Here is a 142,698-nt window from a genome sequence, read left to right as displayed (position 1 = left end):
GTGCTTGAACCCAGGGGAAACTGTGACTCTCACATGCTGTATTTAACACTGATGGAGCAAGCTGGAGCCCTGCTCTAGAAATCCATCCTGTGGTGGGTTTGGCCTAGAGATACACCAGTTTTCTTACAGGAAGGAGGAAGTTGAGGTATTTTATAAGTCAGATACACATAAACCTGGTCCAGTCATAAGTCAGGCAGAACTATAGAGGAATAACAGGTTTTCAGTGAAATGGAGAGAAATGGGGGAGACAGCAACAACAAATCCTTCATCTCTTTTCCATGCAGAACAAGGGAGATACTGACTCGGGACAGTGAATATTACTGTGTTTGGGAGCAGCTTAGGTAGATGTGTGAACAACCTGAGGCTTAACCCTCTGGGGTGGAAGGGTGAATTCATACTGTCTAATGGGTGATGATTGATAAATCTGATAGGAATGTTGGCTGGAACTCACTGTTGCAGTAAATCCTTCGAGTTGGGATCTCTGCCTTTGGAGTTTCCTTTAGTCTTATGGATTTTGGGGTTTGTTTTCCAGAACAACCATTTGCAATCTCTACACGATGCCGCGGATCGGGGAGCCTGTCTGGCTGACGATGATGTCGGGGACACCGGAGAAGAACCAGCTTTGCCATCGCTTCATGAAGGAGTTCACCTTCTTGATGGAAAATGCCTCTAAGAACCAGTATGGTGGATTTCACTCTTTTAAATGACAGCTTTTTTTATGCCTTTTTATTTCAAACCAATTTTTGAATCAGTTCTTAAAATCCGGGTAAATCAAAGATTCCAAAGGCCATCCATAAATACCTCCTTTTTAAACCTGAAGTGAGGTATCCCATTAAACGCCTGCTGCCCCAGCCCTCTGCCTCTTGGTAGAGGCTGAACACTTGAAACATGTCCATAGGAAGCGCGTGATGGGTGTGTATGTCTGGAAGGGGGTGAACATACCTTATGAAATGCATTAATCTGCCTTTCAGAATCAGTTATCATATGATGAGCGAGGTCAGACATCCAGCTAGAGCCGTGGCTGCAACCCTGTCTGACCACAGACTGCTCTTAAACCCGACTTCCACTGAAGGAATGGTGTGTTCCATTGGTGCTCACCTTCCTGCCCTCCGGCCAGAGCCAGGAGCAGTTGTTGGAAATGGAGGCAGAGAACGTTCTTGATAAACTCAGGAGAATCTGATAAATTTACTCTTTTGTCAACACCTCATCCTGCTTCCCCAGGGCATGAACAGAGGAAGTTTGGCTCCATTGAAGTCCTAAAACGAGCACAAACATGTGAAGGTGGAGTGGGAATGGCACTGGAGACCAGCTGGTAGCTCCGGGGGAGCTGCTCTCTGCAGGGTGGGGAAGGGAAGGGGCTGCTTCTCACCATCTTCTAGCCTTGCCACCAATGTCACCTTCTGTGTCCCTGAGTGGGAGGTGACAGTGGTCAGTGCAGTCCTTCTCCTGCCTAAGGGCAATGGGAGAAGCCACAGGGAGCTGTGAGGGGTTCAAAGGTGTTTTCTCCCAATGAGTTCCTGCTGCAGTGGATGTGTTCCTGGGATTAGCCCCTGTGGTCCCTGCCATTCCGAGCCCTTGGTTACATTTCAGTGGTCATTTGTTTGGCTTTATTGTTTTGGTTAAAATGCAGTAAGATTCACACCGATGGAAGCAAGAGGAAAATCAAACCCTGTGTCCTTTTCAAGCCAGTTCTAAATCTCCTTTCCTTCTTTGGCTGCCTCCGGTGAGGAAACAGCTAAATTTAAGATGCAGGTTCTTGATGCTGTACATAAACTATTGAAATAGCTTTATTTTGGGTCTTGGGCACTGGACTTTCCCTCCCTAGCACCTGAACCACTGCAGCAGCTACCAGCACCATCTGTCGGCACATGGGCCTTGGGCTGTGCTTCTGCTCCCTCTTCCTGCCAGGAACAACAGGGATTGGGAACCACAATCTCCCTGCATGGAGCCCAGACCATGCTCTTTCGCTGCCATACCTCAGATAGCTCACATTCCTCAGAAAGGTTCTTGCTTTCCTTGCTCAGCTGGTGGATGCTGTTGTGCCAGGGTAAGGACACAACCTCGCTGGCTGGGCTGCCCAGCTTGGGGGGGGTTATTTCTGGAAAGGAGCAGCCACATGTGCTTAAATCGCTTGACACGTAGATGAAAGAATGCAGCACCCAGTTATTGTATAGGTTTGGTAGCAGCAGCCTTCCTCCTCTTCAGTAGTCACAGATCTTAAGGGTTTGGGATCTCCTTCCTGGAGGACCAAGGCCACACGGTGCTACTGTTGCCTTGCAGCGAACCAAAGTAAGTTGGTTTTCAGGTGTTGTACAGCACAAAGCTTGCAGAATAGGAACTCTCAGATAACTGCCAACCAGAGGGGCTGAGATGCCACAAGTTTAAAAGGTTTTCTTTTACTTTAAATGCTCTCAAAAAAAGCTTTGCAGGCTGGGAGGGAAGGTGCAGCCCTCCCTTCTCTCCTCAAAGATCCAGGACCCAAAGGGATGATGTCTGCCAACTCTGTTGGGTTGTTTCTGCAGTCCTTGATCCATACAGCATGCTGTCAGTTTGACATCCTGAGTGTGTACCTGGAATACCATGATGTTGGACGTTGTGCTTTCAGGTTTTTACCGGCTTTGCTGACTGCTGTCCTGACAAACCACCTGGCCTGGGTCCCCACCGTCATGCCCAACGGCCAGCCGCCCATCAGGATCTTCCTGGAGAAGCATTCTTCCCAGAGCGTGGACATGCTGGCCAAAACTCATCCCTACAACCCACTGTGGGCACAGCTTGGTAGGTGACAAACTCCTCCAAACCCCCAACAGCTTCACATCACGAATGGTATGTGGTGGGTTTCGTGGATGCTTGTTCCTTCCCCCCAGAGTTAATTCTTTAGATCCAAAAGGAGACAGAAGTGTGGATTTCAAGCTATGTCTCACTTTGGTTTTTATATGTGCTTTAATTTCTTAAGGCATTATCAATTATAAAATGGCAGCCAAAAAGTCATCTATGGCAGTTCTCTTAAAGGTGATGATGAGGGATTCCACTCCTCTGGTCCTCCCTCTATAAGGAAAATCACTTTATCTTTTGGGAATGCTGCTGTCAGTAAGCCTGGTTCTGGAAAAAACAAATTAAGGAATCCATCTTCTGATAAGACATGAACATGGTCTCAATACAACAGGCAAATGAGTGACACGGTGCAGGAAATCATGACTAGCAAGCCACTAGGTCAGGTCTCAAGCCTCAGTTGAGTGGGTAGCTGGTCACAGTGTCTTCTGATTGCTGAGTACTGGGGATGAGTGAGCTTCCCACTCTCTGGTCAGATTGTCCTGCTCTGCACACAAACTGTGATGGAATTTGGTTAGACAAGGGAAAGGAAAGTTGTGCAAGGTTGCCCTATTGTGGTATAGGCAGGAATGGCCAGGGAGTTGGCAAGAAGACTTGATTTCAGCACTCATGGGACTCAGGGGATACGCTCTGGTTAGGCTGGCCTTCAGGGCCTCTTGGAGCCCTTGTTCCCTCATCCCTGCATTCATGCAGTGCCCTTGTACTTCTGGAACAACACATGCACAGGCACTTCCCCATGTGAATCTGGTGTACAGTCAAAGCAACCCATCCAACCCATAGCAGAGCTCCAGGGGAGCGAAGGGAAGGAGGTTGGCTTCAGCTTTGCACCCACCACTGTCACTTTTGCCCTCGCTCTTGGCATAGGCTTGTTCCTCCTTAGCGCTTTCTCATTGTGGGTAAGAGTTCAGCCCGGTTTCCAGACTATCCAGGGTAATTCAGAGCAGATGCCTCCTGTCGCCCATGGCTATATAAGGAGCCCAGGAGATGAGCCTCCAAAGCTAGGCACTGAAGTTAGGTGCTGCGAATGCTCCCTAACGCGGGAGATCAGATGTCTCCCGGACCAGTGTGTCACCTTACATCCGATACCAACAGCATCTTTGGGATTCTCTGTATTGAAAACAAAATACTAGCCTGGCTGGCATCACTCTTCTGCTTTGGTGTTTTCCTGTTGTAGACCTGGCCATTGAAAACTGGCTGCAGTGATTGTCTGGTAGAAGAATAATTCATTTTAAAGATGCAAAATAATTGTCTCTTTCCTGTTCTAGGTGACCTGTATGGAGCTATAGGATCACCTGTGAGATTAGCAAAAACAGTTGTGGTTGGCAAAAGGCATGACCTGGTACAGAGGTTGCTTTATTTCCTTACTTACTTCATCAGATGCTCTGAGCTTCAAGAGACTCATCTGCTAGAAAATGGGGAAGATGAAGCCATTGTCATGCCCGGAACTGTTATAACAACCACGCTGGAGAAAGGAGAAGTCGAGGAATCTGAGTATGTGCTTGTCACAATGCACAAGAACAGGGGTAACCTGCTACCAACTGAGTCTGAAGAGACGAGAACTCCCAACTGCAGCTGTAAATACTGCAAGTGCCCCATCTCCCTCGCGCAGAACATAGAAGGTGTTTCACAGCAAGAGAGAGAAGACACACAAAGCACTCCTAAGGTAGAGCTGGAAACGTCCTCGGATGAGAACAGAACTCTTGTTCCTGACGACTGCCAGGAGGATGCTGTTGATGGGAAGCAGCCGCGGCCCTGCCTGGACGCAAAACTGGAGAGCGTGGTGTGCACAGGGTCAGCTTCAGCAGAGAAGCGTGTAGGGACGGAGCCTGGTTTGGAGCCAGGGGCAGACGTGTGGAGGAAGGACGAGGCGCTGGAAGCGGGCAGCCAGGCGGGTGGTGGAACGTGGTCACCCGGCATCGCGGTGGAGAAGAAACCCCCGGATAAGCTCTTCTGCAAGGCGTTCCCCTGTAGCGCTGCCGAGGCTCAGACAAAGGTGACGTTCCTCATCGGAGATTCCATGTCACCCGACTCGGACATCGAGCTCAGGAGCCAGGCGGTGGCAGAGCAGATCGCTAGGCATCACAGCGTGCCGGCGCCAGCGGAAGGAGCGCCTGCTGATCAGAACTGTGAAGCTAAACAAGCTGTTGAGGACCAAAACAGGGACTGTGGGACAGCCGAACCCTTTCCTCCGGTTGCGAGCGAGCATCCGAGCTGGAACCCAAACCCATACAACGCCGAGAGCATGAGTCTGTTCGATGAATACTTCACTGATGACAGTGCAGTTGAGACCCGGACTGCTGACGATATTCCAGGGCAGGCAGCTCCAGACCTCCTTGCTCACAACAGTAGCTTAGAGTTCTCTAAAAAGCTCGGTGCAAAGAGTAGCAAACCACCGAGTGAGTTTTGTAAGTTCATGGACTCCGTCCGACAGGAGACCTACAAAAACTGCTTCAACGAGCAGGACCAAAGAGAGAAAATCTCTATTTGCGTCCCCCATGGGGACAGGGAAAACGTAGAGAAAAAGGTGGCCCCGGGAATTGACTGGGACATTCCAAGAAATGAGAGTTCGGATAGTGCCCTGGGTGACAGCGAGAGCGAGGACACAGGCCATGATCTAGCGAGGCTAAGCGGGAACTATTACGGAGGAGAGCAGGAAGACTGGGCAGAAGAGTACGAGATTCCCTTCCCTGGGTAAGTAGCGTTCGGCAGTAATGGAGCCTAAAACAGAGCAGAGCCTCTTCTCGTGTCACATGTTTGGAGGAATGCAAGCTGAACTTGGCATCAGAGGTTGGAAAAGTGTCTCTTGAGCTCGCTGGTTGTAAAGAACATAGAGCGATCAGTGGTGTGGAAAAAAGTACTAACTGTGCACCGAGACCTCGGCCTGTGTCCTCTCCCTCCACAATGGGCTGGTGGCAGAAGCTGACTCCAGGCTCTTCCTTGTTAGAAAGTGCTTGTGTAGAGGTTAGAAGAGATGCTAGAAGTGAAAACGCAGCCTCTCTGCCAGCTGCATTTGTTGTTTACTGTTGCCCGTCTCTTTGCTGTGCCTTTCCTGCAGGTCAAAACTAGTTGAAGTGAACTCTGTCCAGCCCAGTATTGCCAATTTCGGAAGATCCTTACTAGGTGGCTACTGCTCCTCTTACGTCCCCGACTTTGTTTTGCAAGGCATCGGAAGCGATGAGAAGCTGAGGCACTGTTTGGTGTCAGATTTGTCTCATGCTGTGCAGGTAATTAAGCTATATTTGGTAAATGTCTCTGTCGCAGTAGGGAAAGGCAAATGTTTGTGAATGCACAAACCTGCTGCAAGGGGAAATATTTACTGTCGCAGCTCGCTCCAGTCCCAGGTCACCAATTTCGTCTACTCCCTCATTAACACCTGGAAAACAAGGGTATTTTCCCTGTGGATCTGGGGCACAGATTCCTACTGGAACCAGCTGAGGGACTTGTGCCCTCAGGAAGATGGATCTCTGCTCTGAGCCACCATCATCTCCTGTAGGCACTGATGGCTGTGGCCCACAGGGTGCAATGATGTTAGACAAGACCAAGGGCTGAGGTTGCTGTGCATCCCTTCCCAGGCATGGGGGTCCTGCTGCAGTGGTCATGCAGGAGCTCCCTTTGCTCCCTCCTTTCCTCAGGCTGTCACTGAAAAGCATGATCCTGCTCCCCTCTGGTTTATTCCCAAGGGGATGAGGAAGGAGCCAGACACAGCATAGGGAGCAGGCAGTCCACTGAGAGGCTCTGAGCATCCCCTTCTTCCACACCTCTCCAGTTAAGATGTGCATCACGTCCCTCACATTAGTGTCCCCTTTCCTTGTGCCCAGCCCTGCAGGGGCTGAGTTTCACTCCCTGCGTGCTTGCATTTAAGCCATGTGTGAAGTGTAACTGAACTTCAGGCAACAGAAGCAGCAGTGTGAGGTAGCCATGAAACAGATGTGTCTGAAATACAACCTAACCGTGGTGTGTGTCCATCAGGAGACTTGGGAAGAGATTGAGAGGCTATGAAAGGGCTGGGCAAGATTTTATGTGCTTCTCTTAAAGGAAGATAGTAACTGCATCCTAGCGCTGTGGACGTCCCTGGGGCGCTTTGGAAGGAGATGCTCCCCAACAGTCCAGCCCCAAAACGCACGGGGGAAGGACAGCGGGTTCCAAATGCTGCCTCTGAAACCTCCCTGGCTGGGAGCAGTGGAGGAGCTGGTGCAGGCTTGGCTCCGGACTCCCTCTGCTGGCCTTCTCGACACGGGAATGCTGCCACAACCAGGAGTAAACCGGATCTGTTCACACTGCCTCTATGAGCAGCAAGCTGGGGCTTGGGTACTTTGCGTTTTAGGGGTTTAAGATACACTTTAGAGATGTCAGAGCTCTTTATATCCGATATCAAAAGATACAGTTGTCAGCCAGCGACACACATCCAAGCCTGGAAGAAAATGTAAACCAGCAACTATCCTGCTAAAGCTGTGCCTTGCTTACAGTAACACTCTGATTTTAATAGCTGCAGCACAGTGTTAGCAGATGTTCCTGTGTTACAGACAAAGCAGTGCCTGGGATGCCATCCCTGCTCGCCAGGATGTTGTTATCCGTGTTATCCACAGCTCAGCTGTGGTTGTTATCCTCAGTGTTCTGCGTGGTCCCTTGTCATCCTCGGGTCTCTGCTATTCCTGTTTTGTTTCTAGCATCCCGTGCTGGATGAGCCGATCGCGGAAGCCGTCTGCATCATTGCAGACACGGACAAATGGACGGTGCAAGTGGCCAGTAGCCAGAGGCGAATGATTGACAACAAGCTGGGGAAGGAGGTGTTAGTGTCGAGTCTTGTCTCCAACCTGCTGCATTCCACTCTTCAGCTGTACAAGCATAATTTATCTCCAAACTTTGTAAGTATGAGGAGCGATGGAGAGGGCAGTGCTTTGAAGGCATCCTTTCACTGCATGGCTTCAGAGGCTGTGAGCTTCTGCCTGGTTGATGTAAGCCAGAGCCACAGTTGCAGTAGCCAGCGCATCCCCTGACAGAGCTGTTTGAGCTGCCCGTTTAAACCCTGCTCTGTAATCAAGGCAGCTGTCTCATTAATTCCGATTTAACATGCAATCAAAGGCTTCTGCTCAAAAGTAAGAGTCTTGTCAGTGAGTACCTTACTAATTATTCTCCTAGACACAGCCACAGGAAGGCAGTAGGTGTTTGGGGTCTGTGCTGTGTGGGTGCAGTTTGGATGCAGCGCTGTTCTCTCTCCCTGACGCAACTCTCTTTGCTTTCTAGTGTGTAATGCACCTGGAGGACCGGCTGCAGGAGCTCTACTTCAAAAGCAAGATGCTGTCCGAGTATCTGAAGGGCCAGATGAGGGTTCACGTGAAGGAGCTGGGCGTGGTGCTGGGGTAGGATCACAAATCCCTCCGAGCAGTGCTGCCGCGGGTTTCCTGGTGCCACATCCTCCTCCTGGGCTTGTTCTAAGCACAGAAAATGGATTCCTAAAGGGGAATGGATTTCCCATAGAAACCCATGGCCACGGGCTTCTCCTTAGCCATTGCTTGATCCCGAGGATCCCCCAGCCTTTCTCTCTTCCCTCCGGGCAGGAAGGTGGGCTCAGCACTCCAGAGCTTATCAGACTCTTTGCTTACTTAAGTCAGTCATCACTGAACAACGTGGGGCACCTGATTGCTCCAGGTTGACTTTCCCTACATTGGCAGAAAACTCCCCCTGTGTCATGTAAGGCACATAATGCCTCTCTGTGGGTGCGGGGCAGAGGCAGAGGAGCTATTTAAGGGGTGTTTATAGGAAAGCTCTGAATAGCTTTTTATGCAGAGGAGCCACAGGGTGAGCAGGAAGGCACACGGAGCACATGTGGAGCTGGAGATGGGGAGCAGCTGCAGTGGGTGAGCTCCAGCACTGTGCCAGGGCTGCCTTGGTAGTTGCTGCAGTAGTTCAGCCTAATCCTCGGCTCCTGTGCATTGTCCCCCAGTTACTGCTCCTTTGCGTGGGGGGCAGGAGGGAATCTGCTGTTCTCCTCCTTCCATTTGCCTTCTCACCAGTTTGTTGGCCCTGTTTAAAAGAAGCCAGGAGCTGCGCAGTGCGGAGCGGTCGCTCCTCAGCATGAACAACACGAGGATACAGGGGGGCAGAGCAGCAATGTGGAGGCTGCAGTGTGTAACCCGGCTGGCAGGGCTGCCTTAGGAGGGAAGCTCAGTGGGATTTAGTTTTCCAGTGTCCCTCTCGGAGCTGGGCATGCTCATGGCCCAGGCAAAGGCTGGGGCTGGAGCACGGTGACTGACGTGCGTTTCGGGTTGGATTAAATGCGGCTCTTCTGCTTCCTTTTAGGATTGAATCCAGCGACCTCCCTTTGCTGGCAGCTGTAGCAAGCACTCACTCTCCCTACGTTGCCCAGATACTACTTTAAAATACCAGAGGCCGTAGATGTTGACTTTTTTCCTCCCCCTCTGGAAACAAAGTGGAAGAAGACAACTTGTTCTGGCTCCTTTCTCTTTGAAGCCATTAAAACAAACTGCTCGTTGAGCTGCAGCACCTCCATATATGACTGCACGTTGTGCAAACACTTGGAGGCTTTTCCTCTCCCGCTTGGTCGTTTATAAAGAAGGATAAAGAAAGGAAAACAGAGCAAGCCGGGGACTTCAGCCACAGACAGGAGAGGAAGATCTGCGGTTTTTAGCAGCTTCTGCCACCACGGCCAAGTGTAACTCAGATGGGGGACGTGAGGAAGAGCTGCTTTGAGGAATACGTGATGCTGTCGCTGGTTATGGACTTACCGAGGGGACACAGCAGCTGCTGGCAGCCCGAGGAGGAGCTCCTTCAGTCTCTAACTCTCAAGCTGCAATGAGTTGTAAACAACTTCTCCTTTTCCATGTCATGGTCCAGGTCTGGGCTCTTCCCTGAGGAAGAACGGGGGAGACGAGGGGGGGGTGTTTTGTAAAAAGCTCATTCATGACACTCAGCTCCAAGGTTAATTTATGATCTTTCTCCTGGGGAGAGGAATAGCTGGGGGGGGGGGGGGGGGGGGGGGGAGGAGGAAGAGGAGGCCAACAGCGATGGAGGTTCTCTTTCTTGGCTGGGTGTTGTAACCAGTATTAAATGTTTCTAACGTGTCAATGTTGCTTTATACCAAGTGATGCTTTTCTTCCACAACGTAATCAGAATGTTTAAAGGAAAAAATCATCTCTAAGGGAGCGTTGGCTGCGGTTTGCCCACAGGCCCCAGGTGACTCTTTACCTCTTAACTTTTCTATGGTCTCTAATATTCTTGCAACATCATCTTCTTTTTACAGCAGTCAGTCAGCTATTGAAGTGATGAACTAGAAACAATTGTACCAAAGCAGTGGGGAAGAAACAGATAGACTATTACTACCCTTAAATTGCTCAGGTAACGAATTGCTCTGTTTTTTAAAGCCATTCTGCAAAACCAGGACGTTGCTTACATCACAGTGCAGTAACACCAGGTTATTTCTGGACAGATGCACCCCTCGATGCAGATGACTCTAATCCCTTTTCTACTCACTTGTGTAATTACCAGCAGGAAATGTTGTTTATTTTATTCTCAGCATTTCTCCTTTCCTCAGCCATCGCTGTTTTGTCATTGTATATACAACAGTTGTACGAATAGCTGATGGACCCAGCCTGCTGTAAGTAATGTAAATATACAGTGGTAGGTGGATTATGTTTTCAAAGGCTCTACTACCTCAGTTTAACTGGACACTTCATTAGAGGCTTTTCTTTGCGTATTTGTCCTGGCAGCCAGTTCATGTTGCTGGGGTTTAGGTTCTGTACCCACCCCTGACGTGCAGTAGGTTGGAAGCCATGGGTTAGCCGCACATGTAGGAGATATGTGCTCACATGGTCGCTGAACTCTATAAACAGCTCTATAAATATGTCCCTCTGTAATCACCCATTCAATAGTGTAGCACGCCTGCTATTGTTCGAGGAGGTATTTGAAATACAAAATCTATTTTAACCATTTGATAAACTCGAAAACAATAGGAGAGATCCCGGCCCCAGCGCTGCCTCCTCCCTTCCTCCCTGCGCCAGGATTCCAGTACTACTTAAAGCTGTAACTTCAGACTCTGTCCCAGGGAAGATCCACATGGAAAACCCATGGCCCTTTCCATGTAGGACTGAGTCCCCCTTAGTAACTCAAACCTTAATATAGGCAGTGGCACTGGGAGCATTTTTGTATATAAAATCTAACACTGACTGCTGCAGGGAAGAACCTTGTTTTTAATATGTGATCCAAGGATGTTTCTCCCCTATTCTTCAAATGTCCTTCCTTCACCACACTGTTACTTTACATCTGGCTTTTGGAATGAGCACAGAACATAGAGGCCCAGTTGTGTAAACCCATTCTTTACGAAATACAGCATTGAGCTCAGCACGGGGATGTTGAACTCTCTGCTGTGCTCGGTTCTAGAGCCAGGAGTTATACACAGACATGCAATTGTAACCTGGAGGTGTCAGCATGGGCCTGGCTCTGGAATCTCTGCCCCTGCCTCTGCGTGGTTCCTCATGTGGCTTCATCCACAGCACATCCCCTAATAGATGGACAACCCCCCGGACCATGCTTATAAGGAAGATACCACATCCTCCTCCCTTTAACCATGATCAGGCGAGTTGTTGGCATTGCTGATGTGGATTTGACTCTCTCAAATGGCCCTTGCACAGCCTGAAATCAGTATTAACTTGAGAAGAAGGTGTTGATTTGGTGGTGTCCTTCCCTGCTGTGCCCTGCCTGACAGGACCCCTCCGCATTGTCCCAGCGGAGGGGCCATGGATGTGGCCTCCTCATTCTCCTCCTGAGGAGCACATTGGTCCCAACTCATCCCAAACCCTGTGTGATGGGATGTTTTCCCATAGGTGAACTTTGAGGGTGCATGAACAACACGGTACGAATGTCTGTGTGTTAAACACCACGAAAAGGGATCTTCTGCAGGACTCCATTAAAGTGTATTGCGATGGTTTTATGTGAATAGAAAACTAATGTTTGATTTCTTCTGTTTCCACTATTACCCATCTCCATTAACATGTCTTAATTTCCTGGCTGAAAACTAAGTGTACTAAGGCACGCGGCTGAGCAAAGTTGTTGTTGTTGCAATTGGCCAACACTGGGCTGCTAAGAACAAACCCTATTTAAAAGAAAGGATTTTCCACCTCGCGGGTGTTTTCCCTGTTAGTTGTTAGAGATGTTTTATGACAGGTTTTTTGTTTTTTTTTTTGCTTTCTCTAAATTATTTAGACGGTGGTACTTGTAAAATGCTGGGTAAAATGTACATACTTGTTCTCTCTTCTGGTTTTGTATATATTTCCCAAGATGTGCACTTGTATTATAATAACCATTCCCAATTTTAGGGGAAATTTGTGCAATAAATACAGTATGTCGATTTACTTTGGTGCACTCGGTGTCTGGTTTGTACACAAGTAGTAGGAGGGCGGTGGTGAGTGTGCAAACTACGACCATCCCCAGCTTCGCTCTCCCGTCCCTTCGGTGCACACCTCCTGCTACTTAGGGGTGCTGCAGCCGGTGACTTTGGGGTCTCTTGAGGAATTAATCATTTCAAATGGGAATCTGTGGTTGAATTTGCCGCCCCTTCAGTTGTGAATGTTGCTGGCCACAGCAAAAGCAGCAGGAAGACAGAAGATGGTCCTGACCCTCTGGAGGATGCTTGACTTTGCATGGGGGGCACAGATGAAGCTGTGGTCCTGGCATGGGTCTGTGTGGTCACCTCAAAGCAGTTTGTCTCACTAGTCGAGTGTTTGCAGTTCCTCTCCTACAAGGTACCGTGTTTGTGCCCTTTGCACAGTCACAATCCCTTTCCTGTCTTTGTCTCCCAGGAATGAAGAAGTCTTCATAAGGTTTATGAATACAAGTTCAAGTTACGATAGAGGGCTGTCAAGGAAAGAGAAGCAGTAATCATACAACAGGAAGAAGAATTAACTTGGGAAGACATAGCAGAGCGTATGTATGATGGCTTTTAGGGCATTCGATTAATCCAGGTCCTGTATTCTTGAAAAGGGCATAAAAAAGAGCAAAAGATGGGAGACTGTGGCCTGAAGTACCTGCATCCTCTGTTCTCGATGAGTGGCTCATCCTCAGTGGATGTTGTAGGAGAGGAAGGGAGCTGCTGTGTCGGGATACTGGGATACGGGGTGCACCCGTGTGTGCTGCTGTCAGAGCCCTGCAGTGGAGGATGGAGGATCTGTGTTACCAGAGTAGATGGTCATGAGGTGTCCTCTTGATGGGGCAGGCACGAGGTTGGTTCATGATCATGTGTCTCTGGGCGGTGTTTGCCAAGGGTTGCTGTTAGCAGCAGAATGCCTGCAGCATCCAATGGCAGAGCAGGGGTTGGAAATGGATGAGCTTTAAGGTCCCTTCAACCCAAACTGTTCTGTGACTCCATGAAACACAGACGGATGCGGAGGCACCGGCATCATTCCTAACCAGCAGCACAGGGCTTGGCTGCAGACTGGGTCTCCCACAGGTCCTCTGCTGCCCTACAGCCCATCCTCTCCTAGGGAGCACAGTGGCAGCAGGAAGCACGTTACTCCCATGTCTGTTTATTTGCGTTACCAGAACCATTTGTGCAGTGGCAGAATTTGCTTCCTGAACCTCTGCCTGTTCCAGCTGCTGCTCCCAGCTGGAGCTGAGCACATCTGCTCCGAGCGTGGGGAGCCACCGCCCGAGCTCCTGCCTTCAGCCGCACTCGGCACCAGCCACAGCGGGGCACGAGGAGCTCTTGATGCCCATCACTGGTAATCACTGCACAGGAGGAAGGAGAGGACAGTCAGTAGCTGGTCCTGTGGTTCAGGGCATTGCTACCTGAGTATCGTCACACTTGTGCTGTGGTGAGGCACTCAGCAGCTCCCCTTGCGTGGCCACCTCTGCTGCAAGATCCTATTTGCTGAAGGAGCTCAGAGGCTCCTTCCCCAGGCTCTGCCCTTCCTCTGCCCGGTACCTGTTGCTCAAGGCCTAGGTTTGAGCAATGCCCATGGTGGCCGGGCTGCGGGCAGGGCAGGTTGTGCTTGTGGGTCTGGATGGTTGTTTCAGGGCCAGGTTTCCACCAGAGCTCCACGCCAGAGCCCTGTGATACCATCTCGGCATCTGTTTGGGTGCTCAGCCACCACCGAGGGTGAGGAACCTGCCCCAGGGCAGAGATGTGCTGCCGATCAGCACCCATGAGGCACCCTGGACCAGCGACAGGTCCTTATTGCACCATACCAGAGGAAGGGCTTGGGCTGGAGGTTGGTCCCGGGTTTTGGGAGCAGCACAGGAGATAAGCAGATGCCTTTTCCTGTGACACAGATGCCCTGATGTGCCCCATCTCCAGCCAGGGAGCAGAGCTCCAGTCCAGGGGCTCAAACACCTTTGTGCTTTGTTTGCTGCTGTTTTCCTTAAGGAGCTGCCTCCATTGGCAGCAGTTTCTCTGTAGATGTTTCTTCTCAGAGATGAAGTTACAGACCAAGAAGTCTTCACCTTTCTTTACCTTGGGGTGTGGGTGGCCAGAGGGAAGCATCCTGCCGTGGCTCATCCTCTTCCCATTACAAAATGAGAACCTTGCGTGAGCCGCTTCCTCCAAAGCTTTTCCTTCTTCCTGATCTCCTCAACGCATGTTCTGGTGCCGCTGGTAGGACAGACCCAGCTGGAAAACCGCTGAGGAACTGGGAGCTGCAGCCACGTCCTGCTGTGCGCATCGTGTGCGGCTCTGCTGTGCTGCAGCAGAGGCAGGGCTGCTCTCACTGCTGTTTCCTCCTCGAGGAGGACAGGCTGAAGCCGCAGCTCCACGACACGTGTGTGTTGCGTGTGGCAGCGCTGGGTGGCAGAGCTGATGGTGGAGTTTGACCCAGGAAAACAAGGGTTTTCCATGAGCAGCACAGGAAATGAAAGCAGTTTCTGACAGAAGGGTGTGAGAAAGATGGGAGCAAGCGCTCCCTTGAGAAATGAACATCCTGCTTCCTAAAGGCAAAGTGTTTCAGTGTTCTTGAGGAATAGAATGGGTTTATAGAAACCTGGAGAGGGGCTTTGGCCAAGGGCCTGCAGGGACAGGCCAAGGGGAATGGCTTTAACCTGCCAGAGGGGAGACTGAGCTGAGCTCTTAGGCAGAAGCTCTTCCCTGGGAGGGTGCTGAGGCGCTGGCACAGGGTGCCCAGAGAAGCTGTGGCTGCCCCATCCCTGGCAGTGTTCAAGGCCAGGTTGGACACAGGGGCTTAGAGCAAGCTGCTCTAGTGGAAGGGGGTCCCTGCCCGTGGCAGGGGTTGGAGCTGGAGGAGCTTTGAGGCCCCTTCAACCCAAACCAGGCTGGGATTTTATGTCACCAAAAGAAAAGCAGTTTGTGAACAGCGCAGAGCCAGCACAGAGGCAGCAGAGAGAGAACATGGAGACAAAGCCCGAGTCTCTACAGGGGTGATGATGGCAAGTCGCTTGGATGGCTCCAGTGCTGAGACTGGACCACTGATGGTGGTCTCCTGAGCAAACACCCTCATTCAGAGGCTCTGGTGCAGGGACTGGGACAGGTCCCGGTGCTACAGAGGCGTTTGTGAATGGTGGCTCTTGGAGAGGGGACAAATGGGTTTGTGCGCTCGGTTTTCCTGCTGGAGACGCTTTTCCCTCTGGAGAACCTCGCAGCGTTTGCGACGCTTACATTCAGCAATTCTTCTCTAATTACTTCCAAATTACAGCCACCAGCAATTATATTTTTCAATAGCTGATTGAGTGCTCTGAATCCTAAGAAATTAACTCCCCGATTTTCAAGGACTCCATTTATTAATAGCAGCCATAAGTAGAAATCTTGGCTAATTTTGATCACTACCCAAAGAGCAGAAAGAATGAGGGCTCCTGTTTGCATGTATTAACAATGGGACTGATAAAATTTGCTGGAGACCTTCTTGGGGAACAAGATAATTACAGCTGTGTGGTTTGTGCAGCAATAATTAATGCTCGTGGGCTTTATTCTCCAGGCTTGTTTTCCTTGTGCAGCTCCAACAGTTGAAGTCTTGATGTCTGTCGTTTCACACAACATTGTTCGGGGCTGGTTATGCTGTAAAAGCCATCAGCCTGGAGGCACACACAGCCTAAATCTCCAAATCATTGCTTAAATCATAGGGTACTGCAAAGCAGGCTCTTCCTATGGAAACTGATACAGATCGGTGAAAACCAAAGGCTTTGAAGTGATTTAGTATGAACTGATTTAGGATCAAAACCAATGGCCCTGTCCTGGGCGAGCAAACCCTTGCTGCTCCTGGCAACTGCAGCTCTTCCCAGCCCTGAATTCCGACTCCCATTTTGAGGGGGAAGCAATCCTTGATGTAACCACAGCTTCTCAGCTGTGCTGGAGCTCACTGTCACATCCTTGTCTGGTTTTTCCCAGGCTCGCTGGCTGGGAAGCTGCTGACCCCGCTGGGTCGCAGGTTCCTGCAGCAGCTCTCCCTTTGGTCAGTGGCTCGGCAGGAGTCCATGCAGATTCCACCCAGGACAAGTCGTCAGGCTCAGCAATCCGGGTGAATTCCCTCTTTTCCAGAACACCCACAGCAGAGGCGGGTTTAGAGGACTTGTTCCAGCAGGAGTACTTGCCCCTGCCTTCATCACCTGCAGCCAAAGCACAAGAGCTCATTCAGCATCTCTAATGAATCTGTGATGCAGCTGGTTTCCTGTTCAGTGTCAACTGAAGAGGCAGCTGAGCGTCACCCTGAGCATCATTCCTGGAGCATGTGGGGTCTTGATAATGCAGCAAGGAAAATCTTCCCCTGAGAGAGCCCTCCTGGCCCACTGTGGTGCCAACAGTTTCACTGCTGGAGCACCATCACTGTGGGGTTGTGCCACAGTCACAAGCAGCTGCCTTCATGTTCATGGGGGCTCTGGTACCCAGCTCCGCTGATGGTCAGTCAGACCCTGGCAGTGTTCAAGGCCAGGCTGGACGGGCTTGGAGCACCCTGCTCTAGTGGAAGGAGCAAAAACCCCACTTTGAGAAATCCCTCCCATGTGGGAAAGTGGCTGTAGGTTAAGTGGTATCTGTGTACTTCAGTGGCATCTGGTGTCGCTGGGCGGTGCACTGAGCCACACACTCCAGCACTTGCATCACTGTGTGATTCATGTGATCATCTGACCTTCACCTCGCTGCTGTTCTGCTTTTATTTCCCCTGCTCCCGGCCACTTACAGTAAGGGACATTCCTCCTGTGGTTCACACAATGCTTCCTTTCATTCGAGGACTGCGAATGGGTGCGCTGGTAGCATTTTAAACCCCAACCAGGACAATCTTCTACTTGAAAAGCACAGGATGGAGGAACGCTTCCCTCTCCCCTCACGTTAACTCCAGGAGTTGCTGCACGTTAGTCACAGCCTCCCCTTGGATGAAAGCCCTGCAACCCCTTGGGGTGGGTTTGCAGTGAAGGTACCTCCCCACGTTGTGTGCTGAAAGGAGAATCCTAGAATCCCAAATTTGAAAGGACCTCAAGGATCATCCTTGAGATACTGGCACATGCTGACAAGGTCACCTGAGCCTTCTCTTCTCCAGGCTGCACAGTCCCGGCTCTCCCAGCCGTTCCTCACACACTGCCCAGCCCCTGGATCATCTTTGTGGCCCTTCTCTGGACCCTCTCCAACCCATCCCCAGCCTTTTTGTACAGCAGGGACCAAAACCGCTCACAGTATTCCAGGGTTGGCCTGATAAGAGCCAAGTGGAGAGGGATAATGCCAGGTTTTCCAGGAGGCCAGCTCTGTGCACTGGCCCTTGCTGTACCTTCAGCATCCTCGGGTGTCTTGGCTCTTTGATGCATGAAGGTAAAAGAAAGCCTGGTGGTGTCTCAGCAGGAGCACCTCAGCTTTCCACTGCAGGAGAGCTTCTGGGCTATGGCAAGAGGCCACCACAGGCTCTAGGACACTGCTGTGCATCAAGATCCTCCACCATCAATCACATCTACTGCGCACCAGAATGGCTGTGACGTTACCAAGGCCTCTCCATGGCGGGGAGGAAAACCACACCGAATGGAAGGAGAGTCATCTGCAGATCTTTAAGTTAAAAATAGGCAGGATTTGGTCTGCAGAAGACAGTTTGTTCTGTTGTGCTGCTGGCATCATGTGAGCAATGCCAAACACTTCTGCATTTGAAGACTAAAACCGAGGCACTGAAAACAGGAACCTTCTGGATACTCTGCATGCCTGAGAATTACTGGTTTCAGCGAGCTGCCTGATACCATCTCATCCATATGGTTGTGCTTGGGTGGGGGAACAAACATCTCATTAGCTCTGGAGGGTCATTAAAAGCCGGAGAACAGATCATAGGGAATAATAAGGATGCACGTCATCGTGCGAAGACAGATGATAAAAGCCTGTGACACCGAGTGCTTCAATGAGGGGGGACCCAACTGAGGAGTGTGGAGGAGCTGAGCACTTCTAAGGCTAATGTCAGTGGGAGCTGTTTGTAGTCTCCTCATGAGAACAAATCAGACCGACAGCATTGAAATGTGACTAAAAGCAGAGAATGATACAGGGAATTTTGGCCTACATAACTTCGCAATGAGTTCACCGAGCATTCCTGGCTCCCAGGCCTGGACTGAGCCTCCTAAACTGTGCAACACTTCTTTGCAATCAAATTATAGCTTATACACACACAGAGAAACACAGACACATCTGCAGGCACTGCGGAGCTGGGGTGATGCTGCTCAACTGTTGCACCCGTCTCGGCTACAACAGCGATGCTCATGGTTGCAGAGTACCCTGGCACCAGCGAGCAAGGAAATGGTAAGAACTGCAACTCTTCCCCAGCCTTGGTCTTGATCCAAATGCTGTAATAATATAACTCATAGTGTTATATGAGTATAACTCATAATGTAACTCATAGGAGTTAAAAACCAAGTAGCATGGATTTGAGTGCAGAAAGCAGAGGAATAGCATGTCGGGTGTTTATTCCCAGTTTCTTCATGTAGGTGATGGCCAGCTCAGACGAAGTCTAGACGAGGTGCCTGCTACTTGGCTGCACCAGAGGTTGTTTGTTATTTTTCCACATGCTCAGAGAATTGCTCCCTTCTCTTCAAAAAAGGGGAAGTTCTGCAATCCTATTTACTCCGCTCTTTATCACACTGAACCTGGCTCCTCTCGCATGCCCTGTTCTTTTCCTAGCTCAACACCGTCAGCCAAAGCCTTGTCCCCTTACAAATGTCACAGATACACAGCCCAGCAGTGGTGAGTTATGCAAGTGTTTGGCTTTTTGCCTCTGAAAATAGCTACTCTGGAGAAAAATACAAATAACCCTTGCATGTTCTCACCGGGTTATAACAGGTCACAAAGTCCCCACTGGTTGGGAAAACATCTTGCAATTTGTAGTTGTATAACTTTAAGTGGACCCCAACATTAATGAAAGAGACCTTAAATGTTTGGAATGAGAGATGCTAATCCGGCTGCTGATGCCGGCTCAGTGCTGGGGAGTTTCCATAGCAAGAGTGTTCTTTCTTTACAGTTTTCATCTTTATCTGTCCCCATTCTTTTACCCCCCTCTCTTTTCTAATGGGTTTTGGCATGAGGTTTCCTACCACAAATGAAGCAAATCTTTCCGCTGAGGTTTTAACCTGATTATAACAACAAAGCAAATGCAAATGGGGCTGTCACTAGGCTCCAGATTGCCTCCTGTCAGGGCAGGTTTCCCCCCTGCCACCCCCATCTTCAGCTTTTTCAGGCTAGAGCTTGGACATCTGTATACTGTTGCTGGATACCTCCAATATCTAGACAGGTCCATATGCTCTTCTAGCTTTTGCCAGCAAAGTGCTGGGGCTGGAATCAAGTATCTGTAGGTTGTGTGTAGTAAAAATAAACCGGCAGAAGACAGAAAAGCATTTGATGAAAGAGCCTGGTTCAGACAGAGCTGTTCTGCTGCGGAATGTGTATCTGTTTGGGGCAAAAACTTCTGCCTTTGAGCAAACCAGCTGGTTTTTTATGTTCGATGGTGTTTTGTAACAAGTTTGAATGTTTTTGTCAGTTCCTGCTCTGTTTGATCAGACACTTGTGATAATGTTCTACACTATAACATGCCTGGGGGCGGGTTGGATGCTCTGGTGACTTGGCAAGAGTCAGAATCAGAGAGTCACAGAATGGTTTATGTTGAAGGGACCTTAAAGCTCCTCCAGTTCCAACCCCTGCCACGGGCAGGGACACCTCCCACTAAAGCAGGTTGCTCCAAGCCCCTGTGTCCAACCTGGCCTTGAGCACTCCCTTCCATTCCTGATCCCACTCAGAAGAGTGTGGCTCAGGCACTGGATGTGCAGGCACCCGTTCCTGCTTCAGCTGAACCTTCCAAGCAGTGGACAGGGAAGAGGAATGCCCTTCTGGATTCATGTCTGTTCACTTCTGGACATGGGAGGGAAATGAGAACAGACATGTATGTGTCTCAGGTCTATAGAAATAGCTTTTACTGTCCTCACTGGCAACCTTCAGAGAGTCTGTATCAATGCACCTCTTTGTTTTCATAGAAACCTTAGTAAAGGAACAGCAAATAACCTAATTCACTCCTTGCTTTAGCAGATTGCTCCTAACTTGGGAACTAGGACTCCAGAAGCGATCCGGTGTGTGACTGGCTGGGAATTACCTGACACAACAGCCAGTGTGTGATGGCTCAAACCCCCCTCTGCATCCTCAAACGTTAAATATTGGTTATTTCAGCATTTCCACCAGTCCTCCATGAAGCTTCTCCTGTGGATATCCCATAAAGTGCCATCAGCTGAGAGATGTTCCCTTCAGCTGGGAGCTAAGAGTAGGAAATCCTTCATGTCTCCACTCGGAGCTGCAGTTCAGTCTGCTCCAGGGAGCAGCTGGGCCTTGTCATCCCCCTCTCTTTGCATGTTAATGTAATCTTAAAACCTTTCAATCTCCAGGCTCACTGTATTCACAGTACATTCACACCAGCACTCAGCACCTTAGAGACCATCAAAGACGTGTGACAGGGATCATGAAAAGCAAGGAAAGTTGCCACTGAAGGTAAAGCATGAGTAGAGAAAGTGTTGAATCCCTGCATTTAAAAGGTGTTAGGCTTCCCATGTGCTTCAGTCTTGTTGATGAAGGCTGAAAAATAAGGATTTGACTGTTATGATGAACTCTAAATGCTTATGGGTACATGGCTCTCCAGTTTCACCCTTCAGGAAAATGCACATGTGGAAGGAAACGTGTAAAGAACAAAGACGGGTTTTAATTTCAACCATTCTGATAAAGCAGGAAAAGATCTCCCAATTCTCATGCTTCATTTCTACTGTTTACCATTATCCTCTGCACTGAAGCTCTAGGAATATGCACGATGGGGAGCTGTGCCTCCAAAGGAGCAAAAAGCAGTGGTACAATACAGAATGGGCATTCTTGGGTTTGATTTTGCAGAAGTGATTTGCTATTTCACACTCTGTAGGACATCATTTCAGGAAATGAAAACTGGAGCTGCAAAACGCTGGGTGAGGCAGGAGGTGAATGTTCTTACCTGGGTGTCTGGGATGATCAGCCTCGTGCCATCTGCAAAGGTGGAATTTACCTGCAAAAGGCACACTTGCACCAAAGTGCTACCCCTTCCCCTCCCCGATGTCACACACTTTTACTGAACTATCCCCCAAATGTTCTACCCAGGAAGTTAATCACCACAATAAGCATAAATGGTAAAAGGGTCTGAAGAGATTCTTTCCCCTGGGGGGATCCCAGAACATTTTGTTTTCCTGTCCAGCAGAGAATGAATCTGTCCTCCTTGTGGTGTGCTAACCACACACTTAGCCAGTAGCTGTTGCCAATGATGTGCATGAATCTCTGACAAGGACTTTTTCCCCCCTTCCAAGCTAAGAAATTAAAAACAATAGCATTAGAGGAGAGGAAGGAAACTGCCAGGCTGGAATAGAACTCATGGGTACAAGAAACAGAGAGAACACATCAAACTACAAGTAAAAACCTATTTCAGTGGATGATGATTATCTCTCTTTCCCACTGGGAGAGGGGAGGAAGCTGAGTTCTACCCTGAAGAATCTGGGGTGTGCACATGGTGGTGAAAGGCGTGAGATTAAGAGACATCCTTGGGAGTGTCAGAGTGAACCAGAACAATGGAGGGAACATAGCAGGAGGAGGAGATGTTCTTTGTAATTTAGCTGATCTCAAATTCACGGGTGTTTGAAGCAGAAACATTTAATCTCCTGAGGCTGCAGCTCATCTGTATAAATAGCCAGACACCTTCCAGTATTGTATCTAAAACTACAGATAAACTCTTACAACAAATGAGAACCTAAGCAATAAGCAATGATGCTTTATTTGGGCAGTGATAGAGTCCAGGCAAAAGGGAAGCAAGTTTTCCCCTCTGCACAGGCAACAGGCATCCTGCTTGGCCACATCCTTTAATCCCAGCCCTGAAATTACTCTCTTGTGAAAGCTTCTTAATAGTGTTTAACTACGCAGGCTCTACCACTGGAGGACAGGCTGTCACATCAGTGAGCAGTTAGGAGCATGACACTCCTAACACACATTGTTCTCCAGGTATTTGGGAAAATAAACCAGGCAGCTAAAATAGCCCCTGGAATAACTGCAGCCATTAGAGCATCACCTACCCAAAATCAGGTATTTTTTGGAGCGAGGGAAGTCTTGTTTCACAGGTCACTTGAGCCAAGCAATAAAACTGGAACAGCAGCTTTGGTTCCTACTGAGTACCTGTGTTTACTGCTCAGTGCGTGCCTGCTGGCTGATGCACCATAAATAAGACAACTGTGTGCGAAAGAAAAAGGGATTCTTAGGATACCACTTTTATCCCTACACTGAATGCCCACTTCCGTGTTACTTTGGTTGTGGGAATGCTGAACAACTTGCCTAGGTGGCAGCATGAGTTACCTTCTGAACACCAAGGCGAGGATTTGAGTTACTGCAGATCCATGAGGACTGTCATAGCACAGATTTCAGTTTGCTTCTTATTCTAGTCTCCCATTAAGGTTGTTTTCCAGTCATGTGCACTTGGAGAGTACTGACTGATCTTTTCCATGAGTTTTAACTATAAAATGAGCCGATAAATTACTTGTTTTGCTATTACATCTCTGCTAAAAAAAACTAAACCAAACATGAAGCAAAAATAAGAGAATCTCTTAACATAGGATTCATGCTCCGGTTCCTTTCTACTTGCTTCTCCCCTGTTATGCAGGAGAACTTTTTCTGTCCGGTTTTTCATGTTGGGTTCCTGGCAGGGAATCGCAGAAGATTCTCACACTACTGGAAATAATATTTTATGTACTAAAGTTGAAAAAGGAGAACGTGTTCTGCCAAAGAACGAGTACAAACCCCTGACCTCTGCAGCAACAACAGACGAGATGCTTAGAAATGCTCATTTTACCACGGAAGTTCTAAGTAATAAATCAGTCTTGATAGACTTGATGGAACTGTGTCCTTAACCTGGTTGTCATTTTTGAGAGCATCGTATATTGTCTCTGCAGTGTAATGAGTTAGTGATGTCCTCAACATAAAAAGGACATGGAACTGTTGGAACAAGTCCAGAGGAGGCCATGAGGATGATCAGGGACTGGAGCACCTCCTGTATGGAGACAGGCTGAGAAAGTTGGGGCTGTTCAGCCTGGAGAAGAGAAGGCTGTGTGGAGACCTCATAGCAGCCTTCCAGTATCTGAAGGGGGCCTATAGGGATGCTGGGGAGGGACTCTTCATTAGGGACTGTAGTGACAGGACAAGGGGTAACGGGTTCAAACTTAAACAGGGGAAGTTTAGATTGGATATAAGGAGGAAATTCTTTCCTGTGAGGGTGGTGAGGCACTGGAATGGGTTGCCCAGGGAGGTTGTGAATGCTCCATCCCTGGCAGTGTTCAAGGCCAAGCTGGACAGAGCCTTGGGTGAGATGGTTTAGGGTGAGGTGTCCCTGCCCATGGCAGGGGGGTTGGAACTGGATGATCTTAAGGTCCTTTCCAACCCGAACTATTCTATGATGTTAAGAATAGCATCTTTTAACACTCAGGCTACCCCTTCCGCTGCTGTTGTGCCTGCAGTGATACCAGGCACAGCCCCAAGGGCCTACAGTTGAGGAAATGTCAGTTTTTCTTGGATTTGGGGTTGAAGGAAACACTAGAAATATTATAAACCGACTTGGAACCAAGTCCATCGGCACGAGACAGACAATTGTGCCATAAAGGGCAAGCGGTGAAGCGAAAGGGAAGGAATAGCCGGAGAAAGGGAAGAAACAAACCCACTCTTGTTTATTCGGAAGGAAAGAGGCAACAAAGGGACAAACACAAGCTGTGTGCCTGCAGCTTTGATCTCCTACAGTTACGCATTGGACTCGGTGCAAGGAAGGAAATCTTCCGAGGCGTGTTTGATGCCCGGCTGCATCCTGGTGTCCCCAAGGGGCCGTTGCCCCAGGGCTCGGGAGGACCTGGGAACCAGCACAGGGCCGCTTGAGGAAACCACACAGGGCTTCTGAGCTGGAAAACCACTTTTATTGCAGGTTGAGATCCACATTGGCAGATGGGTAAAGCAGGATGGGGTCAGGTGCGGGGAGTCTGAGCCCCCCAAGACAGGTCTGTGGAGTCACAGGCTTTTAGAAGCTCATGAATCAAGAAACTGCAGTCACTGAACCCCAGCCTGGTTTGGGTTGGAAGGGACCTTAAAGCTCCTCCAGCTCCAACCCCTGCCACGGGCAGGGACCCCTTCCACTAGAGCAGCTTGCTCCAAGCCCCTGTGTCCAACCTGGCCTTGAACACTGCCAGGGATGGGTCAGCCACAGCTTCTCTGGGCACCCTGTGCCAGCGCCTCAGCACCCTCACAGGGAAGAGCTTCTGCCTAAGAGCTCATCTCAGTCTCCCCTCTGGCAGGTTAAAGCCATTCCCCTTGGCCTGTCCCTACATCCCTTGTCCCAAGCCCCTCTCCAGGTTTCCTGCAGCCCCTTTAGGCACTGGAGCTGCTCTCAGGTCTCCCCTTCAGGAGCCTTCTCTTGTCCAGGCTGCCCCAGCCCAGCTCTCTCAGCCTGGCTGCAGAGCAGAGCTGCTCCAGCCCTCGCAGCATCCCCATGGCCTCCTCTGGCCTCGCTCCAGCAGCTCCACGTCCCTCTTGTGCTGCTGCCCCAGCACTGGATCGGGGCTGCAGGGGGGTGCAGGGGGGTGCAGGGGGGTCTCCCTCGCACGCACTATTAGGGGACCCTCACAGAAGCGATGTTTACGTGCAGTTAACGCACAAAATGACCCATTTCGGTGTTTCCAGCTTAAACCTAAACCCCCCCGCTCCCGCCAAGCAGCGCTCCCAGCGCGCACGCTAAGCCCCGCCTCCTGCTTCGGCCTCGCCCCTCGCCCGTCTCTCTGAATCTCTAGGTTAAAGAGCCCGCTCTCACGCTTTTCCGCCCAGGGGGGATATGTGCGGTGGGTGAGCGGCGTAGGGGCTCGGTGCGGCGGTGGTGGCTGCTGGCGGCTTGAGGGGAAGGAGCGGGCCCGGCTGCGGGCGCCGGGTGAGGCGGAGGAGCTGGTATCGCCGCGGCGTGAAACTCTTCACCCGCCCGCGTCGCTTTGTGCGTCCCCGCTGGGCGGAGCCGCTGGGCGAGCGCGGGGTGTCCCGCTCCGGCCGGTAACTTCCCGCAGCCGCGCGGACGCTTCGTCTCGTCCCGGCGGGGCCGCGCCGCCGCCTGGACCCGCGCGATGGGGAGCGGCGCCGGCCGCCGGGGGAGCGCGGCGGGACCCGCGGGCGACACCTGCCCCGCGCCCCGCCGCTGAGCCCGCAGCCGCCCCGCACCGTGAGCAGCGGGCACCGAGCCCGCCCCGGGGCCTGCCCGCTCCGCGCCCCCGCCGCTCCCGCCTCGGCCTCCTCCCGTCCCGGGCCCCGCCGCGGTTCCGTGCGCAGCGGCGCGGCCTCCGCGGGCCGCCGGCGCGGGGAAAGTTTCGGGGCGCGTCCCCGCCCCGCCGCGGCGAGAGGGGCCCGGCGGAGCCGCGGCTGAAGGCGCGGTGCCGGCTGCCGCCTTCCCGCACCGCCTGCAGGCATCGCCCCCCCGTCGCGGCCCGGCCCCGGGCGCTGCGGACCGGAGGAGCAGGGCAGTAGAATGAGCGCTCCTGTGGACCCCAGGATCAAACAGGCTCTGCGGAAGAAGCCCTCGGAGCGGACTCCGGAGGTGAGCGGCTCTTTGCGCCTGGTTCCCCTGTTTTCCCTTTGCCCCGTCCCTGTTCCGCAGCCGTCCCGCCCGGTGCCGGGTGCTCGCGGGCGGCACATGGGCAGGCTGGCGCTCCGGAACTCCGGACGTGCGCAGCGGCGTTAGTTGGTTATTTCTCCTTTCCAAAGTTGGACTTCTCGAGGCCAGCAGCCTTTTAAACACCCTGGATATGGGCACAGGGCGGCTGATGAGCTCCTTTGGGCCAGGCTGTAGGGAGAAGAAGGGGAGGTAGAGCACTGGAAAGTAAAACCGTGCCTATTTCAGCCATGCAAAACTTATGGGAAAAGTGAGAGAGCTGCGAGGCTTTCCTTACCTGTGCGGCGATGCAGATTTAAACAAAACCAGGCTAATTATGCTTCAGACTTCATAAAGAGCTGCTTTTCCAGTGAGTGGGAGGGGAGAAATGTGCGAGCCTGGTTAGTTACAATAAAACGCGCTCTTCAGTGGGCTGCCTCCTCTGTCCCTTCCCCGCAAGCTGTAATCAGCGTGGATTTAGGGGAATGGTAATGTCATTGCATTAATGTAATGGTGAAATACGTTTGATAGCGTTTGCATTACATGTGAGACTGACTGGAGTTTGGTGCTTGCTTACCCTGGCTGCTTCTTTATTTGTTCCCTTTGCTGTGATTTGTTATGTTTCCGATGCACTCACGAGTCAGTGGTATGAAAAGATACGCTCTTGAGTTTGTCCCTTTGAGACTGGGAAACATCTGTTCTCCCTTGGTACTTCATGAGAGCAGAATGTCCTGCCTGGGCTTCCTTATAAGTTAATTATCAAGAGGCTACTTGGGGAAGCAGAGATGGGTTCAGAGTGTGTCTGAGCAGGACAGAGCCCCCCATTCCCCTTCAGTTTCACTCGTGTGAGTGAAATACATTCAGTCCCAGTGTGTACTCGCCTTGGGATATCCGGTATGTTTGTCCTCATGTCTCCCTATATTAATGATGAGGCAGTCTCCCTGCTGTTTTCTTCCTTTTATCACTCCCCTCTTGCTTCAGCCCTTCTCTTCTTCCTCTCCAGCTGTACTCCTCACGTAGCAAAATGCCTGTGCTTTGCAGTGTTGGGCAACTGGGTTCATCACAGCAGTGGCATTCAGTCACCAGCATACCGTGCTGGCTTGTCACCCTTTGACTTTGGGAACAGGTAATCTGCTCTGGCCTGAAACATCTGCCCACTGCTGCCTCCTGCACTGCCCATGTCTTGTGGCTCTGTGGGGCTTTTTGTTCTTTATTTCTTCCTAGGCATGACACATTCCCCCCACCCAGCAACTGTAATGGATGTTTTTTTAGGGTTGTCCCCTTATTTTGGCTAAAACAGCCTTAAAATAAATATTTTGCTTAACCTTGTAATAGTAACTGTCAGACAACATGATGCGGAAGGTGTCGCTGACCATGGCAGGGGGTTGGACCTGGATAAGCTTTAGCATCCCCTCCAAAGCAAACTATTCTGTGGTTCTGTGATGCCCAGCTGCACTGGACTGTGCTCGTAGGTTTATGTAGATCTGTGCAGATTCCCACTGAGGCTGTCATCAGGGCTGGATTTGCCAAGGTATCTCAGCTGTGTCGCTGCCCATGGCAGGGGTTGGAACTGGATGAGCTTTAAGGTCCCTTCTACCCAAACCAGGCTGGGATTCTAGGAAAAAAAAGAAGTTTTTATCTTCTCTAATCTAACTAATGACACCTCTAAGATATTTAAATTATCTCAATTCCCTTGTAAATCTGAGCCTTTGTAGCAGGAATCTCGGGACCCTGCATAGCCAGACTACTCATGATTAAAGTTAAAACTCAGCAAGGTTGGGTCCTCTGCTCTTGTTGCCTGTTGCTCTGTGGATACTTGCAGTCAAACCACTTTTATTTCTTGGGGTGCCTTTGTTTATATACCTTTAGCATTCCAGGCTGCATTTGGGAGTCCCCATTCTGCATCCGTCCTACCTGTTCGGACACAAAGCTGAAAATCAAACCCCACTGTGCCAGATTTCCCAGGCATACGCTCGGAGCTGTACTGACAGATGGGTATAGGGTGATGCGGGGACCAGAGCAAACAATTGCAGTGTAGTTTTTACATTCATTTCTTTATTTTTAACCATACTGAGCATCCAGACTTGTCAGCTCGCTTCTTTACGCTGCAAGACATGGGTCAGGGAGGCTGAAACCCGCTCAGCACAGCCCAGCGGGGTCAGACCCCAGTTTCGGGTGTCCCAGCACAGGGTGTACGAGCTGGTGACTCCTGTCCTCAAGTATCCAGTTGTGCACAGGCAATAACTGTGGCTTCATTGCTACCCTCCTACTCTCATAGAAAGGCCTCATCAGCTCCTCCCACATGGAATCAGCTGCGTGGGGCACTTTGACTGCATTCTTATACAGGAAAACCCCCCCAAATTCCCTAAACCATGGCTGGTATTTTATGATAAGCCAACGCTGCTTGACCACATGGGTTTCAGTTGCTTTCAGTCCCTTTTGCCCTCTTCTCTGTTTGGATCCTGGAGTTTGTACGAGCAGTTTACCTGGGCATTGCAAATTACAGGGTTGGGGCTGCACTGATTAGTAGCATGGTCTGGTGCTTCATACCCATCATCTGTAGAGCAGCCTGGAAAAGTACAGATAAATAATCCACACATCAAATATCGCTTCCCAATGGTACAATTATCCACGTGACTTTGATTTTTAGGACCTTTCTTTGACAAAGTAAGAGGGAGATATTAGAATATTCTAATCATTTGCCTCTTTTGGGAATGATCTCAGTGACTTTGCTTGAGTGAAATATTTCATTCTTGATGCTACAAATGTTTTTGTTTGGAAAAAGCTGTGTTAGGGCAAGTTTTCAGTGTTGTGGTAACATTCCACTGTTTGCTAATTGGTAAAGTGTATAAGCTATGCATATTAGACATGTACACACTTGATTTTGTTTTTTTTGTTGTTGCTCAGATACTTCATGTGTTATAATCTGTAATTTATTTGCCGATGGGGGGGTATTTTGATGAACTCCCAGAGATTGTAGCTAACATTTAATGGTATAAATGTGCTAATGCAATTACTCTTCTGTTCCTCCCTTTGGTAACTTCCATTGGTACTTGGGACCTGTTGGTTACGTGGACTGAGTGTGACCGGATGCTGCCACTGTATGAATCTCTCTGCCTGTCTCTCAAGTTCAGCCTGAAAGTGCAGAATTGGCGAGGGCTCCCTCAGATGGTACCTTTGATAACAGATTATCCTAACAAATCACCTTCTGTGCACACTGGCTTGTCAGATAGAGGAAACCTTCACGGTAAATCGGGCACTTAACTCGTACCTCTATTTGAACTGCAGGATTTCATACTCTTGTTTGCTATTTTACTATCTGCATTAGTCTTCTGGGGTGATGCTGTTGGCTGCGTGGTGTTAAATGTGTCAGTATTTATAATGCGGATCCTCTTTCTTGCAGGTTGGGAATATGGGATTTCGTTACCTCTATGAGGTGTTGCAGCTTTGTCTTGCACATCATCCCACCTATTTCTTGTCACGGGGGGTGAGGGGGATAATTACATTAGTAATTCGGGAGTATTTTAATGGTAGGAAAGCGCTGTTTGAAGCAGTAGGAGGGAAGGGCGAATGCATATGGCACCATGTATGCTTTCATTAAAGGTTTAGCTTTTTGAGGCCCAGAATTCCTTATCTGATCCGTACAAAGGCTGTGATGTTAGTTTTTTGGGGAGTGGTTTAATGCCTACCACAGATAAGGTCTCTGTGACTGATAGGGCAAAGTAGCAAATGATTATGCTCCTTTTTCTTTCTCTTTCCTCCTTCCCTCCCCCTATGAACATGCTCTCTTCCAGTCTGAATTCATCCTTTTCCCAACGTAGGACTTTGTTCTAGACAGTATTTCCTTTCCGTGGTTCAGAGAGCTTTGCCTTTATTGGACTTCAAAGAGTTAGAGTCTATTTTTATACTGTAAGCTCTTGTATTTTCCTAACTTTGCCTTGTTTCAGTGATCCTTGATTAATGCTAATTCAACTTTATTTGGCAATAGCAGCTCCTCCTTCTCTTCCTGTTCCCCTTTTATTAATCCAGTGGAAAGAGGAAAAAAAGCCTCATTTGCACAGTTGTGACACAACGGGGTCTGCTCTTCGGAGTGTGTATGTGATGCTTCTTGACGGCTTCTATATAGAGAAATAGGTCTGCAACGGATCTAAATCATGCACAAATAGTACATTGATGGGCATTATAAAATGGCTGTAATAAATAAAATAAATGATTGCTGACAGCATAACAAAGGCACTCTTGTACTGGAGCACAGCTGAGCCAGACAGAGGAGAACATCTGCTTCTTGTTTCCAGAAATAACTGGTATTTTCAAGTGGGATTTTTCATCCTTTTCAGTGATTTTTCTGTACACTCAGTAGGTGAAACAGGGGATTAGCCTGGGTTAAATCCATTGTTCCTGCAGTGAGCTTGTAGGTGTTGATGTAGCAACAGTGGTGTTTTGGGCTGGTCGTTAAATGTACTCAGAATTGTGGAATCACTGCAAAAGTCTTGCCGTTATCTTACAGCGAAAAGAAGTTTGTATTAAATGAAGTTGCAGATGCTGGGTTGTATTTAATACAGATTCTTTCCTGTTAGTATGTGGGCCTCCAAAAGAGGGAAAGAGGAGTGATGGAAACTTGACTCCTGCCATAGTTTTCTACCAACCTCTACTTCTCTCTACTTCTAACCTTTCTGCTACCTAACCTCTTACATTTTCACCCCCCTTTCTTTGTTAGTGATACATTGCTTTATAGCTGGTGCTCTCTAAGACTTTGTTGTGCAAGTAACGGTTCTGGAGCTCAAACTGAAGATGACCAATAGGTTGTTCTATAGCTCTCTGCTGCATCAACAAGGAGCTGACCAGTGCTATAAAGCTCTTATGCTTTACCTGGGAGATCCTTGGTTCTGTCTTCGCATGTGGCTGTGCTTGGAAGTTGGAAGAGAGCTTTAAAATCGATGTATTGGTTACTGCTGGGAGATAACCCAAGTGATGCTTAACATGTACTGACATGCCTGCGACTTACTACTAATAAATTCCTGGCTGGGTCGTTGGGCACCTTCTGAGTACAGAAGGGCAATGTGCATATGACAACAATGATTATTTACAGTTAGAGGAACATAAAAGCCTGTCGTATAATTACAACTACTTCAGAAGCGGTCTTGTGAAGGCAGCAGTTACAGGTTTATGTTTGCTCTGTATGATTGAAAAATCAAATGCAGGAAGTTGGTTTTAATGGCAAAAATGCTAAGTAACTGCAGCCTTAGAGAAGGACCTGAGAGTGCGCTGCCTCTCAGACACCCTGTTCTATCAGCATCTTTCTAAGGCCACGAAAGACCCAGAACTGTCAGGATTTCTTAAATATTAGATTAGTCTCTTGGAATAAGATGTGCTGTAAAGCTTTTTTTCTTTCTTTTTATAGCAATCTGGTTAAATTAAAGCTCAGAACAGAGGTACCTGAGGACTGGCACCTTGGATGTTGCATTGGTGCCTGACAGCTCTTCAAATAGTTCGGGTCTTGCAAGCACAGTACAGGTTTTCTTCTTAATGAAGCAGGTCCTGAAGTTCTTCATTACTTTCAGTGAAACAGTAATGAACCTCCTCTCTTCTCCTGCTCTTCCTGCCCCATAGCTTTCAGCTGAAGGGAAAACAAAACCACAGGGTTTTTTTCCATGCTTATTAAATGGATGTATTTAAGCTCATGAAACAGTGCTGACAATCCCAGAGGATTGTCGGACAGGCCTGGGAGCTGTGGGAGAGCTGTGTCTCTTCCCTGCCAGCTCCAAGAGTTAGGAAGCTTTTAGAGCTTACATTTCCCTCTGTTTTGTCGTGTAAGAGTGCTTTGGGTGGGTAGTTGTCTCATTATTCTATTTCTTAATACAGTGTAGTATTGTGAGTGTTCATGTCAATTAGACCTGTGGTTTTCCTGTAGTAAAATAGCCAAGCATGCAAATCCTTGTACTCCCTCAGTAAAATGCTCCTTGGGAATTCCTTTTCATAAACTCTGTGTTTGCACCTTGGTTTCGGAGCTGAGCAAGAATGATGTTGTTCAGTAGACGTGTCCCAGTCTTCTGTTCCTAAAGTTCAAGTAAATACCAATCGATGCGTGTTTGGTCAGTCTTACTAAACATCCCTGAGAAACCAGGGCAGGTTAAACCTGGTGAACCCCTCCCTGAGACCAGGCAGGGTCAAGTCTCTTGTGTGGGTAGTTAAAATCAGTGATAATGGGTTATTTGATTGCAGTTGTTTTCATTGGTATGTGGATACAGCTCCACTCTTGTGATGTACAGTCAATTCCATCGAATCCCAGGCTGGTTTGTGTTGGAAAGAACCTCTAAGCTCATCCAGCTTCACTCCCATACCCTGGTCAGGGATACCTTCCACTAGAGCAGATTGCTCCAAGCCCCATCCAACCTGGCCTCGATGTACCTGTTTCTTGGCCAGAAGCACTCATCAACCTGGCGTATGTATTGGTACCCAAATAACTCAGATTATCACTAATTGGAACCTGCAGTGCAACCCCCTTTCTGAAGGTGAAATCAGCCCTAAATGAGTTTCACTTAAATGAAATCCATCTGTTGTTTTACATGAACCAAAATACAATATTGGAGCATTTACCAGGTTTTAACCAATATTAATATATGTAAATACTCAGCTGCGAGGGCTTCAATGTGTGTCTTAGGAGGGGTGTTTGGTTTGGTTTTGGCCAGGTTTTGGAGCTTGGTTTTGCTGTGCTTTTCATTCACAAGACCAAATGTGTCGCTCAGAATAGTCTTTTGATTACTTGTGTCTCAGAGACATACATAACGTTGTGTTGAGCCTTGGACAAGGCACCACATTGGCAGAGGAGGGCTCCTGGTTTGGCTGTTCTACTCTGGTTTGGCTCTTGGGCAGCTGGTGTCCATCTGGAATACCTGCAAGGAAACTTTGCTAGGGCTTTGCAGAAATAAATGTTTCTTCCAGCTTTCTTAACAGTTGAGGCCTGTTGACTTCGGTCAAATATAGATTCATGGTTCCAACCAAATAAATCAGGTTTCCAGGGCACTGTTTAACTTCGAGTATGTATCCTGGCTGTACTGAAGTGGCATTGACAGATAGGTTTTCTCTTAAATTTAGAGGCTGTCTAACAAAGTTTCCTTGTTCAGAAAGTCTTATGTTAAACAAGTAGAGAAAATAGCATGACCATTGGGTGAGTTTTCCTGGTTTTAGAACCTGTGTCCATATAAACCCATATTGTGGTTGAGGATGTCAAAGACTGTCCTGCAAAGGAGAATTTGGGCATGAGTGAAATGAGTTAAACTAGGGCAGAAACAGAAATGTTGTGATGCTTAAGGTGTCCTGAGGTGGGTGTATGAATTCTCCTAGTTAATTATGTTTGCAAGAGCATTATGGGCCAAATCTGCCCAAATAACCCCCCAAAACCCCTAAATCCACAAAAAAACCTTCCCCAAAGCATTTTCTTTTTCACCTCTCAGGGTAGGTCAAATACTAAAGAAAGTGAACTGTAATAAAAACTCAGGAAAGTAAATTACACTGAGCTTTCATTGTTCATCACAGAACATAGTGCTAATAACCTGGGAACACACGGTTCTTCCATCTCATAGCTGTGACTTCATGGTTTCTGATCTCCTGGCAGCCCAGGTCCAATCCAGGCTTTTTCCTTGGTTAAATAAGTGTCTAGTGCTCACATCATTACAGTGTGAAGTACTCACTACTGCTGGAAATGTCCCAGAGGTTGGCTTATTGGAACTGGTGATGGTCACATTGGTTTCTAAAGCATCTGCTTTAACTTTGGGTCTGTGTAGAGCCATCGGGGCTGCATTGCTGCTGTTTTTACTTTGCAGTGGCTGCGTGGACCTGGTTCTCTAAAGCAAACATCTTGGTACCCACTGGTGTGAATCTCAGCACGCTTTCCTGTCCTTTTCCTCTTACCTGTTCTGCTCGGAACCAGCTGTGTTTGATGCTTTGTTTTCAGTTCCCAACCGCTGCTCTTTGGTCATGACTAACGCAGATTCCTTCATGTGATGTGAAGTCTGCTCTGCAGAGCATGGCTGTATTAAAGAGAAGATCAAATGGCAGCGCGCTAACAGCTCTGTGGACAATGGCTCGTGTGCATTGGCATTGTTTGCAGAAAGTTCAGGGCTTGTGCTTGGTGAGTCACCAAGCTGCATGTCAAGGTGAAAAGCCCTTCCGCCGTCCTGGTTGGTCTATGGGATGTAATTTCCAGTTCTGAGTCATTCCGATGAAGCGGTGAGTAGGAATGTGGTTCTCTTGTGGGAAGCAAGTGGATGGGCACCTTCAAGCATTGTCTTGGCCTTCTGGAAGATGTAGTGCTCCTATCTCAATGCGTTAGTCCTGCTTAAACAGAGCGTGTAGTTAGGTGTAGCTGAGACAGAGCTCCAAGTCAGAGCCTTGGTTTGCCTGAGGAAGGACACCAAAACTGATGAGCACAGTTGTGTGCTGCCTGGTTGTGTGGCTTCAGCACTTCTCGTGTCTCATACTCGGTGGTATTGTTGAATCTGGACATTAACATTAAGTATAATGAAAATAGAGTGTTTGTCTCGCGTGTAGTTACACACAAAAGTCAGAGGCTGTTGCTTCATCTTACTTGCTCCTGCTTGTTGGGGTTCATTGAAGGAAGCAAGGCCACAACAAAAGAGTAACAAAACATTTTGGCTTTGTAATTTGTGTGTTAGTGTTGCTTTCTATGACTGTTCTGTGTCTGTGTGTGCGTACCTGTAGGCGTCTACTGCACACCTCATGGATATGACTTTTAGGGATCTCTTCTGGGAGATACATGGTAATGGTAGTGATGTCTTCACACACCTTCCCTCTGGAAGAGCTGTCTTTGGCCTAAAAGAAATGCCCTTAAGTATTTTATGTCATGCTTTACTATGTCCAGAGTCCGGTATGTGTAGGAACTGCTTTGTCTGAACCCCCTGTTACCAGGTGTGATTTGATCTCTTTTTATTGCTCATTTTGTTTTATGTTTTAAGCTTCTCATTCTGATATAATCCCAGTACAGAGAGATACTCTAGCTGTGGTTTTATTAGCACTGTGCCTGTTGATTCAGTGCTGGGTGTTGGTTAAAGGCATTTGAGAGTCTGGAGATAATCAAACATCTCTGCTGCCTGTGAGGCATGCGGTGCTAAAACCTCTCACTGCCTTGTGCTTTTGGTCTGTCTCGGCAGCATCCCTCAGATGATGCTCATGCATCTGGGAAGAGCTTCTGTACCACGGCTCACCTCTGCAGGGGGTTCTGGTGGTCCCATGGGGCTTGCTCTCCTGGGCTGGTCTTTCTGGTGGCCTCTGCTTTGACTTGGGCTGTGGCAGTGCTGTCCTGTAGCTGCCTTGGGATGCTTTTTCTCTGTAGCAGCAAGCTTTCAGGGGGCTTAGTGGGATGTCCTGAAAGGGATGCACATCCTTCCTGCTCTTCTTATTCCCATTTTGTTCCAAGCAGCTGGCTTTAGAAGATGCAGTCGGTGGTTCTGGGGTTTTCTGGCCAGTCCATACAGTTGTCAACAAGGCTTTTGTATCTGGGAGGTTATTGCAAAACAGGAACTCACTGTTTTCACTGCATCGCTGTCAGAATGCTAGGAGCTCACACAGATAGTATTTAAGGATCTTTTTCAAGCTGTTGGCCTAAGTAACTGTAACTAAAGAACAGAGATCAGAGCAGCTTGCTTTGTGATAATCACAGTAAATGCGGGATTTAGGGCTCAACAGATGTGATTTTGCAGACTAGGTCATATTATTATTGATCTAATGTTTTGAGGCTTAGTTCTCTAAACTGTTGGGGTAGGGTGAACCTAAGTTTAGCTTCTAGGAGGGTGAAAAATGACTTTGCTGTTACAAAGACTTTAAATGCTGCAGAAGAGCTGTTGGGATCGAGTGTGCCGCAGTAGTTGTCAGCAAGCAGGTAGTGACTGCAGCATCTCATTGTGCTCCGGTCTGCTGAAGTCAAGCTGGTGATCAGTACCTGTAACTTCCCTGTGTAGAGCTCAGTTTGGTTCTTTACAGAAGGCAGTAAGATTTCATGTGAACCTTAAACTGTGTTAAAAGAGTAAATGAAGTCGGAGAGAATCAGGGTGGCTGCTTCCCAGGGATTTTCCAGGGAGCCAAGGAAGTGGTGTTGCCCAAAGATTACTTTTCCTATTCTTGCTTCCAATTACTGTTCCTGAAAAACTGGTTTTTCATTTTAATGGCAACTGTGACAGCTCCGAGAGTGAAACCAGAAGTTATGATGGAGTCCTGGAATTCTTTATTGGAATTTATTTCCTTCAGCATATACCTTTCCCCGTGCACTGGGGTCATGCACTTAGCTTCATCTGCAGAATAATTTAACTGAAAGCTTTCACTGCTGAGTTAAGATGTAAAATGTAAGGTAACGTATTTGTAGGACGCTGTTTTCCGTTGTATTAACTGAATTTAAGCAGTGAATTTCAGGCACTTCTGAGGCAGTGAGGGTGTGTTTTGCAAAACTGTTAATCTAAGCTAAAAGTGCCTTGTTACTGACCTTGCAATAGGAACTCCTTGGAGATATTGGGATAGTGAGGAAGGGCGAGAAGAGGGTGTGGAAGGAGGTGGGAGAGAACTGCGAGTACACTTGGCATTCCGGAAAGTTACCAAATGGAAGGAAAATACATTTCTCTCCTGCTTTTGTTCTCCAAAACTGCAAAGGCTGGAGGGCAAGAAGTCAGGACGAGGAGGTGTTACATTCCTCAGAGAAACCATATGAAAGCCCCAAAATGCTGTACTGAGTAAAAAGGGCATCATGAGAAAAGGCTGGTTTTGGATAAGAACATCTCTTCAGGTATTACACCCAAACTGGTTTCACATAAGCTTTGCAGAGGAGTTTCTGTAGTGTTTATCCTGACAGAGCTGATTCTTATGTCACTTTGTGTAAGGACAGCTGGATGTCTGTGCTTAGTGCAAATGGGAAGAAAATAGCACTTGGTCGTAATGAACTTGCATGTATGTGTGCTGTGGGAGGAGACTGGGGCCAAAGTGCCCAGCTATTGTCACTTGTGGCCAGGCCCCTCTTCTGAGGAGCAGAAGGAAGGAAGCCACATTCCTTGAAGCAGTTGGAGCATCCCTGCTGTGCTGCTGTTTCAAACACCGATGACGTTCTGCTGGTGTTTGCCCCATGACTGTCTAATAACCTTTGTATGCAACTGTACGTGTGCTTCCATCACAAGAGTGTAAAGAGGTGGGCATCTGCAGGTGAAAACAGCTCTCTTGGCACTAAAAGGTGGGCCATGATATTCGTGTCAATGGCCAAGGTGGCACCGGCTTCCAAGGAGCATCCTGGATAAACTGCTCATGCTAGTATTGCCAGACAAGCAGTTTCTAAGACAAGGAGGTCTTCTTGTTCCAATGACCTCAGGCTTAAAACATCGAGGGTTTTCCTTTGTTTGATGAAACTGTGATACACCCCTCTTCCTCTTTTGATGATTGCAGTACAGTATTTGGGAAATACCCTTCATTCGGGGAAGCAGCACAAATTATTTACCATTCTGCGTCTGGTTTCTGTGGGCTCCTCAGCTCTGCTAATTCTTGGTTAGCTTTTAGCCTGTTCAGAGGGGCTAGCAAATTCTTGCCAAATAAAACAAAAATAACTGCCTTAAGGGGTTCTCTCTTGGTAATCTTTGTGCCTGATTAAAGCATTGATGTTTAAGCAGAATGGTTATTAATGGGCCTCGAATGTCAGTCCTTTTGGCCTGTGGGGAAGGAATTCTTGCGATGGTGTTGTGTTGTGTTGAGTTGAGGGCACATAGAGTTTGGCTTTTTGGCCAAATATGAATTCCTACGAAGAGGTAGTTGTAATGTTTTTCACCTTGTCAGTTTGCATTGGAAAGAGCATCTGCCTTAGTAAACTGTATTGTGTATTTAGTATTACAAGGTGATGGAGTCATTTCTGCTGTTGCATATTGATTCTGGGAGGGCTTTTTATGCTCTTGTCACAAAGGGTTATGCTTGCCAGTGGCTGCTAGATAATGGGGGTTATCTAGGGAGGATATTCTACTGAAATCTGGTTTACTTTACCCTGTGTTCTCAGGGTTCTGTGTGACATTGTCCAGTCTTAGGCTGCATTGGTTTGCCGAAGTAGAAGTGATCCTTCCAAGTGTTGCAGAAGGAGTTTCTGTTCCTGTTTCCCATTCGAAGTAGGAAGGAAACTGTCAGTGCTGTGTTAGACTATTGAACTCCCATCAAATACATCTGTTGGTTCCATTTGTGTTGGGTTGTAAGGCTTTCTCCAGCACAGTCTTCCATGGATGCTGGTTTACATGATTTACAAGGTGCTTGGTGGAGTCTTCAGCACATGCTGGTTCTTCCTAACCGATGGGCAGTCTTAGTACAGAAATGAAGGAGCATAATCCAGCTGGTGTGATCATTAGGAAGGATCTCTTTGCTTGCGTGTCTGTGCTAGCCTACCATGGCAGCAGCATGACTCCTGTGCTGTTGGGTTGCTCTTTTGAGTGGAGTTCATGGCTCAAGAGAGGAGCTTCGTGTTGTTTTTGTTTCCCCCTGTGCACACAGTGGCTAAAAGAAGGGGATTATGGTGTATAGCAGAGCTGTAGTTACAGATGTTGCATAACCAGTCGGAGTTGATCACAGCCATAAAGCTGAGAGCTTCCATTGCGCTTAATTTAGGTCTTTCAAATCCAGCAAATAAGGCTACATAGAGCTTAGAGGTAATGGAGTTCAGTGTTCAGTATCATGAACAGTAACATTGCTTTGAGTTTTCAAAACCTCGTGTCAGACTTTTGTTTCCTTAGTGTATTTTTACCTGAAATAATTACATAGCTCTTGCAGTTGTGAATGCTCATGTAATAGAGCAAGAAGCTTTTGTTGATGGGTCTTCCACTCCTCCTGGCACTCATGCAGAGTGCACCTCCCAAGTCCTGCAGTGGAGCAGCTGTGTGAATGAGCAGTTTGTATGCTCTGAGTGTGCTGCTTTTCAAGCAAACACATTGCCAAGCTGTATTAATGTTCAGTATTATTGTGTAAAATGACTGAGCTGCAATACCGGATCCTTCTGTTTCTCCCGGGGCTGGGATCTAGAATGTATGTGCTCCATATCTGCAGTCACAAGCACAGCTGTCCAGAGATCGTGGTGGTGTAATCTTCCTTTGAAGCATTCTGCTGTTGGGTCCAGACTTTGCCTTTCATCACCCAGTACAAAACTTCTTCTTTTATGTGAGCTGATGAGTCAAAAGTCTGAGTCTTAAATTAATGCATTGCATTGCAAACCTGACTTTGATACTGAGATTAAGATTAGTATTAGGGTTTTTTTCCCCTTGTCTTCAGTGATTAATGGTAGTCTCGCTCTCTGAAAGCACAAGTCTTTTTAGATGAAACGCTGTTTTTGTTCAAAAGCAGGTTTGTTATACCTCCGTAGAGGTGTGGTTGGCTGACACTGGAAGGGTGAGGTGCTGGAGTAATCTCTGGCACGTTGCTTTACAAATTAGTGTTGATCATGGTTTCATAGGAATGAGAAAGTTGAGATTGGCTTGTGTTGGGTTTGTATTCAAAGGTAATTACAGTCTCTGAAGTTCTTGGCCTCTCTAAGGTTGGAATTGCTGGTTGGAGTACAAGAGGTTTCCGTATCACCTATACTACAACCCAACTGAAGCAGCCCATGTCTCACCTGTAATCAATCAGTATTGTTTCGATTCAGCCCAGAGGTGGCAAGCGCAGTTGCTCTGCGTCTTGTCTGTAATCCTATGGATGTTAGTCGTGAAGGTTGGATGCTTTGGGAAGCTGTGTGCCTGATGGGTAGCCTGTGGGATTTGGAGCTAGAAATCCCTGAGTAACATTATCATCTCGTGGTTGATTCAGCTCCTGCCAGCACACTCATCTGTTGTTTCTCCTAATGCTGAGGCTGCTAATTTTCTTTAATTAGAATGACTTCCTTTGTATCATTATGCATCAGTGATCAATTGTAATTACTCAGGAAGCGCAGAGGTATATGTACCTCTGATACTTCTGTTGCTTTGAATTCAAACTTGAAACCTGTTAACCTCAATATATGAATATACATAGAATATAGCTCCTCAGGTTGGATCCCTAAGCTTCCTTGTGGTTTAGGGCACAGGTATGGTTGAGAAATACGGGAACAGATCTTAAAGCAGTGGCAGAATGCAAGTTTTTAGAGTTTTGCTGTGGTGGTTTGCAGTCAAATGTAGCAGCAGGGTCAGTGAGGCTTCACTACAAGTGAAGATGCTAAGAGCTTCTGATTGCACCTCTCTGCCTGGTGCAGGGTAAATGTATGTTTGCCAGTATGCAGATGCACATTACACGGGCACATTGGCATTCCTCTGCATGAGAGGATACTGTAGTCACTGTGGCAGTAGTAGAATGTAATTGTGGCAATCCACACTGAGATAACTTACATCCGTAAGGGCTACGGCCTACTGTACGTTACAGTAACTCTCCTGGGTTGCTCTGTCTGGTAGTGCTTGGGTACCCTAATGCCAGGATGCAGGAGGAATTAGCAGTAAAATATATTCTCATGTGTTTTCTCGTGTGCTGGTGCATTGCCATCAGTGTTGAATGAAAACACAGAGTGTTTTGGTTGAAAGCAGTGTGGTGACTGTAATATCTTACTGATACACCAAAACATTTTGATACGATCTGTAGGGCTCTATTCCTCTCCATTACCTAGGCACTGAGTTGCTGACCTGAGTTACAGTATTGATGAGAAATCTTGTTTTGTCTTCACTATTTATTAAGCAGGAGTTAATTTTCCTGACAGACATGATCTTTGCTTGCTTGAATTCTCAAAGAAATAGGAAGTTATTTACTGCAAAAGGGTAAGTGTGCCATTATCAAAATAGCAGTAACCTTACCCATTTGTATAAAAATCTGACAGTTAATGTGGTGGAAACGAATGTGGTAAAGTGTTCCTGTTCTGTCTGTTAGTCTTTGCCTGCTTGAGATACCTGTTGAACAGGAGCTGTAGTTACAGGACCTTGACAGTAACGTTCACTTGCTGCCAACCTCTGTTGGGTGAAGCAGGGTGAAAATGAGTGAGGAAATCCTTCCGATGGAGTGTGTGTGAAAGATGAAACAGCAGCTGCTCTAGTGGCTTTCTGAATAGCAGTAATGGTTTTCTGAATAGCACATCTTTGTGCCTTTTTAGGTGTGTATTACTATTACCTATCTGTCTATTCATCTGCCTGTTGCATCATTGTATGTAATTCATCCTTCATTCCCATGTCTGTGGGACCAGTTTGCGTTGGGTAGGCAGCATTGCCTCTGCATCTGTGCGTTCTTCAGCACCTATCCTGGAGCTACTCTTTTAGAACAGGAGCTTGTTTAGAGTTAACAGGAGTGTGTTTCCTTAAAAAGAGTCTTTTGAAGCTCTATCGGTAGCTCTTGGAGCTGTAGTCCAAGAGAGAGGAAAGAACAAAACCTAGAGCACTCTTACAGGGATTTATAGGTGATAGATTCCGTAACTCAACATAAGTTGCATAGAGCCACACTCCCAAGTTGTTGTTACTGATAAGCATAGAATTGACCTTTGGCTTTTTGGATTTAATCCTCTACCTTCTCTTTTTTCATCCCCACGTCTATGTACCAAATTTATTTAATAAGAATCTACTTCTTTCTTAGCATTTCAGTGTCCTGACCTTTCTGACCACGATTCCTTTCTTAAAAGGGAATTTCAGGTGTTGGTGCTTTCTTTCCCACTCCTCTTAAAAGAGCAGGAGTTTCTTTGTCTATCAGGGAAGCTGGTGTGTTTGGAGCTCTGACAAAAAAGATGTAACTGAGCTTGGATGGATGCTTGTCCTGTGGGAGGGACATTGTTAACCGTGACAAGTACTGAGCTGCTTGGCTGACAAAGCATTGATTGACCTGGAAGCCTGAAGTTGCCTGGCTTGCTTGTTGATTTTGGGTGGCTTTTCAAGATCCTGCCTGATGAGGCTGCTCTTGTGGTCCTTGATCTACTGAAAAATGGTTGTTATAAAAGCCTGCTCTTTGATAGGTGTGAGCGTTGGGGGTTTTGTCTCTGCTCAGCTTCCCATCCTGTTGAACTCCAGTGTTGTCAAGGCAGCTTGCTTTTGCTTTTCTATTCCCAACATCCAAGTTGGAAAGATGTATTCAAACTAAGTCATGAGTGTCTGGGAACCTCTGCTTGAAGATACATTTTGTAGCTGTACTTTTGTTCTGAACAGTGATAAGGGCTGAACTATGCCTCAGATATTCAAAACTCTTCATAAGCTGCTTCCTTTGAAGCAATGACATTTGGCGTTCCTGTCTCTCCAGTTCAGGGCCCTCGGTATTTCACTCTGCAACATCAGCTTTTCCAAAGGAAGTTTTTCCCTGGCGAAGTCGGGGTTCCAGAACTGCTGACTCGGAGTGATGAAACAGCAGTAAAAATAAGATGAAATTTCCCCTCCCTCATTCCTTTCAATGTTTTTCTTCCTACCAAAGTCTCGTATCAACATCGTCCAGCGTTCTTAGGTGGAAGGTGTTTATCTGTATTGGGTGTGGGGACCTATTGGTGAGTGAAAGGACCTTTTTGTTTTATTTTCATGGAGAAATACTTTGCTTTTTTTTGTAGTTTCAGAAGTTTTCTCCCAAGTGGAGGCACTTTCAGTCTTGAAATAAACTGTAATAGTGGTTCTAGGGCCTCTGTGCTTAAGTAAGATCTGTTCCTTCACACCTTATTGAAGATGGTTGTGTTCCTGAGAGTGGACTGTAGTTCTTCAGCCTGTGCCTGTAGCCCCGTGTGCATGTTACAAGGGAATAATGGATAAAGAAGCTGTATGAGCCCCATTGAGAGACTTGCTGCTTGTGCAGGGGAGGAACATAAAAGGATGATAAAAATCCAAGTGTGCAAATGTTACTTTTGAGAATCAGCAAAAATGAAAGCTAGATTTTAGTTTCCTGTTCTGGGCTATACTGTTATTAACTGATGCTGTCAGTTGTAATTGCTTCCTGGATTTAGAAGGGAGTGAAATGAAGTCCCTTTTAATCTCTTTTCTCCTGTATGAAATACTCTCATAACTCAACTGACATTTCCTCATTTGGGAAAAAAAATGTATCTGTCATCTACATGGGTGAATGTAAAGTTTCGAGGTTAGGCAGGATTCCTGTATCATGGTCACAGTATGGTCCAAGGCTGTTTGATGGACCTGTGCACCAGGAGGTGTGGGCATATATAAGACTATACATCTAAGAAAGCAAGTTCCTGGTCGTTTGAAGCTGTTCAGTGGATGAGGTGCAGTGATGCTCAGTTACAAACTGGCAATAAAGGGACTCTGATTTTTAGCAAGGTCCTAAGAAAACCCAGCATTGCTCAGGATGCCTGCGGTGAGCAGACTGGCAGCTGGGGCCAGAAATCCATCACCTCTTACTGTAGATGGGAAACTTCTTTCTGGGATATATGTTACTCTTTCTAAGTAATAGAATGTAGGTCTGCAGTAGCTGAACCAGTTTATTTTATACAGATGTGACTGGGTGCCATCTCAGGGGGTGATTTAAGATGATGCAGGAGCTTGCTGCTAGTGAGGTCTATGAGAAGTACTTCAGTTAGGCTTTTAGAATTGGTGGTATTTCTTACAAGGCAAGATGAGCTTCACTCCTTAGGGGAGCTCCTTCAGCTGTGTCATTCTCTGCAGGATACTTCATTGAAGTCTTTTGGGAACATTGTCATTCATCAGCCGGGTTAATCCATCCTTTCTCCTCAGTAGTGCCTCAGTGCTTGTACTTAAATTGTTTTCTTTTTGACTTTTTTAAACGGCCTCCAGGTAAATAAGAGGAATCCTTAAAGGGAATTGTTACTCCAAGTGAGGAATCCTGGTCTGATGTTGGTCAGGTTAAACAGGGCTTGGAGCAAGCTGCTCTAGTGAAAGGTGTCCCTGCCCGTGGCAGGGGTTGCAACTGGATGAGCTTTAAGGTCACCTCCAACCCAAACCAGGCTGGGGTTCTGTGATGTTCTTTTGCACCACTTGCACTTGAATGAAAGTCAAATGTTTATGCCATTGAACTGGGAAGGTCAATAAGATGGAGGAGTTGCTTTCTGGTCCATCTCATCATCTCCTTTTTATTCAAGGGACCATACACTCCTCTCCACATGTTTAAATGTAGCTGATGGCTGCTCCCACAGATTCCAGGGGTAGCTGATGGGGGTGCACCATCTGCCTTGGGTTGTGTAGGTTGGGCTTCTCCCGCCAGCATCACCGAGGTTGGTGAACTGGCTGCATGGATATGTGAATATGCACAGCGTGGATCAGAGAACTTCAGCATGTTTCTGTGTTTTCATTTCTGGTGTTACAGTATCGGGAAAGAATTTGGGAGTACTATTTTTACAATTGGCCTTAAACAGAGAATCAAGGAAACGGTGCGGATTGCAGCCTTCGATGAAGTAACAGGAAGGGAAGCAATGAAAACCATAAACTGTGCTGAGTAACATTTCCTCTCTTCTGCTACACCCCCCGAAGGGTGACAGAGTCTTTATTGAGCCCGACAGGATTCCTAATAAAAGATGCATTCAGTCTGTGTATAAAGGAGCCCGCTGAATCACGGTGAAGCAAGTCACGGCAGCAGGCGGAGGAAAGCCTCTACTTACGGCTTACCCAACCTGCTCTCCGTGCTCCAGGAATTACTTCGGTTTGCTCTACTGAAATCTGGGCTCTTCAAATAACAGTGAAGAGAAATTCCGCCACTGTCCAAGAGTGGGTTAAAATCCTTGTCCTGAATGCCAAGTGAGTGCTTGGTTCCACTGGAGCTTGTTCCCACTTGGTGCCCTCTGGGCAGAGCACTGAAGGGAAAGCAGCAGCTCTCTGTAACAGGGAGGTTGTGACAGCTTTCACCCATGCTGCTGCCTTCCCTGGAAGCTTTTGTACCTGATGGTCTTTATTGAATGTCAGTGGAAATTGGGAAGCTGTTACCATATGGTTTAGCTGTTGTTTCAAAGGCATCTTATGTATGTCTGTTTCCTTTAAAGTGTACTGTCTGTAGCACAGCTGAATCTGTACCACATCTTGAGGCGATAATAGCATTCTTGTTTGCATTGAAGCACATAGAATGTGGATCCTGGCAACTGTCTTGTCTTACCTTGGAGAAAGTACGGGTACAAAATCCCTTTGCGCTTCCGTAAGCAGCCGGTTCTTGTGTGCGGAGCGGGGAGTCCTGGGTGGCTTGGGCGTGGGGAGCCTCGAGTGAGCCAAGCATATGTTCTTGCAACAGGAGTGTAATGTTTGGGGTGGAATGGAGAGACAGGTTTTGCGTGGCTCTCTGGGGCAGGTTTGCATGTGAGAGCAATCTGCCTGGAACTTGCCGACACAGCCGCTTCGTCTGCGTGGCTTTGAAGTGCTGGTGCTGCCGTGCAAGTGTCTGCTCTTTGCTCATTCCCTGTGCAAAACTCCGGGCTGAGGGAATAATACCTGTTCCTTGAGACCCTTTGCTTAAGTTCCATATGGGTCTAGGGCATCCGTGAGGCTCAAGTTCATTGGGGAATCGCTGGGTCCTGGCCTCTGCTGCCTCTCCTCTATGATAGGACGTGAAGCTGGGCAGTGCTAAAGGGACTCTGGAAGGATTTATGGCTTCCTCAGCTTCCCTGACACCTCCGTGCAATTGCTGAGGATGGCTCTGTGTGAACGTATGGGAATTGGCAGCTATGAGGTCATTTCAGAACCATTTATTTTCCTTAGAAATAGAACAGATTTCCTGCTTAGTGCTCTAAAATAGCCGTGTGTCATTGGGACACCTGGCTGGGGTCACAGCAAGCGAGGCATTGGGTTTTCATTTGATGTTTATTGAGAGCCAAGTTGCTCTTGATGCAATCATCTCATCCTTGCTCCGGAGCATCACACTGCTTTTGCCCACTTCTAATGCCTCAGGGGAATTTGTCTTGGACCTCATTGTGGATTTCCAGCACATGAATACGGTTCCTGGGAATTACACTTGTACTGGTAGGATTGGTTGCTGGTTGATTGGAAACCTTTGTATTGAGAACCTCCCTGCTTGAGACCGCCATCGTTCCACTGGATCCTTAAGTCTAAGCTTTGCCAAACTGCTCCTTGAATTAAAGACAAAAGATTGGGAGAAAGAGGGGTGAAGCACAAGTACTCAGATTTTGCTCAGATGACAGAGGCAGGGGTAAACTCCTTAATGATGATGGGCATTGAATTGTTAAAAGCTATCTCAAACTTCAAAGGTGGCTGCGTAAGTCACTTTAGCTATAGGACACCAATACTCTGTGCTTCAGCAAGTGTCTTGGGTTAATAGAAGGGTACAGAGGCTGTTGTGTTGCTCGGTGTGCTGCTTTTATTTTCCCTTATTCTATAGTTGTGGCATCTTGTGGTAATTGCATGAGTTGACATCTGGCAGGGAAAAGGAGAAGTGGTCCAGTTATTCAAGTGGCTCCCTTCGTAGTATATTGGGGTGAGGACATTACTACAGAAGAAAGCTGATTCATAGAATAAATTGCTACTAAAATCTCCATGGTTTTGCACCACCTTTGGTTTAGCAGCTGGGTAAGAGAGGATGTGTGTGCTGGGATGATAAAAGCTGCTGCTGAATGAAGCTGGGGCTGCTGGTGTGTCGGTGCTGAGCCAGGCTTGCCTTGTGGCCGGATCTGGTGATAACGGTGCCAGTGCAGAGCAATCCCTTGATTTCTGCTCTTCTGCTTAAACCCATGTTATTTTATACTGTGTGTATTCACCTTCACGGGGAGAATATGGAGAAATGGATATACTCCACTTTTTAAACAGAGAGGCTGAGAACACCTCTGCTCATGAGCTCAGTGCTCTCCTTCCCTGCAGGATTAACAGCTCCTGCCTGCTTCCTCGCACTCTTTGCTCGGTTCCCCTCATTCCCTGGGCTCACTGGAGCTGCACTTTTGGCTAGTTGGATAGGAAATGTGAGTTAATTTCTTCTTAAATAACCTCAGCAAGGTAGTTTTCTGTCAAAGATTGAAGACTATGTGTGGGCAAAGCGTTTGAAGGTCGATACTGTGCTTTGGTTTCAGCTATTATTTCAGCTGCTGAAAAGCTCTGAAAATACAGATTACAAGATAAAATAATGTTGATCTTGGTCCCTGGTTTAGAGCATGTGGAGAAATTGTTTTACATTAATAATTATGTGTTTTGTTGGGTTTTGGCAGAACTATGTAAAGAGATTACAGAGAATGGTATCAGAGAGTCACAGCCTGGTTTGTGTTGGAAGGGAGCTCAAAGCTCCTCCAGCCCCAACCCCTGCCACAGGCAGGGACCCCTTCCACTGGAGCAGCTTGCTCCAAGCCCCTGTGTCCAACCTGGCCTTGAACACTGCCAGGGATGGGGCAGCCACAGCTTCTCTGGGCACCCTGTGCCAGCGCCTCAGCACCCTCACAGGGAAGAGCTTCTGCCTAAGAGCTCATCTCAGTCTCCCCTCTGGCAGGTTAAAGCCATTCCCCTTGGCCTGTCCCGACAGGCTCTTGTCCAAAGCTCCTCCCCAGACTTCTTGCATGGAAGGGGTGACTTTCCAGTGAATACTTTGTGTTCTGCGGTTGTGACGCTGACTGTTGCCCTTTGGCATCGCTCTTTTATAGCCCTTTTTATTCCTAGTGGGTACACGTGCAAATTATCTCTACCCTTTGTACCCTGCTTGTGTTTGCTCTTTATAACCCGTGCAGCCACATAACTCCATTTCTAAAAATAACAGCTTCCAGTCCCATTTTCAGGGTTATAAACCTGGAATTTGAGCAATGAACACTTGAAGCTCCAGCAGAGGAGTTTTTGGGTGCGTGGTGCAGCTGGGCTGGCAGCATCTCTCCATGAGGTGGCCACAACATGTGCCTGGCCCTGGCCACTCACTGCCTCCAGCCCCAGTGGGGTTAAATTGTGTTCCTTGGCTGTAGAACTATAAGGTGAGACTCTCAGCGTAGCCTCTCAAACGTAATATCAGTGCAGTTGTGAGCACTTAAATGAGATGGGAGTAAGGGAGGAAGATTTGCAGAGTACGACTGATAGGAATTTTCACATGGGCTAGATGAGCTGCACAGTAACCTCTGTGGATCGTAGAACACCAGCTTGGAAGGGACCTCAAGGAAAGCCTGTTTAGGCTTTGAAGGGGCATGGGAGGGAGAGGAGGAACTTCACTATCTGGCTCTGAAGGATCTATTTAGACACATAAAAAGGCGTTATTTCTGTGGGACATGTAAAGCACATGTGTACATGTGTAAAGCACATGGGACCAGTGCCTTTGGTGCACCACAGGATGGGGGCAGCCCATAGCCCTTCCTGGGAGATGTGACTGTGGGATTACTCTTGTGCTTAGTGGCACCCAACAAAATTACCTGCTCTGCTTTAAATAGGATAGGTGATTGCTTGAAAAGTCAGTTATTTTTGGGGGGAGTGATACAGATCCTGATTTAAAAACACCCATAGTAACTAATGTATGAGTAGCTGATATATTTAGCTGGTTGAAACATCACCTGCCTGGGTAGTTCACAGTATGATGGGTCTTATTTATCATTAAACTGGTCAATGTAAGCTAAATGCCTTCTGCTGCACTGAGGGGGTAGGAAGTTTTGCCTTCCCTGTGCTGTTCCCTCTGCTGCTGCACATCTCAGCCCATATGTGAGCTGAGGGATGCTTTCCAGGCATGAATCCCTTTAAGCAAATGCTTATCTCTTTAATTTACCAACTGTTTATTCATCAGGCTCCTAAGTAAGCGTGCTGGGTCCGTACGGTAGTCCTGTTTGGTCAAGCTGGCTGCAGGTGGAGAGCAGGAGGCAGGCAGCCCAAGCTGCATTAACTTGCTATGGGGCAATAGAGAATAATCCTCAAGTAAGGACATGGTTATTTTACATGTACACAACTTCAGAACTTTGTGATTAAACATGAATCATGGAATGGTTTGCGTTGGAAGGGACCTTAAAGCTCCTCCAGTTCCAACCCCTGCCATGGGCAGGGACACCTTCCACCAGAGCAGCTTGCTCCAAGGCCCTGTGTCGAGCCTGGCCTTGAACACTGCCAGGGATGGGGCAACTACAATGGATTATGAAGATAAGCTTTTGTTCTGCTTGCAACTTTTTGTAACTTAAAGCAACAGAAGTGCTAATCTAAACCCTATTGTTAAAAACGTTATTCTGTATCTTAGTCTTAATTATGTGGAAAAAATAGTGGAAAATGCTGGAAAGCGTGTAGAGATGCAGTGAGTTGTGAAGACTGATAAATTCAGCTTTAACTGTAACACTGAAGAGTGATTCCCCATGCTGCCTGGTAGCCCAGCTTCAGGAGGAGTTGAGAGCATCCACTGCATGTCCTTCCTTTACAGCCAGTCCAAGTGCTCTTCTGTCCTGAGAGAGGCAGATGTCCAGGTGGAGGAGGAAGAATGTGGCACACGGGGTTTATTTCAGTTGCTCCATGAATCCTTTAACTACTAAGATACTATTACCAGACACTGTACAGTCGAAGGATATTTTTGCTGCATTCCCGTGACGAGTGGTGAAGTTGAAGCAGTTCCCTGCTTGGAATAGGGGAGAGCTCAAAACCTGATCTGTCTGGTACCTCAAATGACCTTTGGTGGCCAGATAGACACCTCTTGCGGGCTGTGTGTGACTTTGGTGTTTGGAGCCTGCTTCATAGGCAGCGCTCTTGGACGTTTGGCTCCCAACATCAGGTTTGTGTCAGTTGGCGGTCGGAGGATTAAAATGAGGTTGGTGTGTGTGAAACGGGTGCTGTGAGTCTGTGTGTTCAGCATGCAGGCCTCCTGTTGAATTTTCATGGGTTTGGGTAATGACATTTAAAAAAAAAAGAAGAAATCTGGAGGTTTATTGGTTTTACATGGCCTGCAGTTACGTCTGACCTTTCATTTGGTTTAACAGTCTGTAGCCACTGTATTTCTAAACATTGACTATTAAGCCAAAGAACTTTTCTAAAGTAAACCCATTGTAAATCCCGAGGCCGGCATTCATATTGATTTATCCTTTGTAAACACGGTGTAAATGCAGCACTTGAAAACTCAGAGCATATTTTCCAGGGCCGAGCTGCAGAGACTGCTGTGGGGCGTATAAAGGTTTTGTTGTGCCTGTGTTTAGTGCTACCAGCCCACCTGTTCAGGACAGTAAATGAAATGATGAATAGCCCTAGTGAGCTGTTCCCAGCATGTGGTCTGCACCATCAGCACAGATATTTTTGTGCCTGAAGAGGATTCTGTGGCGTGAGAAGTTTAAACAGCTGTATCTCCTCCTTACAGCATCCACGTGGAGTCCAGCTCCTAAAGGGAGACAGTCTTCATGTTCTAACATTGCTGCTTCAGAAACGCTCTTTGCTTCTGTGGTTGCTAATGATGGCACTGATGCGATGCTGAGGCTTGGTAGTAGGAGGTGGGAGACAAATCTAAACCTTCGTTGTCTTCATCTTTACTGAGGGGTATATTGGAGCAACTTGTACTGTTACCCTCTGGTTAGGTTAGAGAGGCAGTAGGATGGAGTAGAGTTTCTAGCAGGGCTGCTGCCTAGGTCTGAGCTGAACATGAAATAGCTTTTTCTCTCTAAATATAACCCTGTTACTATTACTAACCCTGTTACTAAACTAAGAGCAGTTTAGCCACTATATATGGTGCAGAGAGCCGTGTGGTTTAGGTTTTCACTAGGGTTCTTTGCTCCTAGCAAGCTAATTTTGCAAACTTTCCTCTTTAAAGAGGTATTACAAGTCTCAGCAATTTTTGACCTTGGGTGGCTGGGACTGTCCTGTTTAGCCTATTCCACATCTTGCTGCTGCGTCTGTTCATGTAAATCATCTTTTCAGAGATACTTGCAATAAATCTTTTTCAGGTGTTTATTCATCAATTGGATTTCACTCTTTTGCTTTCACAGGTTAAGCGTGGACAGGGTTCTGCAAGTCTGCTCATTTGGGCTTTGTCTCTAGAATGCTCTCCTAAGTCTGTGTAACTTACTGCAGAACCTGAGAAGGTGATGTAGAAGAGATAGGATGCTGTGAACGAAGTTGCTCATGTCTTGTCTTCTTTTTCTCTTTCTTTTTAGGACTTGAGTACAATCTATTCTTTCCTTCATGGACTGGACATACTCTCACATTTCAGGGAACACCAGCTCAGGTAAGTGCTCTGGAGGGAGTTAGTGTTGCTCAGCACAGCTGGTATCCATGGCTGTGGTTTTGCGGAGATGAGCAAAGCTTTTGTCTGCTGGCACTTGGAGCATTGGCCAAGTCGTTGCTGAGTTAAGTGACTGCAGTAACCTGGTGTGGAATCTAAACTAATTAGCTTTGCTAAGGACAAAGGCAGAGATTGCTCCCATCTGCCTACAAAGGCCTGTGTAGACAGTGCCCTGTGTTAAGTCCACATCACAAAAGCTTTTTAATGCCTCAGACATTCAGATAATCTTGGAATACATAACATGAGAAGGCCAACAAAGCACAAAAAGTGCGTTGGAAGTATTTTAGTTCCTTCAGTTCTGTTGCTATGGGTAATTCCAGTGTGTGGGAGTGATTTAAGCACTTAGGGAACATGCTGTATATCCTCTATCTGGATAATGAGGAACACCGTAATAATTTGAATTTTATGGTTAAGCACGGCCTTTGTTTCGAACATAAAAATGGTTGAATTTAAGGTCTTAAGCCTTAAAGGGATTCTGCTGAAATGTGGTGATTAATGGCTTATGGTCTTTGGGGATTAAAATTGAAATTAAACTTCTCCTTCTCTCTCAGAATAATGTCATCAAGTGCCCGCTATGAGAGGTACAAGGGCAACCAAGTTCTCTTTTGGTAAGTACCCACCACTTGTTGGAGTTCTTCAGTAAAAGTGTAGACGGAATCACTGCTTTGCACACTGTAATAAGTCACTTTTTTACTTGTTTTCTCCTTGTAAATAGAAGGCTTTACAACATTTAACCTTGGCCGGGCTGGTTAAAAGCTCTGGCAGGAGGTGGTTGTACCAGTGGTATGATGTTGGCATCTTAGAGGTGCCCATGCATTGCCAGCACAGCTCCCATGGACGGCAGAAGTGTGTGTTTGTGCACAGGCAATGTCCATGGAAAAGCAATTAGTGTCACACGTGGGAGCCGTGGTGACAACTCAGTAGGTGGCACTCTTCCCCTGGAGCTGGCACCGATTGTGGGAGTATCTTGTACAGAGGAGGATGGAGCTCAAACACCATCTCTTCTTTCTAAATCACTAGAATTAGTATTTCAGCACAGGGTTCTCTTTAGGTTTCTGCCAAGAGGCAAATGTATTTTTCCCCCTTCATACTTTAGCATTGCTTATGGTGTATTTATCCTCTCACAGCTAATCCCAGCTTTCTATATAAGGCACATCTCCCAGTACATAAGCCGAAATGGGATGCCACCTACTAGTTCATATTGTGGGTGTCTGTGACACAAACCTGCTCCAGCACCAGGTCTATGTATATGTGTGGTTGTGTGCTGGAAAAGGAAGGGGATGTTGGGCTGTAGCTGGGAAGTAGCATTGCAGTGCTTTAGGAAGAGGCAAAATCCACAGCAATGAAACCTCTGTGCAGACCTATGGGCTGTGGGTTGAAATGTTGGCTGTCCCCCTGGCCATCCATCTGGGATCAAATGGCACAGTGGGACACAGTGCCACGTGTGCATGCCATGCAAATGCAGAGAGGGAGGAATGCAAAGGAGTCAGGTATGTGTCTCCTGTGTTACCTGTAACACTTGACAGGTCTGTGTGGTATCGTGTGTTGAACTGCTCATCTACTTCAGCACAGGCTAACAGTTTTCCTGTATTTATAGCTTTATGTACCCTTAAACTGGAATGAAATGTTTTTACTGAAGGTGAATAATTTCATTTTCATGAAAGAAATACTTCAGTTGAGTGAAATGCCAAGTTTTAAAGCATAAGGAGCATTTTGGATGTAGACCTTTTAAAGAAGTTAATTCTGGGTAGCATTCAATGAAAGTTTGTGGATTTGCAGCCCACATACCGAATTGATAGAGTGGCAGATCATTAGTTTACAGCAATAACATCTTGGATAATGCATATTTCAGAGCTGCTGTAAGAAGAAAGTAGATGCCAATGATTTCTTTTTCCTACAGCTCAGAAACCATTGCAAGATGCTGGTACATACTGCTTTCTGGGTCTGTGCTCATGAAGGATTCCATGTTTTTGCCACCTTGCAGGTATGTAAAGTTGTTGTTATTTAAGGCAGGATCTCTCCAGTGTCAGAGGAGCTGAAGGAGAAACGCACACATGTACAATTAGAGAAACTCAAATTGCTGTTAATTAGGAGCTAAGGAGTGCAAGAGGAAGCTGAAATCTTTGAACCATTTTGTTTCCCCCAGTGCCTTTGATTCTGGGACACATGTAAAGTCCTTCCCCCCTTTGCTTCACCCCTGGTGCCACACATGCATGGGTAGGGAAGGAGGTGTGCTGCTTGGACATGGGAACAGGAGAAGAAAGAGCACAGCTCACTTTCCATTTTGTTCCAGTTACATCCCTGCGTTATCCAACCTCAGTGTAGATGCTTTTCTGCCTGTTTTTAAGTACAGTGGGATAAACTAAAGTTACTTTCCCTGGTCTTGAATAGCTCATATGACACATCTTTAGTGGAGGGAGCTGCACAGTGACCAGTCACTTACAGGCTCTTTTCATATGAATCAGTGCCTTGGATAATGGTAATTAGCACAGTTTTAATTACATTGAGGCAATACTTAATGTTATGCATTATTGCCTTGTCCCCAACCAACTTCCTGATCATGAGTCAGTCTGAAAGGATGTTTAAATACACAAAAAGGACAAAGCCAGGTTTGAATAATTGTCAGTCTGGAAGAACTGGGCAGACAGAGGAGTTCTGCAAAACAGGTAACAGTTAGCAAACGGGTTCTCATTGGAAACTCCGTCCTTGTGTATGCTTTGTGACGCTTCTGCTCCCCAGTTATGGCTTTTGAATGGTGGCATTGTAATGCCAATCTCATATTTGTCCTCTGGAGCATTTGACAAACACTTTATGTTTAAAGAACTTCTGTACATGTCAGGGCTTTTTGTGTGTCGGTTTGAATCTGTTTCATTTTGTAGTCAAAGTTCAGGATTTCATTATAAACCATGGGGCTAGCAACTTGTGCTTAATAACTCTATGAGACACTGTTGTACAATGGACTGGTGGTGAGATACTTCCATTTCCATAAATAAGGCTGGAAGGCAGTGATGCTTTACTGATTGTTTCCTGGTACCTCCCCAGCAATACTTGTCCTTCTGTCATCTGCCCCATGATTACCTTGACAGATAGGAAGAGACTGTAAGTAGGCAACTGGAAACTTAATAAGGTTAGGACGTATGTTAAGCTCACCTTCCTTTGCATCCACTGTGGGTAGTTTCAGAGTCAACAGAGCATCAGGGAAACCTCCATTTTCTTCAGCAGATCTTTTGGCAGTACTGTGCAGATTCAAGCTTGAAAGAGTCGTAGCCCTGTGGGAGCATAAGGAGGTGGGCAGGCACTGCTCTGTTAACTTTCTGTATGTGTTTGAACGAGGAAGGGTGTACGCTGTGGCTCCCTGTGCTTGAGAAGGGCTTTCTGTTCGACTTGCATGGATTTGTATGCAAGCCATAACTTGGAAATTGGCTTAAAAATTGGAGGAGTAAAGCTTGCAGCCGGGTGCAATAAATCTATTCGATATCCTGACACTGATGCTCATGATGAGAAAAGCCCCATAAGATTTTTAAGGCAAGAAGCACATCAGTCAGTAATATCAGGTACAGAGATGCCATAACCTTGATTACGGGTTACTGCCTGGAGAATGGATTTGTCAATAGATTTGACATAGTAGGAGAAGAGTTTGCTTCTTAACATGAAAGCAATGACTGGCACAACCCAACAGGATTGATGGATTTTGTGGAAGGGAAATCATGTCAGCGAGTTAAGGAGGTTTTGTGTTAACCTTGCTTGTTAATCAAGTTAATTCGTGTGAACAGGGTATTTGAAGGAGATTACTCACAGCAAGATTAGCCATAGGAGATATATAAAGGGCCTGGAGGACCTTCTGAAGCCAATTATGTGGATGACAGCCTCCTACAGCTGTGAGAATTGAACCTTGAAGGGAAAAACACAAAGTCTTGAGACATTCAGGATGTAGTCACAGTAAAAACAAACATGTCTCTTTTCTGAGCCCTTCCCAAATCTCAGAAGAGAAGAAAATAGGAGTCATTGTGCTCTTCAGGCAGTGCCTTTATTGGCTAAAAACACTGACTTTAGTCGAAATGGACTCATGGTTGTCCTGTGGTATCTTTTCAATGACAGTTGTAGGTGCTTCAATGACTCAGTCATTTCCCTTTCTCTTCTTGGGTAAGAGGAGGCACAAATGCAGGGATCAAGAAAACTGTCATAGTGAAAGAGGAACCCCAGCTCTGTGTTGCAAAGAGCAGCTCGGGTTGAAATGATTTTTAGCTTGGCTCGTATTAATAGTTGTGAATAACAGCGTAATAGAACTTACATAACGGTATAATAAGAGCACAGGTTAAAGACTTGCAGTTTGCACAACTTCAGTTCCTTGCATTTTAGAGAAGTTGACATTTTGATGTCTGTGACTTCATTTTCAAATGTATTCCTACCTCACGTATATCACCTAAAGCCGGGTCAGTTTTACTTCTAAAACCTATACTGCTGTTCCCTGCAAGCTGCTCTGAGTCTGTGCCGTTCACTGGCAAAGCAAACCAGCAGCTCGGAGCTCCTGCATTCCCAGCTCCTGCCAGTAAGAGGTGTATTGGCTTTTCTCTCTCGCTGAGCCTTCCTTTCCGGATTCAACTTTGTTAAATAGTGCTTTCTTTTTAGAGCGTACCTGCCGTATCCAAGCTGTGTCCTGGTGCTTCTTTAGCTCTTCCTCTTCATTCTCATCTCCATCCCGACGTGAGTGCCGGTGGCTGTGGTGTGGAATATTGCTTTTCTTCTATAAGCCACAGAGGTCTAAATTACATACGTGTGCCACCCCACTGCTGGCATACAGCAAACACCATTTTCAACCAACTTGCAGCTGCCAGTAAGGTTGTGAATGGTGATACCTGTTGGAACAACAGTGCCTTCCCTTTCTTGCTCTTTGTGTGACAGAGGTCGTAGGACGACACTCTGTGTGCTGGCTTCACACGTGGAAGCCCTTGCAACTAATGCTGTAGATAATTCTTGTGCTTTCAAAAAGACAGCTTGAGTTTTCCATCCCTTGTGCTTATCAAGACTGGATGGGTCTTTATACCCTGGATCAGAAGCCGTGGCTGCTCAGTGCGTCTGTGGCTCTCAGAGGTGCTGTTTTCCCTGGGTATTTCTGTAAGTGGTGGCTGTAACTTGTAGCAGTGCCTGACAGCCAGGAAGTAAACAAACAGCTTGGGAATGCTCCCAATAAATGTATTTTGTAAAGCTAATTAATTGGGATAGGGCTGGTGGTACTGAAATTCTTCTGGCAGGGATGGTGCTGTGATGAAAATACGCTGAGGAAAAGGGAGCGTGGATGGGAAGAGGCAATGCACTGGTGAGGAGGGGCTGTGTGTCCTGGTCTCTCCAAGCCCTGCTCCTTGTACTGGAGGTGCAGCCCTTGAGTAAGGGCTGAGAAAGCATTGCAGACTAAAAGCATCTTTTTTTTGGCATTTCTTAGAAGAAAGCCAAAAGAGTGAAGAAAGACTGCCCTTAATCTATCACAACTAAGTGCCCAGATAATCTTGTCCATCATCCTGCTCCCCCAGTGATTTCCTTTAGTTCTTACAACAGCTGCCCTACAGAGGTTTTATAGACTGCAAAGGATGCTCATTGCACCACAGAAATAGATTTTTCTTTATTGGTTAAACTAAAAAAGTCCAAGAAGTGTGAAATTGGAAGCAAAGGCTAATGTGCGGTTTGTATATAGCTAAAATACAGTTTTACTGGGACTGTCTAATAACACGGCCTGGAATAGCTGCAGAGCTTCACAGAAGGTGCTAGGTAAGATACAGGCTTCCTCAAAGCATCATCGTGTTCAGAGTATAAAGTAATTAGTATAGACATGTTGTGCGTGCAGCCCATAAACCGAGTGCTGCGTGCATGTCATGCAGCCTCCAAAATCATTCCCAATTAAAACTTTCAGCAAGCTGAAGAGATAAACCTGCTCAGTGTTGTTGTTCCAGAGGGCTAATGTGAAAATGGGCTTGATGACTGAGCATTAATTGGAATTGGTATCATGCATTCAGCCAGGGGGTTGGAACTGAATGATCTGTAAGGTCCCTTCCACCCCAAAACCTTCTGTGGTCTTGTGGTTTCAGGTTGCCTTTAAGCCCTGTTGTGATGGAGTTAAGTAGTGTTTTCACATTTAAGTTACTCTGAAATGCTCAGGCCTTACACAGCCTGTAGCACTGCATAAACCCTGCCACCTGCACTTGCTGAAGCTCTTGCTCTGTGCTCATGTAAGTTTTTATCCCCATCTCCTTACTCTGTTTTGCAAATCAGGGCCTGTGGGGCTGCTCAGGGGGTTGCAGTGCCGTGGGAGATGCTGCTCCATGGGCTTCTGATGGTTCTGTGCTGTGTCATTGCATCCCCAGTGAGGGACCCGTGAGGTTTCCCCCAGCCCAGTGTGTCAGATGATGCTCGATCTGAGAAATTAAGACCTGCATACAGATGCACAGAAAGCCAAGTTATTCCCATGAGGATTTTGGTGTCATTTACACTCATAGAGCAGGATTCTGCACTCTCCATCCGCAGTGCATGCGGCTGTGTCTCTGCTGGTTACATGGCTATATAGGTTTCCCCCCTGCATTACTTCCCAGCCAGTGACAGGGAATTTAAGTGTAAAATTACATTTTTAGAGGATTTAGATTGGGGTTTAATAATGCTAATGGCTGCTCCAAGCCATCCATAATATACCTGTGTAGTACACGCAGCGGTATCTGGATTTTACAGCAGCTACATTGCAGTAGATATCCTGGGTGTTTGCTGGAGCAGCTGTTTGTTCAAGGGGTAAAATGCTTGTCAAATGAAAGGTAAGCCCTGACTTGTGACCAATACCCAACAACAGCACATCCAGCTTGTCTCTTCAGGCCAAGCTGTGCGCTTGCATGCGAGATGCTTTGTGCGTTGGAGAAATCCAGCCAGGCTGCGGGATGTGCAGGGTCACAGTGGCAGAAAGTACAGTTTGTCTTCATGCTCCTCAAAGCAGCCTGAGAGACAAGTATATTCCTAAGAGCAAAGTATTTGCAACAAACTGCAACCCGTTTGTTTGTTACACTGATAAACGGGGGTATCAGTGTCCCAGCCCAGTCCCAGATGTAATAATAGGACCGAGTATCACTGCGGATAGCTCTATCGCCATTTCATCACCATCGCAGATAGCTGCATGTGTCATTGATGCCAACTTTGGGATTCTGTAGCTCCTGGAAAACACAGAGCAGCTCTTCAAGTGCCTGACATCTCATCATCGAAGGCTTTGATGCGTGAAATGTCTGAAAATACTGATTCAGGATGTGGTAGAATATTGCGGATTCGAAGATGTGTGCTAATGAGTGTTCAAACAAATAAGAAGGCATTCTGTCACAGCCTCCATCTGTTTGTAGGCTGAAAGCTCTTCAGGACAGGCTGTGTGTGTACCTTGAAAACATGTACTGTATTTTCAGTACTGCAGAATGAGAAACCATCACTAGCAATGAACAGCATCACATATTGATCATGGAGAAATTCTCCAGTTAAATCTGACTGCTGTTCCATACATTTGTCAGGCTTGAAATTCCAGATGCGTTTCAGCACCAGATACTGGGGTTGCTTAACAGCTGGAGATGAAGCAATTTTAAACGTTTCTCTTCAGAAAGCTGTGTTTGTGTACATCCTATTTAAAGAACTCCTTTCTTGTGTTAAAGATACGTTATGGTGGAGGCTTTTCTAAGTAGCTGGCTTAGTTTTAATCAATTCTGATCCATCCCCCATGTCAGTAAAATCAAGCGTGTACTCAGGTGCTCATATCTTCAAATATGAAGGTTTTGGAGCTGGGGTCTGCGGTCACAGGGTTTTTTTCCCTATATTAGCAAATGATGCAGTGGAAAAGGGACAGATGAAGTGGGTGAAATGCCTGGTGCTGAGAACAGTGTTATTTGCAGACCTGGGCTTTGACGTTTCAGCAGCTCTCATCTGCTCCTGTGGCCTGAACGCCCATTAGTGGTTGGTATGTGATGCCATGCCAGTTTGACTTACATTCCTGTCTCACATGATGCAATTGCTTAAGCATTTTTAATTAGGAATAGCAGTGAATCAGGAGGAAAACCAGGTTTCTTGCAAATGAAGCATCCATAAATCAAGGATAAACAAAGCTGCCTTTGGTATGTGGAGGACGTTTTTTTCCTATGACAGTGTTGTAAGCCAGGGAGCGAGTGTCTGAAAATTAATGATGCAGATGTAATAGATGAATACTAAGTGACAGGAGCTTACAGTACAATTATAAATAAGAAAAGTGTCATGTTGTTTTATGAAACATGACTTTCCCGGGCTTCCAACAGGGGGAATAATGATGTTAAATATAAGACCTTATTAAAATACGTGATTAAATGCACAGATTGAGCAGAGCTTTAATTGTTGGGTTGTTTAAAATCTTCATGGTTGTACCTTTGGTAATATGTCCTTTGACGTCGTTTTTGCTGTGTTGTAAATAGACCTTAATTTACATTAGTTTCATGTTTCCTCATGCTTTCACTGTTGGTTTAAATTCTTAATGGGATTATTTTTCCTACTCTCTGCTTGAAAGCACCAAAGCTCAGTGAGGTTTTCCCACTTTTCTTTTGGATCTCATCATATATGACATCAGGAGGAGCAACCTGGTCTAGCAGAAGGTGTTGCTGCCCATGGCAGGGGGTTGGAACTGGATGAGCTTTAAGATCCCTTCTGATCCAAACCATTCTACGGTTCTATGAAGCTTCAGATTTTTCCAGCCATGCAGTTACCAGTGTAATCCAGTTAGGATAAAGCACTGCAATTAACAGGAGCACAGCAGTTTAAACTCTCAAGTTTTGATTGTGCTAGTGGTCTACTGGGAAATGTGTGCCATGGAGTCACAACCAACAACTGAAATTCTCACCCTGCTACAGCAGGCCAGAGCAGCACAAGTAAGCAACACAAGTAAGGGTGGTGAGGCGCTGGAATGGGTTGTCCAGGGAGGTTGTGAATGCTCCATCCCTGGTGGCGTTCAAGGCCAGGTTGGACAGAGCCTTGGGTGGCATGGTTTAGTGTGAGGTGTCCCTGCCCGTGGCAGGGGGTTGGAACTGGATGATCTTAAGGTCCTTTCCAACCCTAACTATTCTGTGATTCTAAGTTTCACACAGAAACTGGCATTTTTGCACATCTACAGTGAGCAAATCAGAGCTAATGTTTCCATTCCATCCTTCATGTGTTTTCCACCCAGCATGTGATGCAGGCATGACAGGCTTGTGTATCTGCGATACACCAGAGAGAATGGCCAAACTACTCCCACTAGTACAAGAGTTAATTTAATTCAGGAATGGCTGTTTTAATTTCAGCTCTAACTTTGGGGTGAAATGAAATTCCACGTTATGATTTCTTCACCAAAACCAAAGTGAAGATAACTGTGCTAACATATCGCTTGCAACTGCAAAGAAACCCTACCCAAGTTAAATTGATCCAATTCTCTTCCATACAATAGAAAGCTAAAGACAGGAGATTTTCTCCCCCCAAAACAAAATTCTAAAGGAATTAGGTAAAACTGGACATTTCAGGTTTTGCAGCTTTTCATAACAGAAATAATCATTATTGCTTTATTGCAAAGCAGATGACTGATTGCTGTATCCCCAGTGGTTAGGGAAAAGCTACAGTCTAATGCTGAAGGTCATTCAAGCACAGTGTTTTTCTTGTATAACAACAATTCATCAAACTACTGGAGGTTGAGGGAGGTTTGCTTTCTGTTTGCTTTGTTTTACATAAACACATCCCTGGAATTCAGCTGCTGTCAAGCTCCCCTCTGCTTATGCTGCAGCATCTGCTAATGAAGTAATGGCAGTAAACAGGAATGCCAGGAAAAGCACACCGATTGCTTGTAGCAAAGGTCAAGCTCTTGGCACTATCATTTCTGGTCCATCAAGCACTTTGCAACAACCCAACGCTCAGAAAAGGATTAGGTTCCAAAGACAAAACCCACCCTTCCAACCTAAGGAATCAACTACTCATATTTACAAGTCAATAGGTCAAGTTTAATTATTTCCTGGTGCGCATCATGGGATGTTTTATCGATTCTACCACAACAGAGCTCCCTCAAAAGAGGAGGCATCGAATGGGTTTTCCTGAGCTGTAGCCACCACCATGCTTTGAAAACACCAGTCTTTAACATTCTTCTTAATGAACATCCCCAGTGTCTTTTAGAAACATGGGGTTTAATTTCTTCATGACATAGTCCATATTTTTCTCTCGAATGCACCCAAAGCTAAGCCGAAGAAGAGCACTGTGAAAGGTACATCCTGGCCTTGAGCACTGCCAGGGATGGGGCAGCCACAGCTTCTCTGGGCACCCTGTGCCAGCGCCTCAGCACCCTCACAGGGAAGAGCTTCTGCCTAAGAGCTCATCTCAGTCTCCCCTCTGGCAGGTTAAAGCCATTCCCCTTGGCCTGTCCCTACAGGCCCTTGTCCAAAGCCCCTCTCCAGGTTTCCTGTAGCCCCTTTAAGCACTGGAGCTGCTCTAAGATCTCCCCAGAGCCTTCTTCACTTGCACAACTTCACAGTTCAGTTGCTTAAGTTCCTTTCCTGAAAACACACGTATCCTACGGGAGCTGTTTTATGTTCCCCTATCACACAGTTTTAAATCATGAGTCCTCTCAATGTTCCCTACAAAGTGGTCGTGTTTCAGTGGGTATTTGCTGTCGAGAGGACCATACCAGTGGGTATTTGCTGTCTGTAATCCAGAGGGTTTGTGTGGCTGAAGTTTCTGATGTACTTTCCAAACATAACCTTAGTGAAAACAGATGGAACTGACCCACTTCTTGAGGATTTGGCTCCGCACTTGTCTCCACCTCCTTCTAATTCACACATTAATCTCTGCTTTGACTTAACTGATTATACAGTTACTGCACCTGCTTATACGTGTTAAAACAGGATTGCTGTTGACGGTCTGAATTTGTAACACGGCAGCTACAACTACTGAACTGCTAATCCAGCCGCGATGCTGTTAATCAAGGAGGTTTTCTTTCTTTGGCATCTGTATGGGATCACTTTTGCTCAGTGGATGGGGTGGGTCGAGCACACCTAACTCCAGCTAACAGCTCTGGAGTGAAGACAAATGTACTTCCTATGATAAGCCAGGCATTTTCAATTCCAGGTGCTGCTGTAGTCACAAATGAAGTGATTTAAGAGGTTATTTGTCTGTAATGCTCCCGATACCCCCCCAGCAGTGTCTTTTTTACTGATGGTTCCAGTACCAATAGATCTGTTTGGGTAATACCATGTCCAGAGTGGATTTCCCTAAAGTCACCTCTGGTCTTGTGTGTTCTGATCAGCTGAAGCACATCAGATTGCTTTTAGCCTCTTTCCTTGGTCACTGTATTAACGCTGCCCATCACATTTTGTTGCATTTGTGCGGTTTTCATGTTCCTTAAACAGAACCCATCACGGCGATAGGCTCCTTGTGGTGGCACAAGCAGCAGTGTAAAGGCAGAAGTCACAAGTTAAAGCTTGGTTTTAGAGGAGAGGTTCTCTGTCCTCCTGTATGGGAGGATGGGGAGTTAAGGGAATGCTTATTAAGAGTGCTGCGTGCAAAGAAGTGCTTTGGAGTTCTCAGAATTTATGTATATTTGTTTTACCAAAGCTGTGTAATGCTGAATTAAAATTTACGAACGTTTTCTTGTCGACACTGGAACGCATTGCGAGTGCTTTTGAGTATCTGCAAGTAATAATGACTGTACAAAAGACCATTCTTTATATTCAGGCATTACGTAGCAGGCAAGATGAGAGGTGCTGAGTAAATGAAAAAGAGCATGATAATGGTACTGTCTGGTCACAATATTTCACCCAGTAGTTTTTCATCAGTTTCTCTTTGTTTTGAAGGCTATTGCAACATGCATCAGTGCCAATTGCTTTTATTACTGTAAAGGTAAAACAGGCTTTTTGGGCTCATTCTTTTTCCTTTGCTTCTTTTCCACCCCACTCTAGTTTTGGCAAGCAGTCTGGAGGAAAGCGAGGATGCGAATGTATCATATTGGAGCCTTCAGAAATGATTGTGGTAAGACAGATATGGTTGTTTTTTTCCAAATGTATTTAAATCTATTGCTGGTTTCAGCAAATTCTTTCTGGCTTATAGCAGAAAGCTTATTGTAAAGTGTTCTGTGAAATTGCAGCAGAATTGCCTTGATTTCAATTATACCTATGGCTGCCATCGTAACAGCAATAGCTATGTAAATTTAATCGAGATGGGTAAATGATGATGATGATTAGGTCATTCTTTCTGAAATTATGCTTACTTGAGTTTCAAAAGCCTGTCAGTTATGGCTGAATTGAGCATTCCAGAGTCAGGCAACGATAGACTACTATCTGGAATATTTTATTTGTACCCACAGCCCCTAACATTGCTATTTACTGACTGTGCTGGGTCCGGTAGGGACAGAAAGGCCCTCATATTCCTAGTCCTTGCAGTTCCACAGAGCATGAAAGCTTTAAGGTAAGAGGAGAGAGACCAGAAGAGTGCTTAGCCAAGCTTGAAGGATAAGGTTTTCAGCTTAGTTGACATCGACCTTTTCCATGTCCAGGTTTCCTTGTGCTTCTTCACAACACTTGCTAATACTGCCAAGTTCATATGTGCTTACAGCTTGTAACTCAGCCCTTCCCAGGTTGGTGTACATGTGCTGTCAGCAGCTGGAATAATAGCACACACCAACCTTGTACCGTTTGCTGGGCAACACAGGAAGGTCTCCTTCAACCTTGATCTTCTGAGATGTTGCTGATGAAGCTGGAACAAAAACTGTTGTTGTGAGAAGCCGCTTGTCTGTTGAGCAGGCTTAGATCTCCAAACTGCTGTTGATTCAGCTTCCATATATTTAGGTACAATAACACTAAAGCTGTTGCCTGATGACATCTCTTCTGCATTGAGTAGGTGAATATTTAGCTTCTGTGAGAGCTAACTTTCTGATAGCACACTAATAGCTGCGGATGGCAGGGAATAGCTGGGTATGTTGCTCTCCTTTGTGCTGTTTTCACTATGCAGCATCAGCCCGAGTCTGCTCATGGCTTAGCATCGTAACGTGCTGTTTGCTGTAGCAGATGCTTTAAGCTCTGCCAGGTCATGAAGTAAGCACAGGTAAGAGTGCAAAAAGCCTGCCTCAGTCCTCTGGAGTGAAATAGTTCATTTGTGTATTCCCAAATTATCCAGCCTTTTCTCAAAGCTGGAGTTTTAGGGGAGGGATTTATGCCTTGAGGGATGCCACAGGACTGCCTGTGTGATGATGTGTGCAGCCGCATCACTGAATGCCCTGGAGACTCTGGTTTGCCACTGCTGCCTCCCATTTTTGCCCCCCCCCCCCCCCCCCCCCCCCGCCATGCCATGGCAGGGGGTTGGAACTGGATGATGTTTAAGGTCTCCCAATCCAAACCAGTCTGTGTTTCCTCCAAAACCCAACCAGGAGGTGATGCTCCTGCTGCACGTAGTGGCTACGGTCGGATGCGTGCATGGGAAGCCTGTGGCTTTCCCCACTGTGCTGGCCCATGACTCACTTGTGTTTGCAAGTTACGTATTGTAATGGGCAAAAGTATGTGATAATACAGAATTCTTAGGAAATACCTACATCCTTCTTTGGTCTTATCGCCATTGTCATAATACAGGAAGGTGCAAATAAAAGAGCAGCTTCTGTGCAGTGTTTGTGCCAGAGAGAAGCTGCCCTTTGAAGATATTTCATTAAGAAACTGATGAGTGTTTTCAGAGGAACACCCTGGAGAAGCCAGTATTGGCCATGGCATCAGTGTCAGGTGCTGCTGGGTGTTCGTGGAGACAAACTCACTGTCCTCTCCATTTTAAACATCTGGAGTTTTCTATAACTGCAGTTAAATGCCAGTGCAGATGTAGGCCCTTGAAGGTATCTTAAATCCTTTTGTGGAACTTATTTTCTCTAGGAAAATGAGGGAATTAAAAGTGAAAGATGTTTCTTCATTACTTCGATGTTCATGTTTTACAGGTAATTGTAGCTAAAGGTACTATTAATTGACAGTTTTCTAGGTAGGACTTCAAATGGAGTGAGGAAAAAAGGCATCAATGTGGTGGCAGGCACCTTGCTAATGATCTGCACCAACACAAGGTGTACCCGAATTTCATTTCCCAGAGTAATTCTTACTAATTGATCTTAGTCCTTTTATTTTCTCTTTTTAATTTGCAACATACTAATGAGGTTACTTCATAATGAATATTTATCTTCAAGCAAAAGAATTAGCTACTTTAATGTAGTTGAAGATCCACAGTTTTCTGCTTCTTTTCCTTCCCCTCCTTTTCGTTTTCGAATGTAAATCAGTTTTGTAGCAGGAATCCTCTGGGAACTGACCCATTTTAAAGGCCATAAAATGTGGTCAACTTAAGTTAATGAGGATAACAGATAGTGTGTGAATGGGCATTGTAGCTCATATTTTTGGAGGCTGAGCAATCTATTGAATTAATAATAGGTCCATTTATCACTTAAGAAGATGGCCCAGAATTGCAGCCTATCTCGGTGTACTGAAGTGTCCTCTCTGTTGTTCCTTGGTGCTTCCATTTTCTTCTTCAGATCTCAAAGTAAGATTTCAGAGGAGCAGCAAGATATTTGGAGGTGGAAAATATTCCATTGCTGGCAGGGACTGCAGAGTGAAATTGAGGGCAGGCCTGGGATCCTCCGGGGTTCTTACCTGGCAGCAAGTGCTGTGCATGAAGCTGGCTGTATGGAAGCATTCTGCTGATCCCAGTGTTAATAAAACACCCTTGATAAGAAACCAAATAGTTACGACACTAATTAGGACTTCTTATTGTGTATAGAGGGGAGACTGAGATGAGCTCTTAGGCAGAAGCTCTTCCCTGTGAGGGTGCTGAGGCGCTGGCACAGGGTGCCCAGAGAAGCTGTGGCTGCCCCATCCCTGGCAGTGCTCAAGGCCAGGTTGGACACAGGGGCTTGGAGCAAGCTGCTCTAGTGGAAGGTGTCCCTGCCCGTGGCAGGGGTTGGGGCTGGAGGAGCTTTGAGGTCCCTTCAACCCAAACCAGGCTGGATTCTGTGATTCTGTATAATTTGAGAGCAGCTTCATTGCTAACTAAAATCCATATTTTATGCTAGGGGAGGAAGGGCTTCTATATCCAGTGTCTTCCCACTTTTTGGATGATATCAAATGGCTTGTTTTTAGAAGGATTGGTTTGGTTTTGTGCCTGCCTGCATGCCTGGTGTTTCTTTACATCCTGTACTTTCAGCAGCTCTGCTACTAGATGTCTGTGCGTTGTCCCGTGCCTTTGCAAACATGTAGTAAAACTCTAGGGAATAAAGTGGGGTTGTCCCTTGCTGGGGAACTTTGTTTATCTGCTTTCTTTTTGACAACAGAGTGGTGTGAGATTCACTCTTCCTTTTTAACCATTGTAGCTTTAACCTATATTGTCAATGGGTGCTTTCCTCTAAGGAATTAAAAATAACCCCCAGGACAAGCCCAGCTGCTCACACCTTCCTCTGACCTCAGCCGGACTTAGCTGTTTGGAACAAGTGTTGGTGGAAAGTAGATGTGATCTTGCTTTTGTGATGGTTCAGGTGTTTTGGTTACTTTCTTGTTCCTGTCTGTTAAGCCTTTCTGGTTTCCATCCTTTACACCTTTTGCATTATATATTTGGGATCATTTACCCAGGTATGTGAATGAGGGTTGCATAAGGCCACATAGAGCTGCTTCTCCTGTTCCAGCACTAAAACCTTATCTTTAGGATTCCAAATGAAATCTGTATGTGTGTGGAATTAAAAACCATAAATCACTGAGCACATTAGAAACTCCTTTGCAGTAAATGCATTGTAGAGAGCTCCTTGCGTGGCTGCAGCCTGTTTGTGTGTCTGTGCTGCTTCCTGCTAAGAGATATTTTTCCAAAACATCAGAAGGAAATGGGAAAGGATGAGACTGCTTTTAATAGAAAAAAAAAAGGGGGGGGGGGGGGGATTGTAACCAGTGAGATAAAATGGTTTTATGTTGGCTTTTACTGACGAGATAAATTTACCTAATTTTTGATGTTTAGTCACAAATAACATCTAACATCAAGATGTGAATCAAGTTCCCGTTATTTATTGCTTCCAATCTCCTGGAAGCAATTACAAGTCCGTATGCCATAGGTGAAGTGGCTATATATAACTATATATATATATAAGCTATTAATATTATGCTATTAATTAATACTAATTCATTCATTAATATTATTTTATTAATTTATTAATAATATATTATATATAAGCTATTTGGCTGTGCCTGGTACCAGCAATAAGTTACACTTTTAAGAGTTACACCAATAAAAATAGGATATCATTCAGTGCCTTTACCAGGCTGCAAATACACAAGGAAACATTAACTTCTGCGTTGAAGATAGGCTTGAGCTGAGCAGTGCTGAAGGCGCGTTGCATGGCGTGTGTGGGTGCAGGAGGGTTTCTGCTGGTGAGTGACATTGTTTAGAGGATATGTGGGGCTTTTTTGCTTTACAAAAAAAAGAACTGTTTCCTGGAAGGAAGCTGTGGCCTCCGGCTCATTGTAATAACGTAGTTCTGGTTCTCCGAAACGTCCCGAGCCGTTTGCTTGAACTGCTCTGAGCTTATGTTTGTTCCTTCCCCATGAGCTTCCTACGGCTCCATCGGCTCTCGGTGATATGGAAGAACTGGATGTTTAACCAGGAGCCTGAACATGTCTTTCAGGTGGAGAACTCCAAAGACAATGAGGAGAACATCTTGCAAAGGGAAGTCCCGCTCAGGCAGTCCCGCCGGAGGTTTAGGAAGATCAACCAGCGGGGCGAGCGTCAGACCATCACCGACAACGTGGATGCCAGCAGTTACCAGTCGGTGAGTCTGCTCTCCCTTGGCCACCTCCTCGGCATCATGTGTCTGCGTGCTTGGCAGCTTGTTTTACTGGGGAAAGCTGGTGAAATGAAATAGTCCATGTGTGGTGGTTTGGGGCACAGTTTCTCTTGTTGGGGAGCCACAGGGTGCTCTAGATTCAAATGCCAAAGGTGAAAGTGAATATTCAGCCTCAGGTAGAAAAGAGGTTTTTTGGTGCTGGGGTTTTCAGTTGAGCACCATAAATAGCGTGTTGGCTGGACAGAGAAATGGTCAGTTTTGGGTTGTGTTAGTTTTTTGTTCATTTTACCTGGAATTCCTTTGCTAAGATGTAAGAATTGGTTTTCTTTTTTTCCTTAATAAATTTGAACTGTGGTTTGGAATTGACTCAATCACAAATGCAGTTGAATTCGGTCTTAACACCGAATTAATCTATTTGCTCATGTTTGCTTGCTTAAAAATAGTACAGTGGTAATTCATGCATCAAACGAGTAACGGCAACTCACTTGCTAGTCTTCAGCATCATAGACTCTGCAATCAGCGCTGTGTGAAGGCACGTACAGCTGTGGTTTCAGGGCCGCAAGGCTTTCATGAAGGTTGCTCACATTATTTTTCACATATAAACTTCCTGCTTGGTAGCAGGATATATACATGTGATCTTGGCAGATTATTTTGTTGAAAACAGTTGTTCTGGATACTGTGGTTTGCTTTGAAAATCAAAGGTTAAACCCCAGCCCTAACACTGGAAGTACACAAACCCTGAGCAGTCTTCATGCATAGAAAAGAAAGAAACAAATTCAATTTCTCTGCTTTCTTGTCCCATCATCCTTTTTGTCTCCCCAAAAGGTACAAAGCTGCTTAGTTGATACGCTTCAAAACACCTGATGGAATAGATATAAACTTAAAAGATTTCCTCTGCTTCAGGACATATTGCTGTTTTACTGCACGTTGGTAGCTGTTGGACCGCAGGTGGTGATTCTAGACCAGACTCTCCCCAGCATTAGCATGTCTGTTTACAACACAAAGCAACCTCTCCTCACAGAGTATCACTTGTTGCTGTGACAGGAAGAGAATATGCTGCTCGAAGTCTAACCTTCTGCAACCTCAATTCAAGAACTGTCACATGGGTTGGATTTTATCGTTAGTAGGGCGTTGAATTAGTTATTGCTGAAATGAGATGTTGGATCCTCGTACTCGGGGCAGTCGTGCATGAGGCTTTATTAGGAATTAAATTCCGGTCTATGCATGACAAAATCTGTCTCTTTGGTGTTTGTGACAATGAATAAGCACACAGAAAGTAATTCTTAGGTTTCAGTGCTAAGAGGGGGAGAATCCCAGGAGCAGTGATGCTGATGGTACCTGCGCAACTTGCCTGTAGGAGCATGTGAGAAGGGACTTAGCATCTTCTGGTCTAAGACCAAGTTACATGCTTGAATGACTTCAGAGGTTTCCAGTTATTGATGCAAGGAGTCAGTGTGGTATCCTCACAGGGTTGTGATCAGTCAGTAGATGATGTCCTCATTAGGATTTTTCTTTATCTTGATTTATTCCTTCGTTACCGACACCACAGAGCACACACGTGTCTCTGCACAGAGTTTCTTGTTGCAAATCTAATAGCTTTCTCAGATTTACAAATGTACAGATATTTTGATATCAGCATTTGGTGGCAAGTGGTAAAACATCATAAATCAACAGCACATTCCTAAATCTGCTTTTATGTCAGTTAATTAGGAATATCTGTATCACAGCTAGGTGTTTCCCTGGGTGAGTGAGTGCTAAGTGGCAAGGAGTAAACAGCCTCCTCTCTGATGGCAAAATCTGCAAGCTGCTGGGTTTTCAGCAGTCTGAATTGAAATCCCAACCCTTGCTGTGTAGATTGTAAGCTTCTAACAGGAAAGTGTCATACTCACAGTACTTGGTGGAGCAAAAAGTAATTTGTAACTCCACAGATGACTAAGAAATTAGAACACGATAACCAGCTGCCTCTTTGGCAAGCAAATAAAAATTGGGTGCCTCTCTTTTTCCCGTATTCCATTATAATTTGGTAAAGTAATGAATTTTCCTGATGAATGGTGTGTTCTGTGCCTCGTATGAGCCTGGTTGTATGTGACCACTGGGTGCCAATGATCTTGAAAAACGGGCTTAGTAGTGCAGGCCTTCGTGTCAGCCCTGGTGGGAATGGGCAGGATGAGGATGAGGGTTCTTGGATGAAACTTTCATTTGACAGGAACTCACAATAATGTTCCTGCCAGAGTGGGGAAAACTGTTTACAGACTGGCCAGCACATTTCCTCTCTGCTGTAATGCTTCTGCTTCTCACAGGGAGCTCCCTGCTTGTTGCTGCTGGAGCTCATCCTTGTGTTTGGCCATGGAGCAAGGATCTGTGTGCAGATACTTCAAGCAATGCTTTAAATGATTGTTACTATCTTTGAAGCTCTTCCTTTCACTCATGTCTCTTACTTAAGAGGTGTAGTATGTGCTTAAACTGTGTATCTTTACCATAGGAGACATTCACATTGTTGTGGGTGTCTTCATTTATTTCCTTCTTTTTATTTTTCCCTTGAATGAACTAATGTTAAAAATGGATCATCTGATTGGTTTCTTTGGTGAAGGAGTTACCATTCAGACTCCTTTACTAGGCTTTTGTGGTTCGTAGAGCAGTGTTGTTTCACAAGAGCACTGCTCTCCTGCAGAATAGGTATTTAAAGTTGTTTTTCCCGGTGAAGTTCAGTGAACATATGCTGATGGTGTTCTAACTCAAACTGAACAGGTTTATATTGCTGTTTATATCTTCAAAGTGCATAGTGATGTGGATCTGTTCTTGCAGTAGATATGCAAGGAAGTACGTTAGACTCACTCCTGTTAACGTGATGGGGCTGAGCTCTGGCTTCAGTCCATAGGGGTGGGCAGTAGCTGTGTCAAGGTTCCACTGGTGCTGGGTTTTTCCTTTTTATGGCCAGGGAGATCACTAAGGTAAAGGTGTGATTATCTCTGTTCAGCTGTCCCAAATGTTGATGGCCATGCAGAAGTGCTTACGCACTGACAGCCAGACCAACAACCCAGGAGAGGAGCCTTTAATGGTAGCTCTGGTGCTCTGTAACTGTTAAACTGCTGCTTTGATCTTGGATCAAGTAATGGGGAAGTAAATGGTTCAAGTATTTATCTTCACAATTAAAAAAATAAACCCTGAGACGCTCAGTTTTGCACGTGGGTGTCTTGCAGGGATTGAAACCACATGGGGTTTAATAGTTTTGATATGAATTCCTACTCAAATTTCACCTTATTTGAATACAGTATTTCTAATTTATTACCTACCTATATTTTGGACAATTGTCTCCGATTTTTTTCTTTAAATGAAGAATATTTGTGTTTTAAAAACAACGTGTGTATGATGCAGTGTGTATTTCTACGCAGTTGTGACAGCATTTCGAATGTTAGTTCATTGTGGAGCAGAATAAAGAAATTGGTACCAAACTTCTCTAGTAATCCCCTCCCTCAGAGATGCAAATTTACTTCTTTTAAACCCTTGGAGGAGGAGGAGGTTTAAAAGATTTAGTATAATATTACGTTTTACGGACACTATCTTAATGCTCACATCATGTCAGAATTTTCCTGGAGCCTTGTAGCAGCATTTATCTTCAGAGAAGCTGTTGCTGAGGACTGCTTGAGTGGCAAGTTTCTTGTTCTTTGATCATTACTTAATGTAATCCTGTCAGAGGCTGGAGTTAGCGAAGGGTAGCTCACAATTGTAGGAAGTTAAGTCACATTTCAAGGCCGTGGATCAAACCCATTAGGTGCTTTACCGTCATTAATCCTTTCCCTTTTAAATGCTATAAAACACTATGGATCTTTTATAATCTATTTTTAACCACCAGGTAGACTTGCTGAAATGGTACCTTTCATTGATCTAAACCAACTAAGACCAGCTCACAGGATGCCTCCAGCTGCCCCTTGGTGAACTTGGACGAAGCATCGCTGGCATCTCTTTGTTGGGATTAGTTTTCACAAGGCTGTGGCCAAAATCACTTGTTGTTGAGCTGGAGGATGCTGCTTTTCACAGCTCGTTGCTTTTCAATGTGTTTGTGTCCATGCTTCCTCTTTCTGACACCTTCAAAAAATGCTTTAGAGAATTGTAGCTTTACTAACGAACGAATCAGGAGAAACCCTGGGTCTTGCTGAAATCCACGAGTCCTGCTGTGTACTTGTGGGTACAGAAATGAATGTCACTGGTAGCTTTCTGGCGGTGTCGTGCGATGTAAAGAGATAGTGGAAGCTCCTTCTCCCTGGTGCTGCTTTTACAATGAGGGTTTTCCCCTGTTCTAATCCTCACCTTGACTATTGGGTGGGCTAGGTCAGGTCCGCACGCACAGGTCAGTGTGCTTGAGAGCAGCGGTGTGCGCAGAGCCTCTGTTGACAGAACCTCTGCAAAGCCCCCGTGTGCCATCGCTTGTTGTAGCTCTGCTCAGGTCCTGCCATTTTAAATGTTTTTCTTGCTTCTGTGATCAAAAAGAAGCCGCATCTGCACCGTGTTCACTTCCTGAGCAGGTTTCAGGTTCGTGGCTGCCCCATCCCTGGCAGTGTTCAAGGCCAGGTTGGACACAGGGGCTTGGAGCAAGCTGCTCCAGTGGAAGGTGTCCCTGCCCGTGGCAGGGTTTGGAGCTGGAGGAGCTTTGAGGTCCCTTCCAACCCAAACCAGGCTGGGATTCTGTGCCAAGTGCATGTCTGGGGCCCCTGGCTTTCTGCCAGGCAGGTCTTTAGGAGCAAAGAAGAGGCTGGGGCTGATGGAGCGGTCATGACAAGCGGTGTTAGAGGTGTCTGCTTCCCTGGCTAAATGCTGCTTCGCCCAGGGAAACTGGGGACAGCTTCCAGCAGGGTCCTGGTGGTGTCCAGCTTGGGAACCTGTGTTCAGCATCTGCCCAGACAGTGCCCTCGCGCGCTTCCCTTGGCTCTTGGAAGCAAGGGGGAAGCTGCCAAATGCAGGTTCACTCATACTTTATGTATTGATTCTGTCTGCTCATTTTGTCAGCAGTGTGACTGTCAAGGACTCCTTGAAAGTCTGGCGCTGGTTATGATGGTCCTTAACAAAACCCCAATCCTCAAAGTGTGCTGGGCATTAAAAGCCTTCCCAGGAATGTCCATAGACCACTGGTGCTTTCCTAAATCAATTAATGAACGTCTGCCAAGAGTGATGGCTTGGGCAGTCTGTGCACTGATTGAGAAAATACTTGCTGAAAATGCTGTCCTTTGGTTAAAATCTGCGGTTTTCAGATAAAATTATTTATTAGACGTAACAGATGTAACCTGTAAACCCCAATTTATCTATGAGGAGAGTGGTTGTAGTTGTTCAAAACTGACATTCAGGAGTTTCCCTGACGGTTTTAGGCTCTCGACAAGCAGGTTATATATAAACCGTGAATTACAGGAATCACCTCAATTCGGAGGTGACATGTGCAGCTGTTTAACAGCATTTAAGAGTGATGCACAAGTGAAACTGCATCAAACTGAAACCAGGGAGGGTTTATTTTAAGTGAGCACCTGTACTGACTCGAGCCTGGCTGCTGGCAGTGCTGCACAGCTCTTTTCCCTGCCTGTGGGCAAGGGCACTGTGTTGGGATGCGGCATCATTCTCCTGCAGGATGGATGGATGGACAGAGGGACATCTTCCTGCTCTGCCAGACTGCCAGCTTCGGTCCTGGAACAAGGTACTGAGTTGCTGTTCAGAGCTACACTGTGGGGTTGCTCACAGGACTGACTTACCCATCTTTCACCTTTTATGCAGCTGAAGCAGCAGCTGTTTTTTGCCACATGGGCTCATACGTGTTTTGCCAATGGCTTTGCAGGAATTTTCTCTCTTGTTTTTTCTCCCAGTGCTTCCATCATCATTTTCTGCTCTTCTCTTGCTGCAAAGACCTTTTTTAAGCCTTTCTCTGTCTCAAGCACTCAATTGCAGAACTGCTCTGTCCCCAGGGGCTGCTGGAATCTGGGGTGATGATCAGCTCCGTGATCCCAGTGTCGTCCCTGCAGCCAGTCTGTGTTGCCCCCTGCTTGCTCTGCAGGCACGTGTCTGTGTGATGATTCCAGAACAACTTGTGGATATTTTCACATTTATTCCCTGCTTGCAGCCCAAACACATCATGAACTGAGCAGCTTCACCAGGAAGCCTGGAACCGTTTAGAAACTGATCCCAAGCACAGTCTGTGCTTTGCAGGGAATGTTCTTTGCTCTGTTAAACCAGAGAGCTGCTGAGACCTTGACCTAACCTGGCGCTGGCAGTGCTGCAGGAGGGATGTTCTGTTGGGCCTTTTGTTGCTCTGTGGCAGCTTGTGGTAGAAGAACCTATAAAAAAATCTGGATATCCTGCATATTACCATGCACAAGAAGTCAAGATTTCAATAATGGCTCTCCACACAATGAGTTATCCAGTTCTTCCTCCTCTTTTCACTGTGTAGCATGGTGGAAATGAACTCAGTTCCTTGGAAAAGGCCTGAGAGTATGTTTAATGTGGCACGTTCAGAGTTAGTCTGTGTTTTGATGGAGCCTGAGGGGCTGGGTGGCAGTTTCAAAGTCATTAATTCTTTATAAACAGCCTCTTAGCAAACAAGATTGAGAGCGATGAGTGAGGGTTGTGCCCACTGCTCATGACCGTTCGCGTCGCCCGGGTGGTTGATGATGAAGAGCAGTGCTCTGCACCTGAGAAAGGCACATCAGGCTTTTTGGGGGCTGTGAAACCCTTCTGTGTCTCAGTTGCAGTTCTTTGACAGATCCTTGTTTTGGATAGCCTTGTTTTAGGCTTTTGAAATGACAAACGGAGTGGCTTCTTGTGCAGAGCAGCCAGCAAGCTGGTTCCTGTACGCAGGGAGGTGGTGGCACGTGTGGATCTGTTCTTTCTTTCCTGTCTTCCATCTGGGCTGTTTCTGTTCAATATGCTGTACTGAAGTGTACCAGCCTGGGTGTATTCTCATTTGTAGCCAGCTCAACCTTTCACTTAGGTTTAAGCTCATCATTCCTTAGAGAGGAGTGGAAGGGTCATTTTGGGTTTTATCCTGAAGAGTTGGAAGTCTGAGTTGTTGGCTTGAATGTCACCTAACACTGAGGGACTTCTTTAAAGCACTGTCCTGGTGATGTTTTCAATGTTGAGTTAAAGTGGTATGGAAATCCATATCGACTCCTGTTCTTGGGAAGCCTTCTGGACCAGGTTAAGGACTGAGAATATCCTGAGCAATGGTTCAGTTAAAATCGCCATCAGAAAACATCAATGCATAAAGCAAGCATTTGGATGCCCTGTTTTCCTTGAAAAACTTGGCATCAAAACCACTGTCTGTACAAGAGAATAGCTAAAAGAATATCTTTGGTTTTGGCGTAGAACTGATTGCTATCTAATGACATTTAACGGCATTTGTAATTTTACATTTGATATGTGGAGACTTTCTTAATGGGGATATATTTGACAGATGAAATACTTGAAATAGTTGATTAAATGAAGTCTCTGGCTAAATGGGGCCATGATTGAGGCTCAATTCCTTGTTGGTACTTAACTTTGCTCTTGCAAGTCAGAGTTGCTTTCTGTCGCTGAGTATTAAAGTTTTTTGTTCTTATATGATGAAGCTTTTAGTTTGAGGTAATGTAGCCACAATGCTGGTATTGTCTTGATGACTTTTGTTTCCTTTTGAGTTTGGTTAGCAGTTGTGGTTTGTCAGCTTGGAGTGTAGCTACGGTGTCTGCCCACCCATTGCTTTATCTTGTAAGATCAGTTTCTTAGGTTGGGTGAGAATAACAGGGCTTGTGCTTGTTTTGCCCTCAGTGGAAGGGACCTCAAGTGATGCTGGGGGTATCTAAAGGTGATAAGGGCTGGATCATTCTAGAAGATGAGGAAGTTTGGGAATCACTGCACTGTGATGCTTCATCCGATGTGGAGCTGCTCTAGGGCTGCATGGTGCTTCCCCAGCACAGCTGATATAGGGATCTTTATGTTGTGTTGTGGTCATTGTGTTGTGCTGTGGTCACCCTGCTGGTAAACCCCTTGGGAGTACTTCTGCCAGTGCCTTACCTGCCTCTTCCTCCCCTCTTCACGCTGTTACCAAGCTCAGGCTGTGCTCTGCCTGGCTGGTCCCAGCCTGCATCCAGGCACAACCGAGGTGCTGGCACATGGAGTTACACCTGAGCACAGGCAAGTCTGGTGGTGTAGACTCCACACACAGAAAACCAGCGTGATTCCTCCAGACATGGGTCTGTTCCTAGAGTAAGAGCGTTCATGAGATGTCGTGCCTGAGATGATGCTTGTGTCACAGACGCTCTTCTGGCTGCATGTCCTGACCACTGATAAATGAGAGTTTACTGCTCAAAACCACCCTTGCTTAGAGAGACATGTGGCAGGAGTCAGATTCCTCCCCCTTTCCTGCTTTCAGGCTTCCAGTTTGGTGTTAGCCCTTGAGGAAAATGACAGAAGAAATATTGGAAGTGGCATTTTAATGATTTTTAACCTCATCTGTGGAGTTAATGTTATTCTCAAGGTCATTTAATCACAGACTTTTTTCTTGAGAGGTGTGCTGGTACCGTATGTTCTAAGTAGAATCCCAGACTGGTTTGGGTTGGAAGGGATCCTAAAGGTCATCCAGTTCCAACCCCCTCGCATGGGGTAGAACACCTTCTACTTTAATGGTCTTCAACATTAAGTAGTCTTAATCTGCTCGTTCTAACTCGAGACACAGGTTTTATACATGAGGGAAGAAGTGGTGTTTAGTTTTGGCTTTCATATTGAATTTTGGGGCATGAAAATGAACAGGTACGTTGGTGGGTTTGCAGTTTCCCAGTGTGAAACTCCAACTGGTCACCACGTAGGTGGCAGTTGATGAAATTAAGGCCAGGTCTATGTTAGCTTTGGGCTGGAACTTTTGAGACTAGATGGAGGTAACGTTTTGTGGGCAGAATTGAGTGTGTTCGGGAGGGTGTGCTGTGGGCTATTAGAGATTTCTTCCTTTCGGTACCTCTGGGTGGGTACCATCCCACAAACCGACCCTGCTGGGTTTGGCGTCCCCTCCTGCCCATCACCAAGGATTTGGGGTTGTGTACCTTCCTAAACATCCCCACCCCTGGCTGAAACGAGATGTCAGGAAGGAAGGGAGGAGCGTGCAATGATTCATCTCACTTCAAACCGTAGACATGAACTTCTTGTTTGAGTCCATGGCTTCCCTTTCTCCCCCCGTGTTGGCGTGGTCCCTGTTTGCCATGCTGATCATGCTGCTGGCCTGCTCTGCAGAGCGTGTGTGCACCAGCAGATCTGCAGGAGAGAGCTGCAGTTTATAAACATATTTAAGGAAGTATTATAAAAACCACATAAATCTGGAGCGCTGCAAATAGGAGGTGACCTTTCCCTGCTTAACACAGTGGCTGAGAAAAGAGGGTTGGGGTAGTGCGAAAGCGGTGGAGAAATTGAATCCATGGTGCCTTTTTTATTGTTCCTTCTGTATTGCTGGTGCTATATTTAGAAGCTTACATCACTTCGGGGATGATGACAGTCTCTGCCCTCCCTCTCCCGCTCCCTCCCGCTCTCCCTCGCTCCCTCCCTTAGGATGTAGTGTGTTTTCCTACTACTTGTGAGTCTTACAGATCTTTGGGTAGGATTTTTCTCCAGCCTGTTAGTAAGTGCTGCTGTGGAAAGTGATGTTTGTAAGGATGCGGTCACACCATGGAATGTCCCCCTGAAGGGGGAACAGGCACCGCTTTCCCTGCCTCTGCTTCCCAGAAGGGTCAGGAACAGGGTGGAGAGTTGGAATGTTTTCCTTTTGTTTTTCTTTTCCCCTTTCAACAGGGATTCCTGAGAAGCCCTAACGAGGGGCAAACCCTGCAGCAAAAGTGCAGTGATTCGTCATGATGCTGAAGTCAAATGGCGGGGAGCAGCCAGAGGAGCGTGCCAGTGACACGGAATGAGCCGTGCCAGCACAGCCAGGGCTGCATCCAGCTCACGCTGCAGCTGGCTCTGCCTGCATCCACCCGCCTTTCCCAAAACACTCCAAGCACTCACACACATTGAAATAACCTCTCGATGCAGGTGCCCTTAATGCTGAAATATTTCTGCATTACGCTGGCAGTTCCCACTCACAAAACTGTGTTAGAATGAATTATTTTAGCCTGGCCCATCTTTGCCCGTGTGTGTGCAGTGACAGATTGCTTTCCAAGCAGCTGGCCTCCTTCCCCAGCTCCCATTGTGCACTCCGAGGCAGGATGCTACCTTCGCTGCTGTGCTCTAAATGGGGGGTATGGAGAAGTGAAGGTACCAGCGCATAGCTGGGTGCTGCAGCAGCAGCAGGGGACAGCGTGCCAGTGGTCACGGGGGACAGGGGGACAGACATCCCTGACCCAGGCCCCTCGGCTCGCCGGTGGCTTCTGCCTTTTCAGCCGCGATGGCTTTGAGCTCGGCGCTGTCCTCCCGCCGGCACGGCACAATGGGCTTTTCTTTCCCTGATGGATCAGGAGAAGTCGTGCTGCTTGACAGGTCCCTTGCTGTCAGCCGCGAGGGCTCTGCTTTTGCGGAACTTCACTTTGTGGTGTCCTTAAATGAGGCTCTGATCCTGCTGAACGTGCGTTTAAATTATGAAAGGCCTTTCTACCCTTCTAAAAACATCCCATTTTTCAGTGACTTGCTCTTGTTAGGCGATTAGAACATGCAGATTTATTCAACAGTCGGCAGGATTCACATAGCAGTAGGGGAGGATAAAGGGAATGATGTGTAGAGATGTATGGAGTGGTATTTCAAGCATGGAAAGAAATCGTTGTGAAGAAACAAAGACCACCTTTAATTCAGAGGCTGTGGACCGCAGGGGTTTTTCCTTAAGATGCTCTGAAAACTTGGAATCTGTGTTAGAAATAAGACTGGTGATTTACTGTCTGCGATTCCGCCCGATGCTGCAGTTCTTCCCAAGTATTGTGACTGCTATGGAGCAGCCTTTGTACTGGATCATTTGTTCTTTCCATCTCCCAGTCGCTCCAGTTTTGAGATGTATAAAACCAGCTGATGTATAGCAACTTACAGCGTGTGCTGCAGGGAGCTGGGGCTGCAGCCATGCGTGTGTTAAAAACCCAAGCCCTAAAGGGAACGGGAATGACTGTGTGTGGGGGGGGATGCCCCAGAAGCTGGGGTGTGGAACTGGGTCAGGTTTTCCCGGTGCTCGGGGCTGGGGCAGAGGCGGCCGCAGCCCCCCGGGACCTGCGGTGCTGCCGTTGCCGCTCATTGGCGGGACGGCCGGAGCGATGATGTCATCTCCACTTAAAGGCAAAACTGGAAGGAAATGGGATTTTGTTCCCATTATTGAGCCCGTGTTTACCGTCGTTGTGAAATCCCGGCGTCCCTGCCAGGATCCCCGGTGGGATGGAGCCCGTGCCCGCTGCGGCGGGTTTAAGTCGCGGGTGGGAGACGGATGCGTGCTCGCTTAGCCAGGGATGGAGTAGGTGTGCTATCGGTGGGCGTGCAGGCAGGGAGAGGTTTCCTTTAGCTGGGTGGGATTTCTCTTCCCTTTGCTATCAATTGTGATGACTGTAACACAGGTAACGCTGCCTGAAAGTACTTGAGTGCTCATTGCTGCTGAAGGTTGATCAGTTTGATGTTGAAGATGCTTCTGAATGCAGTTTTGTGAATTATGAGAAGGGATGCAGTACAGTCACTGCAAGGTGAAGCTGACGTGTCTAGCCTATTGTTCAGTATTGGAGGAACAGGAAAAGAAACAGCTATTTGTATAGCTGCTGTGGTGCATTTTGGAGATCTGAAGTAATTACTTTTAATTAATTAACTAATTAGCTTTTAATAAAATAGACTCTGCGTTTGTACATTTTGCAAATGGAGGAATGCAGTTCAAATATTCCTTCAAATACAAAATAAACCCAGTAATATTTATGATGCATGTGTTATTATTTTCATTATCTGATAGAAGTTAGGTAAATTCAGACATTTAATACCAGTTATTGTTTTTTCCTTTCAGACAGTTTTAGGAAGGGGAAGGCTATTTTCTTAGTTCAGGTGCAGCTCCCAGCATCACTTGGCTTATCTGCTGGGAAGAATTCAACTTCTGGATGACTGCTGAAGGGAGCTGTTGGTTTGAGGTGGGGTGGGGGGTCCTCTTGGTATAACTTGGCATCACAAATGTGAGAATCTTCATCCATGTGTTGGATCCCTTGGCACAGTAATCGGAATAAGGGATTTTTGGCTCTAGTAGCCCCCGGCTCACTTTGGAAGCTTCTGTACAGGAGGTTGTGGCTATCAGTCATAGTTTTGTCTTGGAGAATCACCCTCAAGTCTGATGCAGACCGGGAATAATGAGATACATGGTGATGAAGATGCTTTCCAAAGAAAGGAATACAGAGGCAGTGAGTGCCCTTCTTGTAGCTGAAGTAAATGATCCAGAGTCCTAAATAATGGCTTTCACAGAGCCAGCACCCCTGGTCCCCTCCCTCTTCCGTGCTTTCCTCCCTCCTTGCACGGTAGCAGAAGTCATTTGCCTTCTAGGAATGGAAAGCACGGCGGCAGCCCCGGCTCCAAGGTGTGGGATCTCGTAGGTGCTTCCTGGGAGCAGCTCTCCAGCAGGCTGGGCTGCCTTCCAAGGCACGGAGCTGCTTGCAAATATTGCAGCTTTTAGCAGCAAAGAGAAAGGATCAATCTCCACTGACTACAGCAGAATTAAGGCAGTTTTGGTTAGAAACAGAATTGGTCTTAATTGAGGGGAAAAAAAACCCAACCCACCCACCGAAACTTTTAACGTGGCTTCAGAAAGAGATTAAATGATGAGAATTATAAATGCCACCCTCCAATAAGAAATTTACTTCTCATTCCAGACAGAAATCTCCTCGTGAGTGTATAGGATGAGATAAAAACCTTGAGCCTGTGGTATGACATACATCCATGAAAGCAGGAATTGTTTTGTTGTGAGCTGGTGCTGGGTGTATCTGTATGTGCATGCATGCGAACGGCTGCAGGTATTTATTATACTCATTTCTAAATCTGGGGGCAGAGATGAGGAATAATCCACGTAAATACTGTGGAAAGTGTTAATAGATGCATGTGGTTCGTTTAAAAAATGATTTAGAGAAAGAAACATATTGAGAGTTCCAACATATGCATGAATAGATCATAAAAGGATATAAAATGCAATGCAGGGGGGTTTGCTGAGCAGTTGCTGTACCGATCTGTGTGTTTATATCAGGTCAATAAAGATGCTCTGTTGGCTGCATCTGCAGCTCCAGTAGCCAATTGATCTAATGCAGTTTCTAAAGGCTTTCTATACAGGTGATGTCATCCTTTTAGCTCCGTTCCCCTCCCACTCTCTTTCCTCCTTATTAGATATTTCATCTTGCTGCGGAGCATCCAATCGATGGGAGCTTCTCCTGAGGGAGCTGCTGAGAAGCAAGCAAAGATAGTAGGAATTAGGACTCCAGCAGTCAGGCTTGCTGTAGCCATGGATGTACTATTTTGTTGTGCGTTCCAGAGATGTTTTAATTGGAAAAGCTAGGCGTGGATTAACCGTGGGGTCCGACTGATGCATTAGAATACTGAGCAACACTGCAGAGTTGTAAACTGCATTAAAACAAGAGGAGGAAGGGGGGGGGGGGAGCAGAAGAGAAAAGGGTTTGTATTGCAGAGGCTTTAATAGATTCCACAGAGCAAACCTGTTAGAGCATTAATATTGGAGCTACAATCTGGACACTAATCGAATTTTTGCACTTATGACGGACAAGAGTATAAAGAAGAAACTTTAATACCCAGGCTGTGGGATTCCAGGATCGCCTGAGATGCTGAAGAACCCGTGCAGGATTCCAGCTACAATATGAATGTGAAGTTCCCGAAAAGTGGACCCGAAGATAAGCCACTTGCCAATTCATTTGAGTGAAGAGAAAAAAGGGAATTTGAAGAATTCATATGTCACCTTTTGATGCATTGTTGCTTTAACCTGCAGTTCTAATCCATTTCAGCATTAATTCCATTTTAGCAGCACTTTTCGGGCGCATGCCTCTTGCCTGGGGGAACGGATGGCTATTTGTATTTGAAAAGCCAGGAAACATTTTGATTTCAATTTCTGTGCTTGTTAGAACTGGAACATTTTCATAGGGCTTGCTGCTGCTGCTAACTCACTGCGATACTGAAAACTCCTCAGCTATAGTGGAAGCTGTAATTGAATTCAGTGTGAAATTCAAGCCTGAGAAGTTGCATACATGTATGTTTGCTGCTTTGGTTTATGATTGTTACAGAGGATCCAGAAGGGATTTTGCTCAATATTTTCCTTCCTTGGCTTTTATTTGAGGAAATAAACTTTTTCCCCCTCCCCAGCCTAAGACATGGCTTTTCTTGTTCGATGTTACGCCAACTGCCTGCAACCGTGGGCCTCCAAAGTAAGTAAGATTTTGTCTGTGCTGCATTCCTCTGCCATGTATTGACAACCGTGGTGCTGTTTGAATGTTCCCTTCTCTGAGCGACACGCGGGGGTTTGAGATGCCGGACTCTGCATGGGCTCTTCTGGTGGAATCCTTTCCAAACAGAAAGGGGGGACCTTGAAATCTTGGGGTTTGCTTTAGGTACCAGTAGCTTACAAATGAACAGGAACCATGAAAAAGATGCTGTTTCCTTATGAAGTGTCTAAAGCTTGCTTTTTAGCCTAGAAATATGAAGCAAGTGTTACTGAAGCGTGGCATTTTTGTGACTGCTTGTTTTTTGCTAACTTGGAAATATTGCTGTGCAGACCCACTGATGCTCTGATTCCCAAGCTGTGTGAAGCTGTCCTGCTTGTTCCCTTTGTGCAGCACTGTGGAATTGGTTATTATTTAGCTGAACTATGTAATTGCAATTAGCTTTAAAGGACACAAATAACTGTGTGTGTCTGAAGATGCAGTGTGTTTGTGAGACTGGGGAGGGAAGGGTGTTCCTCTTAAGGGAGGTAATGAAATCTAGAACATTCGGGCAAAGTCACCTATTGAGATAAAAGCCTTTAAAAACTGTTTGTCAGACTCTCACTATTTGGTTTGCTCAGTCAGGAAATCAGCTGAGTTGCTGGTATTTTATTAATGCTACTGCTAAGAAGCAGGCACCTAAGACGTGGGAATTGGCTTTCAAACCGGAGGCCAGGCGTGTATTCTGTATTATTTATTACTCTTTTGTATTTATATTGCAGTTTATGCAGGCAGGAATAAAGACTGTGCAACTTCCTTGCATGTGAAGCCAGCAGGGTCTGGAGGCAGTGGGCACAATCCCTGTGCTCTTGACATCACGAGATGCGGCATTGACTTTGGAGCAAGAAATTTGCTCTTGACTTTGATCCCCAAAAGTTTAGAGCCTGTGTGACATAGTGTGGGGAAGGAGAGAGCTGGGTGTGCAGAGTCTCTGTGCAGGATGGCTCTCCCTGTTGGGTTATGTCTCATCAGTAAATGGAAGCTCACAGTGCATAAGGGTTAAAGTGCCGGGCTTTAGGGTTTCCATGTGCAGTTGCCAAAGTCAATGTGTGAGTATGCAGGCTTACGTGTTGGTGAATTTTGGCTGTTTCATGTGTGCTGAGTCCACCCCATCATCCAGTGAAGGAGCTGCTGGTGCTCAACTGCCTTGAGGGGTAGATGGGCTCCGTCTGCTCATCTCGGGTAATTGCAGCTCCTCACTTTGGAGTTCCTGCTGGCAGAGGTTGGCCTGATTGTATCATCATCATGTCTCAAGTAGACTCTTCTGCTGCCTTCCCTTCCTGCTCTGTAGACATTACGTATGAAAGGATGAGTTTACTTAAGCTCAGCTTAGCCGCACCACCCTTATTAAGGAGGTCTGAAAGTGTCATTGCTTAAAAAAATGGGAATGCTTAGTCACGTTGGTGCTTCAGCTGAGCTTGCTCCTTCCCTAGGGTTTGGGGCCAGTGAAAAACCACAAAAAAACCACCTACCCTATGCTCAAATGGGGCTTTGGTAAAGTAATGATGTAAAATATGGTGAAGGTTTTTGCCCCCCTTTGTCAGCTCTGGGGATGGTAGCCAGTGGATTGCTGCCATGCCAGTCAAGCCATTTTGTCACCCATTTAGTATTCATAGATATAATGGTATAAATATTGGGGATGGGGAGGTTTGGTTTTTCTTTTTTTAATGGCTGATGAAAATTGGTGTAACTGGGTTTGCATTCCAATCATAGCTAAAAGTTCTTTATCTTTAAAACCCCAAAAGCACCTGTAGTCCCCTTTTGCAAAACCCACAAAGCCCCCCAAAGCTCCCTCAACCCCCCATAAACTTTTAAACTGAGCATTTCGTGGTGTTCTGCAATGCTGAAGAGGACTGTGCGAAGGATTAAACACACTGATGATGAGCTGAGCTATGTCTGAGTTTGTTCCATTTGGCTTGATCTGAGCTTTGTACCACAGATCCGTCTCTGACGGGTGCTTATAATAATACATATACATATAGCAAAGTAACTGATGTCAGATTTCTAAATGTGCAACTTCATAACTTCTAGCTTGAAAATGTCAGGTATTTATGGTACTGTTTTGAACCTAGAACAGTTTCTTGCCACAGAGCAGTGAACATCTGATTTGTCATTTGCTTTCTCAGTGCTTAAATTAACAATTTCTTACATTTCTGGAGATACTTGTCCCAGAACGTTTTTCATTAGTTGCCTTTAAACTGGTATGGGACAATAGTCTGAAAATGGGCTCTTGACTCAGTTGTAATTAGAGCTGTTCTGAGCGTGGTGGTGTAATGGTACCTCGATTCAATCAGAGCAAAATGAAGTCACGTTTTGTATGACTAATCAGACAGGTAAGCTTTGGTCAAGGTATCCAAGGGGGAAAGTACTGCTGAAGTTTAGCCTTGACCTGAGGAGGCTGACTTGTGTGGCTGTGGAGTGACCTGCAGCAGCAGCTTTAGGAGCTCTGGAAGATGCTCCCTGGGTAGAAGGGATGTCTGCACTGGGTTGCATCGTGCACACATCTCCCAGAGACTCTGTTGCTTTTGACTTCCAAAAGCAAAAGGGACAGAGTAGACTTCAGTAATCAGTGCCATCTATTTTCCTGCCTAAAGAGCTACTAAAAGGAGGATAAGCTGGGAGAGCTGTGAGCATTGTGTATGAACCTTTCAGCCCTTCCAACAGCTTCTTGTAGAGATCAACAGTGTTGCTCAAAGCTATGCTGATACTTGGAAACGTGTCCAGGAGAGGTCACCTTTGCTGGGAGCTCCTTTGCTGGGAGACGATGGTTGTTCCTCCATCAGTTTTGCCTGGAGGTACCAGTGGCAGGGGCAGAATGGCACATCAGAATGGTCTCTGCCCCAGAGACCGTACACCTTCTGGAATGCTTGACTTTGGGAGATAAGATGAATCATGGAATAGTTAGGTTGGAAAGGACCTTAAGATCAGATAGATAGATGCAGGCAGCTTAAAGCAAACATAGTGAGTATGATACGTAGCGAGGATGGTGACAAACAGCAATCAAAGCAGTCCCAGCTGTCAAACCACTGTGACTCTGGAGTAAAATGAAGCAAGGTGAAGGATCTTTGCATCAGACTGGTGAAGGTCTGCTTCCAAGGCTGGTTGTATTCACCAGGACAAGAGGCATTCAGTTTACACTCAATTCTTCTGATACCAGTGCAGTATTTTAAAGCAGAACATGTGAATAATTCAGATGTATCTCAGCAAGGTGCTGATCATCTTTGGAATTCTGATCATAACTTTCTCAGTGTCTGTTAAATTATCTGTAATGCACTTTGTGGTATTAGATTCTTAACCGTAGCTGCGTTATGAAGTCATTGGAAGGAGAGCTCGAAACTTAACGATTCAGATGTATATGGTTCTTCTGTAATAGAAATTTTATGCACAGCCTAACAATTTTCCAAGCCCAGACTGCATACACAGCTACCCTGTTTGTGTAGCAGGAGGGCCTGATGGGGAAAATAGGGAGTGATTGGATAATGGATCTACAGAGAATATTTAAAAGGGGATGCTTTTTGAGATAATGTGCTTTTTATAGAAAATAAGGGTTTATGAATTAACATCTAAGCTTCTCAAATGTTTTTTTCCTGAAGGAAAACAGTTTCATTCAAGATCCCAGGTGCATGTTAAACTTGTCTTATGACAGTAGACAGTAATTTATTTCCTCTAGGCTTCAGTGGCGTTCTTCTCTCTGTTCTTTAGAGAAAATCTAATAATGCGAAGCATAATAACAAGATGCATTTGCTCTGTGAAAGTTTGTTTGGGTTAGAGCAGAAGACTTGGAGTCATTTTTCAGTCCCGTTCCTATTCCTGCTCCCCTATCACAGGCTTGTGATGCAGGTTTTAGTTATCCGTAAGTAAAATCAGTGTAACATCATCTGATTCCAAAGGGCATCGATCTGATCTCCAAGATCTTGAGTTGAAACCTTCATGCAGTTAAGGATTATTTTCAGCTCCTCAGAAGAAAAGCAGAGCTTGGATAGTGTGTCCTTGATTTGATTCCGTGTCATCCTTGTCTTTGCTAATGCACTTAGGTGGAAAGTAGCCCTGGTAGGATGAATTTTAAACGTTTTCAGTACAAATAGAATTAACTGATTCTCAGTCAATTTTGACAATGTCTTTGTTGTCCTCTTGGCCTTGCCTCTCTCTCCAGCCTTTCCTTGTCTGTACCTGTTTCTTCCAGCCCAGCACCTCATCATCACCCAGAGCAAGACCTGTGAGTGCTCCTCAACCCAAGTGTTCAAGTCCATGTGCAAGCACAGGCAGTGGGTGATTACCCTGTGAGCTCCTCTCTTCTGGTTCCTGGTGGTTCTCTTCCCTCCTGTGAGCTTCAGTTGCGTGGTTTAGCCCTCTACAGAGCTTTAGGAGTTTCAGCCAGCTCCTCAAGAGTATTTATGAGCTCTCCTATTCCATATTTTCTGATCTTTGCCCCTCCATGCCCTGCACAGGATTGCATCGCTTCTCTTTCATACTGCTTTTTAGGAGCAATGCCTCTTGTTACTCGGTACCCTGAACCCTGAGCATTTGGAGAGTGAGTGCTTGGATTGATGAATGATGATTTTTTTCCTTACAATTAATTAAAAGTTAAACTCTTTTCTAAACCAACTTCCATCAAACTTTTTAAATGCACTTTTTCCTTGATAGTTTAAGATAAAAATGGCTTAATACGAGCTGTGTGGCCATTTACTCTGGAAAAGCTGGATTTTCTTGTACTCCGGTATCTGTTAAGTTAAATGCAAGTACACATCATACTGGTTTTCAACAGAAAAAGCCTTTTCCTGAAGTATTGTTTTTATCAGAAATTGGCTCTTGATATGCAAATAACCACCTATCTTGAGTTCCTCCCAGACTTTGTTTTAATCCTGCTTAGTTACAGTTCTGCTCAAGCTACAGCCCAGTTCCGAACCACCCTGTTTTGCTCCTCTCACTTCCACGAATACATTTCTTTCTGAATACAGAAAGAAAACGTAGGTGGAAGACTGGTGTTCCTTTGGCTTTTTTGCATGGACCTGAGGTCCCCATTCTACAGCTCGGAGCTGTGAGGGAACATGTTGCTCACAGCATTCGTGTCCATGCATCCTCACAGCCCTGTGAGCTGCATCCAGGAGCCGATTGCCACTTGGGGGTCATCCCAGTGAAGTGAGGCTGTAGCAGCCTGAGGATGTGTGAAGAGGAACCATCATCACCCCTGCATTTTACCAATCAGTGTATATAAGGGGTTATAAATTATTCAGCTGAGATGAAACGCGATGCAGGTTTGGCGTATGCGTGCCCTGCAGACCTGTCTCAGGATGAGAGAGAGCTCCCCACATGTCACACTGCTGCTGCCTGTGTGGTGCTGGAGTTGTAACGGCTTCTGTAAGGAGCTGAAGTTCTACAAGTCATAGCAGCACTTGCTGCTGCCACGGTTTGTGTTCTGCTGTGGTTATTTAGACAAGGCTCTCTTTAGTCTTGCACTGTATTAGTTTTCATTAAAATCTGAACTCTGCCATTGCAGATAAGCCTATTTGAACATTCCTGTTACATTTTCATAATAACAAAGCATAATTCTTGACACTTTAAAAGTGTTGTGCTAGGAATGGACCAGAGGTCATAGAATCACAGACTGGTTTGTGTTGGAACAGACCTTAGAGCTCACCCAATTCCAACCCCCTGCCATGGGCAGGGACACCTTCCACTGTTGCTCTGTATTAGTTGATGGTTGGAAAGCAAAAAAGAGGCAACGTGGGGTTTCCATGTTGGATATTCCCAGTGTTACGAGCTCCCATCAATGCTGGTACGTCTTTTTGCGGGTGAATTTTCAATGCACTTCTTCTCCAAAGCCGAGACGCTCGCGTGTCAGACTCTTAGCGTTATCGTGAGTTAAGGCATAGCAGTAATCTATAATTTAGACCTACGAAAACCAAATTAAAATTGCATTGCAGGCGTGGTTTAAGGCGACACCAGAATTTAGTTGGAGATTTTGTCCTCATGTCACCTTATTGTAACTAAGGAAACGTAATACTTGAGAGGATTTTATTTTCTCTGTGCTGTAGGAGCCGTGAAGACCAAGAAGCTCTTGGCTGCCAGAGGCATAGAAAAGCCTCTGGGGGTTTTTATTTTTTTAGATGTTTTTTTGTTCCATTTTGGTTGGTTGGTTTAGGTTTTTGTTGTAAGCCTGGGGTTATTTTAAGAAGGCTCCAAGGGTTTCCAGGGCACTGCGAGGCTGTTGTGAATGGTATCAACTTGGTCATTATTTCGTTGAGCTTTGTGTCTATAGTACTGATAATGACTGGAGTGTGTATGTACTGTAGCTAATGAATCGAAACAAGTTTTGACATAACTATTGCCAGCGAGCCCATCTTTTGTATGTTTTAGAAAGGAAAACGATCTGAAGTTGGTATAATTGGAGAGGCACCAGTTTTGTTTGCATGATGTTGTTGAAGGCTCCAGGATTTTGTCTGATCCTGTTGGGAAAACAGCTGATCCATCAGTTGGCTTTCGAAACAAAAAGACATCTTTGCTGCTCTTTAAAAATCTGAAGAAATCTTTTGTGCCACTGGTGGAACATCTGTGGTCTTGAAGGAGGAAATGGGTTTGTTTGCATTAAGTTAGCTGAGGACTGATGTCAGCATCGCTAATTCAGCTGGGCTCGTCTTACCCTCTCAGTGGATACCAAAGTGGCCACTTTCTGTATCTCAGAGGAGCAACTTTCTCCTCTCCCATTAACACAGCTCTAAGTGTATTTTAAACTGGAGCAGAATGTGAAAGGGGAACGTAAACCAGAGTGAATTTATATCAATCCTTGGGAAAAAAGGCTAATGAAAATTCAGCAAAATGACTTCAGAGAACTCCAGTTGGTTTTGGTGGTTTCTCATTATTTTGCTAGCAGGGTATGAGAGATGATTAAAACAATTCCCTTACTGATGCCAAGGAGAAACATCTGAGAGGTGGGGGTTTTTCTTTTCATTGTTTTGTCTTAGGTGGAAATGAGTGGGATGTATGAGAGCAAAAACTGGGATGCAGAAAGGTCTGCTTGGTGAGAGACTGACTGTGTCAGGGGGAGTGAGCATCACTGCTCTGATTCCAGTGGGGGGAGGAAAGAAAAGATAGAGCTAATTAAAGAAATCAGTTGTGTTGTGAAAATGCACGAGCTGATGATGGACACTCAGGCACATAGTGAGACCATCCAAACAGCTGGATGCTGTAATGCCAGTGGAAGGAAAAGTACGTGGAAGTAGAGCCAGCGGTGTCCTATCCACTTCGGACATGCTGCCTGGGATGGGCTCCAAAAGGCCAGGACTGCTGTGGTGCAATGCATTTGGCTGCTTGCTGGTGTCTTGAGATAAGGTATCCATGAAAGAGCCATGTAGGAAACCCATCCCACCCTCCAGCTCCTCAGACAAAGCTTCCTCTGCTGTGGTAGGGGTTTGGAGCCTTGTCACTTAAGCAGAAAAACGCTCATCATCTCTGAACCCTCCAAATAATTCAGCTTCCCGTGTCTGGGTAACGAATCGTGGATTTGGGGGTAAAAAGAAAATGGCATGTAAAGGGAATGGAAGGATGTAGTCACTGCCGAGGAGAGCTCTATGATCAAGCCGTCTTTTTAGTTGGGCAATATAATGTAATTTTTAAAGCTGAAGGCAAACATGCTTCTTTTCACTGGCTCTTTGTTACAGTCTAGACTTTCTGTATTGTCTGAGAGAGGAAAATTGCTGCCCTTAAACCACGTGGGTGCAAGGGAGGCTGAGGCGGGAGCATTTCCTAAAGCTCGGAGGTTCCCAAGTGTCATCACAGTTCACTCCCCAAGGGTGTGTTAATGGGTTCCAGCTTAAACCAGTGAAAAGCTCTTAATGGAAAGCCTCAAGCAATAAACAAAATAATAAATACACGTGCCTTAAAAGTGGGATAGTTGGGCTCGGAGCTGAGAGCTGGCTTCAGGGGTGGGAGGGTTGGTTGGTGTAGCAGCGCGTGGTGGGTTTTATGGTGACACAGCAGTCGTACAAGTGCTTCATGGAAAGAAACCCAGTGGTGTTCCTGAATATTGCTCTTGCTGGCAACATTTCAGGGAGCTTCAGAAAAGCAAATAAGGTATAAGGTTACTGACAATCTGTAAAACCAAGGGCAGAAAACCTGCTTACACAGCCTATAAAAGGACAAACTGTTCCCTCGGAGGCCGATGCTTTTCCTGTGTCCAGACTACATCGATCGGTTGTGAACATCCTTACAGGGACTTAGGAAAACTGATGGAAAACTTTGCTATCAAGGAGCAAAGTTTATTGTCAAATAAAGAATGAGGTGAAACTTTTGCTTCCTTATTGCCCATTTTCCGTCCATTAATTTGGATTTGTAATGGACACTATACACCAGGAGAGCTATGTGGACTCTGCTTCCAGTAGTAATTTGGCTTTTGATGATGAGTCCTTTGGCTGCTGCCCTCAATTGCAGGATGTTTCTGAATGTGTTTATTAAACATGCCATTTGTTGCAGGTTAAATCACAATGGTGAAGCTTCTTTTACACATGGAAAAAGATAATTTGTGGGTCTTGTGTCCATCTGTCAAGACTATTTTGCAGATTCATGTTGTCTGTATCTTTTCAGCATGTGTTTTTTTGGTTATTCAAAGTGTACCAGGAAGCACTGATACTTGCCTTCAAAACTTGTGGCAAAAAGGCACAGATGTGGCTTTTCCATAGGGATATTGGTAAATCCAAAAGTAAGTCATCTAGGAAGTAAAGCATGAAGAGCGTATTCCCTCTGCTGATGAGGTTCTTCTCTTTCATTTCCCTGGAAGGAATGAGGAATAGAAAGACAAAGCTCTCGGGACTCTCTCTCCATGGCATTAATTCACTTATGACTTCTGTGGTTGCTTTTCTCTCCCTATAAACTGTGCAGTGATTTTTTTCTATAGCCTTAATTTGTAGCAAAACCTTCCTAGGGAGCACATAAAGGGAAGCTGTCCTCAAGCTAACAATCACTTTTAGTGTGCTTCTCAAAAGAGTTGATTCAAGAGTTGGTCATCTCATCAGAGCTCACGGAACTTATTCTGCTGTACAGGGCATTACAATCTTAAAAACCTGTTATACCCAAATTAGCTTTTAATTGAATTCCCAAGTACTCTGTGTGACTTCACTGCTGAGAGTAAATGGGGTTTGCGTAGGAAGTAAATATCACTGCAGACGCACTCTGCTTGGGCCTGTAGAAGTGGTCTGTTAGCGTGTGAGATACACCATATATTGGAATTTGTACTCCAATTAACTTCAGAATTATGGAATACGACTTGGAGGAAGCTGGCAAATCACTTCTTGTACAGCATGTGTTGCCATAGGTATAGATAGAAATACTACTGCGAGGCTAAATTAAGTATTCATTTAGAAAATCGGGGTTAGCTGGGAAATCTCTGTTCACACTCGTGTCCCAGTAGCCTGGCAGTTCTTGTGCTGCTTGCATCTTCAGTTATCAGACATCTCAAGTGGGGTGGCTTGAAAATGGAATAGTTTCAGGTGAGATCAAGTGAGATGCGGTTCAGAAGTGATGTGTAGAAGTTACGGTTTAAAATGGCAAGTAAATGGTTTATTTCTGTGTTGAGTTCATCAGAATTTCATGGCTGTTTGGGGTTTTCCTATTTGTGGCTGCTGGGGCACACAACTAGCTAGAAGATAAGGCAGATACATAAGCCTGTGTCTGAAAGCCTCTGAGGTGGACACAGATGAACATTGTGGTTTTGAACTTGTTTCCCAACACGTAATTTTTCAAGGTATGGATGCAATTGTAACAACAGGTTCTAAGTTTCTCCCACAAACAAAATCATAGTTGAGTAGAAAGTGAACATTATTCACCAATATTAAGCCAATTTTAGGCCCCTTTCAGCAAGTTCACTGCCCCATGCAGTGCATCCTTCCCGCATCCGCTGTGATGTTGTTACAGAAACACCCTACCCATGTATTGGTGCTTAGTGAGCTCTGGGAGAAAGAACAATCAGTTTGGGCAATAAAAATGGCATACGAAAGACAGAAGCTGTGATTTATTTTGGGAGATGGAGTAGAGTGGCAAGCAGCACTTTAAAGGTCACTTGTCTCAAATAAACCTTATCTCTCTCTCAAATTTCAAGAGAGATTGTGGTGTTTCCTTGCATCCAACCTGCATTAAATGTCTTTTACAAGAATATATTGCAGACTCCAGCCGCAGCATTTTACATGCCCGTGTGCTGTATAGGTGATAGAAATGAAGGGGAGTGCTGGCAGGGAGAATGAAGATCGATTGAAAGTGATTAATGAATTGATTAGAACAGTTCTTTGGGAACAGAAGAATCTTTGAGCCAGAAAAGGCTTTGATAGTGCCAGTTTTTGGTAGAGAGAGGCACCTGCCCTTGTTCTCCTGGGAAATCCCATAGGATCAGTTCTGCTCTTGGTCCTACTTTGTTCTTGGAGCTGTTCTGAAGGTTTGAGGATCTGGATAGCCTAAATTTAATTTCCTTGTGTCTGTCTTATCACAGTCAGCGTGGGACTGGCTCAGGGATGGAAAGAAATCTGGTTGAAGCTGAACTTGGAGCCAGTTTTTGGGGTAGGGAGATGATGAAGATGGGGACAGGCTGGGGAGATTGCAGCAAATCCGTGCTCTTGTTAAGGCAGGGATGATGAATCCACATGAGTTGATTTGTTCCATAATTTACTAAAGCTCTGGGATTTTTCAGCTGCAGTGACCTCCAGTGTGTCAGGGGCTGCCAGCAGCCCTGCCTAGCAACTTGCTAGCAGCTACCGGGCTGTGCTGGATGCCATCCTCCTGGCAAATGACGCACTGACCTTGCTCGTGCGTGCCTCTGTCTTGCCGCTTGGCCGATAGCGTTGCAGTGTGCTTGCAGAGGAGCTGGCTGACGTGTGAACCCCTGGGAACAGAGGAGCAGTGTCACCCTGCAGCATGGGGCCACCAGACACTGTGACGGGGACAAGCCGGAGGAACCACCTCCATCAGCACAGAGGTGTCACCAGCAAAAGTAAATCCAAATCTCTGCAGGCTTTAAGGGAGATAATATAACACTTGCTGCCCTGTGCCCATAGGTGTCCGTACTCTTTCCGTATGTGGCACAAAGATGCGTGGACATATTCAGATGAGTATATACGAAGCCAGCCTGTGCTCTGGAGCAGAATTAAATCTCAGCTTTCCTTCTTCACTTCTACACATCTCATTGCTGTTGAAGAGGTCATCTCTCGTTTTACGTCACCTCTCGGTGTACGTCACTTCGTGCTTCGTGTGCTGACAGATAGTGAATGTGTCTCTTGGCCACTGGATTGGATTTTGTCAGCTGAGTGTTTTGACCTTTCTGCTGTTCTCAAATCCCCAAAATAGATTTTTCAGCCTGTTTTTTGGGTGTCTAAACATAGGCTTCAAAGTGCTGCGTTTCCTTTGTGCTTGGATCAGTTCACTCTTCTATACCTACTGCTTGGATGTGTTATTTTTAATGGGAGTTTGTGAGAGTTTAGCGATCTCTTGCTTTTCAGACTTTGTCTTTTCCCAATTTCATGTGAAATAGGTAGTAATTTACAGGGTGGGTATCTTAGACTTTTGTTTTGTAAGTAAAATAAACACAAAACTAGAATAAAGTAAATAGTAGGATAGTGAAGAAGTTCTGTAGTCTTTCATTTAGGACAAGAGGGAATGGCTTTAACCTGCCAGAGGGGAGACTGAGATGAGCTCTTAGGCAGAAGCTCTTCCCTGTGAGGGTGCTGAGGCGCTGGCACAGGGTGCCCAGAGAAGCTGTGGCTGCCCCATCCCTGGCAGTGTTCAAGGCCAGGTTGGACACAGGGGCTTGGAGCAAGCTGCTCTAGTGGAAGGTATCCCTGCCCATGGCAGGGAGTTGGAACTGGATGAGCTTTAAGGTCTCTTCCAACTCAGACCACTCTATGATTAGTCAAGCTTAGTCTAACTTGTCATACCTTTTGAGAGAAAACTAAGTTACAGATGGATATTCAATTCTGTAACAAAAGTTTTACACATAACTTTGTTTTCAGATCGAACTTAACACTTCTTGTTTTCCTTTCTTTCCCCACATCTGTGTTACTTACAGCTTCCAGCCGATCTTACCAAGATGCATCTTACCGACAATCCTCATCCTCAGGTGACGCATGTCCCTTCAAGCCAGTCGGGATGTAGCATTGCCAGTGATTCTGGGAGCAGCAGCCTATCTGATATTTATCAGGTAAAACTGCATTTGTGTTGTGTTTTTCCTCCCTTGATGTTAAACAGTCCCAAAACAAAACCACCGGCCGTTTATCCAAGGCTTGACCCCCTGATGCTTCTGCACATCCCTGTGTTGCTTGTGTGACTTGCAAACTCCACAGCCACACAAAAGTGAACTAAACTCCTTGTAAAGCTATCGTTACTGCTTTTCACATCTTTATAAGCCCCAAGTGTGCTGTGGCTTTTAAAAGTCCCATTTCATGATCAACTGATCATCTTCCTTCTTTCTGCAGCGGAACAAATTCCATTAAATCATTCTTGTGTTTCAAATACCTTCCTTGATGATTTGTATTATTGTTAATAACAGATGTTCTGTTCTGCAAGCCAAAGTGTGGTAAAAAACACACTCTCTGCCCTGATTGACTGTGGAAATTCTAGTGTTGCTACTCTTGCAGGAGAGTACTCCACATGATGCTCAAGCAACTGTTGAGCATGATGTGGATGTAACTTGACTTAAGATGCCCGTTGCCTTTCCTTGGTGCTACCCAGGTACTATTGCTATACTTGATGAAATAGTTTAGTGTTATATCTATCTACAGCAAAGTATTGCTAGGTAACTTTAAGGCATTGAAAGCCAAAATCCTCTTAGGACAAAAATGCTTAGAGACACTTTGTATTCTATTTAATCTATTACCTTACAGCTTCTTTAGATTTCCTTGCTGCCAGCTAGGTCAGGAGTAGCTGGAATCCCTGAGAGAGTCTTCACGGTGCTCTGTGAATTCTCTGACGGTGCTGGAAGATGTTGCTCTGTCTCTTGATTTATTTATTTATTAATTTTCTGAGTCAACAGAATTGATTTAATTAACTGGAATCACCAGATCTAGTCTGTGTATTGTACCTTAGCATCTCATATATCAGGATGCTGATGGATGGGTCTTCCTGACCATTGTCTGCCTCCCTGTCTACCTGATGAGTTTGGAGAGGTTGCTCTAAGTGAAAAGCACTTAAAATACATTATTGATAACAAAACTATGATTCTAGGAATGAGTGACTCCTCTGTCATGTCTCGTTCCTTGAATTTGAAATGCTTTATGGCTGCTCTTCAGAAAATGCCAGAAAACCATAACTGCTAAACAAATGAGATTTATATAAATAAAGAAATAATGGAGTAGCATATTTATATGCACTGTAGCAAATGAACGGTGGTGAAATGTATTTTTGTACCCTAAGGAATGATTAATGATATGAAAATGACTGCAGATTGATAATAAACCAACCCTCTGTTGTTTTTTTAATCCCTTTCTTAGTGAATTTTTCCTATCTGGTTCCTGTGTGCCGAATGTGCAAATTGTAACCTGTTAAAAGGTATTTTATGGGCTTTACTGCAGTAGCTATAACAGTTTTGGAGAAGTCTCTTCGTGTTTGTCGCACAGTTAGAAGTGCATGGGTAGATACTGTGCGATAAAGTCATGGCACAGTATTTAACACAGCATTATATTGCGGTGACGCATCAATATAGACAGATTCTGAAATCAGAAAGAGAAGTGTTTTCCCCAATATTCATCATGGTATTATGAAAGCAGAGAGTCTCTGATAGTCAATAAACCTACATTTTGATTAAATGTATTGGCTCAGTAGCTGAAAGCATTTTTGGTGCATTGAAATAGAGCTTTTCATAGAAGCATTTGGAAAATGATGGTTTGCTTTTGCTTTTACAGTCAGCTTCATATCTGCAACATGCCAAACTCTCCAGGAGTATCATTAATGTCAGCAGAGAGAAAAGCATTTTTGAGTAATTGTGATTAATGTAGCCTTGAAATGACCTTTTGAATTAATGGTATCTTTAACATTAATTTTTACAGTAAGTAGTGCAAACGTAATTCCAGAATAGGAAAACACAATTAGAGTGGTAGAAGCAAAGAGCAAAGCAATTTTTTATGAACATTGGAAGGGGTTTCCGTTCCTCTGTGTACACTGGATTCATTGACAGTGTTGAAATGAGGTTTCACTTGTTCCAGCTGCCTCTCAGTCCAGGATGTTAAACAGGAAGCGATGAACAGAAAGCTTGAGGTGAGATCAGCAGAGAAGGAGTCCTGCCTGCGAGCACATTGTACGAGACCCTCAGCTGGCTGCAGAAACACAGGGACATACATTTAGAAAGACATTTTTCTCCCTCCTCCTGTACCATTACTGCTCCCTGCTGAAGCTTTCAGTGTGTTTATGGTAAAATGCCCAAATACATCTATTGCAAGGTCCAACTTCCCTGGAATACTGCAGAGCAGTTGTTTCTCTGTCGGGCTGTAGGCTTTTATTTTAACAGAGAGAATAAAGTAAGTTCTCCCATACAGGTTTTAAAACAACTTTAACTTACTCAAAGTGGGGGTTTATTACTGTGATTTTTTTCATTCAACCCATTTCTGATGCTCTGCTTAGCTTCAGAACCACAGAAGCAGGGGAAGCTCTATGGTTATGCTTACCGAAGTTGAAATGAGGGATTTTACCCCTCAGCTGCTTTGACCTGTACTAAGTATCCTCATATAATAATTCAGCAGGTATTGCAGGATGAAAGCATCTTTCTTTGCCTTTTCCTGGCACAGGCCAGGGCAGCAGGTAATCCAGATCGTGTCTCCAGATGTAGGTGGGTAGGGTCTCACTCTACTAGAATGAATTAGTTCGCTGTATCGACAGCTTGCAATGCTGTTCTCTTAATGAGCAGCCAATTGTTTCTTATCTGGTTAGTTCTGTCAGTGATGTACTTAAAGCTTCTCTCTTTCTCTTCTTTGTCGATCTCTCATTTATCACTTTGGCAGGATATGCTATTTGTGGGCAGCAACATTATTGCCCAGCACTAATTCCAGTTGTGGTTAAGGTTTGGATATTAAAATGGATTATCTATAAAATACGCATATGGGAGTGGGCCTTACTTGAGGGTTTTTCTGTCAATTCTGAAGAAAGGCTTGGAGTTTTTTCTCCTGACAGAATTGACATGAGGGAAGGGGAAAAAAATCCCTTGTTCTTAATAGGTTGCATCAGGAGTCACAAGCATTAAATACGTTATCATATGGAGTTATTACAGGAAATCTTTTAAGTGGTGTCGGGGTATGTTTCTGACCCACATTATAGTGGAATACATATCGCTGTCACTACAACACTGCAAGGGCTTATTCTTGATGTCTTTTGCTTCAAAGTGTAGGCCAGTGGATGGGACATTGCCACAATGGGACATTGGGCAAACAGAGCTGATTCATGTTAACTGGCAAAATCTGCAGTATTACATAGAGTAATAATGTATTTTAAGATAGCAAATAAGTGTTTTGACCATGATCTGGTGCTAACTTCCCAGGTGAGCCCCTTGACACGCACCGTTTGAGGCTGTTCCAACAGTCTTCTCGGTAGATATTCTTGCCATATATTCCCGATCCTGAAAATCCATGTTTGTGTAAGATTCGGGGCTTGCAGCTTCTGCTTTCAGTCTGTACATTAGTGACTCATAAATGTTTCTGTTAAGGCTGATTTTGATATTTGATAGTGGAAACAGCTGGGGCATCGTGCTTGGGAAGAGCAGCCACTTCTGCAGATGGCTTTAGGAATGAAATCCTTCCTGTCCTTTCCAGCACTGCCTGACCTGCCAACGTTTTGTCAACCATCTGCATGTAATCTTTGAAACACGGTTTGAGGATCATCTCTTATTTCATAGCTTGATCAAATGATCACATTTATCAAGAAAAGAAGATCGGTTCATTTTCCTATATATAATATACAATGAAAATATTAAAGAATCACTTTTCAGTAGACCCTGTGGCCTGTTTTGTTAGCTTAGTTTGAGTTTATCAAAGGGGGAGTTAGTTCTGTAGCCTGTCTTGCTCTGCCTGGAGAAGTTGAAATAAATTGTGGCTATTTAGCTGAAGAAATGCTAGAAAAGTCCTTGCAGAAAATGCTGTGTGGATCACGTGCTGCTGAGACTCTCCAAGCACAATTTGCACTTGGGCTTAATTCCAGAACTGTTAATGTGAGCTACATAAGCCAGTAAAGTGATGTAATGTAAAACAGATTTAACCCTATATATCCCATTACCCTCCTCTGAAAGAAATACTGATGTTAAATCATTTAAGCCTTATTTCTTAGGTTTGCTGGCTAACCATTAAAATGAGGGCAAGCTCAAAAGGTCCAAGGTGATGTCTAAATCCCAGTATTTTTCTGTCTAGTCAGAGAAGGAAATGCTGCTCATCTGTCAAAGTGCTGGGGCTGGCATTAGCTGATCAACATGGAGCGTGTGGGAAGACGGAGGCAGCACAGTCTGCTGTGATTGAATCACTTGAAATGAGTGTTATTTTGTATGAGGAAAGGAAGGCAGGAGACCAGCATGGCTGGAGGAAGACCTCCTGGTCAAACTGAAGCACAAGGAGGAAATGCACACCGTGTGGGACCAGGGACATTATCCTGGGAGGAAGATAGGGACGCTGCCCGCAGGTGTGGGGTTTGGATCAGGGAAGGCAAGGCGTGGTTGGAGCTGGATTTGGCAAGGGATGGGAAGGATAAGAAGGGTATATTAGTCAGAAAAAGATTACAGAAAATGCACCCCCTTGCCTCCATAAACAGAGGTGAATGCCACCCCCTCCTGCCTCCATAAAGGCAGGAGGACCAGTGATGTGGAGGAGGTTGAGGCACTCAGCAGTGAATTTTTCACCTCAGTAGTCACTCTTCCCACATCTCTCAAGTCCCTGAACCTCAGTGTGGGGACTGGGGAAATCAAGTCCTTCCCATGGTAACAAAACATCAGGTTTGAGACCACCTGAGGAACCTGAACACACACAAGTCCATGGAACCCAACAAGATGCATCCCAGGTCCAGAGTTGGATGCTGTAGCTGCTGTAGGCACTCTCCATCTTACTTGCAATGTCATGGCAGTAAGAGGAAGTCCCTAGTGCCTGGAGAGAAGGGAACAAGGCTCCAAGGAGACCTTATTGCAGCCTGTCAGTACTTAAAAAGGGGCTTATGAGAAAAACTTTTTACCAGGACCTGCTGTGCCACAAGGGGCAACAGTTTTAAACTGCAGAAGAGGAGATGCTGAGCCACTGGAACAGGTAGCACAGAGAAGCTGCGGCCGCCCCATCACTGAAGTGTTCAGTGTCAGGGTGGATGGGATCCCATCCTTTGGTTTGGAGGATTTGTGAACATGCAGAGCATTTGCTGCTTTGGTTTGTTCCGTGTTTTGGTAAAATCTCCAGGATTCCTCTTAAAGTGAAAGGGAATATTGTCAACGTGTTCATTTAAAAAGCTAAACTCCCTTTTCTGCCAGTCTCGATGTAATTGCTTTGTACTTCTCAGTGACACATCTTGTTGTTCAACTCTTTGAATTTAAACAGAAGAGTGATTTGCATGCTGGCTTCAACTAAAAAAAAGTGATGGAGAAACTCCTCGGTGGAGATTGCAAATCCAGAACTGCTGCTTTTTTTTCTTCGCCTCCCATCTGCTTGCAAAGTTATTTTCATGCAATTACATCATTTAAACTTTACATAAGGAATTATAGCGAGTCTTGTACCATTCTGCTTTTTGTTACCAGTATTGCATTCTCTTCCACCAGCGCGTCGCATGTCTGCTCAGTGTGATGCCTCTGTTGCCATCTATTGATGGCAGTAGAGGTGTATCTACACTGGTGGGTAACCAATGGTAGTACTGAATCATTGCATTATTTCATTGGTAATACAGGGTCTCACGTTGTGAAAAAATGTCATATTTGTGTGAATTTGCAAACCAGAGTAAATGCCATCAAATGAGAATCAGCCAACAAAGAAAAGTCATCCTTGTCTCTCTCCTCCCTTCCTTTATATACTCCTCCTGCCGTACGTGCTCTATGCTAGGATTAAAATCCATGCTGTAATACCAAAATGAGATCAAATCCCTTTCATTTCAGCCGCTCAATCTGCTTTGCTTTTTGCGGTGTCACAGTTAATACTGGAGGGTTTATATTGCCTGTAGTTCATTGGAGCTGGGGAGGGATATAAGTTATAGACAGAGAACAAATGTCCCAGTATGTTAATTTGGTTTCAGAACTTGTGACTGTAATGCCTGCAGCATGGCGTTGCTTTATGCCAGTGGTGTTTGTACCATCCAGTGACTGTAGATTTCAGTGTAGCGAGTTTTTCTCGCTGTTCACAAAGGGAACTCTTACAATTTCTCCTTTAGATTTTTGGTCACCGAATTTCTTTTGCTGTATTAGCTACCTAAGATCATAAATCACCAAACTGCAGACACTGAAGTCTTTGTCTGATGGATGTTTGCTTTGTAGGCTACAGAGAGTGAGATGGGAGACGTTGATTTAACAGGTCTTCCAGAAGCACCTGTAGACTCTGAAGATGAAGAAGAAGAGGAGGACGAAGACATTGACAGAACTTCTGATCCGCTTCTAGGGCGAGATGTTGTACGAGAGTGCCTTGAGAAAGAGCCTGCAGATAAAACTGATGATGATATTGGTGAGGAGAAAAAAGATCTCTGTGTAAAACTGTATCATATAACATCTCTAAGAGCATATCTGGAAACCGTTGAGGGAGTTAACATTAAATGTATGTCCTCAAAATAGTGATGCCTTCCAGAAATCACTTTGCTCGAGAGATACAGTTAATTGAATGATTTCTTCTCTTCCAATCTGAAAGAGTATTTGTTCTGAGAAACTTAAGTATTTTAAAGAACAGTCTTTGAGATGCTTGAAGTGTGAAGTATTACAGTCATTGTAGGGGTTGATATAAGGGAGGAATTGGTAGCAAGATAGTTTTAACTGCCTGAAATGGTTGAATTAATTATTAAATGGCAGAGAGAACATACTAGTACTGCAGCACAGATACACTTAATTGTAAAGGGCAAAATGTTTGAGATTAAAATGATTTACTGCAGTGTTTGACTAGAAATTGGCATTAGTTTTAATAGTAAAATTTGTATTAAGCTATACTTGAGATTACTTCTCTAAACACTGGAAAATCATTTCAAGCTCCTATCAAGCTTGTAATTACTGTACCATAAGGGTGTTTTCAATTTTTCTTAATATTTGAAGCTGAAGTACTTTTTACACTCAGCTAGATTGCTGCCATGGAAGTCAATCAAGGGACTGTGGAGTGAGGTTCTGGTCTTTGATGACAAAATGCATACTGGGCTCATTTAGCCAGCAGCACTAATGGGAGCTGTGACACCACTGAGCAGTTTTAACATGTTTAATAGAGGTTTAATCCACCTGTGCAGGGTAGGGTGTCTAAGGAACCCCTGCGCCTTGCAGTCTTCCTACCAATGTCTCCTTTGTCTAACAGAGCAATTACTGGAATTTATGCATCAGCTCCCTGCCTTTGCAAACATGACCATGTCTGTGAGGAGAGAACTTTGCTCAGTGATGATATTCGAAGTAGTGGAGCAAGCAGGAGCCATCATACTTGAAGACGGCCAAGAAGTAAGTTGCTGCTTCCAACGCAGGCAGTGGGTTAGCAAGAGTTTGTGAGGGTGAATGGCTGGGAAATCTGTTGCACCTCTTCCACACTTGCAAGTTAGAGAATTCTTCTCTTAACCATATCCAAAATATCTAAACCTTAGCCCATCCCTCTGGGGGATTCTGCCTGTGTATTACTGTGTTACTGCCTGTGTATTAGGAGCAGTTTCCATACATACTCAGTAGGAGGATGCCCAAATTAGTCAGTGGTCAGGCTCCCAGCGTAGCGCTCTGAATCACTGTCTTGAAATCTCTGACTGTCCTTGCATCAAGATGTCTGGAATGACCACAGCAGGTCACCCCTCCAAGAGGAGGAGGTAGGCTCTCATCTCTCGTAGTGACCAAATGGGTACCCAGGGGGAGAGTGTTCATTCTCGCTAAATGGTATAAATGTATTGTAGCAATTAGCCCACTGATTAAAAAAGCAATCTATTCATCAGCATTCCTCCCTGCTGAATTAGTTGTGAAATGAATGAAGAATGCTGAAAAGTGTTCCTGTTTCAGTCATCTTCATTGCTTGCCGTACAGTGCACCCTTTTAGTGAATGACATGTTGCAAAACTCAGCTGACAACAAGAATAAGCCTTTCTGAGATAAGAGCACTGGAACAGCTTCTAAAAGTTGTTGAATTAGCTTCACTTTTGAAATCTTTCTTTTTACTTCCTCCAGCTCGATTCTTGGTATGTTATTTTAAATGGCACAGTGGAAATCAGCTATCCTGATGGGAAGAGTGAGAGTCTCTGTATGGGAAATAGTTTTGGGATTACTCCTTCTCTGGACAAACAGTACATGAATGGAGTGGTCAGAACCAAAGTAGATGATTGTCAGGTAAGATGCAGTTCTATACAACTATCTCCTGTTCTTAAGCATTTAATAAAAGGAAACAGACTACTTGGATCTTGAGGCATGATCTTCATTCCAGGAGCATTAAAAAGGAGGTTGGTCTGTTCTGGGTCAGGGGCTCTGCTGATGTTGAGTTAGTTGTACACTCTGTAGTGCCTGAGATTTATTTCATGCTGCTGTTATGTGAGAAACAGGAATTTGAAATATAAGCTGAGTCCACCCCAGTCATGCTGTGCATGGGATTGACATGCAGTAAGAGCAGAGAAATTGAAAATACCCATTTCCACTTCTTAGAGGCTTTCTCCTTTACATGTTTAGCCCACTTGAACCACCTTTGGAGTTGTAAGCAGGTGACCAGTTCTATTTGTCTCCTATTCTAACTTTCTGATGTAGTTGGCAAAACAGGCCAGGTTTGGTATTAAATGCCTTTGTGACTGTGTTGAAGCAGCCCAGAGATGGGGCTACATTCATGGTTTGGGTAGTTACTAACAACCCCGTGTTGTCTGGGGGCAGTTTGTGTGTATAGCCCAGCAAGACTACTGGAGGATTCTGAACCACGTGGAAAAAAACACTCACAAAGTGGAGGAAGAAGGAGAAATTGTGATGGTAAAGGAGCACAGGGAGCTGGATCGCAGTGGAACCAGGAAAGGGCACATAGTTATCAAGGTGAATTTCTTTCTGTGCTTTCCACTATCTATTTAACCCTTATTTGTTAGTAAATAAATGCAATTTCGGTTTGAATCTAGAGCACACACTCAGTTTTGTTCGTCTCAGGTATTACCTGTGCAAAACATTAGGGCTGAGAGCAGCATAGAGACTTGATTTAAACACGTTAGTATGTTTTCTCTTGACTTTGCCATAACTGAAATGCCAAAAGGGAGTGTAATGTTCATATGGTTTTACGTTCAGATACTCTCTAGGGAGAGGTAGTGATGAGAGATACCAGTGATGTTTTGCATTCAATTTCTTAAGGCAACACCTGAGCGACTCATCATGCACTTAATAGAAGAACATTCAATTGTGGATCCAACCTACATCGAAGACTTCCTTCTAACGTACAGAACGTTCCTCACAAGCCCCCTGGAAGTTGGGAATAAACTCCTGGAATGGTTCACAGTGGACAGCCTCAGGGATAAGGTCAGTTTGAGTCTGAGAGTAGAGTATTTCAGGTGAAAATGTCTCCAAAGAGATTCCCTTTTGTATTGATGATATACTAGGATTATGCTCCAGCTATTTTATATGAACTGTTCTAAAGCAAAGTATTTTTCACTGGTATCAAGACAGGATTCTCCAGTGTGTTGTATGTGTATAATGTAATATCCTAAATTAGGTTTGACACTTCTTCTCTTCTGCAGAGTGATAAATACTGTTCCTGTTTAAGTTAAAGATCTAAATGCCAGTCTCTGAAATCCCTTTTCACCAGATATTCAGGGAACTCTTGGACATACCCTCTTTCTTTTCTGAACAGCGTTATGCTTGTCTCCCATAATGTTCTATTGCAGAGCTTTTCACTGTATTGAGCACATTTTATTTGAGCAGCTTATTGCAAACTCTGTACATAAAATAAACTCTGCTCAAGACAGTTGATAGAAACTGGTTCCATAAATAGAACCAGGTTCTACTGCTATGTATCCATGCACATACACATGAAAACTGTTCACGGTTTGGGACTTGTATCCCTGTCCAATTTGTTGAACGTGATGGCAGTAAAATTCCTCGCCAGTGGTTTTATGTGTTCTAGCTTTGAGCTGAAGGAAACCAAACAGACTATCAGAATGCTGTCTTCCTTTGAGTAGGAAGTTGTCAGGGGTCTTTTACTGTGGGTACTGCTTCTCTTCTTACCTTTTTGTGTGCTGTTCATCTTGGCACTACTGTCTGTTAAGAAAAGGAAAGGAAAACTGTCTCAGCAAATAAAAGAGGAAATTGTTTGTTTTTTAGAAGAGAAACTGCTATAGACCAACCTTTGTATCATGTGGGTGGATAAAATATTGATAGCGAACGGTAGTAACTGTTGCACATAGAAAGCAACTGGAAGATATAACTGAAAGTTTCTATTATCAGAGCTTACTTCCTAGAACTTTCTTTAAGGAGATCATAAGGATGCTTTGAAAAGACAAGTTTTATAGGCAGCATAAGGAAGAGTTAATTTAGAAGGTGGAATTGTGCACCAGTAAGTAGTGGGTGGTGGAGACAATTAGGCATATGATTTGTTCCTACAGTGAAAGGAAGAGAGAAGATGATTTCAACTGTAAATGTCTTCTGCTTCTGTTTGGAACAGACGCAGTAATCTGTCATATGTTATTCTATGTTAATCTAGAAGATTAAAGTTTATAGGAGAAGAATCACGGGTACCTTTATATATATATATGTATGTATATGATTTGGGATTTTCTTTTTCCAGGTGACCAGAGTGGTCTTGCTGTGGGTGAACAATCATTTTAATGACTTTGAAGGAGATCCTGCTATGACTCGATTCCTGGAGGAATTTGAAAAGAACTTGGAAGATACGGTAGGAGCAAAATAGAAGGGGGTCGTACATCCTAAGAGTGTGCTTCCTCGTTTGCCAGCGTGTTGCCAGTGACTAACACATTGGAGTCTTCAATAGGTTGCTTTTAACGTGGACAAAGTTGTTCTTAAATATGTATTTAGATATAAATCCCATATAAAATAGTATACAGGGCACTCATTTATGTGGTTTATTTAGCAAGGTTTGATTGCATGGCATCAAAATCTCCTTTTTTCTGGCACTTGGGGTGTTTTTCACAACTGTTTTTTCCATTTCTAGGGAAATCGAGCTCAGTTTTATGTTGCTGTCTTCTGTGTTGCAGAAAATGAAAGGCCATCTCAGATTGCTGAATATTGCCTGTGCTGCCAAAGCCAAATGGAGACAAATTACCCTGCAGAAACCTTCTAGAGACTCGCCTCTGTTCTTCAGCCTCCTTGGAGGAAGCGACAAAGGGTTTGGTATTTTTGTAGAGACTGTGGAAATGGGCAGTAAAGCGGCAGAAGCTGGGCTTAAACGTGGAGACCAGGTAAAAAGAATGAAGTTCCTGTAAAATACTCTTGTTCAACGTGAAAAGCAAACAGCTGGCTGGCATCCTGTCGTGAATGGCAGAGTTCAGCTCCGGTTTGCATGTGTTAAATGGGTTTCTATTAAGTAGTTTTCAAAGTATTTCAAAACCAGAATGGGAAAAGCAACCAAATTGTAGTTAATTGAGGGAACTTTCTGATTGGCAATATGGTTAATCTGAAGCCATCAGATTGGTTTGTTGGATCAGTTCCCACCTTGTGTGGATCATCGCTGTTCACTGAGGCTGATGGAGCAATGGCAGTTCACTTTAGGTGAAGATCATGGAATGGTTTGGGTTGGAAGGGACCTTAAAGCTCATCCAGTTCCTACCCCTGCCATGGGCAGGGACCCCTTCCACTAGAGCAGCTTGCTCCAAGCCCCTGTGTCCAACCTGGCCTTGAGCACTGCCAGGTATGGGGCAGCCACAACATCCAGCCTTAGATGAAATATCAGCTGCATGGTTCATGATCCACTACTTTTGATTCAGTTGCAGTTCCCAATTGCAAGATGATGACAGAAAATAAATGTATTTAAAGCATTTGTCAGGTAGAACTGGAGGTCCTGGCTTGGGCACAGATGTAACTTCACTGACATGATGAAGCTAGTTATTTTCCAAGGAATGTTTTCATCCGACAACTGCTGTAAAGATGTTGTGTTAACTTCTAGAAAGTTCTCACTGTGCCTGTATTGTCACCTTTGTATTTATAAGTCTGTTACAAGTTGTTCTCTTAATAGTCCCTATCTTTATTTCTTCTTAAAGATAATGGAAGTAAATGGACAGAATTTTGAGAACATTACCTTTGTAAAAGCTCTGGAGATCTTACGGAACAACACTCACCTCTCCATCACTGTAAAAACAAACATTTTTGGTGAGTAGACTTTATATATGATGTATTTTTGTGTATGTGAAGAAAACTCCAGTGTTTCTGGCTCTAGAAGTGCATTAAGATTCCACCTTTCTTTCTCAGCCTCACTCCAGGAGTGAGAAGTCCCCTCATTGTGCCTCCGTTTCCTCGGAGAAGTTCTCATGTGCCAGGGGCTGCACGTTGAGTGGCACAAAGCCAGCCATGGGCAGCTCTGTACTCCCTGAGGAGTCCCAAATGGCTGTTTCAGCAGCTTTAACGTCCCTTCGTGTGATAGGGCTGAAACAGAGCCAAGGGATCCGGACCAAAAGATTTTTTGCCAAGACCCAGCAAAAATGTGAAACTGGGCTTTGTCAACGTTTTTATAATGGCTGCAAGAATGATAGGGTAAATTGAAAAGGGGATATAAAAAGTGATAGGACATAGAAATGCTGGCTCTTAATTGTCAGTGTGAATATAAACACGTAAATACCTCTTTAAAATCTCAGTCAACTCATCTGTTCTGTTTCCATAATCCCCTTCAGGCAACAGAATAACCATAGCTACAGAAAGAAGGAGGCTGCACCCAAGATAGCTCCGTCCTCTGTAGTTGCATCTGAGACTTCCTGGTTTCCTTCTCTTACTTTCTTCCCTTAGTTACCTGCCTTTAGTCACTATTGGTTTTCTTTTCAGTTATTACTTCCTGTTTATGACAGTGCAGGTAAAAAGTTTCAAGGTCTGAGCAGTTACTTTTTCATTCCAAAAGGCCTAAAACCCCACTGTAACTGATGGTCCAGAATGATGTGAAATGACATAAAATAAAGCAGAACGGTAACTGAGACAGGGATAGATGGTTCATTTGTATTATAAATGTAAGCAGCATACATTGACAATGGATTCTAATAGCTTTGTGCTACCTGCTATAATTGCAAAGGGGTTTCTCTGATAAATTTGAATGGATTCATGTCTTGAAGCTTTTGTCAACAGTGATAATTATTATCCTGTCTTTTTAATTGAGTGCTAAGCGCCTGGTGATGACAAGGAGCAATTCCTGTTCTTATATTTGAATCTGTACTGTGAAGCTGGTAGCCTTCAAATTCTATTACATGATAGAAATAAGGAATTTGACTGGGATTTTCAATACAGAAAGTCCTGCTTGTTTTACTCATAGGGGCAGTCTGAGTAATTTCCTCTGTAGGGTTCTGCATTCTCCCAGGATCCCCATGTTTACAAGAGAAAATCCTGCATTTCTGATTTAAGTGATTGAAAAAGATTTTTGAAAAGATCTTTAAAGAAATAATTAGAATTAATAAATCAATTGGATCAATTTGTGTTTAATTCATTTGTGGGAAGAAATACAAAGGACATAGCCACTGTCTTCTCCATGGACCTTGATCTTTGGGATGTCAGTGCTGGTAATAGACTGGCTTACCTTGATAGTTGCAATAGATCTGATGCAGCTTCTGTTCAGTAGCATTGCTAAAAGCAAATAAAGGCAGTTTGGAGAGTATCAGTCTGCCTTGCATCTGCACTCCATTACGTAAAAGATGCAGACAACACAGGCAATAAATACATAGAGCTGATTGCCATGAACATGATGTTTCCTTATAATCTACCTGGAAACAGCAGACCAGGTCTGTTCAATTTGCTGTGATACGTGCTGATTTGATTGTTTTATGGAACATTAAGGGGACTGCTCTTTCTGCTGAGGTAATCAAAAGCAAAGCTTAAATGGGAAAAGACTCACACCCTTAGAATCAAAGCTAAAATGCAATGTATTGCCTGGTTTATAACTCTCTGGCTTGCTTTAACTGCGTGGATGTGGGAAGCAGAAGGGTTGAAAGGAAAGAAGAACTGGCTGTGAAGTTTTAAGTGTGCAAAGGGCAATCACAATGACTGTGTCTTCTCTTACAGTGTTTAAGGAGCTGCTCTGCAGGATAGGACAAGAGAAGAACGGAATTCCACATATTCCCAAAATCGCAGAGAAGAAGAACAACCGTTACTCCATCCCAGATATGCCTGGAGATGTGGAACAGATGTTTCCCCGTGAAAAAGGCAACAAGAAGATGAAAGCAAACACTGTGTCTGGTGGGAGAAACAGAATCAGGAAAATTTTGGACAAGACCCGATTCAGCATCTTGCCTCCAAAACTGTTCAGGTTTGTCATGTTCTTCTGGTCCCAAAGCAGTCGTTCCTTAGTAAGTTGTGATACTTTGGTTGCTGAGTATCTCCAGTCATTAGCTTCATATTGCTTATATTGGGTTTTTTTAAATACGGTTTTTAAACTGCAAATCTGACCCATAAATGCAGAACGAGACCAGTGACCATTTGAACGCTTTCAGATATGCTTTTTCTGTCTCCTTGTTCTGAAAGCCTGTCTGCAGTGTGCAAGTAACACATCTGAGTGCCATTACTTTTCTTAGTTTCTTAGATTCACCTCCAGATGAATCTAAGGAGCTTAATGCCCACAATTGAACCCAGCCTCTTTTGCAGCGACGGGAGCGTGAGCCAGTCGCAGGACGACAGCATTGTTGGAACGCGGCAGTGCAGGCACAGCCTGGCCATCATGCCCATTCCGGGAACCCTCTCCTCCAGCAGCCCCGACCTCTTGCAGCCTACAACTAGCATCCTGGATTTCTCTAATCCTTCAGGTAAACCAGCAGCATTAGCTTGATTTACAGGATCATTACAAGGCAGCGGTTCAGGGGGAAAATGACATCTTTTACATCTTTTAGCATCAAACACACTGAGTGCAGTTATCTCTTTATCTTGTGGCTCTAACAGGTCCAGACTGGAGCTTTTTTGTAATGCGACACTTAGCTTATTTTCACAAAGGAGTGTATTTTGCTACCTCTGAGAGTCTTTGATTTACTGGAGTTTACCAAAGCTCTGATGGAAGCAGTGTCCTTGTCTGCACCTTTCTCTTTTGTCATCTCTTCTCAATACTTGTACTCCAGATGATTTGATTTGTCCATCCATCATCTTCAAATATATATTTCAAGCAGTATTGTGGATGGAATAGGACTGCCGTGGTAACAAGAGTGATGTTAATGTCTTACATACAATGTCAAACATTACATACTGTATGCCTGAAAAACTGCAAGGTGTTTTGGGATGTGTGGTTTGGGCTCTCATTGCTGTTACTGTAGGAACAGTTTATATGGTGGCTGCAGGAGGCATTTATTACATGCCTGTAAACCTGGCAAGTCAGAATCGTGTTTCCCTATTTCAAGTGTAAGTTCTGTGTGTAAATACATGTTCTGTAAAGTGCCTTGTGGCTATGAGGTAGGGTAAACTTGCAGGTTTCCCCTTTAAAAGGGATGTATGCAGATACATCCGTTCAACTGCATAAATGTCCATAGGAGTTAGGTTCCCTTTTGTGCTGAAAATCCGGGTTCTTCCTGTCTGCGTGAGAGTCACACACATGTTCTCTAAGAATCTTCATTTAATATTATACAAGTTACTGCAGAGTATCAAATGTTGATAACTAATCCTTTACTTTATGTTTACTATATGTTTACTATAACAAATATGCTGTCACTTTTGAATAGCAGAGCAAACCAAAGTACTTGTGACAGTGCACTGCATACACTTGATCAGTTCTGTAAACATCTAGATCTTGATTTGGTGCTGACGTGGTGTTTTCTTTTCTCCTGCCCGCAGCTGTTGGGTTTTACTGTAAGTATCCTGATGCACAGCATCCTGTAGACCTTACTACTGCATGGCTTGCCTGTTAAACTTAACACTTTCATACGTTGTGTTGACAATGTTATTACTGTTAGGGCATTAAGATAGTCCTTTGCCCCATAATCTTCCCTTAAATCAAACAAACCCGTAGGTTTTCTTTTCAGGCATGGTGCTGTGCTGAGGCTGAGACCTGCATTTTATTCCCATTTCTGTCACCAACACGCTGATGACCTTTGGCAGTGTCCTTTGCTTCTCTGTGACCTTGCTTTGAGGAATGAAGTTGCATATGTCCCTTTCATGAAACTGAGATTTTAGATGATGCTGTAGTTTGAGATCATGTCTGTTCCATTGGACGCTGTGTAACTAAAACCATGTGCATGCAAACTTGAAATGTGTTTTGTGTTGTCAACGCAAGCTGAATAATGCAGAAGAAAATGATTATGTGTATGTATATATGTGTATATGTATATATATAGAGAGAGAGTTCACCTGCTTAAAAGCAAAGACAGATGTGTTCATAATAGAAATTTCCCTCAGCTGTCAGAAGTTACACTCTGCTTTGGTTGGGTTTTGTCTTTTTTCCTTTCCCCCCCCAAAATTACACTTCAGTTTTTGGTTTTCTACCTTGAGTGTGTTCTGATGTTTAGGTATGTAGATACCAAGGTACAGATGTTGGCCTCTTCTGTTGACTTGTTATGATTTTTATGAGTGCAGCATTTCCAGTTATTCTGTATATCATTTTCACTACTTTCACTCTCAAATAAGTACATATTTCTGTCTTTTATTGCCCCCGTTCATGTATGCATGGAGCTTTTCAGTTTCAACTAGTCCTCAGCTATTAATGAGGCTGCTCTGGGAATGGGATAGTCATAAAAATGAAATTGTCAGTAGAATTTGTTTTCAATCAGATTGGGGTTTTTAAGCACCCTGTTTCGTCCCATCTCCCAGTTTAGCTACAGGTGATGTTGGGACTTTCTTTTTTCCAGTGGGTGGAAACTGTTTTGGAGGCTGTTGCTGTAATAACAGCTCCTCACTTCTCTCACTTGGAATTGCTGATCCGGGTGTTAATGGCACATCCAAACTGGTTTTTGAATAGCATCAGGCTCTGGAGAAGGCTGAGGGCTCAGCCAGAGCCTCCCACCTTCTCGGCTCTGCAGAGAACTGGTGAGGTTTTAGTCTTCAGAGTTTAGGGAGGGTAGGAAACTGCTTCCCTGAGTTTTAAATCAGTGCGCACTCTGCCTCCTGACTTGATTTCCCCATCACTTTTATTATGAAAATCAAATCTGCTGTAATGGAGCGAATTATTTCCAGTCATGGAGCTGTAGATGAAACGTGTGTTTCTTCACATATTTATTTCCTGCTGTAGGCTGCCTCGGAGAAAGCTGCTCTCTAATGCATTTATAATACATGAAATGTGCTATAAATAAGTACACTAGCCAAAGAATTAACTGCTGGCAGCAGCTTAGTTCCTTCAGGGTGAGATAGTGAATGTAAAAGTTTGCAGCTAGTTATGGGAACAACCAAATCTCCTTTGCTCTTCCCAGCCTCCTGCCCGCAGCCCATCCATGCATGCTCCACGGCTTCCCATCCCCGGGAAGAGTGCCCTGGCACGTGTCTCGCAAAGACAAAAGAGCCAAAGAAGGAATAAATGATGCTGCCAAGGATTCTGAGACACGCTGCGTGCAGCGTAGCAGTGTGTCTAGGAGCCTTGTACTTCAGTTGCGGTCGTGGGATCATAAAGTTGTGGAAATGCAGGGAGTCCTGTTTGCTTCTCAAAGCTGAATGTTTTAATGCATATTTATCAAGGCCAGCATGGCTTTTTTTCCCCCCTGCTAGCTGGTTTTTTGTTTTCTGGCTATCAAAAGAAGCAGTAAATGACCTCGTTTCTTTGCAAGGGAAAAGTAACTTCACACACTGAAGGTGTTACTCTGTTATTTCAGATATCCCCGATCAGGTAATCAGGGTTTTCAAAGCCGATCAGCAGAGCTGTTACATTATCATCAGCAAAGACACTACAGCAAAAGAGGTGGTGAGTCACGCCGTCCACGAGTTCAACTTGACAGGCGCCCCCGAGACCTACTCCCTCTGCGAAGTGTCAGTCAGCCCCGAGGGGGTCATCAAACAGCGGAGGCTCCCCGATCAGTTCTCCAAGTTGGCCGACAGGATTCAACTCAATGGACGGTAAAAACGCGCCTTGTTTTAACTTCAGCTTGGATTCGTTTGCTTTTTAGCATTGAAACATCCGTAAGATCCCATCCCATTCGGGGGGGGGATCATAGAACACCAGATTAGAAGGGACCTCGGGGATCGGCTGGTCCAACCTTTGTGGGCAAAGCATAACCTAGACTGTATGTCCCAGTGCACAGTCCAGAATCATAACAGTGTCCAGTGTTGGTGAACCCAAAACCCCCTCCCCAAATCTACAGCAGCTGCTCGATGACAACTAAATACAGCAGTTTGGGATAACGTGTAGTGGCTTACACTGAAAAAGGAGAAACATCTTTTCTGACACTTTCCACATGTACTCAGGATTAAAACATACAATTACTTTCTTTCTCAGTGATGTCATGTTGCAGTGAACTGATGCTAACCTGAGATAAATGCTTCCATTTCTGTGTAAACTGTTACGAATGTTTCTTGCATGTTAAGTGCTTTGGTTTTATCTGATGACCTGGTCTATACCAGAAGAAAGTTTATTAAGTAAAAAATTCTTTAGTTGTCTTTGCTAGGCAACAGAGGGGATTTATGAGGAAAAAACTTTGGTGTACCTGAAAGTGATCTGCTTGGGACCATGGAAATGAATTTTCCAGATACATTTTCATTTCCTCAGTACTGTGTGCTTCATGTAAATAGTAATATGCCACACTATTTATGTAAGAAATCGCACTAAATTTGTGTGAGAAATGGAGAAATACATTAACAAGAGATGTCTCAGGACTTATGTGTATTTAAAATGTTACTTCACTGCTGAGTTTACGAATGGCAAAGTAACTGAGCATTTTCCAAGGGTGAAAGATGCAGTGTATTATGGAGAATGAAACAGAAGATGCTAGTGAAGAGGTAGATAAAACCAGCTTTGGAAATGGTTTTTTACCTCAGTAATGATGATACCTTATACTAAAGTGCAAGGTTATGCTGTCCCTTCGTGTCTCTGTCTTTCCCTTTTACACTGTGTTGTCAGCAGTAGCGCACAAATACTCTCACACAAGCACTCCAGTGGTGTCAGTGGTGTCCACTTTGAGTGGTGTAGTCCAATGCCTTTGTGTTCCCAAACCCTCTGAAGCACATCTCTAACGTTTTATTGTAACTCCATTATTCTGTAGGTATTATCTTAAAAACAATATGGAGACGGAGACCTTATGCTCCGATGAGGATGCTCAAGAGCTGCTTAGAGAAAGCCAGATTTCCCTCCTGCAGCTGAGCACCATTGAGGTCGCCACTCAGCTCTCCATGAGAGACTTTGAACTCTTCCGCAATATTGAGCCTACAGAATACATCGATGACCTTTATAAGCTGGACTCCAAGACAGGGAATGCTCACCTGAAACAGTTTGAGGATGTCATCAATCAGGAGACCTTCTGGGTTGCCATGGAAATTCTAGCAGAGCCCAACCAACTCAAGAGGATGAAGATTATTAAGCATTTCATTAAAATTGCCCTCCATTGCCGAGAATGCAAGAACTTCAATTCCATGTTCGCAGTTATAAGGTAAAATGCTTGCATTTGTCAGATCTGGTTTGTGCTGTCAAAGGCAATTCTGATAATCGAACTGGAAAGAAAAGAAATAGGTTTATGCTGAACAGATCACTGATGGCACAGGGTGGTTGGAGGGGAATTGCCAAGCTTTTCAGAAGGCAGACTATACCAAGAGGTGCATTGTCGCTGCCATCTTTCCCTTCCTCCTCCTCAGAAGTTTAGTGTATTGTGGTGCTTGATGTGACTGTCTCTATTTTAACCATTACCTAGCAGGGGAAGAGAAGAGGTGGACAAGAGCAGTGTTTGATTGATAACTTCAGAAACCTGCCTGAGCACTGCTGTCATTTCCATTCTGGCACCCCATTTCCCTTCTTTGCTCAGTCGCTGTTGCCGTGTCAGTGTGCACCGTGTCGTACCTGTGATTATGAGATTACTTTATTTCTTCCCTTCATTGTAAGGACTTCCTCAATCACTCTGGTTTTAGTTACATTTTCCTTTCCAATCTTTCCCGTCATCTGCTCCTATCATTAGATAGGGAAATCTATTTTTATTTCCCTCTCCATTTGCACACTCAGACTTTCTCTTCTGTTTTATACTGGATGCTGCTACTTTAACAGCATGAGTTCAGCATTTCATTTCTTTGTAGTTATACCCAGCTCTTTTAAGACAGAAAAATAAAGGTACTATGGTTCATCAGACAAAGATTTGGATTCTTGCTGTATCCCAGCATCTTTGAGAACACCAGTTTTAACTGTTTTCTTCCATGTCGAGCCAGGTTCTTGGATGCTGTTGCCTTCTGTTTAATCATACATTAAATAATGAATGAATCTCCTTAAAGGGCACTGGGCAGCCGTTGGGGCTGGGACTTCTCATTACATGGTGAATATACATATGGATAGTGAATCTAATTTCTATATTCTGCTCCCTATTTCCTCGTTGTTTATTGTGGGTGGAGAAGTGACTCTTCCTGCTTCTCAGTTAACTCTAATCACGCCGTGACTGAAGTGGTCGTTGGTCATAAAAAGAAGTCAGTAAGTTAGGTTTTGTCTTGCCCTGGTTTCCAGAGGAATATGTTTTTGTTAGCATATGCCAGGGGGGTTCTCTTTCTTGCCTTGCCTTGCATATCAATACGGTGCCATATGTTTCATGAAATACAAAGATAACCATCCTAATGTAGCATGTAAAAGAGAGGGGGGCTGCGTGGTGGCATATGCTTGATTTTTCATGTGAGAGGAGGCTTTGTTTGTGGTTTGACAATAACATGGGGAGAAATCTCTATAAAAGAATAAAGTAAATACAAAGTAAGTTTCTGAGGCTTTCAAAACCTTAGAGTAGCAGATTTGTCAATTGTGTGATTCTGGACTTACTGGTGAATGCTAGGAAATGATGCTTTCTAGCTCAGCGACAAGGTGATCATTGCAGAATTTCATGAGCAAACTTGGTGGCAAATCCTAATAGGGAGGATGGATCCGTTTCCTTCATTTTAATTTGCTGTATCACATCCAACTAATTCTGGATGTGTTTTTACTTAATGAGAGAGCACAATGACAAGTTTTAGCATTGCTGCAGCTTCCGATTCTCAGTCTGTTGGTGCTCATTTGCAAATGCTCCAAACGTGGTCCTCTGCAATCCTGCCTCTTTCGCTTGGGATAAGCTGTGCACTGTTCTCGCTTGCCACTGTAGCTGTGTATTCACCTCATTAATTCTCCACCCTTTTGTCTTATCGTGGTACACGTTCTTACAGGAGAGAAGTGGGGCTTAAATTAAACAGGCACCAGCCCTGTGTTATGGAGGGATTGTTTTGGCAGGCTAACTAAAAACTGGTACCTTGTGAATAGGAAGCAGTCGTGGTTTTTACAGTTCTCTTTCTCTTGCTCACAAGAGCGAGCAGCAGAGGTTTATTGTGATCAGCTTGCAGCCTGGCTTTCACCCAGCCTTACAGTTAGCCTTGTGAAAAGCTATTTTTAATCCTTAAAACAAACCCCAAACCCTTTGCTTCCTTTTGAAAGGTAATGATTCCACTAACAGCTAATAATGAAACAAATCTGCCTTCCAGTGGGTTAAATCTAGCACCAGTAGCACGTCTCAGAGGCACCTGGGAGAAGTTACCAAGCAAGTATGAAAAGCACCTCCGAGACCTTCAAGATCTCTTTGATCCATCTCGAAACATGGCAAAATACCGCAACATCCTCAGCAGCCAGAGCATGCAGCCTCCAATTATTCCACTTTTTCCTGTTGTCAAGAAGGATATCACCTTTCTGCATGAAGGTAATGTCAGACAGAAGAGAAATAACAAACTGAGCGCTGAATATGCTTTAGCCCTGATTCAACAGATGCTTGAAAGAAGCTGCCACCAGTAGGATGCTTTTGATGCGTCCTTTGTAGGAGTAAAACAAAATAGATCTGTGCATGAATAATGGAAGAGGCTGTTCCTAGACAGAAATTAAAAATTAAAAGTATATTTTTAATATTTTAAAAGCAATGCTTAATCTTCATCAGGTGTCCAAAGGTTTAGGTGGAACAGTAGGTGAGTGCTAACTGGTAGTTACACTACTTCAAGTACATACTCCTCTTAGAAGAGCTCGTTGCTGCGGCGTTTCTAGGATTTTGTTCCATGTTGTGGCTTTCAGGCAGCTACAATGATCTAACACCTCCTACTCCTGCTTGCAGTGGTTTCGGTGGCTTTTGTTTAAACATTTCCATTTTGTTCCTTTTACACAAGGTTCTGTTCACAACTGGTTAAGTTTAAGCATTGCCAAATACACCCAGTTCCTGGTTGTGATGTTTCAGAGCTGTTTGGACTAACTTCAGAATGTGAATGCTGTTGGATGTCAGTTCTATTAGGCAGAAGCTCTTCCCTGTGAGGGTGCTGAGGCGCTGGCACAGGGTGCCCAGAGAAGCTGTGGCTGCCCCATCCCTGGCAGTATTCAAGGCCAGGTTGGACAAAGGGGCTTGGAGCAAGCTGCTCTAGTGGAAGGTGCCCTTGCCCACGGCAGGGGCTGGGAACTGAATGAACTTTAAAGTCCCTTCCAACACAAACCAGGCTGGGATTCTGTATATTATTTAAACATCTATGCCAGTGAATTTGGGCATAATTCACTTACTCCTTTTTCCTCTTGCTAATGCTTGTTACTTTAGAAATAGATTAACAAAACCAATACTAGAGTAGACCTAATGATCATTTGTGTTTTGCCATTAGGGCAGTTTTGGTGATGGAGGGACAGGGAGCGGATACTGTGAGTGCCTAGAAACACACTGCCTGTTAGAAAGTATTTCTGACTTTTTGTTTTTTTGTCCTTTCTTTCCTTATGTGTGTGATTCCATTCTTTAGGAAATGATTCCAAAGTGGATGGCCTGGTGAACTTTGAGAAGCTCCGAATGATTGCCAAGGAAATTCGCCAAGTTGTCCGAATGACCTCGGCAAACATGGATCCGGCCGTGATGTTCAGACAAAGGTGTGCACTTTGCAGTAGGATTGAAGGTGTCTGGGCTGGGTGGGGACCTGGGGCTGTGTGTGCATCAGTGCCTTTGTGTTTCATGGTGCAACTTCCCATTGACATTTACATCAGAACCACAATCTTGATCAAATTATGGCAATACAGTTGATGCTTCCGAGACCTGCTTTTAATAACCACTGAACCAGTTTGCTGTCTTTAATAACGAAAGAAGAGTAGGTTCTAGGTTTAATGATTCACATTTTTGCTAAATAAAATGTTAATGTTAGTAGAGTTTTGGGAGAGGTATAATATTAGGGGGATATAACATCTGTATATGATAGATACAAAAAGCACCTAAATCAGCCATGTATACGTCTGAAACGCTGCTTCAAAACCCCACTGATAACATATTAAACCCAAACAAAGTATTTTTATTTGTTCTAAGCACAGCTTGCTCCACCTACGTACTGTGTGATATGTTCAGGCTGCAAGCAGTGAAGGGGGTTTGCTTGGTTTATTTTTTCTTGGGGTTTGTTTTTTCTCCTGATGCATAATATCACCAGGCTCCGTGTTGGCAAACTGGGGAATGAAAGCACCACAGCTTCTAATCCGGTGCTCGTGAGCTCCAGTTTATACTCAGTGGAGCTAAATAATGTCCTGCATTTCTTGAAAAGCATCGGGGACTCTCCTGTGTCCGTGCAGGTCCTGATGCCTGCACATCCCTGCTAAGGAGGGTAGTGGTGCCTTGCATTGGAGTTTGTGTCTTGCACTAATGGGCCAGACAAAAATCCTTCAGGGTGCAGCTGGGGAGGGGAGTTGGTGACAAGGTGATGGGCTCTGCCGAATCACATACCAAAAAATGAACTTTGTACAAGCCCTAACTAAATTCCAGTCGATAGGTCACCTCCGAGTTGTAATCCTCTTGGATTTATGAAGTCAGTTACATCAGCGCAGCGGAAGGAAATATCATATGCAAGGGTATGTGGCATATATAAGAGCATTGAGATTTGACTCCCTGTGGGCTTCCACAGGTCAGGATTCACAGGTGATGGTGAATCATGTTTGCAAGGCTGACTGTCAGGAAATAAAGGCATTTTGTTTAAAATGGGCCCAGTTGAGTTTTGAGACAAAAATAACAGATCCCTTGTTAATGTTGTTTGAAGATGGATCTGTTTCACAGTGGAGATTCACCTTCATACTGTTGGATTTGAATTAGCAAATTCCTTCTTCAACATAGTTATACAGCTACTTAGTGGTCAGTTAGGATTGCTTTTCAGAATCTTTCCCATTCACAGATGAAATCAGTCTATAAATAAATTTCCCTGTTGCCCCATACACTTTCTACAACCTAATGAAGCCTGATCATTAAATGAATTTAATAGTAAATATTTAGCTTTAGTGTGTTTTTCACAATTACACAACACATTTTAATGACCATCATTTAAAGGATGCACACTGACATAAAATGCTCAGGCATCTAATACCAGAGATAGTGCCAAAGATTAAAAGAAAATAAATCCACATTTTCAACATCATTTATATTCATTTTCATTGCCTCTGGTGTTTGATCTATCAGTTTGTGTTCTGAAGCACCAATAAATGCTTTTGAAGATTAAAAATTAACAAGAAAAGATGTTTGTTAGTGGCAACATGAGACTTGCTGGCGAGTTCATTACCGATTAATATAGAGCATCTACTTTTTCAGCATGTATTTGGTGACTAGCTTGTTTTCCAGCAAGCAGTCAAGGGAAAACAGCATCATAAACTTGAATACTGATGGTTTCTCATTTGCTTACTGCAGTCCTAATGCGAAGAGCAAATTAATTGAAGCACACTTTCTTCACTTTGAATAAGTTGAACCATTTTGGCTCGCTCCATCCAAACTGAATTTGACTTAGGGGAAATACTTAACAAGGAAACTTAATGGGAGCTGGGTTTTTAAATCCAAAGGTTAAACTTGAAACAGAAAACTGATAGATGTTCTTCCATGTTGAAGTGTTTGTGCAAGTCCTGCCCTTGCATTCCATTCCAACATCGTGTTCTTGTTTGAGAACAATTTTGCCGTATAGAAACTCTTTCTTTTCTGTTCTTTCCTGTCTGCATCTTTCTTCCTGACTCTCAACTGTTTTATTTTTTTCCTGTGCTTTTCTGTTCAAATACATGCTTCAATGTATATGGCTCTTGCTTACAGGAAGAAGAGGTGGAGAAGTTTGGGGTAAGTGTAGAGATGAATGCAACTAAGATAAATAAAGATTATGCAACTCTTAACATACTGCATCCTCCTCCTTAGTGCATGCATCTGAAATACAGCATGCATTTTATTAACCCTGCAATACATGTATTTTGGAAACCAGGAATAAGAGGTTACAGTCAACGTTATACTGCAGCTATAAGAATTCTGAGTTGCTTTTATGTATTGGATAAGTTATTTGAGTTTTGGCTTTATGCATATAAAAACCCCTGCTGTGCAGTTATATTGGTAGGCAATCTATTTTGGGAAATAAATAACTTGCTTTTTTAACATGTAACTGAATGGTTTGAGCCGTTTTAGATTTTAAACTATGAGGACGTTATGAATTGTGATAATGATATGGTGATTTCCCCCCTGAAGTTTGAGTTCAAGCTTCAAAGCATTTATTTTTAGTGTATATATAAACTGTATCTGACATTTCATACACCAAAATCCTCCTTGACTTCCCTGGGAGTCTTGATTGTGAAAGGATTGAATAATGAAATGACTACAGATGAGAGTGCTGAGAGATGAAATTCCTGACAGACACACGGCAGTGATTTTAGGAAGACATGTAGCCATATTTTAGGTGTTCTTATGTGTCTTTTTGACCATAAAACTGTTACCTGTGTACCTGAGCCTATGTGCCTTTGCACTTTGAAATTGTACTTCTGCTTATACTGGGGCATCTGTTTTAAAGCCAGCTGTGTGTTAGTATGTTGACATTGTGCCTACAGGACGGAGTCAGGGATGCTCCTGGTGCTTTGCCCTCCCTGCCATCACTTTGCCACTCTCAGGGAAGCCCGGTGTGGCAGTTCAGTTTGTTATCTATGAGTATTCAGGCGCTTGTGTGCAGAGAACAGATTTACCCCTCCAGCATTGATGGGGACAGTGCCAGAACTTGTGCTAGAGGAACCCAGGTTTGGGTGCAGGTCCCTGATGTGAAATCATTTGGGTGGTCGGTAAGCACCCACTCATGGTGTACAGCGCCTGGGGGGAATGCCTTAGACCCAACTGGAGTCGTTTCTAGCCCTTGGGATTACTGGGAACACAAGGGAATAAGGGAAAAATCATTTCTAAAAGAAATTGGATTAAATTGCCTTAAAAAGGCAAGTCCAGACTTAAAAGAAAAGCAGTGTGTATGTAAGCAATCAAATATTTATACCATTAAAAATAAACATGATGTAGTATATTGTTTCATCATATAATAGTTATTAGCTCTGTAGGAGGTAGGAGTGCCCCTTGGTTTGAATAGGTGTGAACAGTCCCTCATGCCTTTTGCTGCTCTTTGCCTGTAATAGAATTTTTCTGTAATTAAGCTATAAATTTCTGCCAGTTTTAGGTTTATGTTTGCTCTTGGATTGATTGATCATCTTTGAAAGTATTCCAGGATTGATTTAGTTCTCATCTTTGGGAATCCTGCAGTCAGCTGTTTCCCACCATCTCTTATTTTTAAGCCCACTGTGCTTGATTCCATAGACTTCCTCTAACAACATGTTTCATTCTGACTCTCTTGGTTATTGTGCTGGAGATGGTTTATTCTGCCACTCGTGATTCTCTGAATACATCCGGGATCTTGGTAAACAGAGAATTTACCCTTTTAAAATGAAGTTACTCCTCCAAATGTTTAGAAAAGCCCCGCAAACAGCCAACATTGAACAACTTTGACCCTTCCCATTAGAATTTACAGTAACACACATTGTGATCTCCAGTGACTAAAAAATTCATTGGACTGGTGTGGCCAAAGGACTTTGACAGTTGAAGTGGAGGTGATGGGTATGTTTGAAGTATACCAAGATTAGTTGTTTGGTCACTGCTTCGGTGTGAATAGGAGTGACTGTCAGGGAGAGTGATGGATGCTGACAGTTTGGGGATTATTTCTTTTTGCTTCAGTTGCTGATAGAATTGGCAGCTCACAAGTAGGAGTACTGGGAGCATCATTTCAATAGATGCAAGTCGGAACATACCTGTATTATCACTGTCTTCCTGACCTTTGCTAGGATACATTTTATTAATGAGCTGCTCTTCTGCAAATGTTCTTACTGAGCTGGAGAAGGAAGTTAAGTGTTTAATAAAATGTACTTGGCACAATTAACACATTTTCCCTCTTATTTAAACACTGTCAGAAACTCAGTTTCCTAAGAGGATTACAGGAGTCACTCGTGTACTCAGATAATTGCCAGAGGTTTCTCTTGTAAGCTGATGCATACAGTGGGTACCAAGTTCCTTAAACCAACACAGTTATCAGGTTTGTCCACTCTTCCCATCTGCAGTTGACATAGGTGGGTCTTGCCAGGCAAGAGTTACATGGGTCCTGTATGCAGCATTGTGCCTCATTCTTCCTAGTCCCACACTCTCTTTCTAGACTCAAATTGCTGCTCTCCGTTTCCTAGAGTATTTTAAGACAAGTGTTGTTTTAATGCTGTTCATCTTTTTAACTCATTTGCATCAGCATGCACTAGCCCTAACTGAAGATTATTGGCATTAATCTGCTTTGGTGTGTGCTACTGTAGCTCTTGGCTGCTGTTGAGAACTGAAAGTTGACTGCTTTGCTCCTGTCTCTTGTAGGTCTCTGAGCCAGGGCAGCACAAACTCGAACATGTTGGATGTACAGGGAGGTGCTCACAAAAAACGGGCCCGGCGCAGCTCGCTTCTGAATGCCAAGAAGCTGTATGAGGATGCCCAGATGGCCAGGAAGGTGAAGCAGTACCTGTCCAACCTGAACGTGGAGACAGACGAGGAAAAGATCCAGATCTTGTCACTTCAGTGTGAGCCTGCGTATAGCACATGTAAGTACAGTGATCTGGAACGGTGGCTGCCCCATCCCTGGCACTGTTCAAGGCTGGGGCTTGGAGCAAGCTGCTCTAGTGGAAGGTGTCCTTGCCCATGACAGGGGTTGGAGCTGGATGAGCTTTAAGGTCCCTTCCAACCCAAAACCTTCTGTGAGTCTGTGATCTATGAGATACATAAGAAAATACTTGTTCCTTCCTTAGAAATACTCACTTAAGATCTTTCTCTTCTCCCTCCCAAGAAAAAGCCCTCTCAGAAGTGCTTGTTTGTCAATTCATGTGCTGACAGTTTCAACGAGCCAGCATTTGTCTTCAGGTCTTGGTTGAAGTCAGAAAACTTCAGCGATGTTTTGTATTTTGACCTTTAGTTCTTAAACTGTGTGTCTTCTCGTCAGGCTGGAAGGAAATTCAATAGTACATTAGCTCTGTTCTTGCCCTGTTGTCCTTGTAGAGAATTAGGAAGGATAAAAGTAACGTTTACCGTCTGAACAGCAAGAAAATGAAAAGAGACAAAATCAATATAGAAACTGCAACGGATTACAACTTAGAATAAATGAAGATTGTTGAGAAGGAGAAGTTGGGTCAATATTGACTGATGGGATTGACATGACTTGACAGTCAAAAACTGAGGGCTACAGCAGGAGTTTCCATAACTCAAACTTGTGTGCAACTGCCTAAGTAAAGAAACTGTTACTGACCTGCTGGCTTACGCAGTTCAGTGCATTCACATTTAGAAGTGAGGAATGGTAATCTCATTTCATTTTGATCCATAGAAATTTTCACTTACTTGAAAGGTCGCTTTGTTTCACAATAGAAGAGTAGAAACCTTGCTAATCAGGATAATGTTTCATGCTTGTCTGCTGCCCAAGTGTAGCATTTTAGGGCTTTTTTTGGTCCTCCAACGCCATTTTGTCTCTGACGTGAGAAGTTAAAAGCATGAATAGGAGATGGCATTTTGAAGATAAAATTTTAAGTCCTTTCCATTATTCACTGTTAGGAATGGAAATCCTTATTATTCCCTCAGGTGCCTTCCTATGCAATTGGTTTTTAACATTTCCTTTTAAGTAGCACTGATGTAGGAATGGTGGAAATGGCCATATTTGAACTGTTAAATTCTGTGTAGTCACACTGGCTGTATGCCTGAAGTCACCAGAAATCACAGGTTTCCTCTGGACTGGAAGATGCACAGCCTCATCCCTTGGCAGTGGATGTGCTTGTGCTGCGTTCATGCCGTAGCCCAGAATGTTTCTGCTCAGAGGTAACACCATTGTGGGTTTTATGCTTTATGCCCCCACTGACACAATAAATTAAAGCATGTCAGGGTGAACTCCTGGTAGATGACCTATGTGCAAAAAGAACTGTGGCCATACTGTGCCCAGGAGACAAACATAAGTGTGACGAGGTTGGTTTTCAACTGTGCTAAATAAATCATTGAAAACCTTGTTTGCACAGTGCTAGCCATGGATATTTGGAAGTGAAACCAGGGAATAAATACTGAGTGTTCTACCTCGTGCAGTTAAGTAAATCAAGTCCTTTTTTGTCTTCACCTTCCAAAAAGGAAAACGGAGGTTAAGCAAATATACAAATAAATGCATGTTATTGAAGTGCCTGTCTTTAAAACCTGGGAAAACCAAACCAAACCCCAACAGATTGGGTTTGTGCTGATGGGGCTTTTTGCACATCTCCAGAAGAGAACTCCCCAGTCTCTTATCTCAGCAGTAAGATTCTCCCAGCCTTGCTTGCAGAAGGAGCGAGCAGCGGTAATGCTGCAATCCAGACTTTTCCAAGGGAATTTAAGGAGAATTCAGTTGGTCTTACCTTCAGAGTTTGTGATTAAAGTAGAAACTGCATCAGTGCCGTGCTGTAAATCAATTGTGCCACCTAGTGAAAGCTTTGATGCCAGTTGCAAAGCAACCATTCCTTCTCCCTTCAGTGGCATGATGTAAGCTTGAAGGAGATGCTGTGAGGCTTTTGCATCTTAGGTACAAACATCTTAAATATGGACCTACAGTAGAAATAAATCATACTTTGGGGGGGTTGATAAAGTGTCTCTATGACACTTCAAAGAGTTTAGGTTTTTTTAATGCCATTTCATGCAGCAGCCTCTTAAGTGTAACAAGACCATAGAATGATTTGAGATCTCAGAATGACTGAGATGGTGAAATAGGTAAATAAGTGTGTTTGGAATAGAAATGGTTTCAGTTCTATCTTCTTTATACCGTGGTTGCTTTCTCTGGATGGTTGTACTCGGAGTGACTGTATTAATCCTGCAATTCAAAGTGCAAGGTACTTACATGCAATTTCCCTATTACACAGTGACAAAGAATTTAAGTGAGAGAAGAGGAGGGAAATCCTCCGAAATGTCTCCGGTACCCATGAGGTCAATTGGCCAAACCGCTAAAGCCCATCAGCATCAACAGAACAGGATGAGTCAAGTTCTTCAGGTTCCAACTGTGAATTTATACCCCAGTAGGAAGAAGGGACTGACAAAGGAACACGTCACATTCAGTGAGTATCTTCAGTTCACCTGTCTGGATAGGCTCAGTAACTAAAGGAGGGGGGCTATCTTAACACTTGTGTCTTGAACAGGTCAGATGTACCATGTTAAGTCTGATACTGTGTGTTTCTGCATTCTGAAGGGATCTTGCACAGCCAAAGTAGAACAATGTCACTTGTTTGCTTTCGTGACAAAATGAAGTATAATTTATTCAGTTGAAATTATTGAAACAAATTGCAGAGATTTAATGTTTTAACCTCTGGAACACCATTTTAACAACTTTCTTGTCCAGTGGAGCAACATGTATTATTAGTTGATGCTCCTATTTAATTCGTTAATGCTCCTAGTGAGCATCAGGTTTTTTCTGTCCCTGAATTTGCTAGTTGCAAAGCAGTATTATGTGTTAAAATACTTCCGACCTGTTTGCATAACTGTTGTATTATTTGAAAGCTACAACTGTGGGTTATGTAAACAGTTGCAGTCAGTAAGTGATATGAAAAGATTCTATGATACACTGAGCATCAGTATCCATTAAAACAGCTTCAGGAAACAATCTGTTGCAGCACACAGAAGAATAGTATGCACCAATGATGCTGTTGTTTTCGTAGGCACAGGTTCCCCACAGAAGTCATTAAGCTTGTCTGAGGAAGTAAGTAGTAAGAAACAAACAGATGACACAATGTCCATGGCATCTTCTTTGCACTCCAGCCCTCCTGCTTCTCCTCAGGGCTCTCCACGCAAAGGTACGTGTGCTGGGTGAATGTTCTCTGTGAGTGTCAGCATCAATCTCAGGAGCTCTTGCTTGTGTTGCACTAAAACCAGGGTGGGCCATGGCAGGAGTATTTATTGCTAATGATATGTAAGAGAAATAAATAGTAGTTTAGGATATTCTTCATATTAGGAGATTTAGAATAATCTTGACTATTTGTAGTCAAGATTAGAATCACGTCTTTCTATGAATAGAAATAGGTTTTCATTGTGTTTGTATGTTTTGGCCTTAAAGTTACCCAGTATTTAAAAAGAGGAAAAGTTGTCTTAGAAATGGCTTAAGTGCTTCTGACAGAACTCCCAGTAGTTCTTCAGTTCCAGCGTTATCAGCTCAGATTTAGGTGGCCACTTACATGAATGGAATTCATAGACCTGGGCATTTCTTGAAGACAACTGTTGCACAGAAACAGAGGCTGCTGAGACACCATATGGTTTTGCTTTAGGTACCTGGAATATCAGATGGGTAGGTGGAACTGGAGAGAAAATGGTTTCGTAGCTCTCCAGAAGAGATGGTTTTCTGCAAAAGTAGTGCATCCCTCTAATCCTTGAGTTGTTACTCATACTTCTTGTTCTTGTGCACAGGGCTTTGTATACATCCCTGTTTATCATGATGCCCTGAGAACCCCTTTATTTTTGATGTCTTCGTCTTAAAAGACCTGCATCACTTCATCATTAGCAACCTTGGATGGGAATTCAGTTGAAATCTGTTAACACCACTTTGTAGTCAGCCCGTGTGGTCGGTGCTGAACGGTGTAAGGCATTTCTCCCTCTCTTCTGTGCTGCTTTGCCTCACTGGCAGCCCAAAGCCACAGGATTGGCATGGCACGGCATGGTGGCTTACTGCACCTTCTCACCCTTTTCAGTGGGAGATCATGCTGCTCTGTCCACTTCTGCCTTCACAAGATACTGTTTCCTTTAGGAGAATGCCACTTATTTTACTTAAGCACAGCGTATGTATAAAAAGCTTAATTACTTGGGCTGCCAAATCTCAGTTCCACTGAGATTTTTGAGCATTGCTTATGGATATGTTACTTTTGTTAACTTTCATCTGGGTCTTTGAAAATAATGTTTTGTTTCTTTGGGATTATTTCATTAATTCAACTTGCTTTCAGTGTATTTTTAGCACTGATGTAATTTGAGGTGATCCGTACCCTGTTGTATGTGTAGTGCTAACACCTCATTGAACTAAAATTAGGTGCTTCACAGACAGCTGAAAGACACAATTTAGGCACAAACACATTCCGCTTAATCTTATATTTCCTTTTCTTTTGATCTATACCCAAGTGATATGCAAATAGGATTGGAGAAAAAAGGGTTTAAAATCAGGAGGTTGTTTTTGCTGTTACTTCTCCCTTATCAAGATGTGCCTGTGTGTACTTTATTGTAGTTGGTAACATCCAAAGGTCGGATAACAGCAGTCAGATGAACCTCTCTGGCTCTTCCTCATCACTCGCCAGTGAAGCCAGCAACAAGAACAGTGGACCACGCAGCTACGGAATAGGTGGGGCTTATTTGCAAAAGAGAATTTGGATGATTGTGAAAGCAAGAGACAGTTCAGACATGAGTGAAAAGGGAGAAAGAGAAGCTGAGCATGGAAAGGCAGAAGCTGAGCATGGAAAGGCGGAAGCTGAGCGTGAGCACAGGAGAACGGAGGGACCCCAGTTTAGAAGACTTAGGGAAAGAATCTTCTTCAGGGAAAGAACAGCATTTACTGCAAAAAGGGAAGCAGAGCACACTGGAGCCTCAGAAAGGAGTGAAAACCAAAAGGACAAAGACAGTGATGCTCTGAGCATAGCAAGTATCTATAGCAACAGCAATCTGTGGACATCTTACTGCCTATGCCTGAAGCCTAGAAGGAGAAGGAAGACTATCTGATGTATTTCTAGATGGAAGACTGTGATGTCCATGTTATGTCAAATGTCCTCACTTTATCCCAGTTCTTTCAGAGTTCTTCATTTACATGTTTAAGCTGTTCAATGTGCTTCCCTTTCAGATATTTGTGTCAGTTATTTATAGTTAATCACCCTTACAGTGCAGTGAAGACAATAAAGTGAAGTTTAGAAAATCAAGGAACAGGTACAGTGACAGTTCTGTTACTTAGTGTTTGCAAATGCCAATGAAACAGTAAGTTCTGCATCGTTCTCTTAATTAGACTCTAGATAGTCCTTCATATGATGTAGATCAAATGGTCACTTCCAGTGTTGGTGTGTATTTGCATTGATCACATCTGCTGCTGACCTTTTCAGCCCATCAAGGACTGCATTTAGTCTCTTTATATACGTGTGCTGTTCTTTAATAACCCAGCTTTCAGATAGTGTTAATCTCTTTCATGAAGAGCCCTTTTGTAAGTTCTTGATGAAGAGTAGCTTAAAATTAAGATAATACTGGTACTATATGCTCATATCTGCTCTTAAAATCTTACAGCAGTATTTAAGCTTGAACTGTGGAATCTCTCGAATGATGAGCTGTACGCTCAGTGGCATGTATGCCAGTGGCTCCAGCTGCCATATTATGAGATCTCTGTATTTTTCATGTACTGAATGGCATCAGTCTGCTGTATTCAGTTGTGTGTATCGCTGCCATGGCTCTTAGGCTGCCTGGTCTTTTCACATTTTCACCTGATTGATGTAAATATGTGGCAGTCCAGCTCAAAGGCACATGGAGGTAGAAAAGAAGCGAGAAATCAGCAGGGATCTGGGGAAAAAATGCTTAGCTGAGTGCTGTGTCAGCAGTGTGTTAATGTGGTCTCCTGTAAAGATTCATTAGCAGATGCTCATGTTCCTGTACATGAAGCAGTTGATAATCCAGTATTTTTAAATAAAGGTTCTAATTTTGTATTTTTATGCGCATAATGTAGGGTAAATCATAGACTGCTTGCTCCTAGTGAAGGCAGGGATCCATTTCCTGACCTGCAGTGGATTTGCTATAGAGAAACCCACTGGGAACTTCATGAATCCAAGACTTTTTGCCCTCAGATGAAGGGGAACAAACCACAGCTTGTTGCCTTTGCTGAGTTCTGTTCATTTCAGTTCTTTCCCTGATTCTCTGAGGTCATAAAAAAGATGATTCAGGCAAGTTTTCCATACTAAGGGCTTCTTCTGAAGTGGTCTGGAGGTAGGTGTCCCATCTGGAATTACTTTAGTTATACCAGCAGAAGTGTCTACAGGGCGTATGTAGCCAGAGCCCACGGAAGTCCCCATTGTAGTAGTCTCTTATGTTCACTCCAAGTACTAGGAAGAGGAGGTGATGGATATATGGGCTATAACATTATTTGTGTTTGAAAGAAGTTATTTGAGGGTAAGGCTAAGCCAAACAGACAAAATGCATTAGATATTTTGCTCTCAATCTGGTGAGGTCTCCAGCTGATTCCCGTCTGCAGGAGCAGTGCTGGTGTCTGATCCAGCTCCTGCCAAAGCTGTGTTTCCTGCTTTTGCTTCCTTCTCTGTTAATTTTGGAACAGGTAATAAACCCAAAAGGGACCATATGGCTAACCCGTGAGTGCTAAAAGCTGCCTTTTACCTTAGTCAGTGTCTCCTCATCCACTGCCAAAACCTTTTTTGAGTCACACATAACAGTAGAGCAGAGGGATAGTGGGAAATACACTGCATTTGTACTAGAGAACTGCAGGAAAGGATGGCCGAGACCTGATCTATCCACTCACTGTTCATGCTGCAGCTGTCAATCCTGGTTATGTAGGTTTAACCTTCTGCTCTGGAGAGTAGTGGAGTTTGCAGGGAGGTTATTGGAGTCACTGGACTCACATTGTTAAATCAATGCTAGATGCTGATAGATGCTAAAAGGTTTGGTACCCTAAAAACTGACAGTATGCAAACAGGGTTTCATTTGGTTTTCTGCTAAATACCCTTGCTGCAATGTGTGTGTCAGTGTTCCATTGTCATGCCTAGCGAACTCGAATTGCTCTTTGACCAAGACGTTCTCCTCTTCTCCAGGCTATGCCCTCATACCTTCCACTAAATCTGATAACTTCTCAGACTCCAGCCACAGTGAGATTTCATCCCGGTCCAGCATCGTGAGCAACTGCTCAGTGGATTCCATGTCAGCAGCACTGCAAGATGAGAGGAGTTTGTCCCAGTCTCTCATTGTGGTGGATTCAGGAGGGCCGGAGAGGAAAGAGCATCCTCAGCCTCTGGCTGACTACAGCCAGCCATGCCCTGGGTAAGATGCAACTGGTTATGGTTGGGCTTGGTGTTGTCTTGTGTCAAAAGGGGTAACAAAGCATTGGTGAGGGCACAGTTATTCACTCTGGTGTCGTTATTAAGCTCTGCTCTGTATGGGAAGAGCCTGTTTTCCCAAGAGAGTTACGGTGTTACTCTGGTAGACAACAGCTTGTTCCCATTGGTGGGATCAGATGGACATACCATGCGGGAGACTGCAAATGTGTTTAAAACTAGGATGCTACTTAAGAAGTGAGTGTGGTAATGAGAGACAGCAGAACAGGATATTATCAGTGCTCTCTGAGTCAGCAGTGCCAATCACTTAACATACTTAATGTGATTTTTAAGGAGTTTTCTTATGATCATTTGTTGCTCAGGCAGGTTGGAAGCTTCCCACCACGGTATTCTTGGAGTTTCCACACAAAAGGTCTTATTACTTTAGTGCGCTGAGCCATTGTCCTGAGATGACACTTTAAACTGGAAGCTTTTGGGTTTGTGTTATTAGATGTTAGCCTTTGATCCATAAGATCTAATATGTGGGAATCTTCTTGAGATAGCCTCTTCTCTCCTCAGATGTTGTGGATTCAGGTAAATGAGAGAGGCTCCTTCCATTTCTATTGTTTTACAGCTCGTCTCTAACACTATATAAGGTTTTTGTGATTGAACTCTAGAAAGCTGTGTAACTGATTAGCCTGTACCAGTATTCTGTGATCTCTTGCCTGTAAAAAATCTTATTAGTGTGTGTTTGCTGAGGTGCTGCAGCTCTTAAGAAATCCTTGATTTGATTTATTTCACTGGGCTAAAATGGGAATTTAAAGATGTGCTTCTCAATAGAAAATAATTCTTCTGTTGAAAAGGCCTAATGCATGCTGAGAGTTCAGTCAGAGCAGGAGCAGCGCGCTGAGGAAATGCCCCTTGGAACTGGCTGGGAGAAGAAGAAAGCTGGTTTTAGGCTAGGACTTACGAAATAGAAAAGCAAGGGAGGAAAAGAAGTTGTTTGCATGTATCTAAGGATAATATTCCTCTATTTCACAATGTGTCAGTAAACTGCTGAGGGATGGTGTTGCATTTTAATGTTGGGCTACCCATGCATTTGTTAATGTAACCAGGAACAGTTAAGAGACTTGAATAACGTCTACCAATTGTAACTTCATGTCTTCTAAATACATGCAAACCTGGCTTGATTTTATCCCCCTTAATTATGCACCAACGGTGATTAGAGCCTGCAGCAGCCGTTCAGTTAAACGTGGAGTTTCGTCCTTTGGTTTTCAGAATCTGTCACTCCAGATTGTTTCCACAAATGTTATTTATGCCCAATATTTCCTTTGAAATACAAATACCCCCACTCTGTCCAGACAGCATCGTGATGCTGCCAGCAAAGGGGTGGCCTTTTATGCTAAGTATTGATTTTGGGTTTAGTTTATAAATGCAAAGAAAAAGGTGGTGGGAGCCTGAAACCAGGAGGTAAATTACTCCTCTGCTTTCCATCAAGCACTGCCTTGCTGTAGTTGATAAAGGAAAGTTTCTGTGGACCAGGTTTTTATGGAGCTGGGGTCATGCCTGTAAATGCCTGTTGCAGACTTGTTATTCCCTTGGGAATAACGTCCCTGCTGCCGTGTGCAGTGATGAGTCGGGAATAACCGTGTCTCTTGTCAGTGCTCCTGTGTGCCTTGACCTTGCTGCTTACCCGTTCTAAAACTGGAGTTGTGTTTAAACCCAGGTGGTGGTCTCTGAGTACATCAGGTTTATTTGAACAGTGTTTTTCCTGGCTTGTGTCGTTCAATTGCAGCTGGTCCATCACCAGGCCTGCTCTCATCAGAGGGATGGCTTTCACATCCTCCATGAGCAATGAGGAGATCTCCCACGAGCACATCACGGTGGAGGCAGCAGATAGCGGCCGGGGAAGCTGGACTTCGTGCTCAAGTAGTTCTCATGACAACTTCCAGAATATCCCGAACCAGAAGAGCTGGGATCTCCTCAATTCTTACCGTCACACGCAGCTGGACGGACCCATAGCTGAAGTCGATCCCACAAACTGTTACTCCGAGGAGGCTTACTTGTATTCGGAAGCCTTTTCCAAAGCCAACAGGCAGTCGAAAGCCAGCATGGAGCTGGATCAGTCTCGGCAGAGCTGGGCCTCCTCCAGCTCACTCTCAGACACCTACGAAACAAACTATGGGACAATCAAGCGGAGGGGGCTGGAGAACTCTACAGCCGAGCAGACGGAGGTTTTGGACTCTAAACCGGGCGCGGATACGACTTACAAAACAGTGACTTCGAGTACAGAGAAAGGCCTGATAGGTAAGTGAGCCAGCAGCTCGTGGAAGCTCCTACATCTGGTTTTCGTTTTGGTATGAACTTAAGAGATGACATCAGCAGGTCTGGGGGCATGTTAAATTCAGCTTTCCATGTGGTTTGAATCAGAGCACTACGCAGACACTGTGTTTTCAAGCCGCCTCCTTTTGCATTAGGAAAATGGCAGTGCTAAACCAGCCCACTTCCCAGTCACTTTATGGGTCTGCAGGAGCAGTGTCTGCGTGCAAATGTCAGGCAGCTCCTCGCTGTAGTACGGCCCCTTTGGTTTTTGGGTGATTTTGGAAACACTCGTCACTGTAGATGGTCCTCTGTCAAGGAACAACAAGCACGACCTCTTGAAGTCAATATAATACAGGCTTTCCATGAACCTGAGAGGGAAGAGCGTGACTGCTGAGGGGTATGGAGCTCTCCCACCTCTTTGGAGCTGGAGCACCTTTCATCCGTAGGGCTTTTGTCTCTGGAAGCTGAAGGGCAAAGCAGACTCCCTGCCTATCTTTGCTATGCTAAACTGCCATTTATTTGGTTATACAGCTGCAGTTTGGCTACATATGAAAGGAGAAAAACATATAAAATGCCTTTTCAAAGATGCATAGTTCTACCGAGATGTCTTTTCCTGTCCTGGTGAGTTTAGCAGCCAAAACTAAAGGAGCTGGGTTAGGAACAAGATAAAAGGAGGAGGGCAAAGCTTTCTAGGCTGTAAGTCAAAGGTGCAGCTGAAATGCAATTTAATTACTGACTAGATTGCTAGAGGGGTTTATGTTATCAAAGGTAATTGCCTAAGTAAGCATCGCACGTAGGGTGGAGGTTTTGGGTTGCATTCCTTCTCCTTGGCTTTGGAGAAGAAAGGCAGCAACCGTAAGAGTTCCAACCCTAACCATTGTGTGAGCATGGTGGAGCCTTGCTTTGCTCACAGCTCGCTCCTGTGCATGTGCTCTGCCCTTGCAGGCTCTCAGGAGCCTCTGAGCTGTTTCAGGAGGTGGTGGTGGCTATTCAGTACATGCTGTCTTTGCTCAGAGCTCTTCCCCTCCTTTTTAATGCTGTTTAGACACTGCACCATACAGCTTGCCACCTTTGTGCAGTCCAGCACACTGGTAAGAAACAGCACCATGCTTCAGTAGAGCATGCATGTGTCTGCTTAAGCAAAGATCTGCTATAGGTGGATATAATCTCTGGTTTGCAAATGCAAACCTGTTAGCGTCATGCAATATGCCAAAGGCATTTCACGTTACTTCACCATTTGCTTGCTCGCTACAAACAGCTTGTTGCCAGTCTGTGATGACTGCACGAGTTCAGAATAAACAAAACAAGAATCTTCAGCTCGTCTGCTTAATGAGAGCTGGTGTTGAGAAGTCCCCCAAAAGCGCTGGCACAGGCTTTCCTGCCTGAAAACCTTGAAAATGGAGCTGGAAAGGCAGCTGCCCACATACCAGTGGCATGAATGTGGGCTTGGCAGACGCAGTAAATTCCATGGCTTCCTAACTTCACACACGTCTCCACCCTCTGCAACATCAGTGTCTTGCAGCAACCTTGCTTTACCAGCAGAGGAGGTGTGGGGTGGTGATGTGGTGATGTGCCGTTGCTCTGCCTCCAAAAGCTCCAAAAGCTTTTCCACTTCTTTTACCTATAGCAGGCACCAGAATTTGTATCACTGCCTTTTAGTTAGGTTTCCCTTAACCACTGTGTAGAATTTCACCTTGGTTTCTGTACAAAGTGAGTATTGGGAGTAATCAGTTGCTTGCAAAGGGGGTTTCCTTGTGCAAGGGTTTTGTGACCTCCTGAGCCTCTGGGTGGGTGACAGCTTAAGGATGCTTTAATGGTGCAGGCAGTAAAAGCTTTTAGGATGTTTTTGTTTTGATTGAGTTTGTGAAATGTTATGAATTGGAACTTTACAAAAGGGCTTGCATGGTATTCCTGCTTTTCTTCTTACAGTAGGCTAGATGTTGGCTCTAGGAAGCCTGAAGCATTCCCCTTCAGAGGGGAATGTACCAGCCCTGGTCAGCCCTCCTGCAAAACCAGTGCAGACAGGAGGTGGGGTTTGCTCAGAGGACCCAGCCTTTGAGGAGCAGAAAGCCTCCACCGCTTCCCTGCTTTCTCATAGGGGCCCAGTGAGATGCTAGTTAAATGAAAATGATTCCTATAAACGAGCAGGATAAATCTCTGCCTGTACCCACGTGTATCCCCTAAAAACCAACCTGTGTGAATTCATATCCTGTTCTGCTATAAGCCCAAGCATGAACTGAGGTCATCGTGTATGAGCCAGCTCTTGTTCCTGATACCAGCACCCAGAATCTCCCAAGTCCACAATGCAATAAGAAATACTCCTTAATTTTAATCCTTTCACGTTAAATAATTGAGCTGTCATCACAATGCACTGTTTAAAATGCATCCACAAAGAAGAATGCAGATTCACCCAAATAGTAGATGTTTAACGTGATCCCAGCTTTGAAACTCTCCTGTTGCAACATGTACATGGAAAAGCCCAATTTAACATGCACAAGAGCCCCAGACCTGGGGGCAGGCGGGAGGGAAGGGAACTTCATAAAGTTAAGGTTTGGGTTGAGAGCCTGTGTGACCTGAGCTGTTGATGCACGGGGCAGGAAGGCAAATGATGGATTATGTGGCATAGACATTGCACATAAATATGATTGAGTGTAGGCATTTCGTGGCTGCAAAAGGTGGAATGCAGCCTTTCCAAAGGCTTTTTTGCTTCCATGGTTGTTCCTGGTTATTTCTCACTTACAAACAGAGAACACAGTTTAAGATGCAGGTTTAAAAGTGAACAAAACAAAAAAGTGTGGACATGATAAGCCATTCTTTTCTATTAGAAAATGTGAAGTAATGAATATCCAGTCTGCCTCGTGGGTGCAGTTCTCTGTGATAAGGCTGGGCTCGATGTGGCTCTGAGCAACCTGAACTAGTTGAAGGTGTCCCTGCTCATTACAGGGGGGGTTGGACTTGATGACCTCTGAAGGTCCCTTCCAACCCAAACCATTCTGTGATGATACTAGGTTTTTAATTCCTGTAGCATTGCAGATTGCTTGGTTTAATGTCTTTCTGCACATCAGTTGGTACAATGATATTTTACTATAATGACTTTCTGTTCATCACCCTTTCGGGTGCTGCAGTGGATGATGTTGGAAGTCAACCAGCAGTTCTTGCTGTCACTCTTGCACTATGCAAAGTAACTTTGGGCTGGTGACCTGGATTTCTTTAGTTTCCTGGCCTGTCACAGAGTGGCTGCAGGCTCAGCCAGCAGCATCGCAGTGCTGGCTCTCCATCCATACCGGGAGCTCATAGCATCCCACTGGAAAACAGTGCCACAGGAGTAGGGACTTTAATGAGCACTGTAATTGCAAGCTGAATGTAGAGGTTACAGTGCAGTTTCCACTCAAGTGGCACCATGGCTGCTGAGTTCATGGGTTTTCTTGCCACTCTGGCTTCTTAAACAGAAAACATAAATGAAAGCATAAGTATCTGCTGTCGTTATAACCAGTGTTTCTGCATTTGCATTTTGTTATCAGTTTCTGTTTTGCCATTGTAACATTTCATGATTTTTTAACGTTTTGTTTCCTTTGTTTTCTTCTTTAACATTTCCATTGCTTATTTCTTGTGCCAGTGTACTGTGTCACCTCACCTAAGAAGGACGATAGGTATAGGGAGCCACCGCCCACCCCTCCGGGATATATGGGGATATCTTTAGCGGACATAAAGGAAGGATCGCCCCATCACCCACACCTAAAACCTCCAGACTATAGTGTGGCAGTGCAGAGGTCAAAGATGCTGCACAGTGACCTCTCTAGACTTTCATCAGCTCCTCTCGGTAGTGAACCGGTGGCCTGTATTGCATCGAAGATGCCTCAGTGGCATAGTCGGCAGCCGTCCAACCCCAAACTAGCAGATATGACTGACGCAGATAGTGAAGAGGATGGTATGTGCAACACTTGGCTCGGTAGATGTTAACTGAACTGCTGGGGGAATCTGTGCAACGATGGTCTGGGCTTTCTCTTGGTCATTCTTGGAGATTAAGACTTGGTTAATCTCTTCCTATACAAATACATTTGTATGGCTGTATGCACATGCATATACGTCTGCATGTATATACACGTCTAGAAAAGAGAAAGAATGCCTTCTCTTTAGGAAAAGCATGTTGACACCAAACACTCTAAATTACCTATAAATGTATATATGTAAATATACATATGAGCTCTCCCAAAGCACAACTGAGACACTTAAGAGCATGTAGATGCTGTTTTGTTTTCTTTACAATCTATCCCCTCTCAGTGGTGATGCTCACTCTAAGGGACACTGTCAGGCTATAAATTATACATGAGAAAGCTCCAGCCTCTCTGGGTTGATTAACTGATGTCCCCTGGTTTAGGGGGATGATCTAAAATGGGTATTTTTGGATTTGGTGGGTTGTTGTATGACTCTCGTTTCCCATTTGGATTCCCATGTGCTCCTGTTAAACTGTTTATTCCTCACCAGACATCCCTGGAGGTTGAGTTGAAAAATATTGATCGAAATAGCAGTGAATTTCTGTTCTTCTGAAAAGTGGGTTTGATAACACCTGGCTTCTCAGCCCAGCGTGGCCTGACAGTGTCTCTTCCAGCCACATTTGTCATGATCTTGTTTGAAGCAACAGCCAACACTGTGAGCACAGCAAGAATGGGGTGACCAAAACGCAAGAGATTCTTCTGCAAAAGACTGCTCTTATATTGTGTCAGAACATCGAGTCAGGGGAATTTCTATTTAACTGTTTTATGTGCTGATTTGCTTTTAATCCCTGTGCACTGATGTGATCCCTCTGTACCCTTTGCTACCGAACTCACTTTTTATTAGAACGCTGTGGTTTCCATCCATTTCAGTCAGGTTTCAAATGAGCCTGGATTTAGATTAAAACAATTTCTGATGCAAAATGATCCTATCTCGGCCCTTCAAAATATGTAAACAGTGTTTAACATATATATTAGTACTTCAATTCAAACTTCTGGTGAAACGTGAAGTTATCCCACATGAATTCAGTTGTGGTGTTCAGTGTTTTTGATGTAAAAATAAAGACGTAATTGCTTCAAACATCTTAATCCCAAATTTTCTAAACTAAATTTAACCATACACTTTTAGATACACCTATTTTTACAGTGCTTGGTTAATTTTCTTTGGGATACAACGCTCTCTCTGCATGATGGGGAGTGAATTTACTGGCTTTTCTCCCAAATCTATAGCTTTTGGCATCTTGGGAGCTGCATGTTAATAATTTTTCAGAGGATCTGGGATTTTCTGTTCTGCAATACATCTTTATTGTATGATTGTTATCAAATCCTCAGGGGGTCTGGGGTATTAATGGCAATACTGAATACATAGTGGTCAGTGATTAAGCCAGTGAAAACATCACGTTGAAGTAGTGAAGTCTTCACAGAATCGCTGTAATCAAATAGTGGGGCATTGGTCTGTACCCTCGGCGTCTGAGGCAAGGGACTGATGGACTAACTGACCCTTTTTCTCCTCTTGTTTTGCAGAAGATGAACAAGTATCAGCAGTGTAACCATTGGGCTATTTCTGTAAACCACAACACAAGGGATGTGGGGAGAAGGACCACATGATTCTGTTAGCCAACGCTAACAACTTGCTGCTACTAACCTCAGACATTGCATTTGCCTCTGTCATGGACAAGATGGAACGGGTTGGATCACATCTCTCTCTACCTTACTTCAGTCCACCACCGCCTAAGAAAGCTATTTCTGCCTGTAAAATAGCAAACCATTTTCAAGGAGTGTTCTGACTGCCTGGATGCTGACCTCAGTATCCAGAGATGGACCAGGCTTCATGCATTTGGGAGGACCAGTTGTCACCACCATTTGACACTTGGAAGCGTTCTTCTGTATGATACCATGTAATCCATGGATAGTTTTCCATCGTCGTTAATTTTCCACATGACCATTATTAAATCTAAGAGTGTTATTTTATGAACTTTAAAAAGAAAGAATTTATCAAAATGTCAGCAAAAGCGAAGGACATTGCTGAAGTATCTGAAAATAATTTATTAATTTAAAGTCTTCTTTTGATGGGAATTTCCTTTATTCGTGTTGGGAGTGCTCTGGTTGGCTAATGTAAATGTTTAGTCAAAGTCATGGTAAAGTAGCTGCACAAACTGTTGGGCCCTCAGACACAGGGAACAGGGAGCAGAACGTTATCAGGTGTAGAAATAGGTGGATTTTAGAGTGGGTTTAGAGTCAAGCTAGGTGGAGCACGAAGCCTTGCAGAGCGGCACCGTCTGCTGCTCCCTCCTACCCGGACACAGCAAAGACCCTTCTCCTTGGAAGCGTTTTAGCTGGCAGCCAACTAAGGCAGGAGTTGCTCTCCTCCCCTCTTAAGTAACAGTTTGAAAGGTGGAGGCTGAGGCTGGCAGGGAGCCCTCAGGGGAGTTTGAAGCTTCCCCGGGTTCTGCCCTGCAGAGTCCCACATGCGAAGCCTGTTGCTAGAAACCAAAACCTGAGCCGTGTGTTGTGGGTTTGGGGATCATCCCACACGTCCTGGCCCTCTGCCAGAGCTGCACAGGATTTAGGTGCAAAGGTTATCTTTAAAAGACATTCTAAACCGCCCTCATTTCACAGTAAAATCACTGCAATTGGAGGGTCGGTGATGTAATGCTTATATAAGGGTATAATGTGTTTTATGATGGGTTAAAAACTTCTGTTGTGTTCATCTGGGAGCTACAGATGGTCTCAAAGCACGCTGTTTTAAATCCTAGGTTAAAATCCTGGTGCTGTGGATGTCAATGGCAGCTTTGACTTCCAGCCAGCCAGTATTCCCACGTGATCCTGGTGGTTGACCACGGTCAGCTGAATGGCTTGTTTGATTTTGCTTAGCCAGCCAGAGCCCAGAGGGGTAAAACTGGAAATACCTGCAGGTTCTTTCTTTCTTTCTTTCTTCCTTCCTTCTAGCACACGATGCCCCATTCTAGTGTTACAATTGGACATGAATGTGTGAATATGTATTTAAACATTTAATTGTAAATCTTTGTTGTGATGTTTACAGCCTAAGCTAGGAAGATGATGTTTGTCATTTTTACAGTGCCTCAAAAATGATTTCTATATCCATAGTTGTGAAGAGCTTTAAGGTTTGTTTTCTCTTTCCCTGTGTGTGTGCAAGGGGGTGCAGGGGAATGCGATGTTCTCTGAGAATGACACAAGTACCAAAAACAACCCAAAGCCTTCGACGTGCTCTCCCCATCGCAGCCTGGGACTGATGGGGCCAGGGGAATGGGTATGACCCGGCCTGTGCCCATGTTCATAGTGATGCCAGGTTCAGTGTTACTGTGTGGCTGGAGCTTACCCACATTGATTGGAGTTTGGGAGGTGTTAAATCAACAGTGATGCTGAGGAAGGGATGCCTCGTTCCTAACTGATTGGCTGGCACAAGTAACTGAGGAGCAAATGGTTGAAAACAATGTATTAAAGCCCAGGTGAGGTATCACAATAAACACATGTTGCTTTCTCGAGGCCTTAATGAACACAACGAACCTGCACAGGCCTTAATGAACGAAGATTCACGTCGGTGTGAAAGCATTGCAGGGCACAGCACATGGAACGTTGATAATATAACTGTTAAACGGATCTTTTCCCGGGATGTAAACCCAAGTCGGAGCAATCCCACTGTCAGCTCTAGTTCCTTGTTAACTCCTACATGGAGTGCACAACAGTTCTTGGTCAGGAAATGGTCTGTGTTGTGCCAGGTGAATTGAACCACACGGGTCCCGTGCCCTCGGGTGTTGAGCTGTAGTTTATTTCAGCCTGTTGAACAAAAGCAGAGGGGATGAGGGGTTGGTACTGAAGCGACTTCCTCCTTCCCTCCGAGCCCATAGCGCTGTCCCTGAGGATACGGTCCAGCTCCTCCAGGAGCAGGGCTGGGCTCTGCAGAAAGAGCCATGGAACCAGTGCCCACCAACACATGGTGTTTGCACATCAGGAGCATCCGCCTGCTCTGCGGGGCTCGTCAGGACACTGGCAAGCGTTTCAAGTGAGTGAAAGCCTTGCTATAATCCTATTTTCCTATCTCCAATACAGCTGGTGTAAATAAGTCCCATTTAACCCATGGACGGACGAGCTCCTCCTGCTTCCCCTCCCCGCACCGTGTGGTTTGCCCCCCCCAGTCCACGCTGGGAGCTTTTGTTTTGTTCTTAACTAAACCGATCACATTGATCGGGGCCGGTAGCCAAATGTAGTGTGTCTGGTGTGGATTTGAAGAGATGCTATCCCTTTTTCAGTCGTTCAGGTGGATGTGGGATGGGGTTAGTACCTGTTGTGCACTGCTTCACTGCTGTCTTCTGCATCCCTGATCCCAGACTTGGTACCTCTGCCGGGTTCCTCTAACCCGGGCTCTGATTTGGATGAACAGTTAAAACGCCCCGTGTCCCGTTCTTCCACTGCCCTCACGTTCTGCTGTTGACTTTCAGGTGAAGGAGATGTTTTCAGGTATTTGGGATTTAACCGTGCAGTATTTCGTTAAGCTTGCTCAATCTGAAACTTCCAAGTCCTCGAAAATTCCTTGCGCTGGTGTAAGGTCTCATTGGCCTCTCCACTTGCAGAAAGGGGGAAATGAGATGATGGAGCTTCTGTGTGCTGGTTTCACCTCCAAATACAGCAGGTACCAGAAAGGTGATGTCTGCAGATGCTGCAGCACGCGTTGATGCAGCGTGGACGTGCAGGAGCAGGTGGGTGTTGGCTGATGATGGGCAGCTTGTCACTTTCCTGGCTCTTTCTTGCCTTGAATCCCATAAGGAGTTCCACAGGTGAGTGGTGCTTCACTGGGAGCTGGTCAGAGCCCATTGCCTGGGATGGGGCACACAGTGCGCTGAGGGCTGCAAGCACCCACCGCAGGCACAGGGCATTCCAGTTCCCCAAGGGGTGGATCTGTCCATGCAGCCCCTTGGGTGCAAAACCTCTTTCATCATCTCCCACGTCATTTCATGCAGGCAACAGTGGAAATAGGCACCTGTCGTTTAAGTTGGCATCGAACATCGGAATTCATTTTGAGTTCAAGGGTAAACTTCTCACTGCCTTTGCAGAAAGACAAGGAAAAAGGGATACTCTCTCTTTAGAAAAGCTTTACACATTATATTTTAGGACGCTTGTATAGAGGGTAATCTACCTTGAATTCCCCACCCAGCTTTTGCTTCTGTTGTGCTTTCTCTTGTTTTCTCTTTATTTTTGATAGACCTGGAATGCAGTTGAGCTTGGTATTAATTAAATTCTAAATATGTGAGCATATTGGCAAAACTGCACAGATGTAATGATATTCCAATAGCAATTGTACTGCACAAGTCAGTGATTGTAAAGTATTCTGTAACAAGCAATGTTTGTCTCCTATTTTTTGATACCTCTTACACTTATGTCTTTTAGAAAGACAGTGCCTCTGTATGCTTTTTGTATTTTTACTGAGTGATTGTAAATATTTGTTATATTTTTGGTTAAGAGAATGTTTAAAAGTACTGTTTATTATCCAATCTATTAATATGTTGGAATCAATAAACAACCTACATATAGCAATTGCTTTCAGCGGGGCTTTTCTGGCAGCCATCAGAGAACGGGAGCTGGGCAGAGCCTGGTGGGAAGGTCGCTCATCCCAGGCTCAATGTGGAGCAGCCAGTGAGCAGTGTCACTGGATGAGGTGCTGGATCGGGACAGAGAAGGGCAACGGAGCACAGGTGTGATGGGGAACGGCTGAGGGACCGGGGGGGTTCAGTCTGCAGAAGAGAAGGCTCAGGGGGGACCTTATTGGTACCTAAAAGGTCTTTTCCAGCCCAGCTGATTCTATGATCCTGTGTTTGTCCTTACAGTGAACGAGGCTTGGGTCTCCCCCATCTCAGCTTGCACCATGGGGGGGAGCAGCTGCGAGAGCATCTCATGGACACCCATGGGTGATACATCCCTGACAGTGTCTGAGCTGCCACCGTGTAGGGAAGAGGTGCTTGCCGCAGCTGCAGCAGTGGCCGCTGGGCTCCAAAAGCATTGTCAGAGCAGGAGCTGCCCAGGCTTTGAGTTTGGTGTTCGCTCTGCTGGGATGCTGGGGAGAGGGGAAGGCAGCAGTTAGCTTGGGGCACCGTTCACTCTAGGTTTGGGTAGCGGCATTAGGAGGGGAGCGAGGAAGGAGCCATCGCTGTGGCCTTTTGAGCCTGTAAACCCTGCAGCTGCTTGCTCTTTGCTTCCCCAGTGCAAGTGGTGGTTTCTCCTCTCCCTATACAGCCCCTTTCCCTGCCTTGTACGTGTGGATGCGGCTGGATGCGCTGCCAGCTCGGATGGGAGATGAGCCTCATCTCCTTCACCCCTTATTTCCCCCTGCTTTGTTCTCGGGGATCTTTGGTTTCAGGCAGTTTTTGGGTGTGTTTTTTAGATACTTAACCTAAAAATGACCGTTCTCCTTGAACAAGGAGCATTAAAAGGAGCTGCCACAAGAGGG

General features: G+C 44.9%; 2 protein-coding genes across 11 annotated transcripts in view; both read left to right on the top strand.

Annotated features, from left to right (window-relative positions):
* Positions 1–9,693, top strand: part of FNIP1 (folliculin interacting protein 1) — a 64,644-nt gene extending 54,951 nt beyond the window's left edge. For all 3 annotated transcript variants that reach the window (XM_057428175.1, XM_057428172.1, XM_057428174.1), the window contains 7 exons: positions 533–679; positions 2,606–2,775; positions 4,095–5,520; positions 5,885–6,053; positions 7,497–7,694; positions 8,074–8,189; positions 9,130–9,693. In XM_057428175.1, the coding sequence (XP_057284158.1) occupies positions 533–679; positions 2,606–2,775; positions 4,095–5,520; positions 5,885–6,053; positions 7,497–7,694; positions 8,074–8,189; positions 9,130–9,208 (2,305 nt within the window). In that variant the 3' untranslated portion in view covers positions 9,209–9,693. The remainder of the gene's footprint in view (positions 1–532; positions 680–2,605; positions 2,776–4,094; positions 5,521–5,884; positions 6,054–7,496; positions 7,695–8,073; positions 8,190–9,129) is intronic.
* A 15,949-nt stretch (positions 9,694–25,642) lies between these two features.
* Positions 25,643–138,557, top strand: RAPGEF6 (Rap guanine nucleotide exchange factor 6). 8 transcript variants are annotated; one of them, XM_057428164.1, is made up of 31 exons: positions 25,644–25,892; positions 50,911–50,981; positions 51,590–51,646; positions 52,939–53,022; positions 62,984–63,053; positions 67,705–67,848; positions 94,312–94,443; positions 100,714–100,897; positions 101,723–101,859; positions 102,564–102,722; positions 103,251–103,403; positions 103,710–103,874; positions 105,139–105,246; positions 105,566–105,769; positions 106,568–106,676; positions 108,564–108,807; positions 109,143–109,300; positions 110,313–110,327; positions 112,277–112,517; positions 113,660–114,043; positions 116,088–116,299; positions 117,363–117,486; positions 119,660–119,683; positions 122,267–122,487; positions 124,804–124,995; positions 125,593–125,727; positions 127,140–127,253; positions 129,703–129,928; positions 131,717–132,228; positions 135,860–136,171; positions 137,760–138,557. In XM_057428164.1, the coding sequence occupies exons 1-31, from the start codon at positions 25,824–25,826 to the stop codon at positions 137,783–137,785; spliced, it is 4,986 nt and encodes a 1,661-aa protein (XP_057284147.1). In that variant the 5' UTR covers positions 25,644–25,823; the 3' UTR covers positions 137,786–138,557. The 8 variants fall into 8 exon arrangements, with proteins under 8 accessions (XP_057284152.1, XP_057284154.1, XP_057284147.1 ...); XM_057428169.1 differs by lacking the exon at positions 135,860–136,171 and having other exon boundaries at positions 25,643–25,892; XM_057428165.1 differs by lacking the exon at positions 110,313–110,327.
* Positions 138,558–142,698: the final 4,141 nt, after the last annotated feature.

The sequence above is a fragment of the Pezoporus wallicus genome, unplaced genomic scaffold (genome assembly GCF_028554395.1).
Source record: "Pezoporus wallicus isolate ANWC-B61680 ecotype Strahan unplaced genomic scaffold, APGP_CSIRO_Pwel_v1 contig_12044, whole genome shotgun sequence".
NCBI lineage: Eukaryota > Metazoa > Chordata > Aves > Psittaciformes > Psittacidae > Pezoporus > Pezoporus wallicus.
The sequence above is the reverse complement of the archived record's forward strand: the minus strand, read 5'-3'. Positions and strand labels throughout refer to the sequence as shown.

What these genes read in the sequence shown, in the direction of transcription:
- RAPGEF6 (XM_057428164.1), top strand. Translation starts at nt 25,824, where the DNA reads ATGAGCGCTCCTGTGGACCCCAGGATCAAACAGGCTCTGCGGAAGAAG. An exon ending in ATGCCAGCAGTTACCAGTCG is followed by an intron (nt 67,849 to 94,311) that starts GTGAGTCTGCTC and finishes TGTTACTTACAG; the next exon opens with CTTCCAGCCGATCTTACCAA. An exon ending in TACTTGAAGACGGCCAAGAA is followed by an intron (nt 101,860 to 102,563) that starts GTAAGTTGCTGC and finishes TACTTCCTCCAG; the next exon opens with CTCGATTCTTGGTATGTTAT.